Genomic DNA, 137,363 nt, shown 5'->3' with positions numbered 1-137,363 from the left:
AATATTAGTCCATGCTGACCTGTAATTTTACTCCTTCTGAACTAGCCCCCCAAACCCCAAACTCCTTAAAGGATATCAGCAAAGCATTTTTAAAGAACAGGCGAGGGAGGGACGTCCCAGAGTCTACGATCAGCTCATGCACAATTCTCTGATTGGGTGATGGTGGGATGATGTTACTGAGTGATGTCACAGGGGTGAACATTATCAGCCCTTGGGCTTCAGGAGGCTACATGCTCATGGTCATCAAGAAGTTAACATCTTCCATTTGGTGGGAGTTTCCACCTCTGTAAAACAGCTCAGGAAATTGGCATCCGATATTAATACTATTATCTAGCTACTTCAGAAAGGAGCTAAAGCAGAGAATATGGGGGAAGGGTTTGTCTCAAGAAGGCCCCACAGAGTCTTATTTGGTAACAATTCAACTTCCTAGCAGATTTCTGCAACTTTATCTTCCAACACTTATGTTCAGTTTTAAAATTATTCCATTAAAACTTTAATTCCCCAAAGTAATTTATATTCTAATTTTTTAAAAATCGTGTTATTGTTTCATAGATACAATATCTTTTCTTATCTCTTTGAGTATGTTAAGTGCAATTTAAACATTTTCTTCTTTAGCTCTCTGCTTTGTCTCAATTTCCTCCAAAGGAAGGAAAATATCCTACTTACATGTCTGATGATCCTGAATTATTTATCTGTTTAAAAAATGTTTTCAAAGTTAATTAATTTTTAAACTTTTGGCTGCGCTGGATCTTCACTGCTGTGTGCACAGGCTTTCTCTAACTTTGGCGAGTGGGGCTACTGTTGGTTGCACTGCCCAGGCTTCTTCACTGCGGCGGCTTTTCTTGTTGCAGAGCTCTAGGCACACAGGCTGTAGTTGCAACTCAGGCTCAGGAGTTGCGGTGCATGGACTCAGTTCCTCTGTGGCATGTGGAATCCTCCTGGACCAGGGATAACCTGCGTCCCTTGCACTGGCAGGCAGACTCTTATTCACTGTACCACCAGGGAAGTCCCTGAGCTATTTACCTTTAACAGTAAGGTATTAAAAAGTTGTGAATGTGAGATGTGTCTTTTCAACTCAGAGGGCTTCCATGTTGGGTAGGAATCTACCAGCCCTTTGTGTCAGACTCCCAAAGGTCACTGCATGCAGAGCTTATTCAGAGCCCTTCTTCTCTAGAAAAGCATGCTAATTTCCTGCCAATGGTCCTCTGTACCAGTCTGGGTCCAAAAGTGGGTCAGGTTAGGGATGGTTTCACTGTTTTTAGGTGGCTGTCTCTTATGTGGTTCCCTACTTCTCAGAAGAGTTCCTCTTGCCCTCCCTGTACTGGGCCTTGTTTCTCTGAATTTGGAATCTCTCTTGTTTAATGTCTTTGTTAAATATACTTCACGCTGGAAGCTGGAGCTAGAAGCGTCTTTGCTTTGACTGTGCATGATAAGTGAGGGTACCTAAGGATCTAAATACACAGTCTTCATCTAGGCTCTCTATTTTAAGCCCCATGTGACAGTCACTCAGCCGTGTCCAACTCTTTGTGATCCCATGGAATAGACCGTGGCATCTTCCAGACCAGAATAATGGAGTAGGTCAACGTTCCCTTCTCCAGAGGATCTTCCCAACAGAGGGACTGAACCCAGGTCTCCCACATTGCAGGCAGATTCTTTACCACTTGAGCTACCAGGGAAGTCCTTAAACCCCATGCTTTACCCCATCTTTTGCTAATGTCTGATGCCCCTCATTCCTAATTCTGTTAGTTTGCTAGGGCTGGCATAACAAATGACCCTAGACTGGAGGGCTTGAACAACAGACATTTATTTTCTCACATTTCTGGAGGCTGGAAGTCCAGGATCAAGGCGTTGGCAGGGTTGGTGTCTTCTGAGGTCTCTCTCCTTGGCTTGTAGGTGGCTGTCTTCTCCCTGCGCCTTCACGTGATCTTCCCTTTCTGTGTCTGTGTCCTAATCTCTTCTTACAAGGATATCAGCTGTATTGGACCATGGCTTACCCTAAAGACCTCATTCTAACTTAATTACCTCTTTAAAGAGCCTATCTCTAAGTATGGTCACATTCTGAAGTCCTGGAGTTAGGACTTGGGAAGTGAGGGGAGGGGCAATTCAACCCACAACACTGAGCTTGTAGAACTGTAGACTCTCTAAGATTCTACAATTTCGCTTGCTTATTGTTTTCTTCCTCTCTTTAACGCGTGTGTGCTCAGTTGTATCTGACTCTTTGTGACCCCATGGACTGAAATCCGCCAGGCTCTTCTGTTCATGGGATTTTTCAGGCAAGAATACTGGAATGGGTTGCCATTTCCTCCTCCAGGGGATCTTCCTAACCCAGGGATTGAACCCAGGTCTCCTACATCTGCAGGTGGATTCTTTACCACCTGAGCTACCAGGGAAGCCCAGAGGTGTGTGTGCGTGAAGTTGCTTCAGTTGTGCCTGACTCTTTGTGACCCTATAGACTACAGCCCACTAAGTTCCTCTGTTCGTGGGATTCTCCAGGCAAGAACACTGGAGTGGGTTGTCATGTCCTTCTCCAGGGGATCTTCTGGAGCCGGGGATTGAATCTGTATCTCTCCTGTCTCTCCCATCTCCTGCACTGGCAGGCGGGTTCTTTACCAAAATGGCACCCCACTCCAGTATTCTTGCCTGGAAAATCCCATGGATGGAGGAACCTGGTAGGTAGCTTTACCTGATTTACAGCTATTGAAACATCCTCACATCTCTCTGCTGGGTTATCTGTTAGTAAGTTGACAGCATCACCTCTCTTTTATGGTTTCCTCTGCACCGCAGGGAAGAAACCTAGAATTACATTTCCAAGAATCTCTTTTATAATGTTTGCTCACGAGAGGTACCAACAAAGAATTCAGAAGATAAAAGAGAAATTGCCATTCTCTGTCAACATTTATGGGCAGACGGGTGAGCAGACGGTAAACATGAAGTTCTCAGTATCTTCCTGGTAGGGACAATAAATCACTCCTCTTAATATTATGGGTAGCTGAGCAGACCGCAGGTCCTCCCAGAGCTACTGAGCAGGGGTGGGAAGAGGGTGAAGTGGGCAAGGCAGGATTGTGTAAATGCAGGACCAGATGTTTTCTCTTTTTTTTTTTTTCATTTTCAGATGTTTTCTGTTAAAATGTTTTTAATGAAAAAAAATTAAATTAAAAAAATTCTCTTGTAAAATTTTGACATTTTATTCATCATAGTTTTTTTTCTTGCATTGTTTGGCTTTTAAAAAAATGGTAATAAAACATTCTTCATTTTGCTAAATGAGTTGTGACGGTTAATTTTAAGTGTCAAGTTGACTGGGCTAAGAGCTGCCCAGGCAGCTGGTAAAACATGATTTCTGGGTGTGCCTGTGAGGATTAGCATTTGAATCAGTAGACTGAGTAAAGACCCACCTTACCAGGGCAGTTGGGCATCACCCGCTCCATCAAGGACCTGATTGGAACAAAAAGGTGGAGGAAGGGTAACCTGGATATTTTTTGCTTGAGCCAGGCTATTCAACGTCTCCTGCCCTTGGACATCAGCACCCTGGTTCTTGGGCCTTCAGATTTAGACTGGGAGTTGAACCATTGGCCCAAGATTCTCCAGCATTTGGACTCAGATGGAATCATGCGACCAACTTTCCTGGTTCTCTGGCTCAGCAGATTGCAGGACTTTTCAGCCTCCACAACCATGTGAGGCAAATCCTACAATAAATCTTATATACACATATCTATTCTGTTGGTTCTGTTTCTCTGGCTACCCCCTAATACATGAGTGTTTTGGTACCTTCTTAAAGTTGGTGTCCAAGGTGACTGTCTTACTAGTTTCACCCTATGCCCGACCCTGCCCTTGGGATGCACAGAGCTGTCAGATTGTTCCAGAGATTCACTCACTGTTGTGCCAAGGGGTGAGATTGATGACAATGGCTTGCCTGTGCTGTGTCCCCCAGCCTTGCATTAGTGGGGTAACCACTACATTTCCACTTCCCAATCAAAACACTCAGAGTGGCTTCTGTTCTTCTGATGGAACTTTGATTTACACAGTCTATCACTGACTGTATGCTCTTGTTTTTTTCCTAGTTAGAGTATAATTGCATTACAGTGTTGTATAAGTTTCTGCTGTACAACAGAGTGAATAAGCTATATGTTTACATAACTTAACATATCTTAACCCCTCTTTTGTAGGTTTATATCTTCTTTATTTTTTTATTCCCTCTCTCTCCCCTCACCTCCCTCCACACACACATACAGACACACATACACATACCCTACTTATTGGTTATGATTCTCTAGTATCTTGACTAATACAAAGCATTACTTGATAACAACATGACTTATCTCTGAGTGGTGTTAACCTTCATCACTTGGTTTAGGAAGTGTCTTCCGGGTCTCTCCATCACAAATTTACTGTTTCCCCCTTCCCCCATTTTGTTCTTTGGAAGCAAGTCATTAAGTCTCACCCACACTCAAGAAGTAAACGTGCTTAAAAAGAAAACCTTATATCATTGCAGCAAGTAGGAAATTAGTATTGTAACTAGTCACAAGCAGAAAGTGAATGTAAAAACAAATGGAGGAAAACAAAATGATGCAGTTGAAATCTGTCCAGACAGGTGTTCAGTTATCCAATCATAACAAATCACCCCACAACTTAATGGATTAAAACCACACAACAATCTATTTTGCTTGCGAATCTGTAGTTTGGGCAGGGCTTGGCAGGTAAGACTTGTCTTTGATACATGTGCCTCATTGGGTGGAAGGACAGAAGGGTGGGGGACCCTTTTCTGAGTGCTCACTTACGTGGCTGGCAAATTGGTGCTGGTTACCAGCTGGAGTTCAGCAAGGCCCAGGGCTCAGGGTCTCTGGCGTGATCACTTTCCATGTGAGCCTGCCAGCGTGGCTTGGGCTTCCTCACAGCATGGTGGCTGGGTTCCCAGGGTGAGCATTCTGTGAGAGAGAGAGAGAGAGAGAGAGAGAGAGAGAGAGAGAGAGAGAGAGAGACAAGAGGAAGGTATATAGCTTTTATGATATGGCCTCAGAGTCACATTGTTTCACTTCTACTGAACTCTCTCAGTCAAGGCTGTCACAAAAGTCACCAAGTTTCAAAAGGGAGGGCATGTAGATTCTACCCTTGATGGGGAATAGCAAGGTTCTCAAAGAGCATGTGGAATAAGAACCACAAACTACCCGAACTGTGCTGCCTGCTGAAGGCTCTGAACTTGTTTTAAAAAGCAGAGAAAGAAAGAGATTAGCAATGGTGGAGGGGTTTACAAAATGTACTGGTACCACAGAGAGACTTTTCCTTTCAAAAGGAAATGAATGACAGGAACATACTTTGCTTATCATGTATTTCTGAGTTGGTAAAGCTACCTTGAACTTGCATTTCCTTGACACATGAAGAGTGTTCAATCTTTCATGAAGATTTTTCATGACCATGACGTTTTTTAATTAATAAAGATGTGCTTGAGCCTAGTTACAATGATTTAAAATTCCCTGTCGAAAACCGTAATTATGTTTGTTGTTGTTCACTATCTCCTGGAGTTTGCTCAAACTCATGTCCGTTGAGTCGATGATACCATGCAATCATCTCATCCTCTGTCACCCCCTTCTCCTCCTGCCCTCAATCTTTCCCAGCATCATGGTCTTTTCTAATGAGTTGACTCTTCACCTAGGTGACCAAAGCTGGAGCTTCAGCTTCAGCATCAGTGCTTGCAATGAATATACAGGGTTGATTTCCTTTAGGATTGACTGGTTTGATCTCCTTGGAGTCCAAGGGACTCTCTAGCATCTTCTGCAGCACCACAATTCAAAAGCATTAATTCTTTGGTGCTAGCCTTCTTCATGGTCCAGTTCTCACATCTATATGTGACTACTGGAAAAATCATCACTTTGACTCTGTAGACCTTTGTTGACAAAATGATGTCTCTGCTCTTTCATACACTGTCTAGGTTTGTCACAGTTTTCCTTTCAAGGAGCAAGCATCTTTTGATTTCATGGCTGTAGTCACCATCTGCAGTGATTTTGGAGCCCAAGAAAATAAAATCTGCTGCTGTTTCCATTTTTTCCCCCCATTTATTTGCCATGAAGTGATGGGACTGGATGCCATGATATTAATTTTTTGAATGTTGACTTTTAAGCTAGCTTTTTAACACTCCTCTTTCACTTTCATCAAGAGGCTCTTTTGTTCTTCCTTACTTTCTGCCATTAGGGTGATATCATCTGTATATCTGAGGTTATTGATATTTCTCCTGTCAATCTTGATTCCAGCTTGTGTTTCATTCAGCCTGGCATTTCACATGGTGTACTCTGCATATAAGTTGAATAAACAGAGTGATGACATACAGTCTTGACGCACTCCTTTCCTAAGTCCTAATGGACTTTCCTGAAGCAGTCCATTGTTCCATGTCCGGTTCTAACTGTTGCTTCTTGATCTGCATGCACGTTTATCAGGATGCAGGTAAAGTGGTCTGATATTCCCATCTCTTCAAGATTTTCCCACAGTTTGTTGTGATCCACACAGTCAAAGACTTTAGCATAGTCAATGAAGCAGAAGTAGATGTTTTCCTGGAATTCCCTTGCTTTTTCTATGATCCAGCTGCTGCTGCCGCTAAGTCACTTCAGTCGTGTCTGACTCTGTGTGACCCCATAGGTCACCAGGCTCTGTTGTCCCTGGGATTCTCCAGGCAAGAACACTGGAGTGGGTTGCCATTTCCTTCTCCAATGCATGAAAGTGAAAAGTGAAAGTGAAGTCGCTCAGTCGTGTCCGACTCTTAGCGACCCCATGGACTGTAGCCTACCAGGCTCCTCTGTCCATGGGATTTTTCCAGGCAAGAGTACTGGAGTGGGTTGCCATTGCCTTCTCTGATGATCCAGCAGATGTTGGCAATTTGATCTCTGGTTCCTCTGCCTTTTCTAAATCCAACTTGTATGTTTGGAAGTTCTCAGTTCATGCACTGTTGAAGTCTAGCTTGAAGGATTTTTGAGCATTACCTAGCTAGCATGTCAAATGAACACAATTGTATGGTAATTTGAATATTCTTTGGCATTGCCCTTCTTGAGATTGAAATGAGAACTGAACTTTTCCAGTCTTGTGGCCATTGCTGAATTTTCCAGATTTGCTAACATACTGAGTGCAGCACTTTAAGAGCATCATCTTTTAGGATTTTAAATAGCTCAGCTGGAATTCCATCATTTCCACTAGCATTGTTAATAGCAATGCATCAATCTAATACTTCACTCTGTATGACAATCTTTACATCTATCTGTGCCTCTGCAAATGGCATTATTTCATTCCTTTGTATGGCTGAGTAATATCCCATTATATATATACACCACATATCACATATATACCACAGCTTCTTTATCCATTTCTCTGCCAGTAGACTTTTAGGTTACTTCTATGTCCTGGCTATTGTAAATACTGCTGCAATGAACAATCAGGATGAGTGCATCCTTCAAATTATGGTTTTCTCCAGATCTATGTCTAGGAATGGAATTGCCGGGTCATATGGTAGCTCTATTTTTAGTTTTTTAACTAAAAAAAGCACAGCTGGAGGGACTGGCACACAGAAAGAGCCAAAGGATCCCATGCATCTGGGTGGGGCACTAATAGTGCCTGCCACAACCCTGGAGCTTAGTGAATGTCTGGGCAAAGAAGGACCGGGGCAGTAGATAAGAGAGTCACCACCAGTGATAAGAGAGTCACCAAAAAAAAAAAAAAAAAAGAGACTCTTAAGATAATCCTTGTAAGACTATGCTAGGAAATTGGAAAACACGTGTGATTTTCTAGCAAAATGAAATGACTAAAATTAATTATTCAAGAGAAGAAAATTTAGACAGACCAATATTTTTGTTGAAGTATAGTTGATTTACAATGCTGTGTTAATTACTGCTATACAGCAAAGTCATTCAGTTATATGGATATATACATTCTTTTCAAAATATTCTTTTTCAAATGGTTTATTACAGATATTGAATACAGTTCTGTGTGCTTTACAGTAAGATCTTATTGTCTATCCATTCTATATATAAAAGCTTACATCTGCTACTTCCAATATCTCACTCTATCCTTCCCCAACCCCCTCACCCTTAGCAACCATCAGTCTGTAACTCAATGTCTGTGATTCTGTTTCTGTTTAATAGATAGGTTTATTTGTATCGTATTTTAGATTCCACTTATAACTGATACTTTGCCGACTAAGGTCCGTCTATGTCAAGGCCATGGTTTTTCCTGTGGTCATGTATGGATGTGAGAGTTGGACTGTGAAGAAGGCTGAGTGCCAAAGAATTGATGCTTTAGAACTGTGGTGTTGGAGAAGACTCTTGAGAGTCCCTTGGACTGCAAGGAGATCCAACCAGTCCATTCTGAAGGAGGTCAACCCTGGGATTTCTTTGGAGGGAATTATGCTGAAGCTGAAACTCCAGTACTTTGGCCACCTCATGCGAAGAGTTGACTCATTGGAAAAAACTTTGATGCTGGGAGGGATTGGGGGCAGGAGGAGAAGGGGACGACAGAGGATGAGATGGCTGGATGGCATCACTGACTCGATGGACGTGAGTCTGAGTGAACTCCGGGACTTGGTGATGGACAGGGAGGCCTGGTGTGCTGCGATTCATGGGGTCGCAAAGAGTCAGATACGACTGAGTGACTGAACTATGAACTGACTATAACTGATATCATATCGTATTTGTCTTTCTCTTTCTGACTTACTTCCCTTAGTATGAGATCTGGCTGCCTCCATGTTGCTGCAAATGGCATTATTTTGTTCTTTTTTATGGGTGAGCATATATGCACCACATCTTCTTTATCCATTCATCCATACAGACCAATATTAATGGATGGAAACTAAAAACTATTTCAAAGAACTCTCCACCCTACTAGTTCCAGAGAATAAATGAGAGAATTCTTAAAATCTTTGAAAACAAACACATCATTTAAATTGTTTCAGAGCCTAAGGAAAGTAAAGATGTTTCATGGTTGTATTTTTTTTTTTTTAAAGCTGGTAAAGGTGTAACCTGACTAGGATAGTCGGCACACACACATACACAGACTGCAGGCTGGCTTTCTTACAAAAATAGATTTAAAATTCTATGTAAAATAGTAGCAAGTAGATAAAGCAAGATATTTAATGCTGTCGGCAAGACATACCATGAGTAGGTTACAATGGTCATCTGTCACTTTTGCTGCCTAGCTTTGAGTAGTCCTCCTTTTGGAGGAAATCTCAAGATGAACAGAAGGCAGCTGTTTATCCCACTATGGAAGCTGTAGGAAGATATGGTCCTCTTCCTAATTTCCACGAGCTAGTAATCAGACCTAGAATTTAACCCAACCAAATGGATGCTTTCACTTCAGGCTTAGAATTTTCAAGTTATGATAGCAAAAGTTCAAGACAATCAGAAATTATTCAGGATTATTTTTATCTGGTATAGCAGAACCAGGGCTTCCCAGGTGGCTCAGAGGGTAAAGAATCCACCTGCCAATTCAGGAGATGCAAGAGACGCAGTTTCGATCCCTGGGTTGGGAAGATCCCCTGGAGGAGGGCATGGCAACCCACTCCAGTATTCTTGCCTGGGAAATCCCATGGACAGAGGAGTCTGGCAGGCTACAGTCCATGGAGTCACGGTGTCTGACACAATTGAGAACACACACACAGAGCAGAACCCAGGGTCCGGAAGTGGAGCTGCCACTGTCCAATGGTGGTGCAAGCTTTGGTGGCAGCAGTGTGTTCAGCTTCTCCAGTGGTGCCAACAATGATATGCAAGATGTTTAAGGCAACATTTTCTGGTGCAGGGTCCTACGCACTGTTTTCTTGGTTTCCCAGGTTGGATTCTGAAACTCTTCCAATAGCTATGTGTGCAGCTTGATATCCATCCTTCCAACAAACTCCCTTTCTTTTTGAGTGAGTGAAAGTCGTTCAGTTGTGTCCAACTCTTTGTGACCCCATGGACCACAGAGTCCAAGGAATTCTCCAGGCCAGAATACTCGAGTAGTTAGCCTTTCCCTTCTCCAGGGGATCTTCCCAACCCAGAGATCGAACCCAGGTCTCCCACATTGCAGACAGATTCTTTACCAGCTGAGCCACCAGGAAAGCCCAAGAATACTGGAGTGGATAGCCTATCCCTTCTCCAGCAGATCTTCCTGACCCAGGAATTGAACTGGGGTCTCCTGCATTGCAGGCAGATTCTTTACCAACTGAGCTACCAGGTAAGCCCCTCTTTTTCAAGTTAGCTGAAAGTAGTTTGTATTGTTTGCTACCAAGAACTTTTGATGGGTACACAGGTCAAAGGAAAAAACAGCATATGCTCATTTCTGTTGATGCCCAGAGGCATTTGATAAGCTTCAAGACCCATTTCTGATAATAACTTTTTCTGAAGTAGAAATAAATGGATACCACTTTAATGCAATAAATAATATATATCTCAAACCAAAAGCAAGCATCATGCTTAATGGTAAAGCATAATGTCAGGAACAATGCAGGCTTTCCCACTCTCATTGCTATTACTTAACAGAGTTCTAGAAGGGCAATTAGACAAGAGAAAGGAAAAGATGAGGTACAAATATTTTAAAGGAAGAGGCCAGGTTATTATTTCATGCACTGATATGAATTCCTGAAAAGCCCAGGAGAATCAGTTAAAAATTATCAGAAACAACTAAAGTACATCAAGGTGGATGGTTACAAAAATAATTTTTCCCTAGAGATAAAAAGCAGAAAATATAATGGCACAAAAATATCCTATTCATAATAGCAACAAACGGGAACAAACTTCTTAATGTTATGCAAACCTGCGGAAGGAAACTAGTACTCTGAGAGCCCTTGTCTAACTTCTAAAAGATATATTTTATTCTCAGGAAAGATGATAAATATTATGATGATGTCAATTTCCCTCTAAATTAATCTATATAAATTAACCCCCCAAATAATTAAATTCATTTGAGAGAATAAGTGAACAAACAATAAAATACTAGGAGATATTACCCTACCAAATATTTCAATATATTCTGTATCTATATTACCATGGGATATAAAGACACCTCAATAAGAAGAGAATTTAAAAAATTTAAATGCACTGGCTCTCCGCTGCGGTATGAGATTTTTTTTTTTAAAGTTGCAGCATGCAAATGCTTAGTGTGGCATGTGAGATCTAGTTCCCTGACTGGGAATTGAACCTGCATTGGGAGCATGGAGGCTTAGCCACTGGACCACTAAGGATGTCCTGAGAAAAGAATTTTTTTAAAACCCTACATGTATGTGGAGTCTGACATGTGATAAAAGTGATATTTTAAAGCAGTGGAAAAAGGTTAGATCATAAAAAAAAATGGTGCTGGGAAAACTGGCTAGCCATGTGGGTGGGAGAAAAGGCAAGATCCTTACCTCATTTCTTATACAAAAATAAATTCCAGATGGAGCCAACATTAAAACTAAGAAAAAGGAAAAAATAGAAACCATAACAGTACTAAATGAAAACACAGATGAGTAATCTTTTGATCTCAGTGTTCCTAAGCATGTAAAAAAATTAGAAATCTTTAGCGAAAAAACTGATCAATCTGACTTAGATAAAGTAATTTAAACTCACTATTTGATATAAAAACACTGTAAAGATGGTGAAAGATAAATAACCAAATGAAACTGCATAGACTAAGGAATAACTCATATATAAAGGGCTTTCATTAATGACTATTTATAAAAGGAAAACACCAAAGGAAAAAATAGGCAAAAAATGCATCCAGGTAAATCACAGCAGCAAAAATACAAATTGCTGATATTCATTTTTTGGTTGCAAACAACAGAAGCGGACAATGGTTAGTTTCAGCAAGGAAGAAATTTATAGGAAGCCTATCAGCTTAGCTTACAGAATCAACAGAACTGGAGAAACAGGCTTGGGCAGAAATGCAGGGAGGCAGATACCAGTAAGAACTTGCCTCCAGAGCAGTCAGTTGGACACTCACCACCATTCCATGCACTTCACCACCAGATCTTTTGTAGACTGTAGAGCCACTGCTGCTGCTGCTGCTAAGCTGCTTCAGTCGTGTCTGACTCTGTGCAACCCCATAAATGGCAGCCCACCAGGCTCTGCCGACCCTGGGATTCTCCGGCAAGAACGCTGGAGTGGGTTGCCATTTCCTTCTCCAATGCATGAAAGTGAAAAGTGAAAGTGAAGTCGCTCAGTTGTGTCCGACTCCCAGCGACCCCATGGACTGCAGCCTACCAGGCTCCTCCATCCATGAGATTCTCCAGGCAAGAATACTGGAATGCGTTGCCACTGCCTTCTCCGAAGGAGGTGCTATGGTTCCCTAATTTCTTCAAAGCACATGACAGCCATGGGATTCGAAGTGGCTGGCTTGGACAAGCAAGGAGAACCAAAAGGAGGGCCCAGGCAATGGTGTTACAGTTCGCCCAAGAATGCAGTATAAACAAGAGGGGCAGGGTAGTAAACTTCCTCTGATCTTTGACTACTCTCAGTTTTATACATTGAAATAAAGAACTCGTTAATACTTATTGTCTGCTAGGCATGCTTGGCGGTAAAGGAAGGAATGATGTTCTGGAAAGCAACTGGACAGTCACGTGGACAAAGTTCATCGGTGGAGAAGGTCAGCGGTTGTTTGCAGCTATCCAGTCTGGGCCAATTCCAGAGCTGTCTTGGGTATGAATTCTCCAGCTCTATTTAAAGTAGCTCAGTGTCTCAGTTCTGGTTCCCCTTAGATCAGAGCCTGAGACAAAGACCTGGGTGCAAATTGTCTGTTTGGGAGCTGATCCCGGAAGCAGGACTGTGGGATTAGGAAGAATGAGACGGGAAAGTAAACAAATACAGAAAAGGGTGCCTCACTAAACCAGTTAATATGGAAGACAATTGGGCTCAATCTTGCTGGAGACTCTGAAGAACTCTGATGGATGCACTCCACAGCTGCTCATTCAAAGGATGGGAGGCTGGGGTGTTTTCCCACCAGCAGGTAGTTCCCACTGGTTGAAGGTTGCCCCTGCTCAGGGGAAGAAGACGTATTAATTCAACTCCACCTTGCGAGTTCCCTGGCTTTAGGGAGAACTCTAAAGCAGACAAACAAAGGAACACCAGGTGTCTGAAGTGTGGTGGTGGGTGTGTGTGTGCTGTCACATGGCAAGGACTTACACAGTTTATAGCAGTGGCTGAAATTAGAGCTGGGCTTAGGGCATAAGATGTGAGGGATGAGAAGCTGTTGCTATGCTCAGTTTCATTCTAAAGCAGTTTATTCATTCAACTGAACATTTATTAGAACCATGGTCAGTGCTGGGTATCTGTGGTCAGTAAAACAGAGCTAGTTTCTGCCTTAAAAGCTGAGAGTCTTTTGCAAATTTTGAGCAAGTGTGATTAGCGCTATGGACGTGAGTTCAAAATGGAGATGTGCTTTAAAAAAAATAACAAAGCAGCAGCATAGGGAAGTAACCTAACTTCCAAGTTAGACTGACATCTACAGAGACCACAGCACCAAGACCACTCCGGTATACTAGAAACAGGCAAGCAAGCAAACAAACCTTCAACATACTGGCCCAATATTGTGATACAATGTTGCCAAAGTGCTTGAAATTCCACCAAAAGCTACTCCCCTCCCTCACCTCATTTTTGGTCCCTCCCTGCTCCTCAATTTCATATTTGAAAAAATTCAAACATGTCTGCAAGGTTTGAGGGCTATTGGGTTCACACTTTAGTATGAACAATCAGACTGCTTTCTTCCTGATGTCCAGAGGAGCTCAAGATGCAGTGGGAATGGAGGGATTTGGGGACTAGGGGGACTAGTGCAAAGAACCCACTGAGGGTCACCATAGGAGTCCTGCTTAATACTAGTGGGAGGTTGGAGCCAAAAGCCATTCACTCCAAAACATGGTGTAAGGTGGGATTAGGTTTTACAAAGGGGACAGGCTCTCCTTTTCCTGATTTCTCCCTTCTGCAGTAACCAGGACTCGGGTGAAGAGTTAGCAAAGAGGAGAATCTACAGAGGTCACAAACCAGTGTACTGGGCAGCACAAAGATGTACTTTTTTTTTTTTTGCATTTTTTCCCCTTTATATATATATATATATATATATATATATACATATTATATATATATATATATATTAAGTCAAAAAACAATCTATGTAGAAAATGGACAAGACACATGGAAACGTTTCACCCAGGATGGTAAATAAGCACCCCAAAAGATATTCAGCAGTACCAGGCAGTAGGAAAATGAGATAACACTTTACACACCTATCACAACAGTTAAAATGAAAAAGTGACAGTACCAAAAGCGGGCAAGAACGTGGAGAAACTTGTTCTCATATATTGCTGGTGGGCAGGTAAAATAGTACACTCACTCTGGAAAAAAAGCTAAACATACACTTATTATGTGATCCAGCAAATGCATTCCTGGATATTATCCCAGAGAAATGAAAAGAAGTGTTCACACAAAAACCTGTGTATGATTATTCATAGCACTATTATTCAGTTTAGTTCAGTCACTTAGTCGTATCTGACTCTTTGCGACCCCAAGAACTGCAGCACGCCAGGCTTCCCTGTCCATCACCAACTCCTGGAGCTTGCTCAAACCCATGCCCATCAAGTCAGTGATGCCATACAACCATCTTATCCTCTGTCGTCCCTGTCTCCTCCTGCCTTCAATCTTTCCCAGCATCAGGGTCTTTTCCAGTGAGTCAGTTCTTTGCATCAGGTGGCCAAAGGATTGGAATTCAGCATCAGTCCTTGCAATGAATGCTTAGGACTGATTTCCTTTAGGATTGACCGGTTTGATTTCCTTGCTGTCCAAGGGACTCTCAAGAGTCTTCTCCAACACCTCAATTCTAAATCATCAATTCTTTGGTGCTCAGCTTTCTTTATAGTTCAACTCTCACATCCATACATGACTACTAGAAAAATCATAGCTTTGACTAGATGGTCCTTTGTTGGCAAAGTAATGGCTCTGCTTTTTTTTTTTTAATTTTAAAAATAGACTTTTCACCTTCCTTTAAAGAATCATATGATCTGAGCCCTCATTTCTGCATGGAAACAATTGGCTGGAGGTGAGTGGCAGTACCCCTTTAGAAGGATGTTGATTTGCAATTTGCCAGTGTTCCCACCATTTCTTATATTCTCTCCAACACTGAGTTAAGTCACTTAAAGTAGTAATGGTCAATATGATGATTGAAACGCCAAAATGCTTTACTCACTGATGTGCCCTTCTGATATTTGTGTGTCTGTGACCTTTCGTTTAGAGGTCAAGTCTAGGGTCTTTGGAACATACTTCGGTTTGAAATGGTTTAAGACTCTACCAAACTCAAAGGGGACAACAGAGGATGAGATGGTTGGATGGCAACACCATCCAACCAATGGACATGAATTTGAGCAACTGTGGGAGATGATGAAGGACAGGGAAGTCTGGCCCCTGTTGCAGTCCATGGGGTCATATAGAGTCAGACACGACTTACTGACTGAACAACAACAACAATCTCAAAGCAACTGAATGGAAGATTGAAGGAGATACTGCACTGCTTAGCACAATGCTTGTAACAGCAGCTACTCTCAGCATCCACTAATAAGAGAGCATGCAGAAACCCTGTTAGCTTCACACGCCGTACTCCCAGTGTCTAGCACGGTGCCTGGCATATAGAGCTCAAAGGGGTCTGGGAAGAAAGGTAAGTGGCGCCGTAAGACATGCCTGCCGAAAGGTGTTAGGCTCTGCGATGGCGTTCGAGGGACACGCAGAAGGTCGGGGTCCCTCGGGAGCCAGGCGGGGCTGGCTTGCCCAGGATCCGTTAGGACCATGTCCATCAGCTCTTCCAGGATCTAGTTAAGAAGCGGCATTCTCATTCATGCACTTTTCCAAGGCCTACACCATCAGAACAGCCAAGACCGAGACCCTCCCCGGGGGTCCACCACCCTGCGCTAAGCCGAGCGTTCCCCGGCTGCGCCTGGACCTTGCCCACACTAGACATGGCCTCTCTCGGGCTTCACGCAGCAGGACCGCGCCCGGAGCCGCCAGTCATCGCGTTTGACTGACGAGGCAGCTCCGTTCCCTCAGTCAACATGGCGACCGCGGCGGCTTCAGCGCTGGGCGGGCAGCGCTGGAGGCGGGTCACGTGAGCGACCCAGCTGGGCGGATCTCGCGCGCACCCGCCCGCCCAGCCGGCCGCGGCTGGCTAGCTGGCTTGCTGGCTTGCTCGGCTGCGCTCTGAGGTGTGTGGGGCATCGAGCCCCCCGGCCCGGTGAGGCGCGGCGGGATGCGGCGGCGGCCGTGGCGGGGCCGCGGGCCGGGCGGGCGGGCGCGGTGATGAGCGTCGGCGGCCACCGCCATGTCCAAGGTAACGGCGCCCGGGCCCGGGCCGCCGGAGGCGGCGGGCGGGAAGGAGAAGCGCTCCTTCAGCAAGCGGCTGTTCCGGAGCGGCCGCGCGGGCGGCACCGGCGGCGCCGGGGGTCCCGGGCCGGCCGCGCCCTCCTCGCCCTCGTCGGCGCGCTCGGTGGGCAGCTTCATGAGCCGCGTCCTCAAGACGCTGTCCACGCTCTCGCACCTTAGCTCCGAGGGCGCCGCCCCGGACCGCGGCGGCCTCCGCAGTTGCTTCCCGCCCGGGCCGGCCGCCGCGCCCACGCCGCCGCCGCCGTGCCCGCCGCCGCCCGCCTCGCCCGCTCCGCCCGCCTGCGCCGCGGAGCCGGTGCCCGGGGTGGCGGGGCTCCGGAACCACGGCAACACGTGCTTCATGAACGCCACGCTGCAGTGTCTCAGCAACACGGAGCTCTTCGCCGAGTACCTGGCGCTCGGCCAGTACCGGGCGGGGCGGCCCGAGCCCTCGCCTGACCCCGAGCAGCCCGCGGGCCGCGGCGCGCAGGGCCAGGGCGAGGTCACCGAGCAGCTGGCGCACCTGGTGCGGGCCCTCTGGACCTTGGAGTACACCCCGCAGCACAGCCGCGACTTCAAGGTGAGCCCTGGGGCAGCCGCCCGCCCAGGGCTTCCTTCCCTGCTTCCGTCGCGGCCGAAGGACTGATGCTCTGGGTGCCTCAAGAAAGAGGAGTGGGCGCGAGTCCGGGCATATGGTGCGGAATGCAAGGAGAGCCGTTCATTCATTGATTCATCGCGCGTTTAAGGGCTTGCTGCGTGCGGTGGGCGCAGGGGAAGGATGGAACAATGGGCAAGACCGTCCGCTTTCTTGGGAACTTACATTCTTGGGGATGGGAGTGTTGAGCTTGGGTTCAGATCCTTGTTTTGCCACTTACAAGCGGTGTGACCTCGGGCAGGTTTCTCAGCCTCTGGGCCACAGTTTTCTGCTCTATCCTTGGTGGCTCAGAGGATAAAGCGTACCTGGGTTCGATCCCTGGGTTGGGAAGATCCCCTGGAGAAGGAAATGGCAACCCACTCCAGTACTCTTGCCTGGAGAATCCCATGGACAGAGGAGCCTGGCGGGCTACAGTCCACGGGGTCGCAGAGTCGGACACGAGTGAGCAACTTGACTTCACTTCACCTACTTCATAGGTGGTCGTGAGCGGCTTACAAGTTGATATGTTGGGTTGTGAAATGCTTACAATTTGGTATGTTGGGTTGAACCCTATGAAGTTACCCATTGTTGACCGTTCTGCCTTACAGATTGGCAGGTTTATAAGGTTCAACCTAGTACGTAAAGTGTTTCCGTTGTGTGTAGTACTATGAGTGTTTGCTGCCTTTATTATTTTTATGATTAATAGGTTAACGAGGTAATGTCAGGTAGTGGTTTGGAGGAGGTACAGGCTGGCGATGTGACTTCTGTACTGGCGGGGTACGTTACATGGGAAGGGGAAAGGATTAGGGCGACTTCTCGGAGGAAGTGACTTTTTGAGACTTGAGTAACCACAGGAAGAGCCCTCCTTGAGGAGCTCCAGGGAGAGCCGTTCCCAGGAGTAAGGAAAGTGTGGACGCCCTGAGATGGGAAAGAACTTGGTGCCCTTGATCGACAGGGTAATTCTGGGATGGGTGCACTCTTTCTGTAAAGGGTTGCATAGCAAATATTTTAGGCTCTGCTGGTCAAAATGCAAAATCGGGGATAGGAGGTAGTTCCTTATATAACAACAGAAAACACATTTCTACTCCTTTTTTTTACTGCCTAAAATAAAAATATAATTGGATATAGTATTTTGTGATACAGCTCTACCAAGGAGAAGAATGGGACTTTTTTTTTGTTTTCCGGAGTGGATAATGATTAGCTTAATTGGAGTTCAAAATTAATGTTCCCTGTCATCAAATTGATTGCAAGTATTCATCTCTACAAACTATTCTTCGCTCGTGGGCTGTACAGAAACAGGCAGTGGGCTCGATGTGGCCCTTGGATCCTTGTGGGTGTGTGTGAGCCAAGAGCCCAGTGAGTGGAGGGCTGGGGCCAGATGGTGTAGGATCATTTAGGCTGTAATAGGAAATGGGCTCTTATTCTAAGCAAAAGGGAAAGATGATATGGGATTGTTGGGATGATTTGGGATTCAGGTGAGAAACTATATAAATAGAAGGAAAGCACAGAGTAAGAAAGTTAATTCCTTTTCTATTCTCTTTCTTTTTCGATCATATCAAAGGGAAGGTCTCAGCTTGGTGATAGCACGTCTGTAACAGTTCTTGCTCACTCCCCCATCATTTTTTTTTTTTTAAATAACAGAGAACAAGCTTCCGGTTTAGAGACTTGAGTAGGCAACAGTAGCTAGAATTGAATATGTTTTCATTGGATTTGTTTTTACATTTGTCTTCTATTTATGGCAGATGGTACTGGCTTTCCGTTGGTGCTATGAAGTTTCTTTCTAAAATACTTCTATTTAAGCAAATGATTTGATTAAAATATAAAAGGGTCAGCTATCTAAGGAATCAGCTCTTGGTCGAGGACCTACTTTCTTGCTTTGGAAAAACACTCTCTTCCTCTTTTAATGCATTTTACTTACATTTTATTTATGTTGCTCTACCCTGTTTTTCTTTAAAAAAGTGGTCGCTATTTGGTCTTGGAAATTTGAATGGAAATACTTGACAGGGATAGGAACTGGAAAAAAAAGAGATTCATGTCAGAGATCTCAAAATAAGAAAATAGGAGAGAAGGCCAGCCCACCAGCTTCTATCAGTCTTTTTTTTTCTGCTTGTGCCTGAAAGTAGCCACAGCAGTTGCCAACTTTGCAAGGTCATGGCCCAGTGTCTTAAATTTGGTTTTCTGTTCCAAAATGTGAAAATCAATTTCTACAGCGTTTTTGTATGTGAACATTTTCATTGCTTTTTAAGAGGTTGAGTTCACTTTTTTGTCCATTAAAAAGCGATCACAGAAATGGGTCAATAATTCTAGAAAAGTATGCTTTGGCGAAGTTGAACAGATTCTTAGAGACCCTGTTTTTAAAAAATGTAATCTTCTGAACCCTTAGTAGATTTCACTTTGCATTCATTCATTCTCCTCCGTCTTTTGAAGGTTTATTCAGTGAGTTAGGAATGCATTTAGTCTAGAAAGAGCAAACCCCAGTGAGGGTTCCTTAAGCAGTGTGTGCTGTGCTTAGCTGCTCAGTCGTATTTGACTCTTTGCTACCCCATGGAGTATAGCCCGCCAGGCTTCCCTGTCCATCAGCAACTCCCGGAGCTTGCACAAACTCATGTGTCCTTGGGGATTCTCCAGACAAGAATACTGGAGTGGGTTGCCATGCCCACGTCTAGGGGATCTTCCCAACCCAGGGATTGAACCCAGGTCTCCTGCATTACAGGCGAATTCTTGACCATCTGAGTCACCAGGCAAGCCCAAGAATACTGGAGTGATTAGCCTGTCCCTTCTCCAGGGGATCTTCCCGACCTAGAAATCCAACCAGGGTCTCCTGCATTGAAGGTGGATTCTTTACCAATTGAGCTACCAGGGAAGCCCTTGCCTTACGCAATAAAGATGTTGAATTAGCTCACCTGTGAGAAGTCTAGAGCTAGGTGGTTCTCAGGTGGTGCAGTGGCTTAATGGGCCCCCTTAGAACCCAGACCATTTCTGTGTTTCCATTCTGCTGTTCTTAGGTATTACTGGCTGTTTTCCCTTAATGTTTTTCACCTCAGGGCATTCTACCCAGGCAAGGCAGGAAGTCATTAGGGAAATAGAAGTTCCTCCAGAAGCCCCCTCCACAGGCTTCTGCTGGCATCTCATTAACTATAATCATGTTACTTGACTGCCCCTGGCTGCCACGGAGGCAGGAAGGTGGAATGTGATTTTCCTGGCTTAAAAGAAGAGACAGTAAAGGAGGGGATTTTCTCATAGGCGGCCCACCAAAGTGCCTCACCTGCCTTGTGCCAGGCACTCTCACTTGGGGAAGACTCTGCACCTGTGAAAAACAAAGAACGCTGAACAGGAAGCCAGTGGATGCTGACACACCGGTCACCACGCCCCCCTCACCTGTTGGTGGCAGGCATTGATATTTGAGGCAGATTCGTTTCTCTCGAGCTCACATTCAGCACCCTGCTGAATTCTGGGCTCCAGACAGCCACTACCAATTGACAGAGGAGATAAAAAACAATTTACCATCTTGAGATAATTGGCCTTGTGAGCTCAAAAAAAAAAAAAAATGCTTAATATGTCTTTGAATGTATTTTTGTTGACTTACGACTTCAAGTTACTAACAATTTTGTTTGTAACATTTTCAATTAGGAGTCTGACTACATTGATTTCAGCCTTAGGAGCTTGCCAGGAAAACAGATTTTTGGTTTTGGGTAAGCTGGATGGTTGTTAAGGTTGGATTTTCATTTTCCAGAATGAAAGAAGTTGAGTGGTCCAATCTTGGTAAACTTTAAGAAACTTCTGTAGCAGCCACTTATATCTTTTTCTCTTTTTGTGCAGGCATCTTTCTCCTGCTCTTAAAGTAGTGGTTCTCAGCCAGGGCACTTCTGCCTCCCCTATCCCCCCAGTCCTGGGGACATTTGGTGATGTCTGGAGACCCATACTTGGGTATCACAGCTGGGGTGGGGCTGCTGCTGGCAACTAATGGGGTGATTCCAGGTTGGGGCTGTCACACAACATGGGTTTCCCGGGTGGCTCAGTGGTAAAGAATCCACCTGCCAGTGCAGGAGACACGAGACACAGGTTCAATCCGAGGGTCAGAAAGAGCCCCTGGAGTAGGAAGCAGCGACCAGTCCAGTATTCTTGCTTGAAAAATTCTGTGGATAGGGGAGTCTGGTGGGCTACAGTCCACGGAATGGCAAAAAGTTAGACATGACTGCGCACAAGTCATGTAAAAGAGATTTTACTGGCAGGATCCTTGGATCACTGTCTTATTAGTAAAACTGTGAGGGTACAGAAATCTTTTTGAAACTTGAGTGCTCAGTGTTCTAAGAGAAAATAAGTGTATTGTCCTCACTTTCATAGGAACACTTGGGTGTTCCAGGTTTGTACAGATGCTCTCTGATTTCTAGTACTCACTGCCCTTTTGCAGTAAGTGAAAGGCGGATGGTCATCTTTCAAGTAACAAAGATAGGTTTCACAGCAGCAGTTTTCAAACTGTGCTTCCAAAGAACAACTGGAACAGAGTGATCTCCTGATAAAAGAGCTATGGGGACTCCTTCCAAATCTGTAAAACAAAAGGTAATTGATGAATCGCATTTTCTCTCCTACATTTTTTCCCTTGAACTTTGGTGCCTGGTAGCGCTTATTTATTAGTGAGAGTTCTTGGGTTACAAAGGGAGTGTATGTGTGTAATGGTTACAAAGGGAGTATATGTGTATAAATGAGCAGTGGCAGACAGTTTAGCAATCAGGCCTCCACTGGCTCGGATTCACAACTTACTTTGTCACGGACTGATACTGGGGAGCTCTGATTTTATGTACAGACCTATGGTGAAAGTTTTCCTGGTTGTGTGAAGCAGTTTAGTGCCTTGACATCTCACAGTGGTTCCTAAAAAGTAATCTGACTTCAGGGTGTCCCTCAGATTGATTTGAAAAGTAGGAAACAAAATGAAATTGTGTTGCTCACCTTCTGATTTATGACGGTGTTAAATAAAAAGACTGTCCCTTCCTGGTCTGTTTCCTTGTCTGTCAAACGCGGTCACCTCTGTTTGTGAGTTGCAGAGCTCTGAAGGAGAAAGGCAGTGAGATTGCCATCAAATTGTAGACTTGGAAGAAGACTCGGGTGAGGTGTGAGTGATCCTCAGCCTTTCTGGGTGAGGAAACTGAGGTTCACCTGCTGGCCAGAGGTTGAGGGAGAGTTCTGACTGCGAGTTTGTCACCACCCCCCCACCCCACCCCACCCCTACCATGCCAGTGCACACACGGAGCTCTGGTTCTGTGGTTTCCTTATCAGCACAGCCACTGAAACAACAAGTCTCAACGTAAAATGTACAAACAGGCCGGGTGGACGTGCTGAAACATGTGGCATTTTTTCCCCTCTAAGTTTGCAATGCCAAATCGTAGTGAAAATAAGGTCAGCTGCAGCTAGCTTTATGCATGTGCTGTTGCTCCTGAGGCTTAGGTACTTTTGGAAGTCTTTAAAAAATTCTCCTTTCAGACCATTTAAATACATATAACAGACACATCTCCTGCATTGACGGGCTTGCACTCCCCATAGAGTCCTGCAACTTTCTTTCCTTTATGTCCCTATCCTGGACTTGAAATTACATCACAGACAGCATAGCTTTCATTGTTAATAACAATTACAGGTCCTTGTCATTCTTTTTAACAGTTGTATAGATGCCCTGGTGGCTCAGGTGGTAAAAAATCTGTCTGCAGTGCGGAGACCTGAGTTCAGTCCCTGGGTCAGAAAGATCCCCTGGAGGAGGGTATGGCAATCCACTCCAGTATTCTTGCCTGGAGAATTCCACGGACAGAGGAGCCTGGCTCGCTGTAGTGGGTCCATGGGGTTGAAAAGAGCCAGACATGACTTCATGGCTGGCACACACAATAGAAGCCCACTCATGGTGTTTTGGTTGTATAGTTTTTAACCAGTCTAGCCAATCCTTCACCATGGATCTAGTCTCCCTTTCTAAGGAGTAAGTCTTGGCTGTGGTGGTGCTGAGTCAGAGGAAACGTGCGTTTACACTGAAGATGGGCCTCTCCAGACTGCCTAACCAAAGCCTGTGCAGGACAAGACTCTGACCCATCCACATTGCATGCTAGGGCCTCGCCCCTGACGTATGTTTCCTCTTACAAGTGGCTGCCCTCTTCATCAGTTTTCAAACTTACTTTCATGTGGGTCAGGTTTGTTCCTCTAGGTATGCCTATTCTCCACGCTTCTTCAGCATGTGGCTCTCTCTCCAGTACATGCCCAGCTGATGTGTGCAGCTTCACGAGAAAGTGCAAGAAAAGTGTAAAGAAGACTAGTTGGGGAACAGAGATACACAGGGCAGTTGTGGAATCACATGTTTGCTGACTTACACCACGTTTACTGAGCAGTTATTGTGTACAAAGGGACTGGTTTAGGGGAGGGGTTGGGGATAGAGGATTAAGTGTGAGGATTCTGGGACGGAGTTCTAGCCATCAAAGAACTTACCAGTTTTATAGGGAAATTTTTAAAAAATTGTATTGACTGGTAAAGTTCAGAGGGGGTTCAGAGAATGGTGAAATCATGGTGAGCGGAAGTGTAAATAGAAGATTGATTCATTCATTCATTTTCTCCTGTTAAGCTTCTACGAATGTATGAATTTATGGAGCTCCTAACTCCATATCACATGCTGCGCTAGTCACTGGGTACTACGTGTGCATGTTCAGTTGTGTCTGACTACGACTCCATGGACTGTAGCCAGGCTCCTCTGTCCATGGGATTATCCAGGCAAGAATACTGGTGTGGGTTGCCGTTTCATTCTTCAGGGGATCTTCCTGACCAGGGATGGAACCCTCATATCCTGCATTAGCAGGCAGATTCTTTGAGCTACCTGGGAGGCCCCAGTCATTGGGTATATAGGGGTAAACCAAGCAGCATGGTAATGTGAAAAAATAGTGCCAGATCCCATGGTCCATTCCTTCCTGAAACTTTTATTGTTACAGAGGAGGCGGATGTATTCATCAGCACACACTGGTAAATGTGAAATGTAAAATTTTAAATTTATTAGAGGACTTCCTTGGTGGTTCAGTGGTTAAGAGTCTGCCTGCCAGTACAGAGGATACAGGTTTGATCCCTGTTCCAGGAAGATCCCACGTGCAACGGAACAACTATGCCGGTACGCCACGACTGTTGAGTCTGGTCTGCAGCCTGGGAACCGCAGGTCCAGAAGCCCGTGTGCTCTAGAGCCTGTGCTCTGCAGCAGGAGAGGCACCCCAGCGACCCCTGCTCACTGCAGCTGGAGAGAGCTCTCACACAGCAGCATAGGCCAAGCACAACAAAAAATAAATACAAAAGCAAAATCATTAGCGCTAAGAAGAAAAAGCTAAGGTGTATGAGAGAGAGTAATGACCAGGTAGGGAGATTAAAATGTATTCAAAAGGCTTTGCAGGAGCGGGGCTGGGGGTATATTTGAAAGTCTTGACAGGCCTTTTTCATGGCTTAGAGAGCTAGGTGGGACATCTGATAGATGAAGCTGGAAAAGGAGGCTGGGTGTGCAGAGGTGGGGCCTATAGGACCCCCTTGTAGGGCAAGATGAGATTAGATTTGATTCTAAGAGCAGTGGGGAGCTGTTGCAGATTTTAAGCAGAGTTCTGGCATGATCTTGAAATGTAAAGTGGTAGCGTTATGAGTCTGAATAGTGAACACAGGCTGGAAGCAGGGAGGCCAGTTAGGAGGCTTTGCGAAGGTAAAGCTACCTACCGGTGGGGCATGGGATGGAGAAGCAGATGGAGTTGAGATATATCTGGAGGTAAACTCGACAGGGCTTGCTAAAGGATTGATTCCAGGGAAGGCGCTGAGGCAGAGGGGAGCAGTCAGGGTAAGTCCCCGGCGTTTGTTTTGAGCAGCAGGGTGGTTACTGGTGCTGTGCACTTACTTGAGGAGCAGCAGCTTTGGAGTTCAGTTTCAGATGGGTTAAATAGGGCACTCGAGAGGTGTCTAGTTGGCAGGTGGATAAGGGAGTCTGGTGTTCAGAAGATCGGGACTGGCTAGAGATAAAGATTTGGGACTCTTTGGTCTATAGGTGATATTTAAAACTGTGGGAAGTAGCTTAGAAGTGGGGTTTGAAGATAAGTAAAGCTTGGCCCGTTAAAGGAGAGAGAGATGCCATTTCAGACTGTTGGGGAATAATCTGAGTAAAGGCACAGCGTCTGGGGCCAGGAGGCCCTGGGCTCTCTGCTGCGGGGGCCTGGGATTTGGAGCGGTTTTCCCAGCTGTGGCCCTGTTGACATACCTGCATTATTGGCTGGGTGAGTCTTTGCTGTGGGGGCTGTCCTGGTGTTGCAGGATGCTCAGCAGCGTGCGTGTCCTCTCCTCACTAGGCGCGGGTAGTTCTCTCCTGCCCCCACCCCAGTCATGACAATCTAAACTGTCTCCAGACTTTGCCAGATGTCCCCTGGGGGGCAAAACTGCCCCTGGTTGAGAACCACTGATTTGGTGAGAAGAGGAATTAAATGTAGATGGCTGAGGAGGTGGAAGGGGACAGATTAGGTGTGGCCGTGAAAGTGAAGTCGCTCGGTCGTGTCCGACTCTTTGCGACCCCATGGACTGTTGCCTACCACGCTCCTCCATCCATGGGATTTTCCAGGCAAGAGTACTGGAGTGAGTTGCCATTTCCTTCTCCAGGGGATCTTCCAGACCCAGGAATCAAACCCAGGTCTTCTGCATCGTAGGCAGACGCTTTACCGTCTGAGCCACAGCCTACCACAACTGTTTAGCCTTGAGGCAGTAGTCAGCAGTGATTCAGTGGAGGCTTCTTGAGCTGGGCAGACTCTGGTTTGATGAAAAAAGATGGTTCAGCAAAAGCGAATACGATGGAGGAGAAAGTAAGGGTTTGGAAAGGGCAGCCACAGGAGCGACGTGAGGAGGAGGAGGAAAGGGTGCATCCAGAGACATTTTGGAGGCTGTCGTGATATCATTAAGGAGACCCCATTAGGGCTGCCCTGGTGGCTCAAACGATAAAGAGGCCACCCGAAATGCAGGAGACCCGGGTTTGATCCCTGGGTCCAGACGATCCCCTGGAGAAGGGACTGGCTGTCCTCTCCAGTATTCTTGCCTGGAGAATTCCATGGACAGAGGAGCCTGGCAGGCTACAGTTCTTCGGAATGCAGTCTGACACGACTGAGCAATTAACACCAGCTAAGAGATGGAGAGGTAAAGGAAACACCAGGGTCAGACCTGGGTGATGGAGACAATAAGGGGAGCGCCAACAGAGATGGAGCAGTCCAAAAAGGGGCACTGAGGGCAGAGAAGATCATGACTGTAATTTGAGCATGTGGGGTCGGGGGTCATGGAATATCTAAGAAGGAATCTTAATAGCTTGAATTCAGCTGCATAGAGGTGAACTAAAGCCAGGAGTATTGAGTGTGTAGTCAGAAGCCCACGGCCAGCCCCTTGTGGGAAACTAAAAATAAGGGGATAGGAGGAGGGAAGGACTTGTTGGACTTGTTAAGGGGGCAGAGAGAGAGGCGGAAAACCAAGAAAGCTGAGTCATGAAGCTTGTCTTATTTTGGTTGACTTCCTGCTCTTAGCCCTGAATACAGTGTAGAGCTGCAGAAACATCAGTTTGTATCCATTAAGAGTCAAATTCAGGTTGAAGTATTGTAGACATAATTCATTAAATCTACAGATTTATTGAGCACGTTGCTTGTGCTGGTCCTGTGTTGGGAGGCACCGGGATGAGTGAGATGGTCTATGCCTGTAAGGTTCTGGGTCTAGAAGGGAAGGCAGGGGTAAAGAATCAATTGCAGTAGGGTCGGATGAGTGCTGTGATAGAGGTATGTATGGAAGTGCCGTGCAAACCTAAAGGGGGAATCTGAGAGTGGTGGGGGACTGGAGACATGCCCCCTGGGCTGAGTCTGGAAGGATTTGGTAGGAATCCTCTTGGTGGATAAAGGGTGAGGTGGGAAAGGCCTGTTGGAAACAGGGTGGAAAACCCATCATGTTCAAAGGCTTAGAACCTCAGACAACTTGGTTTATTCAAAAAATTTCAAGGTCTAGTGTGGTTGGAGCAGAAGGGTAGGGTGGTGGATGGGGTGGGGAGTAATGCTTTGGGCGAGGTTAGATCTCTGACCTTGATCTAGTTTGGTTCTCTACACATTCCCAGGGACAGAGCTTGAACTTCAACTCAGGGCAGTGTGATGATAACATTCATGTTCTCACTCTACTGAACACGTTGCCTTGAAGCGCCATCAGTTTACATTTTTGTACTTGTCTACATATATGGTACTTGTCTACATTTTGTACTTATCTACATATATGGTACGCGTTTTACGTAGCTTCTGGCCAAGCTGCGTTGGATTATGATTTTTTTTTTCATGCAACCTATGAAACTTTTTCCCATGTTTCTAAATTGTAGTCATTATATTGTTTAATGATGCATATGGTGTCATACTGCTAAGTGATAATTTAATCATCCAGTCCTCTTCAGTTGGGCAGTTTCCCCCATGAAAGTGAAAATCGCTTAGCTGTGTCTGATTCTTTTCAACCCCCTTTTTGAGAAACTGTAAAACTGTTTCCCTCAGTGACCACACCTTTGTACATTCCCACCAGCAAAGCATGAGGGTTCCAGTTTCTCCACATCCTTGCCAACACTTGCTGTTTTCCATTTTTTTCAAATAATAACCATGTTAGCATGTATGAAGTGTTACCTCATTGTGGTTTTGATTTGCATTTCCTTATGACCTAAATCAAAACCTATGACTATACAGTAAGAAGTGAGAAATAGATTTAAGGGACTAGATCTGATAGATAGAGTGCCTGATGAACTATGGATGGAGGTTCATGACATTGTACAGGAGACAGGGATCAAGACCATCCCCATGGAAAAGAAATGCAGAAAAGCAAAATGGCTGTCTGAGGAGGCCTTACAAATAGCTGTCAAAAGAAGAGAAGCAAAAAGCAAAGGAGAAAAGGAAAGATATAAGCATGTGAATGCAGAGTTCCAAAGAATAGCAAGGAGAGAGAAGAAAGCCTTCCTCAGCGATCAATGCAAAGACATAGAGGAAAACAACAGAATGGGAAAGACTAGAGATCTCTTCAAGAAACTTAGAGATACCAAGGGAACATTTCATGCAAAGATGGGCTTGATAAATGACAGAAATGGTATGGACCTAACAGAAGCAGAAGATATTAAGAAGAGGTGGCAAGAATACACAGAAGAACTGTACAAAAAAGAACTCCATGACCCGGATAATCACGATGGTGTGATCACTCATCTAGAGCCAGACATCCTGGAATGTGAAGCCAAGAGGGCCTTAGAAAGCATCACTACGAACAAAGCTAGTGGAGGTGATAGAATTCTGGTAGAGCTATTTCAAATCCTGAAAGATGATGCTGTGAAAGTGCTGCACTCAATATGCCAGCAAATTTGGAAAACTCAGCAGTGGCCACAGGACTGGAAAAGGTCAGTTTTCATTCCAATCCCAAAGAAAGGCAATGCCAAAGAATGCTCAAACTACTGCACAATTGCACTCATCTCACACACTAGTAAAGTAATGCTCAAAATTCTCCAAGCCAGGCTTCAGCAATACATGGACTGTGATCTTCCTGATGTTCAAGTTGGTTTTAGAAAAGGCAGAGGAACCAGAGATCAAATTGCCAACATCCGCTGGATCGTGGAAAAAGCAGGAGTTCCAGAAAAACATCTATTTCTGCTTTATTGACTATGCCAAAGCCTTTGACCATGTGGATCGCAATAAACTGTAGAAAATTCTGAAAGAGATGGGAATACCAGACCACCTGACCTGCCTCTTGAGAAACCTGTATGCAGGTCAGGAAGCAACAGTTCGAACTGGACATGGAACAACAGACTGGTTCCAAACAGGAAAAGGAGTACGTCAAGGCTGTATATTGTCACCCTGCTTATTTAACTTCTATGCAGAGTACATCATGAGAAACACTGGGCTGGAAGAAGCACAAGCTGGAGTCAAGATTGCCTAGAGAAATATCAATAACCTCAGATATGCCAGTGACACCACCCTTATGGCAGAAAATGAAGAGGAACTAAAGAGCCTCTTGATGAAAGTGAAAGAGGAGAGTGAAAAAGTTGGCTTAAAGCTCAACATTCAGAAAACTAAGATCATGGCATCTGGTCCCATCACTTCATGGGAAATAGATGGGGAAACAGTGGTAACAGTGTCAGACTTTATTTTTCTGGGCTCCCAAATCACTGCAGATGGTGATTGTAGCCATGAAATTAAAAGATGCTTACTCCTTGGAAGGAAAGTTATGACCAACCTAGACAGCATATTGAAAAGCAGAGACATTACTTTGCCAGCAAAGGTCTGTCTAGTCAAGGCTATGGTTTTTCCAGTGGTCATATATGGATGTGAGAGTTGGACTGTGAAGAAAGCTGAGTGCTGAAGAATTGATGCTTTTGAAGTGTGGTGTTGGAGAAGACTCTTGAGAGTCCCTTGGACTGCAAGGAGATCCAACCAGTCCATTCTAAAGGAGATCAGTCCTGGGTGTTCATTGGAAGGACTGATGCTGAAGCTGAAACTCCAATACTTTGGCCACCTCATGCGAAGAGTTGACTCATTCATTGGAAAAGACTCTGATGCTGGGAGGGACCGGGGGCAGGAGGAGAAGGGGAGGACAGAGAATGAGATGGCTTGATGGCATCACCACTCGATGGACATTAGTTTGAGTAAACTCTGGGAATTGATGATGGACAGGGAGGCCTGGCATGCTGCGATTCATGGGGTCTCAAAGAGCTGGACATGACTGAGGGACTGAACTGAACTGAATGACTAAGGATCGTTAGTTAATGACTTAACTCTTGACTTGGATTATCCTATCAAGTGCTTATTGGCATTTGTATATCTTCTTTGGAGAAATGTCTATCCAAGGACTGTCCTCAGTTTTGAACTGGATTTTGTTGTTATTGTTGAGTTGTAGGAGTTTTTTATATATTATGGATGTTAATCCCTCATGATGTATGATTAGCAAGTCTTTTCTCCCGTTCTGTGGGTTGTTTCACTCTCTTAACTGTCCCTTGGTGTACAAAGCTTTTAATTGGGATGAAGTCCAGTTCATCTTTGTTTGCTCTTCTGTTGCCTTTGCTTTTGGCATCATATCCGAGTAATCATTGCCAAATTTAATGTCATGAAGTTTTCCCTGTTTTCTACTAAAAATTTATATTTTGGCTCTTACATTTAGATCTTTGGTGCATTTTGAATGAATCTTCGTTATGGTGTACAGTTCTTTTGTATGTGGGTATTTAGTTTTCCCAGCACCACTGTTGGAAAGACTACTGCTTTTTCTTTGTTGAATGGTCTTGGTGCCCTTGTCAAGAACCAGGTGTTTATTTCTGGGCTCTCTATTCTATTCCATCGATCTGTATCTCTGTCTTTGTTTCCTGTCAGTTTTTCAGCACACTGTTTTGTTTACTGTAGCTGTGTAGTAGGTTTTGAAATCAGAAGTTTGAGTCCTTCAAATTTGTTCTTCTTTTTCAAGATTGTTTTGGCTGTGGAGTCCCTGAAGATTCCATATGAACTTCAGAATAGGTTTTTATTTTTGCAGAAAATGGCAGTGGGATTGTTATAGGGATTGCACTGAAGTCTGTAGGTTGCTTTGTGTAGAATCAGTATTGCAAGACTATTCTTTCAATCCATGAACTGGAGTGTCTTTTATAAATGTATTGTCTTTAATTTTTGTCACTTAGGTTTTGCAGTTTTCCATGTATAAGTTTTTCACACCCTTGGTTAAATTTATTCCTAATTATTTTGTCCTTTTTGATGTTGTTATATACTTGAAACTTTTCATCGTTTCCTTTTTGGATTGTTCATCGCTTGTGTATAGAAATGGAACTGATTTTTTTTGGTATGTTGATGTTATATCCTGCACTTTGCTGAATTCATCTATTAGCTGTCTCAGTTTTCTGTGAATCCTCAGGGTTTTCTACATATAAGACCATTTTTTTGCAAACAGAATTTTATATCTTTCTCTCTAGTTACCTTTTTTTTTTTTTAATAAAGCTGAGTTGATTTACAATGTTGTGTTAGTCTCTGGTGTGCAGCAAAGTGGTGGTTACATATATGTATTCTTTTTCATATTCTTTTCCATCATAGTTTACTACAAGATATTGAATATAGTTCTCTGTGCTATACAGTAGGGTCTTGTTATTTATCTGTTTGTAACTGCCAATCCCAAGCTCTTAATTTATTCGCCCTCCCCCTTCCACTTTCTTGCCTGGGTTGTTCTGGCTGGAAATTCCAGTATTCTGTTTAATAGAGGTGGTGAAAATGGGCATCCGTGCCTTGTCTCTTCATCTTAGGGGAAAAGCTTTCAGTGTTTCACAATTGAGTGTGAGGTTAGCGGTGCGCTTTTTAGATGCTGCTTTTATCACATTAAGTTTTCTTCTTAGTTTGAGTGTCTTTGTCATGGGAGAGTGTTGAATTTTGTCATGTGCTTTCTCTGAATCAATTGAGATGATTATGTGGTAGTTTTCTTTCATTCTATTGATGTGGCATTTTGAAGTGAAGGTGCTCAGTAGTGTCCGACTCTTTGTGACACCATGGACTATAGTGTCCATGGAATTCTCCAAGCCAGAACACTGGAGTGGGTAGCCTTTCCCTTCTCCAGGGGATCTTCCCAACCCAGGGATCGAACCCAGGTCCTCCCACATTGCAGGCGGATTCTTTATCAGCTGAGCCATAAGGAAAGCCCAGGAATACTGGAGTGGGTAGCCTATGCCTTCTCCAGAGGATCTTCCTGACCCAGGAATTGAACCAGGGTCTCCTGCATTGCAGGTGGGTTCTTTACCAACTGAGCTCTTGATGTGGCATGTGACATTGATTGGTTTTTGTATGTTGAACCCCCTCGTTCCAGAAATAAATCCTGCTTTATGGTCATGGCATCCCTTGGGATTTTGAAGGTTCTTTTCTTTTGGGACACTTTATAATAGCTCTTTATAGAATAGTGTAGATGTGTGTGAGGCAACACCTTCATAAACTTAGAGCCATTTGATATAGATACTTCTCTCAGTCTATTGCTCTTTTAGCTTTGTTACTTTTGTGTATTACAGAAGGTTTTAATGTTTTGGAACCTGTCCTTTTTCCTTATTGTTTTTGTTACTATACAGCTGAAAAGTTACGCTTTCATACAGGATAATTTTTCTATTTTATTTTTTGTTAGTTTTTTCCATTATGTTCTGAAATATTTCTCTTTCCAGTAGTTGGGGTTTGGTTTAGTTTAGTGCATGTGGAAAGTGGGGATTTATTTTCAGGTTTGAGATCTCCCATCTTATATAGTATAGTGAGTGGTTGAGAACCTGGACTGTGGAGCCAGAGAGCCTGTGTTTCAGTCATGGCTGCACCACTCACTAGCTATGGGATGTTGAGCACTTAACTCTGGGCTTAGTTTCCTCATTTGTAAAATGTGGATAAGAATATATCTACCTCATTTAAAAAAAAAAAAAAAAGAGAAAAACTTGGCTGAGGGCCTGACATATCATCAGTGCTAGTGAGTGTTAACTGGTATTGTTACCCCAACCTTATTATCACCCTGTTATTTATAGGAGTCTTCTCCGTATTTAGAGTTTTATGGCCTGCTTTTGAATTTTGTATTGTTTCATCAGTACTTTTATTGGTACCACATGGCATTGTTGTTGCTTGTTCTTTTCATGCTAATCTTTTTTTTCCTCCCACTGTGGAACATTTATTTTTGTTCTGCAATAATAGACATGAGTACAACCAGTGCAGAGAAGTACTGAGTTTATTGGGTAAGAAGTGTTATCTTGCTCTTCTTTATAAGTTCTCCAGAAAGAGTTTTGAATCATTTTTGTCAGGTTTCAGAAACTAATCCTGTGTGAATTTTAAGTATCTACATTAATTTGGGAAAAATAACTGTCTTTGCTGAATGGCTGCCTGTCGCTGATAAAATCCACAACTTTAAACAAAATAAACAAATAATAATGTTACAGTAAGAAAACCTGGCTGACTGATAACTGAGGGAGAAATTGAAATAGTTATTAAAAGAACTGCCTGTTCCCCCAGAAGATAACAGAATTGGATGAATTTAGTCATACATTCTTCCAAGGATCAGATAATCCTCGTATTGCATAACTGTCAAAAGGGTAGAAAAACTTCCTCTCAGAGGCAAGAGGATTCTGTTTCCTAAACCTGTTCATGTCTGTCTCCTCCACGCCACTGCGAGGCCCTCTAGGGCAGCGAGTCTGTCTTGCCCAGCGCTTTTCTGTTGGAGGTGCTCGGTTAATCCGAACTGAAGGTGCCTCAGCAAGGAAGGAGAGCTTGCAGACCCGCCTCAGCTGTAAGCATCGATGTGCCGGTGATGGGCCATTTCTCTTGTACACAGATGGGCCAGACCTCCCTGAGAACTGTGAATTAACGCTGAGGCTTTAGGCCTTGAGAGAGGACGGGAGAAATTGGAGAAGAGGGTGGTATGCCTCAGTATACAGAATTTTTTGAGCAGGTTGTCTGAAAACGGCATGCACTGCCTCACCTCTGTATCTTTATCACTGGACAGGTCTCGCCAGAGCCCTGGGTGGTCTTGTAAGGGAGAGTCACACAGCCCCTAATAGACTGGGTCGCATTCAGTTTATGTCTCATTCCTCGTCTCCCGCTCCTTTCCTCGAACTTTTGAACGTATTAAAAAAATGCACACTAAAGCAGAGTTGACAGTGTTTGGCAGCTTAACATGAAGGGTAGAGGGACGAAGAGATGAAGATAATTCGGATGCTTTGAAACTGTGCGCCTTAGGATGGTGCTTTTTCAGACTGAAAGCACAGTGGAAAACCATTCTGCAGGTGGATGGGTGAGCTCAGTTTTAGACAGTTCACATGGTATGTGAGCATAAGAGCCCTAGGAAAACTTGTGTGGTGGTGTTTTTACATTTGTTGAATGTCTGTCAGCTGTCGGGCAGGGACTATAAAGTGCATCGCCTGAAGTTTCCAGTGGCTCATGCAGAACGGTGCTGATGTGGTCTGAAGTGGAAATCTCCCTGAAACTGAGAGAGCTGTAATAATGCAGATGCTGGTCCCGAGCTGGTGGTTTTCTGTCTTCCTCGGTGGGGCTGCCTCTGCCACTTTTGTTTACGGTGTGTGGTGTGGTGGATTCTTCCGGCCGCCATCTGTGCGCTGGTCACAGTGAGGGGCTGCTGAATGGGGCAGTGTGCGCTGTGCCCTTCTCCGCAGCTGTTTCCTATAGTGAGGACTGGAAAACAATGACCTCATGATTTCCACAAAAAAACCTTTTATATATAGTCATGGAAAAGAAATCATTCAAAACCGAGTAATTTAAGGTTTTGTCCCCTGTAGCTTTTTCCTTCAAAATGATTCTTGTTTGTTCTGCTAATTAGTCGTTCATTGGCTGTTCCTCAAATGACCTTTTATGTTTCACAAACAGAGTGTTTGCAGTGGAGCACGTGGGGATATCTTGTTTTTTTGTTCGATTGTGATCTTTCTCTGTTTAGAAACCATTGTTTTATGCCACGAACTGCGGCAGTTCCTAGAGGAACTGGCCAGTCACCCAGCATCTGTTGCTTCTTCCCTCCAGTTGTTGAGCTTGGATGGTAGCGTTGTGTCCACAAACAAACAGTTCACGCTTCGGAAGACTGCGTAGGACTGGACAGGAAATGCCTTCGTTGCTTCTACTGTGGGGAACCTTTGTAAGCTCCTTACCAGCTTAGTAAATTCTTTTTTTTTTTTTTTTTTCCCTAACTTCTCTCTCTCTCTTTTTTTGGTTTTGTGAATTCTTTGACTTTAAGAGCAAGGCAAAGCTGTCTGGTTCTCAGGAATGTAAGAAACGATAATAATCATAATCATGGAAATACCGTTTGTTTGTATGGAGCCATATTCAGGTACATTCACATACAACTTTTTCTTTTGGCCACGCCGCGTGGCACGTGGAATCTTAGTTTCCCCTGCATTGAAAATGGGAGGTGCTAACCACGGGGCTGCCAGGGAAGTCCCTGCTCCTCTCCTTTTGAAAAATCTGTGAACCCATGAATTCTGAACTCAGTCAGAAGCCTGGTATGGCTGAGGCCTTGGGGTGGTCACTGAGCCTCAGTTTCCTGATTCTCCTTTTCATTGCCATGTGAGAAATATCAGCATCACAGATTGTGTGTTTAACCACTGAACTGCCAGAGAAGTCCCTACAATTTTTTCATTTAATCTTCATGACAGCCCTGGGAAAGGAGCATTGCTATTCCACTAAAAAAATTAGGATACAGTGTTTCAGTGCTAATAAGTAGCAGGGCCAGGACTCAAGCCTTGGGTGGTTTTTATGAAGTTAAAGGAGAAGATGTAAACTAAGTATTCCAGAAATAGAAGGTGCTCATCCCAAGTCTATGGACACCCAAATTACCCTTTCCCATTTCTAAAGTCTATCCTGTTGACAGTTTTTCTTGCTGCCAGGTTAATCTTAAAGGTTATCTTTAATTACATTATTTCTGTTTTCAAAAGTTGCCTTTAGTTTTTCTTTTGTATACAAAATGTATAAGTTTCTTAGCTTTTCCTTTAAACTTTTCCAGGAAGAAGGCATACCAGGCCCATTAAAAACAAGTTACTCAGTAGACATACAGTTATGTTAATTTGTCCTAAATGTTTCTAATGCTTACTTTGAATTCTGTATTTCTCTCATCTTGGGCTGGTGAAAAAAATTCACAGACAGGCAGCTGTCTGTGGACCACACTTTGAAGAGCACTGCTGTGCAGCTTCTCAGGGTCTGATTTTGTTTGTTTATTCCTTTAGTTTCAGTGAAAATATAGTCTGTAAAACGGTAGTTAGATCTAGAGGCTTAATGAGATTGAGGGTTGAATTTTTTTTTTTTTTTTTTTAGCCCTCTTATTTTTTTCTGGTAAAGCTAGTTTCTGAAAAGTGTTAAGAGCTCCATCAGGAAGCCTGTCCTGTCTGGCTGCGTCACTCTCAATGTTAGTAGTCCTTGATCCATTAGCTCATTAAGGCTTGAAAAAGGGCGGTTTTAATTTTAACATGTCTCTTCCCTAATTAGCTGGAGTATTTCTGTAGAGATTCTTGCCCTTGTCGGTGGTTTGGTTACCTCAAAGTAAATTTTGAGAAGAAAGACAAGATAAATATTTGGTGGGGTTTCCCCCCTTATTTTCTAGTTTTCAAAATAATTACTTGATTTCCAAATATAATCAGTGAGTTTTTTGTTGTAACTATATGAACTTATGGATTTAGATGCATGTTTGAAAGCTGTGTATAGTCAAAGCTATGGTTTTTCCAGTAGTCGTGTACGGATGTGAGAGCTGGACCATAAAGAAAGCTGAGTGCCAGAAGAATTGATGCTTTTGAACTGTGGTGTTGGAGACTCTTGAGAGTCTCTTGGACTGCAAGGAGATCCAACCAGTCAATCCTAAAGGAAATCAGTCCTGACTATTCATTGGAAGGACTGATGCTGAAGCTGAAGCTCCAGTACTTTGGCCATCTGATGTGAAGGGCTGACTCATTGGAAAAGCCTCTGAGGCTGGGAAAGACTGAAGGCAGGAGGAGAAGGAGACGACAGAGGATGAGATGGTTGGATGGCATCACCGACTTGATGGACATGAGTTTGAGCAAACTCCAGGAGTTGTGGATGAATAGGGAAGCTGGCGTGCTGCAGTCCATGGGGTCACAAGGAGTTGGGCACAACTGAGCAACTGAACTGGACTGAGTCAGTTATCAACCTTATTATGCCCAACTTGTCCTATTTTTGGCCATTGAGATAAGTTGGCTACCAAGTCCTTTTGTAATAGTCTGTGATGGCAATGCAAAATACAGGAAGTTAAGATTTTCCAGGCTTATCTTATATGTTTCCTGCTCCACATGTGGAATCAGTCATTTCTTTAGGGAGACTTAGTTCCTTTTGGTAGCAGATGGTTCTGAGAGGCCACAGTCAAGGCCATAGGGGTGTACCTGGTTTCCTGGGTCTCAGTAGACAGAGTGAGGAAACGTGTGATTTATAAGTCAAGAATTCATATTGATAATTTCATTCTTGATGAAAGTGAAAGAAGAGTGAGGAGAGTGAAAAAGTTGGCTGAAAGCTCAACATTCAGAAAACTAAGATCATGGCATCTGGTCTCATCACTTCATGGGAAATAGATGGGGAAACAGTGGAAACAGTGTCAGAGTTTATTTTTTGGGGCTCCAAAATCACTGCAGATGGTGATTGCAGCCATGAAATTTAAAAATGCTCACTCCTTGGAAGGAAAGTTATGACCAACCTAGATAGCATATTGAAAAGCAGAGATATTACTTTGCCAACAAAGGTCCATCTAGTCAAGGCTGTGGTTTTTCCAGTGGTCGTGTATGGATGTGAGAGTTGGACTGTGAAGAAAGCTGAGTGCTGAAGAATTGATGCTTTTGAACTGTGATGTTGGAGAAGACTCTTGCAAGTCCCTTGGATTGCAAGGAGATCCAACCAGTCCATCCTAAAGGATATCAGTCCTGGTTGTTCATTGGAAGGACTGATGCTGAAGCTGAACCTCCAATACTTTGGCTACCTCATGCGAAGAGTTGACTCATTCATTGGAAAAGACCCTGATGCTGGGAGGGATTGGTGCAGGAGGAGAAGGGGATAACAGAGGATGAGATGGCTGGATGGCATCACCGACTTGATGCACATGAGTTTGAGTGAACTCTGGGAGTTGGTGATGGACAGGGAGGGCTGGCATGCTGCGATTCATGGGGTTGCAGAGTCGGACAGGACTGAGTGACTGAACTGTACTGAACTGAATTTCATTCAGGAATTCAGGGTTTTTATTTAACCTCATTGATCTTACATCTATATTTCTCCTAAGCTGAAAATCCTATTCTTAACCCTAGTGTAAATTCTTGTTTACATTATCTCACAATGCATTTATAGTCTCATCACAATAATCTCAATATTAGCACCAACAGGATGAATATTAAAAGTTTAAGATTAATTTTTGTCTCTAGGATATGTCCTACTAGGACTGTGCAGTCATATTTTTGTTTTAAAGTCTCTTGGAATAGTTCTTAAGTGTGACTTAGTCACCATTGTGATATATACATTCATTTGTTCTTTCTGCTTTTGGTTTTTCGGAATTGCTTTTTGGAATTTAGTTTTGTTGTGTAATTATATAAAAAATAAAATTCATTTGCCTGAAGTCAGATATACAAAACAAGGTCTGTTCAAAGAAGCCCAGTTTCTGATGACTGTATTCTATTCCCTTTCTCTGTAAATTTTATGATTTATTCTTTCATTGTTTTAGTAGAAGCAAATATGTGTGTTCATAATCTCTCTCTGACTTAAATAAATGTTAACACACATACATACATGATTTTCTTTATCTTGTTTTCTTGTAGGTAACATGGGTGCTTAGCAGTTGCCCTGCATAGCGGGTTATTTTGTGTATTCCTTGTAACAGTGTAAGGTGGATATACCTGTTTTTTTCTGTTTTGTGGACGAAGAAACAGGCATTTCTCCAGACCTTTCATCCTCTAATTCTTGTTATTCCCATAGTGTTGGGTGCTTTATGTTTGTATTCATAAATGAATGAGCAGGGAACTCATTTTTGTATCTTCTCTGCTTTGAGCAATGATGGGAGCAGAGAAGGACTGTGTTTAAACTGTAGGAAGGGAAATTCAGCCTTTTCTTTGAGGTCAGTAGCTCTCTATAGCTGGATAAGAACACATTGTAAAAAGAACCTTTTTCCTGATCAGAGGTGGTCCCAGCAATTATAATGATACATTTACTTGAAACATTCTTTAATGTTACCCTAAAATAAGAGTTCCTTTTTGACAGTGCAGTGACGGCTTGGTAAATCTCCCTCAGATTAGAGTCTTTTATGAAAGTTATAATAAAGTAGGATAGCTAAAGAAAACGCCTTTAAAAGCAACAGCTCATAGGAAATAGCTACAGGTTAATGATTTCAGGGTTTTAATAGTGACAGGAAGGAAGGAGGGTAGCCTCATTTCCCTGCAGGCAGGAGAGATCGGGGAGCTTGGGCAGCTTTTTATCTCATATCCAGCAGGAGGAAGGGTTAGCTGAGTTAGAGACCTGTTGGTCGCTGCCCTTTGAGCCTTTATTGTGACATCAGGCAGCTGGTTAGGCTATAGTTACTGCCCCACCCAGTTTCTGATGATGCTGACGTCTCTCTCAGGCTTCGGTGCCCGAGGCCAGTGCTGGGAGGAGGGTAAGGGCAGCCAGGGTACAGGTCTGCTCCTTTCTTTTCTTTCAGTTTTCCAACCAGGGATCAAACCTGGGCTTCCTGCATTGGAAGCACGAAGTCTTAACCAGCGGATTGCCAGGGAAGTCCCTATTCCTTTCCTTTTGAAAAATCCGTGAACCCATGGATTTGGAGTTTAGTCAGAATCCTGGTATGGTTGAGATGTTGGGGGTAATCACTGAGCCTCAGCTTCCTTATTTTCCTTTTTGTTGCTGTGTGATTGTATCAGTCTCACAGACTGTGGTGTTTAACAGCCTTTGGTTCTTTTACACCTGAGTGATGGAAACACTTTAGCAGGAAAACCCCACCAGCCCAGCTTGTGAAAGCAAGCCTAGAACATGGAAAAGGGAGCTTGGTAGGAAGAAGATGTTGATGCTTTCCAGCTGTGGTCTGGAGAAGACTCTTGAGAGTCCCTTGGATAGCTAGGAGATCAAATCAGTCAATCCTAAAGGAAGTCAACCCTGACCATTCAGCTTCCATACTTTGGCCACCTGATGTGAGGAGCCAACTCAGTAGAAAAAACCCAGATGATGGGAAAGATTGATGGCATGAGGAGAAGGGGATGACAGGGATGAGATGGTTGGATGGCATCACTGGTTCAAAGGACATGAGTTTGAGCAAACTCCAGGAGATAGTGAAGGACAGGGAAGCCTGGTGTGCTATAGTCCATGGGGTCACAAAGAGTTGGACACAAATGAGTGTCTGAAAAACAACAAGGAAGAAGATGTGGAGACTTCTTCAAAAGGCCACTATAGTTAAGTGCTGAGGAAAAATAAACGTGTTCCACATAAAATTTTCTCTGGGTCTGGCCTTGTGATTCTGATTGTTTTGAGCTCTCCTTTGATGAATGTGTGCTGACCTCTTGAATTGTGGGTTGTTTTTGAAGGCATGGTATTTAAATCTCCAGTGTAACAATGCTAGATGATTCGCTGAAGTGTCTGTTCCCCAGAGGGACTCTCTCTGCGTGATACATTCTGCATCATTTTGTTGTCACCCTATGATTTTTTTGAGTGACAGTAATAATCCATTCATCTGACTTTTTGAGGGAATAAGTGTTTTATGTAAGTTATTTCCTAGATAATTATTTAGATATCAAGTCTTTAAAAGGTTAAGTTTTCCCTTTTTGATAGATGGCTTGATAGCATATTTTACATACTCACTTTTCCAGGGAGGGAATCCTGGACATAGTTTACTCTCTCTGGTGATTTGGAGTATTACGAGCTTCATCTGTTGCACTCTTCTGTAATATGGAGGTATCTTTGGGGACAGTGGGACTGTGCACGAGTTGATAAATGGTCTAGAATTGCTTAGATTGTTTGAATTCTTTCTTCTGCTTTTGGTAATACTCCTCCTTGCTCTCTCCCATCCTCTATCATGGCCCTTCCTTAGTTTTCTCTTGCTTTATCCGGTTTTACTTTATCCTGGGCATCTTCCTCATTCCTGTGTCTTGCAGTTTTTAATCTGCTTCTAGTTAACTAACCAGATAAATAGAATGGACTCAAGAAACACTAAATATTCTGCATTAGGGCCTGGGATCTGGCTAGATTAAGAAACTTTAGTATTTCCTTTTTGAAGTCATTAAAAAAAACCTTTTTAGTGAAGTATGGGACACATACAGAAAAATGCATAACATCATTAGTGTACAACTCAATGAATATTAAATCCTAAAGTGATACTGAAGGACAGAAATGGTATGGACCTAACAGAAGCAGAAGATATTAAGAGGTGGTAAGAATACACAGAAGAACTATACAAAAAAGATCTTAATGACTCACTCGCCTAGAGCCAGACATCCTGGAGTATGATGTCAAGTGGGCCTTAGGAAGCATCACTATGAAAAAAACTAGTGGAGGTGATGAAATTCCAGCTGAACTATTTCAAATCCTAAAAGATGATGCTGTGATGGTGCTTCACTCAATATGGGAGCAAATTTGGAAAACTCATCAGTGGCCGCAGGACTGGAAAAGGTCAGTTTTCATTCCAATCCCAAAGGCAATGCCAAACAATGTTCAAACTACCACACAATTGCCCTTGTTTCACACACTAGCAAAGTAATGAAAATTCACCAAGCTAGGATTCAACAGTATGTGAACCGAGAACTTCCAGATGTTCAAGCTGGATTTAGAAAAGGCAGAGGAACCAGAGATCAAATTGCCAGCATCCATTGGATCATCAAAAAAGCAAGAGTTTCAGAAGAACATCTGCTTCATTGACTACGCCAAAGTTTTTGACCGTGTGGATCACAACAAACTGGAAAATTCTTCAAGAGATGGGAATACCTTACCTGCCTCCTGAGAAATATGTATGCAGGCCAAGAAGCAACAGTTAGAACCGGACGTGGAGTAGCAGACTGGTTCCAAATTGGGAAAGGAAGATGTCAAGGTTGTATATTGTCACCCTGATTATTTGACTTATATGCAGAGTACATCTTTCGAAATGCCAGGCTGGATGAAGCACAAGCTGGAATCAAGATTGCCAGGAGAAATATCAATAACCTCAGATATGCAGATGACACCACCCTTATGCCAGAAAGCGAAGAGGAACTAAAGAGCATCTTGATGAAAGTGAAAAAGGAGAATAAAAAAACTGGCTTAAAACTCAGCATACAAAAAATGAAGATCATGGCATCCAGTTCCATCACTTCATGGCCAAAAGATGGGGAAACAGTGAGAGACTTTATTTTCTTGGGCTTCAAAATCACTGCAGATGGTGACTGCAGCCATGAAATTAAAAGATGCTTGCTCCTTGGAAGAGAAGTTATGACCACCCTAGACAACATATTAAAAAGCAGACACATTACCTTACCGACCAAGGTCCATCTAGTCAAAGCTATGGTTTCTCCAGTAGTTATGTATGGATGTAAGAGTTGGACCATAAAGAAAGCTGAGCGCCGAAGAATTGATGCTTTTCAACTGTGGTGTTGGAGAAGACTCTTGAGAGTCCCTTGGACCGTAAGGAGATCCAACCAGTCAATCCTAAAGGAAATCCGTCCTGAATATTCATTGGAAGGACTAATGTTGAAGCTGAAGCTCTGATACTTTGGCCTCCTGATGCAAAGAACTGACTCATTGGAAAAGACTGAAGGCAGAAGGAGAAGCGGATGACAGAGGATGAGATGGTTGGATGGCATCACCGACTGGATGGACATGAGTTTGAGCAAGTTCCGGAAGTTGGTGATGGACAGGGAAGCCTAGCGTGCTGCAGTCAACGGGGTCACAAAGAGTTGGACGCGACTGAACTGACTGAACTGAAAGTGATATTATCAACCAGATCAAGAAATGGGTTGTCACTAGCTGTCCAGAAGCTCCCTTTTTTTGGCTCCTCCCAAAACCTATATCCTCCCTCTTCCCCAAATGTAACCACTTTCCTGGCATCTAACATCACTGATTAGTTTTGCCTGATTTTGAATTTTACTATAAGTGAACTAAAAATATGTTTTTATTAAAGACAGCTTTCCTGAGATGTGATTTATATACTGTGTACTTGCCCATAAAGTGTATATAGAATTCAGTGATTTTGAATATATTCACTGAGTTATGCATGCAACATCTCAATTTTAGGATGTTTTTATTATCCCCAAAGAAACCCCATATCAATTAGCAGTCATTGTTCATTGCCCCCAACCTCCCAGTGCTGAATGTTCACTAATCTGCTGCTGGTTTCTATAGATTTTCCTATTCCGAACATTTCATAGAAATGGAATCATTCAACACATGGCCCTTGCATTTGACTTCTTTCACCTAACCTGATGTTTTTCAAGGTTATGTTGTACCATGAATCACAACTTCATTCCCTATGATGGCTGAAAAGTACTCCGTTATATGAATGCACCATGTTCTGTTTATGACACTTGTTGATTGACATTTCGATTGTCTCTTCTCTTTGACTATTAATGAATAATGAGGCTGTGAACATTCGTCCCAGGTGGTGCAATGGTAAAGAATCCACCTGCCAGTGCAGGAGATACAAGAGACTGGAGTTCGACCCCTGGGTCAGGAAGATCCCCTGAAGTAGGAAATGGCAATGTACTGCAGTATTCTTGCCTGGAGAAACCCATGGACAGAGGAGCCTGGTGGGCTATAATCTGTGGGGTTACAGAGAGTTGGACAAAACTGAGCGACTGAGCACACACCCACACACAAATACTTAACTACAAATTTTGTGTGGAAATATGTTTTCATTTCTCTTGGATGTATACCTGGGAATGAAATTTCAGGGTCATATGGCAACTCCAAGTTAAACTTTTTGAGCACCTACCCGACTGTTTGCACAGCGCGTGCAGCATTTTACATTCCCACCATCGCTTGCGTGAGGGTTCCAACTTCTCTACATCCTCATCAGTATTTGTTATTGCCTGTCTTCTAGTATAGCTATCTTAGTGGGTGTGAAGTGGTATCTCAGTGGCTTTTCTTTGCAGTAGGGAGTCTTTTGTGTCTGGTTTCTTTTGCCAGAATTCGTTATGAGTAACATCTCTTCTGGTAAGTGTAATATCTAAAATATGATAGAAAACTTGGAAAATATGTGACAGTTGAAAAAGGAAAATTGAAAATGTATAAAAGCTGTTTAGCATATTACTTTTCCCCCCTTTTTTTGTGTGTTTTAACATAATTGAGATCAAACCATATAATTTTGCATTGTGTGATTGTCTTCATATTGCATTATGTAAGTCATTTTTTTTAAACAACTCTTTAGATGAAGATTCTAGTACCTATTTTTGGATTGTTTCTGGTTGCAGTGAACATATTTTTAACATACATTTTCATTTTGACTTTTTCTTCAGGATATTTAGAAGTGAAATTCCTGTCAGAGATTATTTATTTTGAAGGTTCTTAAATCATGTTGTTTCTTCATTTTGGGAAGGGTTGTGCCATTAGTAGTTTAAGAATGTCTGTCATGCCCCATTGTTGCAGGAAAGAAATCCTGACGTTGATAAGTGGGGAAGAGCATTTTATTGTTTTGATTTGCGTTTCTTCATTGATAGTGAAGGTCACACAGCTTCATCTGTTCTTTAAAGTGGGAGGACGCTTATATGAGACTGACATTGGGATAATTTAGGGCATTACCCAGTGTGAATTTCACAGACTTCTTTTTGTTTGCTCCCTGTGTCTTCACATACTCTTTGAGTTAGCTTTCATGTTCTACAGGCAGATGAACAAGCCCTGTACCGACTGTGTGTGCGTACTGTGTGCTAAGTCACTTCAGTCATGTCCGACTCTCTGCGACCCCATAGACTATAGCCTGCTAGGCTCCTCTGTTTGTGGGATTCTCCAGGAAAGCATTCTGGAGTGGGTTGCCGTGCCCTCCTCCAGGGGAATCTTCTCGACCCAGGGATCAACCCTTGTCTCTGGCATCTCCTGTATTAGCAGGCAGGGAGTCCTCCCTGTACTGACTAGCATTGGGTGAAATTGGGGCATGTCAGACCAGGTCTAGACTAGAAAGGTTCTAGCACTTTCCCCGGGAAAGCACAGAGCCTGAACAAGCTGGAGGCTACCCCTGTGGTGGTTGTGTGCTGCCTGCTTCTCGAAGTGAGGGTTGAAGGAACCCGCGGAGGCTGGCCAGATTTGGAGACTACAGCCGTGTGTGGCTTCCTAGTCAGCCTGGCTTGGCTGTCAGGCGTGCACAGTGCTGGGCGTGGAGGAGAGTGATATGGCAGGTCCATGACCTGAAAGCCTCTTTAGCCAGTTAAAATTTATTGGGAGTGCTCAGGGTTTATGGCAATATGAATGTGTAATTCATAGTAAAATTGACTGGGTCTCTGCTTATGAATAACATCTCTTGATTACTAGTAATTAATGTTTTAGTTATCAAAATGCAATCACAGAATATTGATTCAAAACAAGGCTATTTCCAGAATAATTTGAATCCCTTTAGAAAATTGTCTGTTTGGTCAAAAACATTTTAGATCTGATTATCATCAAATACCAACATATTCAAAATCACGAGGACGTATACTTTGCCAGTGAACACACACACTGACTATAGAAGAAGTTTATTTGGCCTTGGAGTAGTTCAGGGCCTCATGCCTCCCCCACTCTTGTCTTTCCCACACTGTTCCACCTCCAGTTATGGGTAGGTCTCTTTGTTGCTGTTGTTCGGTTACTAAGTCATATCCAATGCTCGCGACCCCATGAACCATATAGCATACCAGGCAAGAATGCTGGAATGTTCAAGAATACTTCTCTGTTCATGGGGATTTCCAGGCAAGAATACTAGAGTGGGCTGCCAGTTCCTTCTCCAAGGGATCTTCCTGGACCAGGGATCGAACCCATGTCTTCTGCATTGACAGGCGGATTCCTTACCACTGAGCCACTAGGGAAACCCATAGTTCTCTTTACTTCCACCCCACAGGGGAGTGACACTCAGTTGAGAACATCACTGGCCTCTGTGAAGGTGAGCAGGACCATGTGCTGAGTTCATAAGCCAAGCCCTTGTTTCCCCTTTGTCTCCCCACCACTTCATCAGGAAGCTGAGGCTGCTGCTCTTTTTTTCCTCTTCCTGAAGCTGAGCTTTCACCTCCTACCCCGCAAGCCAGGAGGCCTAAAAAGACCCCTGGTGGGTGGCTGGAGGCATAAACTCTTTCTTTCCTCTCTCTTTCCCTCATTTTTCTTTGGTCCTGGTTGCTTTTCCCCCTACTGGTAAGATCCAAAGGTTGATTTAAGTTTTTGATTTATGGTTAATAAGGCAGGAAACTTTGATTTAAAACTCGCAAGATCTGTCTAGCAGAGAAAAAAATTCTTAGCATAGTGCAGCCTGACTCTCAGGGATTTGGGGCCAAAACCTCAGCTAGAAGTAAGGTCTGTGTTTGTTTTGTTGGTGGTTTTTTTTTTTTTTTTTTTTTTTTGCCAGCCCTTTCTGTGAATGAGATTTGGTTCCTTGGCCAAAATACTAGGGTGTACTAAGATCACCCTGTATACCACTTGGTTATCGTTACCAACAAATTCATTTAGAAAATGTGGAAAACAGTGAAATACGTAAAGGAAAAATCATTCCAAACTTGCCCCTTTAAGGTAACGGTCATTAATGTTTTGGTGTATATTTACAAGGATAAAAAACTAAAAGGTCTTTAAAAAATATTTTTTCAAAGTTTGAAACCAAACTCATATGTAGTTTTGTATCTTCTTTCCACTGAATTTTATTATATATGTATTTTTAGTATTCTCTAAAACTTTCAAACGTTTGTAATGTTCTGTGGGAGGACTATACAGTAACTGCTTGGGTTTTTAGATGGCTTTTCCAGTTTTTGTTTTGAGTGTGTTTATTTATTTTGGCTGTGCTGGGTCTCTGTTGCTGCGGAGGGCTTTCTCTAGTTCTGAGTGGGAGCCCCTCTCTAGCTACAGTGTGCAGGCTGCTCACTGCAGTGCCTTCTCTCACTGTGGTGCATGGCCTCCAGGGCCCATGAGCTTCCGTAGCTGTCGGCACAGGAGCTCAGTAGCTGTGGCTTGCCCGGCTTAGTTGCCCATAGCATGCAGAATCTTCCCAGACGAGAGATCAAACCTGTGTCCTCTTCATTGGCAGATGGACTTGCCTCCACTCTGCCTCTAGGAAAGTCCCTGTTTTGAATTTTAACTGTTGAAGATTATTGCATTTCCCATATGATGACCTTTTAGTCACATCAGGGCTTGGGTGTTTCCTTTTTTGATTGTGTTGATAGCTAAAATTCTCCCTCTTGCTTCTTCTTCTTCTTCCTTTTTTTTTTTTTTTTTTTGTTAAGTTTTTAAAAAGCTCTATTTTACTATAGTTGGGAAGAATCTTAGATTGTGTAGGAAAATGTCGAGGAGACTAAAAAGAAGACACTTGAGTTTCTTGAGTTAGTTGATTGGATGCATAAACACATTTTGGTGACCCAGTTAACTTTGGAATTGGCTCGACTTGGCCAGTTAGAGGGTCCTAGGACGGATGGAATGACGAGATCAGAATCATCACCACCAGCAGGCCAGCCTGAGCGTTATAAGGTGAACGCTCCCCTTTATATTTGCTATTGGCAGACAGATGCAGCTCTCTCAGGGCAGATGGTTGACTCTCTGGTTTGCTTTCTGTAGCAACCGGGACGCTCAGGCAGGGCATATTTCTTCACATGCTGCAAGCTGATCTGCTGACATAGTCCGAATTCCTCCTTACTCCTTGAATAATAACATTTCAATTAGATAGACTGCATTTTTCTTTCTGGGCCATATTTCAGTCATAGGAAAAAAATGCTAATTAGAACAAAACAGACACTGATTAACACAGATTTATTTAAAAGCAAAGCAGCTCCCAGAAGCCTCAGGCTTGGTGCAACTGTAGGTCAGTCTCCAGCACATGTTTTGTGTCTGGGTTGAGACTGGCGCTCAGGATGAAGAACCCAAGCCCTACATGATCCTGAGTTGTATAAGGGAAAAACCATTCACTGAAAAAAGTTATTATGGGTAAAAATGTTTCAAGGTCATTTTAATCAGATGTGGGCTTCCCTGGTGGCTCAGCTAGTAAAAAATCCTCCTGCAATGTGGGAGACCTGGGTTTAGTCCCTGGGTTGGGACGATCCCCTGGAGAAAGGAAAGGTTACCCACTCCAGTATTCTGGCCTGGAAAATTCCATGGACTTTATAGTCCATGGGGTTGCAAAGAGTCAGACAGGACTGAGCGACTTTCACTTTAATCATATGAGGCTGGAGAATAGTGATAACACTGGACAAGTTACTTTACTGAGCCCAAGGTCTGTAAATAATGATGTTAATATTGTACTTAACAGCCTAGGGAATTTCTGGGGATTAATTTTTATAGGAAATAACACCTATAAAAGAATTAGTACAAAGCCTGATACATTAAAGGCACCCTAATATTAACTTGTTATTATTATTCTTTGTGTCACGTACTGTATTTGCTAATTTTCTAGGAAATAATATTGAATAAGACATCCCCGAGCAGTCTAGTGGTAAAATGCAGTAATTGATATAATGCAGTTATGACAAAAGAGCCTCCCGTAAGTTTTCAATGCTTTTGGAACTGAAAATTTAGGGTTTTTTTAGCATGGCATGCTCTTTCTCAGTCTTGGCTTCACACTAGAAATAGAATTGTTAAATCACATTTGAAAAGCAAAACTGTTGATGAACAGGCCCCACCATAGACCTAAGTCAGTATCCCATGGCTGCTGCCACTTATGGTTTTTATTTGTTAAATAAATTTTCCCAGGTGATTCTGTTGTACCACCATGAGTCAAGAGCCAGTGCCTTAGATATTTCCTTCTCTTTTTCTTTGTCACTTTCCAGGATTATACTATACCATAGGCTAATTCCTTGCTTTTTTCTTGACTTTTGAAACTTACATGATGACAGGTATTTAGAGTTTAAAATGCTTTTGTGATTTCATGAAAGCCTCACAATGGTCAATTTAAAAAAGTATTATCATCCCCGTTTTGCAGAAAAGATAGCCAAGGCTCAGAAAAACTACACATTAAGTAAAAGTTGGACTTAAACCCAGGTATTCAGAATCCAGTCTTTCTGATTCTACTGCATTTCTACCAGAAATATTCAACCAGTGTTGAAATACTTGAAGGTCTTCTCTTGCTGCTGTGTTTTCTATTGATACAGCTTTATGATCTGTTGAAAAATCTTGTTCATTGTTCATCTAGCTGAACCACTTGTGGTCTGTTTCTTTTATTCTGGCTCTAATGCTCTTGACCATACTTCCAGCCTTAGCTATAATTTCTTGAAATGCACTAGCCATTTCTCAGTCCTTGTATTACAACTTTTTCTTTTATGAAAGAATAGTAAACCCTTTCCTAATTTTTATTTCATCAGTAAGTCCCTGCCACCGAGTTGTTCTGGTATATATTAATTTAATATTGAAAACTAGTAACTATAAGTATCCCTTGCTGTCCAAATCTGTTCTCTTTTCTAAATTTGGAACTTGAGAACTTGGACACGGGGACACCTGTGCTTGAGCTACCCTTTGTTTGGCTGTCAGTCTGGAAGGATCAAGGAACTCTGTACCAGAATAACTCACTTCCTTATGGCCAAACGTGTACACGTGAACAAGTGGTGTGTGGCGATCTCTGCAGTTCTCCTTGAGTTGTCTTTCCATCCTAGAAGGAAACTCCTTTCCCATTGCCTCCGTCCTCCTCTGTCTTTCTCCTCTCCTCCCCAGGGTCCCAGCTCCATCTTTCTGAGGAAGGAGAGGGAGCAGAGGGAGACCTTGGGGGGTGGGAGTGGAGGGCATTCCAATCGTAGGGAGCATGGAGGCCGTCCAGTCTCTTTCAAGGGCGTTAGTTGCCCCAGCTGGCTTAGTCCTGAGGGCCTCTCTGCCTCGATTGCGCTGTTATGTGAATAGACCTCCCCACCACAGGTGAAGACACAAGGAGGAAGGGCTGGATGAAGGTCACAGAGAGCCCTGTTGAGTGTGGCTGTGTCCTATACCCTGGCATGGAATTCTGTTTTACAGACACTTTGTCTGTCACTGTTTTTTATGGGTCGTATCTGCTTTTACGGTTTTCATCGATTAGTACCAATTGCATCCCCTATGTTTTTAGTTAGTTATTCATCAGCTTAAGTGTCTAGAAGGTCAGATACAAGAGATGAAACTTTTCTCAGGACAAGTGCTTATCGTTCTGTCCTTTCCAGCACAGCCCAGAAACCAAGTTTCAGTTTTATATCTTTCTCTTAAAATGTAAATATATTGTCCTCCCAAGTTCTTCTGTTCTTTTCCAGAATCACTGAAAGTAAATTCGGTGTTCCTTCTGGCATAGAACCAAGGAAAGTGAGTGGTGATTTGGTTTGATGAGATTTGGCAAGCTACCTTTTCTCCTGAAGAGTAAGCCAACTCCTGATCGTTCATGTCGGATATTGCCACATCCATTCCCCATGGAAGGAAATCACCAATAGCCATTGCTTTGTCATCTTTTTGGAGTTAGGTAAAGGATGTCTTGTACCAGTTACTGTATTTTCCCTGGAGCCCAGGATTCTGCTTCTTCAGTCCTAGGGCTGTATGGAATGAAAGGACCTCATGTCAAATTTTTTTTTTAAACTCCAGTTGGATAGACTTCATTCTTTTTCTTTTCTGCTTCCAACTCATTTCTGCCCCCACCCCCCACCTTTAAGGGAGAAAAAACATTCTCTGTAGTTCTAGACCTTAAGGTTTTATTTGAAGTGTGAAGAGAAATTTTAAGAGGTTTGAAGGCCCTAAAAATGTGTTTTGACTTTTACTCATTGTTTAGTAACTAGATGTTAGGGATCATCTTGAATGAAAAATTGGAGAGATGGTTAGGTTTATTTATAGTAGTACGTAAAGTATTTAAAGCAGCAGTTTCCAGTTTAATGTTTTTACAAATCAGTGTCACACCCAGATTCTGCGGAGTAGACAGACGTGTAAGGTTACACAGATGTGTGAGTTTACAGATGTGTAATTTTAAGAAGGTTCATACTCTGTCATAGAAGTGACAAATTTATATGATTTCTCAGATGGCAGAAATATTTACAGATGACATATTCTATTGATAATCAACTTTTTAAAAACCTGCAAAACTAGAGGAGGATTAACTGTATGACATCAAATAAACTAAGATTTAATTAGAAAAAAAAAATGATAAAAGACAAATGACAGCAGTGTCAGATGAGGCCCCAAAGAAAAACCAAATCACTTGCTGGTATTCTAGGGGCAGAGTTCGGGTAAAGATGTGAGATGCCAGGGTCTCTACGATGGTCCAGCTCAAGTGCTTTCTCGCGTGAGCAGCAGTCAGGTTCAGTGAGTCCCCGAGATAGCCAGCGGTGTGGGGCGGGGCCGTGCTGGAGCCCAGTCTCCTCGACTCCTATTACGTTTCCTCTTCTGTAACACACATTAAAGGATGGTTCCTAGATTATTCTGTGTTTTGGTTTGTTTGGGGAAGAAGTGAAACGATCCCAGTAGTCCCTTGGGTCTCTGCAGTGGGAAGAAGTCACCACTGAGAAGAGGGAAAGGAGCCTTTGTGTTGTGTTTGTTCAGTGAGGTTTCCTGTAAAATCTCCTTTAATTTGAGATGCTGTGATTTAGGATGGGCTTGGCCCTAGAGCAGATTTGGCTGTAGTTAGAGAGGGCTGTGGAAGTCCTGTTGCTTGTCGAGTCGTGCCCAACAAGAATCTTGCTGAGCAGCTTCAGCACAGCACCTTTTACACAGCGATTGGAGAAGTGCTGGATGAGTTGAAGTGATAACGGCAGGAAGCGTAAATCAAGTTTCATGCAATCTTGATAAAGAATTGAATGTTGTCCCCACCCTGAATTTGATGGACACTGTGCATAAAGTATCTGTTTTGACACATAGAGAAGCATTTTATTTCCGCTAATTAGTTTCTTAGGACGCGTATGCTGGGAACTACCCCTCCTCTACTTTGGAAGTAAATAAAGGAGAGGGTCTTGAGCAGAAGCTGGTTATGCTGCCAGCATTTTGCGTGCCTCATCTATATGCCAGGAGGCTTGTCTTTATCCCTGCTGAACCTAAAAGTTCCTCTTGGCAGTTGGCCTCTGCTTCCTCCAGAAAACAAAAACAGCGTTCCTGCCGTCCTGTCTATCACTTCTCTGAATCCGTGGCTATCCTTCCCTCCTCTACTGTCTCTCCCTGCTCCTGTTCAAGGCAGTTCCTCTGCCTCTTTTCTGAGTCCTTCCTTCTCCCTTTACTGGAGAATCCTTTCGTCAAGGATGCCCTTTCTGCTAGCTTCTCCCCTCAGCACTTAAGTCCCTCTGTCCTGTAAGTGTGCCCTCTGGAGAAGTAGAGCATTGGTCTTCCTTCCTTTTATAACGCAGCTTCTTGGATATGCAGAGTGGTATTCTTGGTACCGTTCAGCTGCCTTGCCTTTTCTCCTGTACCCTCTCTGATCTGTGTCACTGAAACGGAGCAGGAGTCACTCTCTTGATTCACTGTTCTGAAGTACCCCCCTCTGTGCTTGTCGAACCTGGCTTTCCTACGGTGGTTTGAGTCGGTTCCATCCCCTTTAGGGTTCTTCTCCTGGGCCTGTGTGGTGCCACCCTCCTCTGGCTGTTCCCTAGGGTCCTCTTCTCGGGCTTCTTTTCTGGGACTTGTCCCTTCTATAAGATTCCGTCCCAGATGCCCACCTTTTCTCATTAAATGTTCCCTGGATTATCTCTCTATGCTCATAGGATAGAGTGTCTTCCCTGTGGCTCAGATGGTAAAGAACATGCCTGCAACATGGGAGACCCAGGTTCGATCCCTGGGTCGGGAAGATCCCCCTGGAGAAGGGAATAGCAACCCACTCCAGTATTCTTGCCTGGAGAATCCCACGGACAGAGGAGCCTGGAGGGCTACAGTTCATGGGGTTGCAAAGAGTCGGACACGACTGAGTGACTGACTCTTTCACTTTCACAGGATAAGTGTACATGCTCTGATTGAACTTACCAGCTCAGATCTTCTCCCTGAGTACCAGACCTGTCCTCACTGGGGATCCTGTGAGTCCCTCAGACTTAACTTGTTCAAAGTTCCGCAGGCCCCCGCCTCTTCCTCTGTTCCCAGTTTCTTTATCCACCGAAGTCAGAAGCTAAGAACCTCGGTGTCATCCAGATGTCTTCTGTGTATCACTCAGTATAGCGTCATCGCTCATGGGTTTCTCTTCCCGCCTGAATCAGCTGCAGGCTCACCTGCCAGTGCTGCTGACTTCTTTTCTTTCTTTCTTTTTACAGATTCATTTTTCTTTGCTAGGAGGTCTCTTTCTTCTGTGGATCACATTTTTCCACTGTCCATCACAATGGCTCTAGTTTTGATTCTGCTAAATGAGAAAATAATTATGGCCACAAGCCAAACCATTTCAAAATGGAGCAAGATGTCAAGTATGTGAGATGCTACAGAGGGATTGAGGAAAATGAAGGCTGAGAAAGAAGGAATTAGATTCGGGGACTGGGTGGTGTCAGACCTCTGGTGAGTTCTGTAGTGCAGTGATCTCGTTACCCACAATCCCCCTTTTTTATTCCTGCTTCTGAGGTGGTGTGCGCATGGTATCCTTCAGGTCACACAAATTCTTGTTTGTTTCCAGGGTCCTTCTTCTTCCTTGTTCACTTTATTCAGTTAGTGAGCTTTGCCCATGACACCTCCATATTCTCTCTCATTTGTGTCCCTTTAAAATTTTTCCTCCTTAAATTCGAATTTTGTAAATCATCTTTTTGTTACTCACATTGAATTTGATCATCAGTTTGGGATGGTTCTTCCTAAGTAAAGATTTATCCGTTTTCATCTCTGTTATCATCATCTTAATTAGAAAATACAGTGGACAGTTGTTAGTTCTTTGGCTTACTTTGTCATTCTTCAACTTTTGACCCTGTTGATCACTCTTTCCTTAGCTGTCTGCTCTTGACTCTTGGGACTTCATTATCTTGATTTTCTTGCCACATGTTTGATGGCCTTTTCTTGGTCATCTTTAAGGGCCTCCTAAATAGAGCAGTCCTCTGGATTCTGTTCTCTGGCGGATCTCTCATGCTCTTGTCTGGACAGTGTCAGTCATACTCATGATTTCAAGGACCACTCATCCCTTCACCCCGAAATCCTTGTCCTGAGCACACTCTTTCACTGAGTGCAAGACCTGTTTTTTTCCGTTGCTTACCAGGTATGTCCATTTGGAGGTTCCACAGAACTTCAGATATAGTGGATTCTAATAGGAACGCATCACTCTCTTTTCCAGACTTCTTTTTTTTTTTTTTTTTAAGTCTTGTCATGATGAAGAGACCCAGCAGTGGCCCATCATTCAGATAAAGACACATGAATGACGCTAATGCCTCCTTCCTCATTTTGCACATTCGTTAGGTCACGTGCTTGGGTGTGCTAAGTCGCTTCAGTCGTGTCCAACTCTTTGTGACCCTATGCACTGTAGCTGTCCAGGCTCCTCTCTCCATGGGATTCTCCAGGCAAGAATACTGGAGTGGGTTGCTGTGCTCTCCTCCAGGGGATCTTCCTGACCCAGGGATCAAAGCCCATGACTCCTATGTCTCCTGCACTGGCAGGTGGGTTCCTTACCACTTGCACCACCTGGGAAACCCTCATTAGGTCACAAATCTTATCAATTCTGCTGCCCCAATTTTGGAAGCGCTTTCAAATTCGCCCTCACAGACTTAGCTGAGACCCTTAATCTCGTCCCATAGTTTCATTTGTCTCCTAACTGTGCTTCCTTTGTGCAGTTGTCTCCCCTTCTTTCTCCCTGCTTTCAAATCCATTACTGATAGCTCACATTTGAGTGCTTATTATATGTCACTTATTTGTGAAATGTTTTGCATGTATTCACACTTAACCATCACACCAAACATTTATTATCCTTTTTACTTTGGAGCAGAGTAGGCCAGGCCTCACCAGTGGTAAGCGGCAGGACAGAGATCTGAATTCAGGCTATATGCTTCAGAGCCCGTGATCTTAATTTTAGTTCACTGCTTTACCTGCAGCCTTTCATTGGCTACTCCTCTTTGCAAAGACTAGAATCTTTGGAAGCAAGTCACTGTCATAGTCCATATTCAAGGTGGTAGGGTTGGGGTTGTGGGGGTTAAGGTCCAGCTTCTGGAGGAGAGATTCTTGACACATTATTTAGAATTATTCTTTAAGGGAGATTTGCCTCTTCCTACTTATTTACTCAGTCATTTACCTTATGTGGACTTATTTTATACTTTGGCTTATCATCCAACACTGTAATACTTACTTTTACCGATTCTCGTTTTTTCTTTTACTTTTAAAAAAATTGAAGTTATAATTGGCATAGAACATATTGGTTGCAAGTTAACATAATGATTTGGTATTTGTAACAGTTTCTATATTTAAGATGTTCAAGTTTTAACCGGTTGTTTTTTTTTTTTTTTCTGTTAGTGAATTAGAAGTGAATTTTTTTTCTATTAGAGGTCTTAGCATGCTGTTTTGATGGTTTCCTTTACACCATGTTCCTAAAAGCAGGATTGTTGGGTTGGTGCATTTAAAGGTTTTTGGTGCACAGGTGGGGCTTTTCTGGTTTCATACCTGCTGTCTTTACAGGAAGTACTCACTAACACCCTTGAGATCTTGCATTCCTCTTTGGGATTATGGATGGTTTATCTTTAAAGCCAGAAACTTACTATTCATGCTGATTTATCTACCCGTTTAGAGTATTGTGTCAAAAAATGCGCTGCAGTATCGGGGAAATTCCCAGCACGATGCCCAGGAGTTTCTGCTGTGGCTTTTGGACCGAGTTCACGAAGACCTCAATCACGCTGTGAAGCAGAGTGGCCAGCCTCCTCTGAAGGTAAGGGCACGCCCCTGGGGCACTCAGGGAGTGCTGAGCTGAATGGAGGAAGGAGGGAGTGTAAATTCTTCCGAAGCTCCTCTGAGTAGTTGTTGCAGTTTGTAGTTAGTTAATACTGTGAAATTGACTAAGTGAGTTTCGTGGATACTTAGAGGCTGTCTCCCACTGCGCTGCCACCACCACCGCTGTGCTGGCAGTTGTCAGGAGCAAGAGTCGCTGTCTCCAAGGAGCTTACACTCACGAGAGGGGACACATGTGCCTGTATACCTGTAGACTGACATTAGACTCAGTAAACTGTCTTTAAAGCAAAAATTTGCCTTCTATTCCAATGAGACATAGTCTGTAGATCACTGGAATGTGATCTGCACACAATCAGAGAGGAAATGTATGGACGTCTCTGCTGTTAGGATTAGACTTGAGTGTAGGAACTGAACCCTTAGAATATTCTTACTGAAAATCAGTGATTCATTATCAGTTTTTTTTTTAATGTAGTCTTAATATGACAGACAAAATGATTTATGTAATGGAAATAAAGTGTTATTGTCCTCTCATAGCTTTAAAAAATTTTGATAATTCTATTCTGTACCTCACCTTTTAAATTTCTAGTTTTGGTAAGCTGTTAAATTATTCTGATTCAAGGTTGTTTGACCCTGAACATTCTGTACTGTCATATGACTGTGCGCTTGTAGCTGACTCTCCCTCCAGACTGAGACATACTCAGGATCAGGCGCTGTGTCTTACCTCTCTTTGCATCCTTATGCCTTTTGCAGCTCTCTCTGCACGAGGTACCTGATGCTCAGTAACTAACTGTGGTGATGGGGAGGGGCATGAAAAGCTTAGGTAAAGTGTGAGTAGAATGATTAGGCCTAAGTAGGCAGCAGAGCTAATAGGTGCTAGAGAATAAATTCCCTTTAGGCAGGAATTGCTACTTTTGAATGGTTGAGATTATTCCCTGGAAGAGGTTGGAGGGAGCCTGTTGAGAGCCGGAGGAGGATTGCAGCGCTCAGGGGAAGGACTGCCCAAGGGCCTGGACGGTGTGGAGAGACGGACGAGCGCTGTGTCTGGGAGAGCCTGTGAGGCCATGAGTCCATGCGTCCATGCGACCCACGTCCTGGCAGCTGTGTTCTGGTTCCTTGAGCAGGTGCCTGGCAGCTGTATTCTGGCCCCTTGAGCAGGTACCTTTCCCTGAAACATCTGGATCTGATGCAGATCTGGCAAAGGCAGTCTGGGACATTTGTGACATCTTTAGGCTCATCATCAGTCGAGACCTGGCACTTCTAGTCTGTGAAGTTGTACTTTATTTTTCTTTTAGCCACCATCAGAGACTGATATGATGCCCGAGGGACCATCTTTTCCTGTCTGTAGCACTTTTGTACAAGAACTTTTTCAAGCCCAATACAGGTATGAGCAAATTAAATTTCCCTGATGTTGTCTGCTTATATAGTTCGAAGTGATCTTAATGGGAGTGTCTTACATTCTTATTTTTGAAGATCTTCTTTGACGTGTCCTCATTGTCAGAAGCAGAGCAACACCTTTGATCCTTTCCTCTGCATTTCTTTGCCAATTCCTCTACCCCACACAAGGTAAGAACAGAGTTAATCAAATTAAAACTGTGTTCCTATATGTTCCTTTTCTTCCATAGGCTCCTCTACTGGGGCTTCTTACATATTTAGACAAGTAATAGCATTAGTGATAAATTGAATACAGGCATTACTAAGGCCTTAGAGAAATTTATAAATGCCAGTCTGAGCCTGTGGGGTCGGCAGGTACATGGGGCAGGCAAGTCTATTTGGTTGGTCTGGTTGTATTTTGTTCAGCTGGTTGTCCACCTGTAGTATGGGAGCTGGAAAAGGTTGCCGAATGCCTCCTAGAGCCTCTCGAGACCTTGCATTACACTTTTGAATTAGCTGTTTTATTTGAACTGTTCCTCAAAAAAAAAGTTACGCTGTTTTAAAGAAACCGCAAGGCACAGGACCAAGTATTGGTACGCTGTATGGTGGTTTTAGAAACGCTGCCCTTTCCAAGGTGTTCTTCAGCGCTCTCACAGGGGCCCGTGGGCACACGTCCATCTCCTCCGCCATCTTGAGCCGGTTCTCTCGAGTCGTTGATTATCGATGGATAGTTCTGCATGGGTCCAGCTGAAGGTGTGGGTTCGCTTTAGTGCTGTTGATTTCATGTCAGAGTTGTTTTGCTTGTTCATTTTAGTTGAAGTAAGTGACTAATGAGAAGATCTGACTTTGATCTGCACAGGCCTCTCTATGTCACCGTAGTGTATCAGGGGAAGTGCTCTCACTGCATGCGGGTTGGTGTGGCCGTGCCTCTGTCTGGGACTGTCGCCAGGCTTCGGGAAGCAGTGTCCATGGAAACAAAGATCCCCACTGATCAGGTAATAAGCTTGCTAAGACCGAAGACACACGAGCCACAAAAATACTGCTTTCTCTTCTTCTGGAATTATTTTTTTAACAGTTCTCAGCCAAACATGGTTGGATAGAAATTTAAAACTAGTTGCTTGTACTGTTAAAGGAAAGATAAAAACATCGAGATCCAAAAGAGAAAAATATACACAAAAAACTTTTCGTGCTTCATTTAATTGTGTGTATATATATATTTAAAAGGAAAAGCTGTGACTTTACACCAAGACCTTCTTTCAGCTTTGTTTATAGAGTATAATTAATTAAACCACCACCACCTTAAATCATTCTATGGATGCTCATTTGGGCCACAGGGAGAGCATCCTGTGGTATTTGAAGGTCAGAGGCTTAGAAAACCCAACCAGTTGTTCTTGAAAATCCCTTCCCGTTATGGTGAAAAGAATGAGAATATTGTTAGTACTGTACATACAGGGGTCAGTGTGGTTTATTTTCTGATTAGAGTGTTTTACCTTGTTTAGATAAAAAAAAGGAAAGTTGTAACCCCCTCCAACCCCCAACCTTTCTTTTTTGGGTAAATATTTGATACACAGTTGTATTGACCCAGAATAATTTTGGCCTGTTTGTGACTTGACATACTTTTACATACCTCTTTTACTCAATTCACTGTTAGAGTTTTATTTGGGAAAAAATTCCCTATTTAAAATTTACCACGGAAAGATGATTCAGTGGCTGAACGGCTTTTCCCTAGATAACTTCTGAATGCTGCTGTGTAATCAGGTAAATAATGAAGGTGTTTTGTATTTTGGCCTCCTGTGACCTCATCTGGGAAGTATTGCAGTAAAACATACCACCAGCAGTGCTGCCCTGATGCAGCAATATTTCATATTTTCGTAGGCCAAGTGCTCACAGATTGATAAAATGTTCGTGATTTTCCTTACTTTGAAATGCCCGTTCATTCTTTTTTTTGTAAATTCAAGGTGAGGCGAAAGATAGAGGGAGGCTTCGGTGTGTGTCTGAGGCTAATCTGGTTGTATCTTTAAAGCCTGCAGTGCTGTCTGGCTCTTTTTGCATTGTTTAAGTGAGTGGTATAATTACAGGTTTGTTTTTGACCTCAGCTTGCTGGAGAAAGTGACGTATACTTGGACGTTCACCTGCAGGAAAACAGTGTGTTCATTAAAATCATTAGAAGAGAAATGTGAGAGGATTGTTTTTCTTGGATTGTTTGTGGACTGTGCCACCAAGCCCCTTTCACCTCATTGACTCCTAGTATGTCTGTGATAGTAGAGGGGGCCTTAGGGGCCCAGTCCAACCTCCTCATCTGAAGGAGGCCTAGAGAAACCACGTGACTTGTTCAGGGTCACGGGGCTGGTTGGTGGCAGGCCAGAACTGGAACCTCTTCAGGCCTGGTCCAGTCCTTTTTCACTGGACGGTGCTGCTGAGCGTGTAGTGAGGTCTCTACGTGTCTCCATTGTCTTTTCCCCCATCTTTTAATTTTCTTTCTTTATAAAGTAGTCAGCCATTTCAGAAGCTTAATAAAAGTTAGTGAAAATGAAAGTACCTTGTATTAAGGATCTTAGAACTAAGGCTTATTAACTTTACTACCGTGTTGTATATTCGTTTATATTTTGTCTTGTGCATATATTTATTTACTATTTTACGAAAATGGAACCGTGTACTCATACTTTTCTTTTGCGACTTTCACTATTTACTTAGGAGATCTTTCCATGTTAGTGCAAATATCTGTAGCTTATTCTTTGCAAAAACTTTATAATTCCAGTAGAACTATAGTATAGTTAACTAGTTCCTTTTGTTGGGCATTTGAGTCAATTTACTTTTTTTTTCCAGTACAAATCTCTAGGTTATTTGACATTTTTTAATCCGAAAAGAAGAAAATTTAATGGTAGAAAATCTCAGAATCAGATGTAGACTCTTACCATTGCTGTGAGGCTGGATAGTTGTATAACCTTAGGCAAGTCACTCCATCTCTCTTTAGTTTCTTCTCCCTGTGAAACAAGGGCTTTAGACTTTGTAAGTGCTGACTCTCTTCACCAAAGCTGGATATAGTGCCCCAGCACTCTGAAATCAGAGTTTGTTGTTATAAAACCGCAGAGGATATTGTGCTTCCAAGACTCTCTTATTAAGGGCAGATCCCCCAGGCGTGATGAGGTGTTTCCATGCCCTCAACTCCCCTGCAGACCTGCTGATCTGGAGAAGTTCACAGCTGGATTAGGAGATCAATTCTTACTGACTTTCCAGTTACCCAACTATTTGCATTTTTCCCGTTTTTAGATTGTGTTAACAGAAATGTACTATGATGGGTTCCATCGTTCCTTTTGTGACACAGACGACCTGGAAACAGTCCATGAAAGTGACTGCATTTTTGCCTTTGAGACTCCAGAAATATTTAGGCCTGAAGGAATTCTCAGTCAAAGAGGTAAATGAGCATCTGTTTCCCTAATACCACCTGGGTTTGTAGGTTTAACAACTGTCTACTCTTTTAGCTTATTGTATGATGGTATAATTTTTTGAAATTGTGGTGAAATACACTTAACATACCTTTTTATGATGGTATCCATTTTAGGTAACATATTTCCCTCGAAGAAGGTAATTCTTGAAAAGAACTTTGTTCCTGGCCTTAGGTTCTTCAGTTCCTAGGGCTTCTGTTCTTTTTACTCTGCTCCAGGGGTTGTCAAGGCATCAGTGTCACCTGGGAACTGATGAGAAATGTAAATTTTTAGGTGCCCCTCTAGACCTACTGAGTGAGAAACGTTGGGGGCAGAGCCCAGGAGTCAATTAACAGGTGATTCCGATGCAGGTGAAAGTTTGAGAACTGCTGCCAGTCTTACCAGTTTTTTGCACTGGTGATTTTTAGAACTAAACTCTCCTCTAGCCCCTACTTTTCTTCTGGTTGCATGCCCTGACTCTCAGCGGTCCACTGGAATCTCTGCTTAGAGCCCCGCAGCATCTCACACTGAGCATTTCTTTCTAGCTCCTCTTGTGTTTCTTCTGTGGAGTATCACTGTCCTTCTTTTCACCCAAGCTTGGCCCAAGTACTTTTCTCTTGGATTTTGACTTAAATTCACAACTGATCAAATACTCTGTAGTTTTCCTCTTCATTCTACTGCTGCCGACACGGTGCAGACCAGTCTCAACTGGGCTTTTCTAGTAATTTCTTTACCCTTGGGCTTTCTCTTGTTCAATTATTTCTTCACAGTGCTACCAGGCTTATTCTTACATAGAGTTCTGATCATGTTACATGCTTATTGATGTCCCAGTGGTTCCCTTTTGTCTGCAGTTAAATCTAAATACCTTGGAAGAATGCCTGGCCCCTTTTGTCTGCATTTAAATCTAAATACCTTGGATGAATGCCTTGCTTTTTCTCTAGCCTCTCTACTATTAGGTTGGTGCAACAGTAATCACAGTTTTTGCATTGTTGAAATTGGCCATTTGATAAATTGGAATACATTCTAAATAAATGTGGTGATTATTTTATACATCATTTTAATGTGTGTTTCTTGCTTTGTGTTTTTTTTGTTTGCTGTTTATTTTATATTTATTTTAGACTATGGAAAGGATGTTAGACAAAAAGCAGATTCGAGCGATTTTCTTATTTGAGTTCAAAATGGGTTGTAAAGCAGTGGAGACAATTTGCAACACCAACAACACGTTTGGCCCAGGAACTGTTAACAAATGTACGGTGCAGTGGTGATTCAAGGTGTTTTGCAAAGAAGATGAGAGCCGAGAAGATGAGCCTAGTGATCAGCCATTGGAAGTTGACGGTGATGATTGAGAGCCGTCATCAAAGCTGATCTTACGACTACATGAGAAGTTGCTGAGGAACTCAGTGTTGACCATTCTATGGGCATTCAGCATATGAGGCAACTTGGAAAGGTGAAAAAGTGCAGTAAGTGGGTACCTCATGAGCTGACTGGAAATCAAAAACATCGTTATGAAGTATTGTCTTCTCTTATTCTACACAGCAACAATGAGCCATTTCTTGATCAGATTGTGACATACAATGGAAAGTGGATTGTAAACGACAGCTGGTGACGACCAGCCAGCTCAGTTGTTGGGCTGAGAAGAAGCTCCAAAGCACTTCCCAAGGCCAACCTTGCTCCAAAAAGAGGTCACGGTCACTGTTTGGTGGTCTGCTGCCCATCTGAGCCACTTGAGCTTTTTGAATCCTGGCGAAACCATTACATCTGAGAAGTATGCCCAGCAATTGATGAAAACTACAGTGCCTGCAACCAGTATTGGTCAACAGAAAGGGCCCAGTTCTTCTCCACAACAACAACTGACCACACTTTGCACAACCAACGCTTCAAAAGTTGAACGAATTGGTCTACAAACTTTTGCCTCATCCACCATATTCACTTGACCTCTCGCCAACCACCTACCACTCGATAAGCATCTCAACAGCTGTTTGCAGGGAAAATGCTTCCACAATGAATAGGATGCAGAAAATGCTTTCCAAGAGTTTTTATGCTACAGGAATAAACAAACTGATTTCTTATTGGCAAAAATGTGTTGATTATAATGGCTCCTATTTTGACGAATAAAGATATGTTTGAGCCTAGTTATAATGATTTAAAATTCGTGCTACAAACCCTTAATTATGTTTGCACCAACCTAATATATTCCATCTTCTTTCCCATGTACCCTATCCAGATTTACTCTTTATTCCTTGAACATGCCACATGGCTTTTGTACTTTCCCTCCTGTTTGCTCTGCTGAAAATTCATTTCTGCAGCTTTCATTAACACCTACTCTGTCTCCCCTAAGCACACATTCCAGTCTCCTCATCCCACTCGTCCTAAGCAGCCACTGTTCTGCTTTCTGCCTCCGTAGATTTTTCTAGTCTAGATGTTCATATGAGTGGAATCATATAATATGTGGCCTTTTGTGACTTGTTTCTTTCACTTCGCATAATGTTTCCAGGTTCATCCATTATAGCATATATCAGTCCTTCAGTTCTTTTTATGGCTGAATATTATTCTGTTATATGTATATACCACATTTTCTTTATCCATTTTTCTGTCAATGGGCATTTGAATTTCCACCTTTCGTCTGTTATGAAATAGTGTTGCTGTGACCATTCATGTACAAGTATTTGTTTGAATACCTATTTTCATTTTTTTTGGAGTATATACCTAGAAGTGTGAATGCTGGGTCATATGATAATTCTATGTTTAACTTTCTGAGAAATTGCCAGACTGTTTTTAATAGAAACGGCATCATTTTTTCCTTCCCACCAGCAATATATGAAGGTTACAGTTTCTCCACATTCTTGCCAATAATTGTTATTTTAGCCATCCTAGTGAGTGTGAAGTGATATGTCACTGTGATTTTTATTTGCATTTTCCTAATGATAAATGACGTTGGTCATCCTTTCATGCATTTTTAGGCCATTTCTTCTTTAGAGAAATGTCTATTCAAGACCTTTCCCTCCTTTAAACTTGGGTTGCTTATCTTTTTGTTTTTGAGTTATGTGTTCTTTATGTTTGCTGGGTACTAGACCCTTGACAGATATATGATGCAGATATTTCCTCCCATTCTGTGGGTTATCTTTTCACTTCCTTGATACTGTCTTTTGATGCATGAAAGTCCTTAATTTTGATGAAGTTTAGTTTATCTTTTTCTTCTTTTGTTGCTTTTGCTTTTGATGTCGTTTCCAAGAATCCATCACTAAAGCCAAGACCACGAAGATTTATCTGTTTTCTTCTAAGAAAACTGTAAGTTTTAGCTCTTAGATTTAGGTCTTAGATTCTTTTGAAGTTAATCTTTGTGTGTGGTGTGAAGTACCATTCTTTTGCATGTGAATGTTTGGCAGCCCCAGTACCATTTGTTGAAGAGATTTTTCTTTCCTCCTTGAATGGCCTTGGTGCCTCCGTTAGCGGTTCTCTCCTTCCTCTTTTCCTTCACCTCTGCTTCCACAGGTCTCTGGTGCCTTTAGTCTCTGAACCTGTGGTAATTCTGTGTTGTGGGTTGGTCAGCTTTCCCCACTGCCAGCTTAGGATTCAGTTTTCTCTCGGTATTTTCAGGCATATGCTTTTGTTTTTTTTTTTTTAAGTTGCTTTCTAATTTTAATTGCGTCATAGTGAAAGGCCAGAAAGCCTGTCCTCACTTCCCCAGCCCCATACTGGCAGACTGACTCCTGCTCTTCCGCGTTCCAGCGTGGCTGCTGCTGGTCTCTGACACTAGCGTGTTGTGTGGAAATGCTGGTTTCTTCTCTGTCCTTCCTACCATACTGTGAAATTCTTTGTAGCTGGGACTGCATTTTGCTTCATCTTTCTGTACCCAGAAAGATGAGTATAATTCCTAATACATGGTCAGAGCCTTTCCCCAAATCCCCTTTCATATCCCAGTTGCTTAGGGTTAACACTGTTTCTATCTATAAATGAATTTGGTGAGGTCCATGGTTATATAAGTGCCTTTGTTGGAAGAATATAGCACTTAGCGAATATGTATAAGCCTCTGCTCTTTACAAAGGCCTCATCAGTATTTCGTTGATGACTGCGAGGCTCTTCTTTTCCCCATTTTACAGGAGAGGGAGCTGAGACTTAAAGAGGTTAGGTCAGGGGCCCAGGTCACACAGCTGGTAATGGTGGGGCTAGACTTTGAATGTGGAGCTTGATTTTTCAGCAGCTGAGTGTATCCTCTCATCTCGTTAGGAATCCTGATCACTTTTAGCAGAACAGGTCTTCCCAACCTTACCTCTGCTAAGAACCTAGGAAATGAGCCCATTAATTGTCTCAAATTCAGTATTTTCTCATACCAAAGTTTAAAATGGTTATGAAGTGAAACCTGCTGCTCTTTCGTGATTTCTTTATGGTATTTAAGCTTAAGAGGTTTTCTTTACTAGCTTGGTGAAGATTCAATTCTTCCTGATTTCTAGTTTCTGTGTTCTCATTTTTAGACTCTAACTAATTTGGAATGTATTTGGTATTAACTAGATTCAACAAATGCATAGTTAATACCAAAATAAATTTGTTCAATACCTGTTGCTGGGTATTTAGCTTACTGCTGGAGTATTGCTATGAATACTTTTGTGTAAACCAGCTTTTATTTTATTATCCTTCTGGTAATACTGTTATTATTTCTTTGGTGTGGTGGTGGTGGAGGGCTTCTTTTCTCCAGTTGGCATATCATTTCCTTAGGCTATCCTTCCAAAGGATTACGGAAATGAGCGGTTATTTAGTCAAGCACTTACTGAGCTAAGTGTAAGACCTTGTACTAGATGCTAACTTCCTCAGTATCTCTGATTGGCAGATAGCTCTGCTCTGGGGCATGTTCAAAGACCTGGATTTTGAAGACCTGCACAGGCCAGCACTGTTTTGTTCACTTTCAGTTCAGTTCAGTCGCTCAGTCGTGTCCGACTCTTTGCGACCCCATGAATCGCAGCACGCCAGGCCTCCCTGTCCATCACCAACTCCCAGAGTTCACTCAGACTCACGTCCATCGAGTCGTTGATGCCATCCAGCCATCTCATCCTCTGTCATCCCCTTCTCTTCCTGCCCCCAACCCCTCCCAGCATCAGAGTCTTTTCCAATGAGTCAACTCTTCGCATGAGGTGGCCAAAGTACTGGAGTTTCAGCTTCAGCACCATTCCTTCCAAAGAAATCCCAGGGCTGATCTCCTTCAGAATGGACTGGTTGGATCTCCTTGCAGTCCAAGGGACTCTCAAGAGTCTTCTCCAATACCATGGTTCAAAAGCATCAATTCTTCGGCACTCAGCTTTCTTCACAGTCCAACTCTCACATTCATACATGACCACTGGAAAAACCATAGCCTTGACTAGACAGACCTTTGTTGGCAAAGTAATGTCTCTGCTTTTCAATATGCTATCTAGGTTGGTCATAACTTTTTATTGTAGATCAATCCAGTCTAGTTGATTAAAGTTCTGTAATGGCTGTGCACGTCTTAGATGCCTGGGTCTAAATCAAAGAAAAGGAGCTGCCTTTGGAATGTTGAAGATTGTTCCACATATAGTGGTCTTTATTGTTTATTAAAAAAATTTTGGTTGCTGGTTGTATGGACTCACTTTAAGTCTGTCCTGGAGAGTCATCCTGCAGACTTGCCATTCTAAAACCAATATTCGTTGAAGTGAATCGTTTTAATGTTCAGTTTTTAAGGTAGGTAAGGCTAGTTTAAATGATATAATGGATGCCAAGAATTTTTTTAAGGGCTGGATGAGTAATCTCAAAGTCAGCCATTTGTTCCTCACTCAGTTGCCGTGTATATAACATAATGACGACTTAACGTCTCTGATGGGTATGTTTTTTATAATGAAAGAAGAAAGACATTTGAAGAGATAAAGTAAGTTTTCATTTTATTTTAGGAATTCACTTAAACAACAACCTAAACCACTTGAAGTTTGGCTTGGATCATTATAGACTGTCTTCTACACAAGCAGCAGCAAAGCAGGGGAAAGCGGACTTGCCCCTCTCAAGAGCAGGAAGCGACAAGATCGTTCTGTTAGTGTGCAACCGAGCCTGCACGGGGCAGCAAGGGAAAAGGTGACAAGCAACTTACTTTCCAATACGTACAGAGACTTTAAAAGCCTAACATTTTCAAATATTTTAAAAAGGAGGGATTAAAAAATCCTTACTCTTGAGTACTTAATTTTTGATTCTGATATTTAGAAAGAGCATGTGTGTAAGTTGACCTGATTTGAGGGGTCGACACGGGGAGAATATAAAATTAGGATGATAGGATCTGAGTTAGGATGGCTTTCAAGCTCACGTAGTTTTCAGAGGCACATTTCTTATCTGTATTTTCAGCTCAGGATCCTCCTGGAGCTCAAGACTTCTAGACCTGTATCCAGCTACTTTCTGTACAGCTTAAAAAAAAAAAAAATCTTAACAAAGCTGCTTGGAGGGCATGTGCACCTCAATCTTGTGTTCCAAGCTGAACTCATTGTCTTTCCCTATAAACCTGACCCTCCCATCATTTCCTGTTCCGGCAAATGGCACCACTATTCATTCAGCTGTATTTAGTCAGACGTTTGGGAGTTAGATATCTCTCTTAAATCTGTTTCCCTCTCTAAGGATTTATGGGAGTTTTAGACTGTCTTTTAAAGTAACATTATCACACTAGTAATGTAACTTGAGTAATAACAACATATGGATGTGTTTCAGGGAGGAAGGATACAGTGTTTCTAATATTAGAGTAGCATTTATATTAACCTTTTAAAATGTTTTGAAATAAGTTTCTTATTTAAGAATGGAAAATAACATAAATGCAAAATGTGTTGATTTGTATATTTATGATGTTCATTAGCGAGTGTTTATAGTGTGTTGGGCACTATTCTAAACACTAGGGGTATAGCAGGATTTGTATTCTCTTGGTGCTTGCAACCTAGTTAGGACAGAGCCACTAAAGACAAGTAAACATTTAATTTCAGACAGTCATTGTTACTTTGAAGATATTAAAACATGCTGGTATGATAGAACGCGCTGGTGTGGGTCTGGCTGCTGCTGCTAAGTCATGTCAGTCGTGTCCAACTCTGTGCGACCCCATAGACGGCAGCCCACCAGGCTCCCTCGTCCCTAGGATTCTCCAGGCAAGAACACTGGAGTGGGTTGCCATTTCCTTCTCCAGTGCATGAAAGTGAAAAGTGAAAGTGAAGTTGCTCAGTCATGTCTGACTCTTAGCAACCCCATGGACTGCAGCCTACCAGGCTCCTCCATCCATGGGATTTTCCAGGCAAGAGTACTGGAGTGGGGTGCCATCTGGCAAAACTACATTAATGAGGAACGTGAGGGAGGGCCTTCCTGAGGAGGCCTTCCTGGGCTAAGCCAAGTGAGAAGTTGTGAACTATGTGAGCCTCTGGGGAAAAAGATCTCCTGAAGAGGGGACATTGAGTACAAAGTTGCTGAGATTATGGCTGAGTAATATTCCATTGTTGGAGAAGGCAATGGCACCCCACTCCAGTACTCTTGGCTGGAAAATCCCACGGATGGAGGAGCCTGGTAGGCTGCAGTCCATGGGGTCGCTAAGAGTCAGACATGACTGAGCAACTTCACTTTCACTTTTCACTTTCATGCACTGGAGAAGGAAATGGCAACCCACTCCAGTGTTCTTGCCTGGAGAATCCCAGGGACGGCAGAGCCTGGTGGGCTGCCATCTATGGGGTCGCACAGAGTCGGACACGACTGAAGTGACTTAGCAGCAATATTCCATTGTATGCATATACTACATCTTTTTTTTTTTTTTCATATACTACATCTTTATCCAGTCCTATGTCCATGGACATTTAAATTGCTTCCATTCTTGGCTGTTGCAAATGTGCTGCAATGAATATTGGGGTGCATGCATCTTTTTGGATTAGGGTTTTCTCCAGGTATTACTGGCTGAGAGGGAAGGGGAGGAATAAATTGGGAGATTGGGATTGACATACACATACAACTATCAATATATTTATAAAATAGACAGTTAATAAGGACCTACTGTGTAATAGAGTTCTACTCAATACTCTAGCCTATGTGGGAAAAGGATTAACAAACAAGTGGATATATGTATATGTAAAACTGATTCATTTTGCTGTACACCTGAAACACAACATTGTTAGTTAACTGTATTGGAATAAAAATTTTTTTGAAAAGATGCTGAAATTAGAAGGAGCTTGGCGTGTTTAAGGACAGAAGGAAAGGCAACTCATCAGACTTAATATAAAAATAAAGAACTTATGGAATCCCTTTCATGATGCTGATCTCTTAAAAGTAAAGACATTGTCATATGAAAAATATGGCTGCTGATTTACACATCATGCTTATAACATTTCACATCACAGTTGTTTTTAGGCAGGTAGGCTTACTGTTGAATTCTGCTGTGAGTAAACTGGTACTTGTTAGGAGCAGGTTTCTTGGTGACATTAGCACCTCTGCTTTGGCCTAAGTCAGGCTCAGTCTGTGTATTCATTTGTTCATTCATTCATTCAGCGTCTACTGTTTTCTAGGCATCGGCTCTTTGGGCTAGTAAGATAAATCAGTCATAGTGCCTGCTATCAGATAACGCAGTCTATTGGTGGAGGCAGAATAAGCAGGTGGTATTTGCAGTGCAGCAGTGCTTGGTTCCCAGAGCTCGGGGTACCACTGGGTCCTAATATGGTTGAGTAGGAAATAGCTTAAGAGTGACAAGGCTTTTCCAGGCTGAGGGAATTGACTGCCTGTTGAGGGTGTGAATTGGATGCATTCAAGGCAACAGCAGGTAGGTCTGAATGGCTGGGGCTTGGGTGAGAGTTGAGGCTAGACCAGTGCTCCCCAGCCTGGCTGCATCTTAGAACCACCTGGGGTGGGGGTGCCTAAAACAGTCTCAGTACTCAAACCACAGACCAGAGCGATTACAGCAGAATCTCATGGGCGTCACTGTATTTTAAAGTTCCCTTGCTTATACCAGCCTGTATGCGTGGCTAGGAACCACAGCCCTGCCTCTCATTCTCCCTGTGAGCTCAGCATGGGATAGGAAACCTGGCAGCGGCCACATGGCTTCTCCCCTTGACTAGAGCTGACTTTTAATGTCACTTGCTTGCCAGTGTCTTCCTCGTCAGACCACCAGGATATGGCTGCCTCCCTGCGAGGCCTCCCTCTCTCTCTATTCCTCTGGCACCTAACCCCTTACGTGTTTGATCCATGTTATTTGCTAGACTCACGTCCACGCCCACCTGCCTTCCCCACTGTCTCCACTAATTCTGTCATCTTAGTACCTAATATCATGGTAGCATACTTTATTGGAAGCCATTTTGGTGTATACGTTGTTAAATTTCATTTATAAATCTGTTTCTCTTCTGATTCTTTTCATCCACTTAAGAGTGTTAAATTTCCTATTTGCTTTCTTTTGAAAACTGCCCTAAAACTAATTGTATTGTGATGCTATTTAAAAAGATCACGAGAAAAGAGTTACAGTATTGAAAGACTTGTCATACTTTTTAAGGTGATGACAGTTATTTGTGTATGTTAGATTTGGACTACCTTTTGTGCTGCACCTAGAGAAGACAATAGCATGGGACCTTCTGCAGAAGGAAATCTTGGAGAAGATGAAGTACTTCCTGAGGCCTACAGTTTGCATTCAGGTATGTAAGCCTTTTGATACTCCAGAATAGCATGTGTGTGCCCCATGCAGGAACAGCCACCGCAGTGAGATGGGAAGTTCAGACCTTTGACCTTGGGAAGACTAGCCACTGTGCTGGAGTGTTGGGGAGCCCCAGAGAAAAGCTCCTTAGCAGAATCTGCATTCAGGTTTTCCAGACTGAGAACTTATCCCTTGTTTTATGAAGGGAGCTGGCTCTTGCAAAGTTTTCTGTGAACTGCCGGGTATTCCTTTATGTTTGTCTAACAAAGTTTAGCACGTGATCAGCTTTTGTAGAGAGAGAGATTTTGTAGACAAACTATATGTTTTCAAAATTCTGACTACTTTGTTAAGGCGTCTGTGGGAAACTTAATGTTAAGCTAAAGCAGCATGTTACTTGTCTTGCATAACATTTGATATGTAAATTGCTTTTGGGTCAGTCCTATTTAACATGTCTTAGAGTGGCTCAGCAACCTCACGGAATATTGCAGAGAAGCGTTTTATAGAACAGTGTGCTTTCCCGCTAACCTGGCTGGGAAATGCCCCTGTGAACCACATGCCCTGGAAGAGAAACCGAACCTGATTTGCCTTTGCCGTTTGATGCAGGTGTGTCCATTCAGTTTGCGTGTGGTCAGTGTTGTGGGAATAACGTACTTGCTGCCCCAGGAGGAGCAGCCTCTGTGCCACCCGACGGTAGAAAGGTAAAAAAAAAAGATCACCTTCTAGGATTTCATGTATGCTTGTGTGTAATTTCTAGTGATTTCTGATGTAATTTCCGTAGAAGAGTGGTAGGTTCTTCAAGCTCATTTAGAAAGTAAACCCTTACTTTACTTTGATTCATATTTGAGTGGGATATGTTTTATGATCATTTTTGGAATCAGGAAAACCTAGAGTACTTACGTTAGGAAACTAAATTGGTCTAAGTCTCAGGATGATAGATGAATTACACTTGCATATTCACCAAGATTGAAGTTTTCCAAAGTAGAATTCTAATCATAACAATTTCCTCCTTGAAATCCTTAAATGATAAGCCCAGTTTCTCTACAGTTTCAACCCTGACTGCTTCTTTTCTGTCAGGCCTCATTCTTTTCCCACTGTCTCAGACCTGCAGCAGCATCAAAGCGCTGAGGATTGTTTGAACGTAACAGCACGGGTCTACATGGGCCTTCCCATGTGCAGCCTCTCTGTTAATAATTCCTTTCCTTTGAGACTCTCTTCACATTGTCCCCTCCCCCTGTTTGCCCCCAGAATTAGTCTCTCCCCTATGCTACTTCCGTGCTTTTTATACACTTCTGTCCTCTTACAACACTCTACTGTATTAATAAAATAATAGACATGTGTACACAGACACACTACACATATATGGATATACATAAAACACAGTATTGCCTCTATTATAATGCCTTTTCCAGTAAATATTGAAGTGCCTGCATTTCAGGATTCCAAAAAAGTATGCAACATAGTTCTGTTCGAAAGGAATTCACTGTTTGGCTTTAGAAATTAGAGTTAATAGATTAGATAATGATCTAAAACATTGCAAAAAATAAAAAGTATTTGAGAAGTAATATTGACTGTTAATGCTGAGTGTTTCAGAAGATGGCTGAGGAGCCAAGGAGCTCAGGGGCAATAAATGAGGTAAAACTTGAGGGGTCCCTTGCAGGAAGGCATAGTTTACATTGGTGTGGGCACAGTCCCGGGACCAGGCATGATGTATGGAGGGAGGAGGAGAGAGGCAGACTTCGTTCTGATTGTTGTCTAGTCTCTGGTTTGGTGAGAAATTAGACAAAAATTGGAAAGATCATACCCTCTAAGAGTTACATGGATAGCCTTATAGTGTGGTACTAAATTTCTTCCCGTATCTTTATTTCCATGTTGAATATTTTAATTTAAGGATTTCTCAGTCCAGTTGTAATCAAATCATTAAATATGAGGTTATAATGGTCAGAAACTTTTTCTGATGGGGACCAATGATGAAGATTTTCAGCAATCACACTATGATTTCAGATGGTTCACATATTTAATTAAAATCATTTATTTAGAAAGCAATATGTGACTCTCTTCTCTATCCTGTAGGGCACTAAAATCTTGTGGACCAGGCGGTACTGCTCATGTGAAATTAGTAGTGGAATGGGACAAAGAGACAAAAGATTTGTAAGTATTTTCTTGCTTAGTGTTTATATAGTCAATTGTCTTGATGCTTATTTTAATAGCATACGTTTGAGCTTTCAAATTAGCTGAAACACAAACCTCTCTTTTCTTCAGCTAACTATCCAAGTGTATTGCTAATCCTTTATTTAAGCAATGTATTATTTCTCTCCTATACATTCTGTTGTCTGGATCCCCAAATCTTAGAACATGTGTTTGCTGGTAATGAGACAGAAGCTATATATTCAAATTACTTTGGTCATTATTACAGGCCCATTAACTCTAGCTGCTGCTGCTGCTACTAAGTCACTTCAGTCATGTCTGACTCTGTTCAAGTTACGCCAAAGGCATGCCCTTTAATACAAAAGGATAAGAATATATGAATTAATCAGCATAGTGTGTGGCTAGTCCCGGAAAAACCAACTGCAAATTATCTCTTGAAAATGACTTTGTAGATTGAGAACTTTTCAAGAACATTTTGGATCCTGGAAAAGCTGGATTGCCCCTTTGCTGTCTTACATGGTGATCTTCTCAGTTACGAATTTACAGGCAGGTTGTGAAGCGGTTAATCCTACTCTCGTGTCAGTTTGCATGACCGTCTCTGATGCGTGCTTTTCTGCCCCTCCCTGCAGTTTGTTTGTAAATACTGAAGATGAGTATATCCCTGATGCAGAAAGTGTCCGGCTACAGAAGGAGCATCACCATCAGCCTCAAACTTGCACTTTATCCCAGTGTTTCCAACTCTACACCAAAGAGGAGCGGGTAAGGGTGGGCGGCGTTCGCTGGGTGATGAGGGTAGTAGGGAGGCGCCAGCGTGGGATGACCCTGGGGAAGAACAGATTATGCCCGAGATGACCTCAAGAATTGGTTGCATTTATGTAGCTTCTGCACATGTGTTAGTGTTAACACGCATCTTAGTGTTAATCCTTTTAGGACTTTAACAAAAAGGAGTTTAAATTTCTGGAATTTCTGGAAAAAAATGTTCTAGACACATATCTTTGTATAGTTCTTTTTTTTCCTCCTTTTTAATAGTTAATGATTGTGGTTTTTTTTTTGGTTTTAACTTTGAGATTAAATTATTTTCCTTTGTAACTAGGTCAGTGGTTCTCAACTTTTTGGTAGTGAGAACATCGATGCCAGGACTTATTAAAATTAATTAAAATTGAAAATTCAGTTCCTTAGTTGCATTAGCCACATTTCAAGGGCTCAGGAGACACTGTGGCTGGTTGCTTTTGTTTTGGACAGTGTAGATATAGACGTACATCTGTACAGTGTAGGACAGTGTGGTTTAGACCACTTAGCACAGTGCTTTGCAGGTCATAGGGATCTGGTAACTGAGGTAGTGGATGGGACCCTTGACTGTGTGTTTTTTCAACAGGAATATTTAATAGCAAGGTAGATAACATATGCTTATCTAACATATTTTTATATAATGAAGCTAAAGCAAAACATCCTGTTCATTGGATAAATATAGCCTGCTGTATGTGTGTATAATTCAGAGCAGTTTAAAATACACTATAATTTCAAAACTTCAGAATTTGAGTAGGTGCCAGTGTTGTCTCATTTTTTCCTATGAGAAAAGAAAGTGCTTCTGAAAATCATTTGAGGCTTGGATCAAAATTCTATACCTGTATTCTTAGGATCCCTCTGTAGAGTCTTCATGATTCAGGTGATACAAGGGAAGCTTCAATTCAACTTTCCTTTTAGAGGAGACATCCCAGCTCTGATAAACTCATCAACCAGGAGAATGTTGGTGGCAGTTACAGTGCTGGAGTGATGAAGCTGATTCTTTACATAGTGGTCATCTCGTATGCCTTCCATTGGCTCATCTGCGTTCCAGTCCACACCCACAAGCTGACCTGATTCTGAATATTCTGCTTGAACTTAACCTGGTGTTTCCTGAAGGTCAAAACCCAAGTTCTGAGCAGGAACCTTGTGAATAGTGAGCAATTCACTAGCAATACTTGGACTCCCAAGTTGGGCCCTGCCCCTTACACACTGGACTTGTATACAGTCCAGGCTGTCATCTGCCACTGCCACGCCCACTGCACCAGCACTGGGGTGGCACAGCCATCATCGTAGCTGTGTAAGCCCTCAAGCCATCTATTATTGCCTCTTTGATTTGCATGAGGGTGTACTTATTTTGTCCTTTGACCAGTAATGTCACAGATGTTGCATTTCTCAATAAAGGTGAACTTGTCTTCTCCCAGTGTGTAGTCATGACAAGTTCAGCATGTCCCAAACAGCCAGGATTCAGGTTATCAAAAGAATTTAGAGCTACTCCACCACAGGCCAGAGTCAGCTTCTCCACCTTGCTCTTAGCTCTGTGCACAGCTTCTAGGCCTTCTTTAGCAAGAGCATTTAAGGCGAAGGAGTCAGTTCCCTTTTGATTAACAATAGCACACCTTTTAAGTCACAGCCACACTTTATTTTGTAAAGTTTTATTACTTTAAAAACTCCATCTTTAGTGAATTTTCTTTACTAATTTCTCTCTCTCTCGCCCCTGCACTCTTATTTTTAAAAAGCCAGAATTCACTTCTGTTTTTTTGTATTCTAATGGCACATTGCATATAAGGATATATGCATCTTTTACTTTCTTTTTTCCACATCAGGATGGCATGTCCCATCATCCAAAACAAGATCTCTGATTAAGCTTACGTAGTTTCAGGTTTGTGTTCCATCTCCATGATCATCTCAACCATGAAGGGGTCACTATGTTTATCTTTTTTGTTAATGACCAAGATGGAATCTACTGCTGCTTCTGTTAAAACATCAGCAAGTTTAGCATGAATTTTAGTATATAGAGATGTTTTGGCCGTGTCAGTAAATGTTTCCTGTCCATCTCTTAGTGTATTTTGATTCATTGACAAAGCTAAAGTGCCTTTTCCTTTGCAGTTTTGTAAAAATCCTTCTGTTATTATTCTGAGATGAAAACACACAGAATTAAACACACAGTTAGAAAGCTACCACTAACTTGGAGATCTTTAGTTAGATGCAACTGTAGTTCATGATAAAGCAAATTTATGGAGGGATATTCTGGATCATTCATACCCTTTCATGCAGCTAATATAATGTGCTGACTTTCTCAATACTTCTAAAAGGATAAATAAATAGCCCTTTCAGTGTAGAGAAAAAGAACAGATATTACAATAGCAGAGTCAGAACCAAGGAACTAAAGCACTCTTGGTGCTCACTGTGCAATAGGCCTGTGTGGTTTTTAAGCCTTTTCAGGTTTAGACACCTTGAGAAACCTTGATGAGAGCACTTAGAGTTCATCTGATTTTGAGTTGATATTTAGGATCATAATTCCAACTACTGATTGTTACTACTCATTCTTGCATGTAGGGAATCATGGAATTTCAGAGTTGGAGGGGGCTTCAAAGCTTTTTTCTAATGATTGAGTTCTTCTGCCTAATTTCAAATAGATAATTGTCCAGCTGCTGTTTGTCAGAGACACTATTTCTTCTTTGGATATCTCTGATGGTGACTGACTGATGTTATGCTGAAATACGTTCTCAGTTGCTACAACCCACAGGCAAACTCTCAGGTCATTAAGAACAATTGAGAACAGGTCTTTATTTTCTTGTTTATCCTTCAGGTGTTTGAAAGTAGTTTTCATCTTCTTACTAAGCCTTTTCTCTTCCACTCAGTTAATGGCTAGTTCCTTTACTAGTTTTTCATTAGACATATTTTTCTAATCTTGGGCTTACATAAAACAATTGACATTGACCCTGACTGATTACATGCTCTGTGTAGACCTTTATCCTATTTAGCCTTTTTTTTTTTTTTTGATTTGGGAGATGTTCAAAGATTAAAGTTGGGCAGATCTACTAGGTGATGATGAATTGAACCAGTTCTCCTGCATCGTAGGCAGATTCTTTACCAGCTGAGCTATCAGGGAAGCCCAAATGACAACATTGGTGTTCTACAAAACATCTCAATGATCTTGTAATCAGGATTTGTTCATTCAGTACCTGTTTGTTGAGTACATACATGTGCCAGGTCCTGTGCTTGGCCTGGGGTTATAGCAGGGGCCAAGACAGACAGCATTTTTGCCCTCAGGCTGCTATAGTGTAGTGGGGATAAACAAGTAAATAAAGAAGCAAAGCCCCTCAGGTACAAGAAAGGTTGAGAAACAGAAATGAGGCCGATGTGGTGGGGCACGGCAGGTAAGAGACTTTTTCCTGGTCATAAAATAACCCTATCAAGTACTGCAAGGTCCAGCCCTTCCAGAGAAGGCTTTCAATAAATATATCCTGCAATGAATGAGTGAGTGTTCCTTGGGAAGCTCAGTCACTGGGTCCAGAAATAACAGTTCAGATAGGAAAGAGAAGGCCAGACTGAGGCTGTGTGGTGATAATTCTGGGGTCAGGCTGTCTCTGCAAGCTCAGTGATGGGGAGCAGCATCTGTGAGTGTCAGTGCAGTTGGCCGCCTAAGGATGCTTTGGAAACAGTGTCCAGGTCTCAGGTGGTGACAGCCCTACTCTCACCACCCTGCTCTATCACCTTGGCTGTTCACTGTTAAGAGACTGACATCCCGGGGCATGGGCAGAGAGTGTGGGTCGTGGATGGCGTGTCTGGAAATGCTGGCACGGCTGAATGTGTTTTGACAAAGGAGACCTAAAGTGAAGATCTGATAGGTATTTTCATCCATTTCATCTTGTGGATGAGGATTTGGACTTCTTTTAACTAAAAAACAGAATTAGAGACTGGAAATTGCAGGGAGAGTAATTTCATCTTAATCTGAGGACGAGCTCTGTAACAGATTGAAAATGGAGCAGCGGCCTCCTGAGCCAGCGCCTTCCCTGCCAGGAGTTGGCGAGGCCAGCCGTGCTCCAGCTGTGCTCCGTAGGCCCGGCAGCTTTGTGGCAGTTTATGACGAGCTCAGTACAGGAATAGGGCATTGCTGTAGAAACTGTCAAAACTATCGCACATTGTCATGACGTTCTTACCGTATCTTATAAAGGTGTATCTGCTTACAATGTGTTGAAAATGAAAAAACAAGCAAACAGCCTGCTTCTTTACCAGAAGCACTGGGCCGGGTGGCCACGTACTTAGGTAGACAGTTTGCATGTTGCCAAGATGTGGACTTGCCAGACGGCAGTGTAGGTCCCTCCTGTCCAGCGTTCTCACTCAGCTCCAGCCACTCAGACGCCTGTCCCTCCCCATCTTTCCTGCATACGCAACTGGGTCTCCCTGTCATGAAAGAAATCCCCCGAGCTCTGCTTCCCCTTCAAGCCTTCTTGCCAGTCTCTCTTTTCTGCCTAACTTGATCATTAGTGGTTTCAGTGTGTTCTCCTCCCTCCCTCCCAGACCTCTCGTCATCTCTCTGACTTGGCTTTCTGACAGTTGTCCGGGGTTCTCAGCGCGTCCTCCCTCCCAGGCCTCTCGTCATCTCTCTGACTCGGCTTTCTGACAGCTGTCCGGGGTCCTTGGGGCCCTCCTGGGCCCAGTTCAGTGGCTTCGCTCAGTCTGCATTGAGCCTCTCCATGGGATGTGGTTCTGATAACCAGCCTGTTCTTGCCACTCTTAACGTGGTCTGCATGAAAGGATTGTTTTTGACTTGCTTGTGTTTCTGACTATGCATCCTCAGCTTTCTGTGACTTCTTGATCTTTGTTTCCCTTAAAAGTCCACATCCCCCCAGGTTCTGTCCTCGGCCTCTCTGACATCTCAGAGGGCATGGCTATCCATTCTGATCCCACGGCTGCCCTCACTTCATCGTGTTAATGGTTCCAGATCTGAGGCATCTTGTGAAATCCAGAATGAAATTTAAAAACCTCTCCCACCAGACATGTCCTGTTAGTACCTCTATGTCCCCTTCCTGAAACCCTTGCCCGCAGAGGGGACACCCAGGGATTTGAGGCTTCAGACTGGTGTTGAGAAAGACCTTGGCGGTAGCAGGAGGGGGAGGATTGTCTGGGGCAGTTGGGTGTTTGGGGAGGAAGAGCAATTAAGAGACTAGAGGAAGAAGAGGTGAGAGTGAGTGAGGACTTTGAATTAAGCTGGGTTGAGGGGACGGAGAAGGAAGGAGACAGGTGTGAGGAACGTTAGAGGGGCGTTATCTTGGATGGATATGGAGTGGAGGAAGAGGGAAGGATTTGAGGCTTTAGGATGACCCCTGTGTTCTCTGGTAGTGATATTTTCTGGGGTAGGACATACAGGAGGAGGAGGAGAAAGGTGAACTGTATTGACAGAAAGGCGATGAGTTGAGTTTGGGAGTATGATGAGCTTCTGTGACATTTAACATCTTTATATAGGATTTACTTCATTGGTCATTCCTTTTTGAGAGTCTATTCAGCAATCATTGGAAAAGACCCTGATGCTGGGAAAGATTGAAGGCAAAAGAGGAAGAGGGCAACAGAGGATGAGATGGTTACATAGCATCACCGACTCAATGGACATGAGTTTGAGCAAACTCCGGGAGCTAGTGAAGGACAGGGAACCCTGGCGTGCTGCAGTCCATGGGGTCACAGAGTCGGACACAGCTTAGCGAGTGAACAATAGCAGCAGTAGCTGTTCCGCCAGTGTTTGGATGCCAACCCTAGCCCTTTGATTGTGTTTTTCCATTGACTCCCGTTAAACGTAGTTTGTGGAGGGATTCAGAGTTGTGCCATGCCTTGGCCCAGAAGTGAGGAGACAAGGCTGTCTCCTGTATGGGTCCTGCTTAAGCAGCGCTAACAGCGTCGTGCTCCTTGTTTCCAGCTTGCCCCCGACGACGCCTGGCGGTGCCCGCACTGTAAGCAGCTGCAGCAGGGCAGCATTACGTTGAGCCTCTGGACTCTGCCCGACGTGCTGATTATACATCTGAAGAGATTTCGACAGGTAAGGAGAGCCTCTGGCCTAGGGAAGAGCGCTGTGACCAGGTGTCTTAGGCCCCCTACTGGCGGGCTGTTGGGGATGGCTCTTTTGTGTCCCCTTGTGAACCCACGATCTTGTGTTGTTACAGACCCACAGTTTCCCCTGCGTTTGGGGCCCTGTGTTGTTCTTTCCCAAAGCAAAGTTCAAGCGTCCTGTGACCTTTGGATCCTAACCGTTTTAGTTCATACGGCAGATGTTTTACTTTGTTCCTGAGGATTTGCTTTAGATTTGTAAATGTTGTGCTCAAGTAAGTGTGCTTTGGGATTTAAAAAAAAATTTGAGCTCCTTTCTGGGGGCGGGAAGAATTCTGTTTCTACCTAAATTAATAACGGGTGTTGTCCTGCTTCCAAGGAGCTGTTGTACAGTTGGGGAGATGAGTCATACATGTATACGAGGAAAATCTGCTTTGCATTGTATGGCTTTGTGAGTCAGTTTTCCCCAAAAGGCTTGTCTGTTCCTGAGGTTAGAGCTGTCCCGGGCCGCCCCCTTGTAAGGGAGGTAAATGAAAGGTAGATGCTGGAAGGAGTCTCTGAGCCTGGCTGCGAGAAGGTACGGATCTGAAAGATTAGGAGGAGGCCTGCAGCCGGTGACGGAGGAGCACGTGTATAGTGCCTGGATGCAGTGGGCGCAGAGCCGGGCAGGAGGCTGAGAGCTGCGGCCAGTGTGGCTGGAGGTCCGGGGGGTCGGGGAGAAAGGCGTGAGTCGAAGTAGAAGAGGCCGGCAGTGGCTGGTAATCCAACCCTTGTAGGCACAGTGGGATTCTGAACCAGTGAAGCAACATGACCAAAGGCGTGATTTGAAGAGACCGTTCAGGCTGCTGTGTGGAGAATTAGAGCCTACAAGGATGCAGATGGGGAGGTCTGAAGGAGGCCATTCATCCAGGGCAGGCCCGGCTGATGGCTGGCATTGGAGTTGCGGCAGTGGAGGTGGAGAGACCTGGATAGATTTGGGAGATGTCTAGGACTTGCTGATGAAGTGAAGATGTTGGGGGCGCACGTGGTCGCTGGGGGCGGGGCTTGCACACGGAGGTTTGGAGTCCAGCCCCTGTGCTAGTGAGGAGTGAGCTTTTGCCTTGAGTGTCCCAGCTGCACACCTCCATTGAGGTCTGCGGGTGGACGGCCCGCTGGGGGTTTGCCCAGCCCTCTGTCTCTTTCCACCCACACAGACTGATGTCCTTTGCTTTCTGTTTCTTTTGAAGGCATATAGTCACGCCTCCAGTGCCCCAGCTCAAAACTCTAGTGTCATCTTTGACTGTTCTTTCTTGTCCCTGACACCTAGGCTTGCTTGTCCTCCCCACTTCCTTCCGTATGTGGCCTCTTCTCCCCATTCTTGCTGTCATCCTGCCAGTTCAGCTTTCCGCTCCTTCCCAGCGGGTTGCAGTTGCGCTGTCTTTTTATTGGTTTTGTGACCTACCCTGCTCTTCCCTCTCGAGCACATTTTGGCCACTACTTCATGACAGCTCTGATGACATCACCTCCTGCCTCAGAGCCTCCCCTTGACTTCCCCCAAGCTTCCTCCCCAAGCTTCCCCCTTGACTACAGAGCAGGGTCCAGGTTCTTAAGCCTGATAATGCAGGACCTGCCTCCCTGTCTCTTAGGAACTTTTCTCTCCCCTTAGAATGGGCATTATCTGTACCTGATTCATTTTTTTAAAGCCCCATAGACACAGGAGGGCTTCCCTTGTGGCTCAATTGGTAAAGAATCTGCTTGCAGTGTGGAAGACCTGGGTTTGATTCCTGGGTTGGGAAGATCCCCTGGAGAAGGGAAAGGCTACCCACTCCAGTATTCTGGCCTGGAGAATTCCATGGACTGTATATAGTCCATGAGGTTGCAAAGAATCAGACACGACTGAGTGACTTTCACTATAGACACAGGAAACATTCAGTAGATATGTTTCAACTCATGGCAAGATTTCCAGATTGCCTAAGGTTGTCAGCTCAGTGAAGGTAGCAAGCTAAGTCACTGTTAACTTTGCATGTACTTGCTGGAGGAGGTGGGCCAGGAAGAGGCCCTGTTCCATGAGTTTGGTGCCAACACCGTGCTGTCCCTTGACGTATGTTGTTACTCCATTCCTTTTCACGCCTCTGGATGAACCACCGGAAATTGTCATTTTGCACGTTAAAAGCCTTTATTAGGTAAGGGCCAGAAGGCTCATTATCCTCTTACATGTAGTTAATCGCGGGTTCCATTTTTGGTGATATTAAAACCCTCTAGGTATTGGTGGGCCAGAAAGTTCGTTCAGGTTAGTCTATAGCATCTTACGGGAAAACGTGAATGAACTTTTTGGCCAACCCCGGTAGTTAACAGTGTTAACCTGTTCCCTGTGTCGTATGTCTTTGGAAACATCAGATAGGAAACTCAAACCTGCTTCAGCCGATAGAGTCTGCCTTTCACGCTGAACTGGCCTACCCTCTGCTCACATGAACATGCCATCAGGACTTGTTTTTCTTCTTGCAACAGGAAGGAGACAAGCGTATGAAACTTCAGAACATGGTCAAGTTCCCTTTGACCGGCCTGGACATGACACCTCACGTGGTCAAGCGAAGCCAGAGCAGCTGGAGTCTGCCGTCCCACTGGTCTCCGTGGAGACGGCCCTACGGACTCGGGAGGGACCCTGAGGACTACATCTATGACCTGTATGCCGTGTGCAATCACCATGGCACCATGCAAGGGGGGCACTACACAGGTCTGCAGCGCGAGAGGCCGGGCGCCTGTGCTGACGGTCCCCCGACGTGTTGTGCTTGCGACAGGGTGGCTGTGCTTTAGAACCTTGCTTTCTCTTCCAGCGGGAAGTGTGCCGACCACGAGGGCAGCTTTCACCTTCCAGTTCTCTGTTTCCTGGCCTCATCTGGTCAGGCTCTGACCCGAGCAGGGAGAGTGGTGGCCTGTGCAGAGGGGTGGCCTCGTCTGGCTCACCCAGGACTTGCCTTCCTGACCTCACCTGCACAGCCCCGTTTAAGGTTCTGCTCTGCTTCCTTGAGGGCCTAGCATCTCCCTGATTTGGAGTGTTTGTGGACCACTTTTTTTTAACAGTGTCTTTAAAGTGACTTGTAAGGGTTTTTCTTTTTGCTTTGTGTTCAAATTTATTTTTTTTTATTTGTCAAAGCAATAGTGCTCATCATGAAATTTAGAAACTAGAAAGAGGCAAAAAGAATAGTGCCATCAACCCATGAGGATACCACTCCAAAATAATTTGTGAGATTATTACTCAGAAAATGGTGGTGGGCATTCCCTGGAGTCCAGTGATCAAGACTTTGCACTTCCACTGTAGGGGGTGGGGGTTGAGTCCCTGGTCGGGGAGCTCAGAGCCCACATGCTGTGTGGCATGGCCAAAAACTTCAAAAGAAAAAAAAAGGTAATATTTTTAGAAACTGTGATAAATAGCACACAACAGAATTTTCCTTTTTCAATATTGTTAAGCATACAGTTCCGGAGAAGGCAATGGCACCCCACTCCAGTACTCTTGCCTGGAAAATCCTATGGACGGCGGAACCTGGTGGGCTGCAGTCCATGGGGTTGCTAAGAGTCGGACACGACTGAGCAACTTCCTTTCACTTTTCACTTTCACGCATTAGAGAAGGAAATGGCGACCCACTCCAGGGTTCTTGCCTGGAGAATCCCAGGGACGAGGGAGCCTGGTGGGCTGCCGTCTGTGGGGTCGCACAGAGTCGGACACGACTGGAGCGACTCGGCAGCAGCAGCGGCAGCGGCAGCAGCGGCAGCTCGGTGTCATTAAGTCCATTCACATCTTCGTGCAATCATGGCCACTCTCCGTCTCAAATTTCTTGCATCTTCCCAAACTGAAACTCTGTATCCATGAAGCAGTAACTCCCTGTTGACCCCTCCCCAGTCCCTGGCAGCCACCGTCCTTTCTGTGAAGCTGATCACTCTGGGTACCTCGTGTGAGTGAATCATACGGTATTTGTCCTTTTGTGTCTGGCTTACTTCCCTTAGTGTGATGTATTCAAGAGTCACCCATGTTGTACCGTGTGTCGAATTTTCCTTCTTTTTTAAGGCTGAATGATATCCGTTGTAAGTAGGTAACATTCTGATGAGTGGTGTTTACTTCCAATGTTTTCTGTAAGTTGTGGCCATTACTTTATACTGTTGTGATTTGTACTGATGGGCTCTGTTAGGTGAACCTCTATGGAGCACCTGCTCTGTTTCTTGCTTGCCATGGGCCATAACATATCAGAGGCATGTTGGAAACTAACAAAACCTCAGCCTCTGTCTTCCAAGAGTGTAAGCAAGTGGTTGGGACGGCGTAGGCACACATAATATGAAAGAGAGGAAGTGTGTATTAGGTTCTGTGATTGACGTGTGGACTGTGGGTTCCGGGAGGAGAGACTGGCTGGAGCACCCCCTTCTTGGAGGGTCAGGGGAAGCTGCGGTTAGTAACCTGCCACCTACACTCACGGGGCAGACACTTAGTTTTTGTAAACGTTATTTTTAATGCCTGCAGGATATTCTGATGATGAAACTCTAGTGTGATATATAACCATTTCCTGTTGTTGAACACATACATTATTTCTGGTGTTTAACTTTGAGGATGACAGTGGTGAACCCCTTTGTACATAGTCCCCTTCTGTATCTCTTTGAGATTGAGTCTCAGAAATGGAGTGATGGGGTTCAGGGCATGCATGCATGCTGGGGAGGCACGTATACTGGGGGCTTCTTGCCTGGACATCTGTGTGTGGGGGGAACTTGATGTGTGGGTGGCCAGGACTAGGGTTTCTGCGTCCTTCCCACTCAGCCCGTTTGGCAGAAACACTTCTCTGGGACTTTCTTGTGTCCTCAATTCAATGGTTTCCACCACGGGGCCCCAGGGTGCTGTTGGTTCGTAAATGCAGGGGGAGGTGGAGGAGGGTTGGCCCTGCCGGTTGGTCTTTCAGGCTTTCTGAGACTCCTCCCTGGCAGTCAGCCCCATAACATGGTGAATGAGCCTGGCGGGTCCTAGACCCCCTCCTTGGCCTTGCACACTTCCTCTCTTAACTTGCTCTTCCTCCAGGAGGCAAGAGCTTGAGTGTGACTGGACACAATCTTTGGTTCTTGAAACCCAGTAAGTTCAAATTCTTTCAATATTTAGATGCTGCAAGCTGCAGTCACTTGTGAAAGGAGTGATCCAGCTTGGAGTGTGTCTCATAGTGGAGCGCTTTGGATGGCCTCCACTTGCCCTGCGAAGCACTTTCTAGGACAAAAAGGAGATAGAGGATCTACTGAAAAAAATCTATTAAAGCCAGATTTTAATACTAGATTTTGTATCTTACATATTTTATATTTATATTCTGTGGGAACCCCTTTGTGTATCTAGTTGGATTTTTCCTCTTGGGGCATTCCTGGTCATATCTCCATTCCTTGATACTAAGTCACAGAGTTATGTACTCAGGGACTCTAAAAATTGAAAGGGACTTAGAGGGAATTTAATTTCACTCATTAGCTAGTGAAGTAACACCTTCTCCAGCATCCCTGGTTGGTGTTTGTGTAGCCTCAGCTTTGGTAAAGAATCTTGCATGCGGAACACTGTTTCTCAGGAAAATATGGACCAGCGTGTTGCGTGGTTTATAGCTAGAAACTGTTAAGGAAAATAGGACATGCTAGCCTCATGTTACTCTTTTTATGGGATAGACTGGAAAGTGCCTGGAAACCCATAGCTACCTTGGAGGCAGTACAATTAGAGGAGTGTGGGCTAGAAGCTAGACACGTCTTCCTAGCTCTGTGACGTTAGGCGAAGAACCGTATTCTAACCTAGTGGCCGTGCAGGGGAGCTGAAATGCTCATGTCTGCTTCTTGGGGCCTGTAACCTAGGAGTGACTCAGATATTTTCTGCATTTATTTCCCCTCTCCCATGCTTAGACGGTAAAGCGTCTGCCTACAACGCGGGAGGCCCGGGTTCAATCCCTGGGTTGGGAAGATCTCCTAGAGAAGGAAATGGCAACCCACTCCAGTATTCTTGCCTGGAAAATCCCATGGACGGAGAAGCCTGGTGGGCTATAGTCCATGGAGTCGCAAAGAGTCGGACATGACTGAGCGACTTGACTTACTTTACTTCCCATGCTTGGACCATACCACTGCTTCTTGCATAAGAACATTTAAGTACTTGAGCATTGTTAAGTTAAAGATACCTTACTTCTAAGCTTTCACTTGGAATGTTTATTTTAATGTGTTCTTTATTTTGCACTGGTTCTACCTATAGTTACATGGTATACGTATGGTTGACTTGTAATGATTCTAGAACGGTGCTTCTTAAACGATCTGCGATGAAGAACCTTTTAAAAGATTTCTTAAATCTCTTAAGAAATTTCCAGTCCTTCGTGAGCCAGAACTTACTCAAAAACACAATAAAAACATCAGACTACTCTGAATGTTTTTAAATGCTTACCCCGTTTTGGTGCTTCTCCTGTGGTCTGGCACCAGTCTGTGAGACACAATTTGCATAGCACTGGTCTAGAAAACAATTTAGGAAACAGCGCTGGGAAGAAAAGCACACAGGATTATTTTATGAATACATCATTAGCCCGTTGATGAGCCCCTGAGAGTTTCCATGCTGTGTCTGAGGACAGAGCACCCCGAGGAGAAGCAGACTGGAGCTGGAGCACGGTTGCCCTGCCACCTTCTCTCGGGCACGCTCCTCCGTACAGTTGCCCTCCCGCCCCTCCTCCCACTCCTGAACAGCACCCCCTCTCCAGCTGGGCCACAGTGTATCAAGCCTGACCACGCCACTGACCAGACAGTTGCTGTTTGAACAGCTCCATTTGCGCTTTCCCCTCTGGTTCCAATGAGTCCACAGCTGCAGACGACTTCCTGCCCTGCAGTCATAGGTTCTTCGCCTGCTCTTCTTTGTTGGCACCTGTCTGGTGTAGCCCTGCCTCGCCTGGTCCCTTTCATCTCCTTGGAGTCCGTACTCACGCAGTGGTTGTGGCCTATCAAGGCTGTCACTCCTGGTGCCACGCGGGGACCTTATGTGTCCTGCGCCCCGGGCCCCTGCTGCGTCTGTTCCGGCATTCAGCCGAATGTGGCAGCACTCATTCATGTTCACCCCAGTAAGTTAGAAGGTACTGGTACGCATATAGCTTTCCGGGTCAAGATTCTTGCTGGTGCTTCAACACTCCTGATTCTTATCTCAGGCTTAGAATTTGATCTGGAGAGAAGGCCGCATGCATTCATCAGCCCCCATTCTCAGTTTGCTGGGGGACTTCCATGAGGCACTGTTTTGCTGCCTCTGAGGGAGGCAGGGTAGGGTGGGGGTTTAAGAACAAGCTCGAGGACTAGATAATTCTGAAACAGACTGGACCCCGTGCTTTACCAGCTGTGTGGCCTTGGGCAAGCTGGTTAATCATTTTGAGCCTCTGTAAAATGGGAGTAGTGATAGAACAAATTACATGGGATCAAATGAGATATACACAACAAGTGTTAAACAAGTATTAGCTGCTGCAGTGGCCACAGGCCTGGAAAAGGTCCGTTTTCATTCCAATCCCAAAGAAAGGCAATGCCAAAGAATGCTCAAACTACCACACAATTGCACTCATCTCACATGCTAGTAAAGTAATGCTCAAAATTCTCCAAGCCGGGCTTCAGCAATATATGAACCGTGAATGTCCTGATGTTCAAGCTGGTTTTAGAAAAGGCAGAGGAACCAGAGATCAAATTGCCAACATCCGCTGGATCATGGAAAAGCAAGAGAGTTCCAGAAAAACACCTATTTCTGCTTTATTGACTATGCCAAAGCCTTTGACTGTGTGGATCACAATAAACTGTGGAAAATTCTGAGAGATGGGAATACCAGACCACCTGACCTGCCTCTTGAGAAACCTATATGCAGGTCAGGAAGCAGCAGTTAGAACTGGACATGGAACAGCAGACTGGTTCCAAATAGGAAAAGGAGTATGTCAAGGCTATATATTGTCACCCTGCTTATTTAACTTCTATGCAGAGTACATCATGAGAAACGCTGGGCTGGAAGAATCACAAGCTGGAATCAAGATTGCCGGGAGAAATATCAATAACCTCAGATATGCAGATGACACCACCCTTATGGCAGAAAGTGAAGAGGAGCTAAAAGCCTCTTGATGAAAGTGAAAGAGGAGAGTGAAAAAGTTGGCTTAAAGCTCAACATTCAGAAAACGAAGATCATGGCATCTGGTCCCATCACTTCATGGGAAATAGATGGGGAAACAGTGGAAACAGTGTCAGAGTTTATTGTTTTGGGCTCCAAAATCACTGCAGATGGTGACTGCAGCCGTGAAATTAAAAGACGCTTGCTCCTTGGAAGAAAAGTTATGAACAACCTAGATGGCATATTGAAAAGCAGAGACATTACTTTGCCAACAAAGGTCCGTCTAGTCAAGGGTATGGTTTTTCTAGTGGTCATGTATGGATATGAGAGTTGGACTGTGAAGAAAGCTAAGCACCGAAGAATTGATGCTTTTGAAGTGTGGTGTTGGAGAAGACTCTTGAGAGTCCCTTGGACTGCAGGGAGATCCAACCAGTCCATTCTGAAGGAGATCAAGCCTGGGATTTCTCTGGAGGGAATGATGCTGAAGCTGAAGCTCCAGTACTTTGGCCACTTCATGCGAAGAGTTGACTCACTGGAAAAGACTCTGATGCTGGGAGGGATTGGGGGCAGAAGGAGAAGGGGACGACAGTGGATGAGATGGCTGGATCGCATCACTGACTTGATGGACGTGAGTCTGAGTGAACTCCGGGAGTGGGTGATGGACAGGGAGGCCTGGCGTGCTGTGATTCAGGGGGTTGCAAAGAGTCGGACACGACTGAGCGACTGTGCTGAACTGAACTGATTGTTAATATCATGATTTCTAGTTCTCGAAACACTAAAATGTTACAGCACCCTTAAAGCAGAGCTTCTCAGTCTGGGCACATTAGCATGTTCGCTGGTAGCTCTTCGTTGTGGGGCCTGTTCTGCACACGGTAGCCTGTTTGGCAGCAGCCCTGGTCTCGACCCCCGACTCATCATTAGTGTCCTACCTGCCCTGCCAACCCCCAAGTTGTGACCGTCAAAAATGTCTCCATTCATTTCCAGGTGTCCCCTGGGGCAAAATCATCTCTGGTTGAAAGCCGTTGGTTTAACAAATACTCATTTTCTAAGATTAAGTAGAATTTCATCCATTTGGAATAGGTTGGAATTTCGTGAAACATCTTGCTTGTGTATGATTTGGAATTTGGCTTTTTTTTTTTAATCCTTTCTCTGCATTACTGCCTGCAACCTTAAAAAGTTAATAAATTATGTGAGGCAAGGAAGTGGTGTCTGTGGGTGGAGCGGAGCAGCCAGAGTGGCCACCCCGGTGCTGATGGCTGGTGGGCTCTCTTTGGCAGCGTTCTGCAAGAACTCCGTGGACGGCCTCTGGTACTGCTTCGACGACAGTGATGTGCAGCAGCTGTCGGAAGATGAAGTCTGCACGCAGATGGCATACATCCTTTTCTACCAGAGGCGGACGGCTATACCATCGTGGTCGGCCAACAGCTCGGTGGCAGGTAAGACCATTCCACTCCAGGGGCGGTTTTTCTGAGAACGGAAGGTGGTACTTGATGATCCAGAGGACTTCTCCAGAAGGTCCTCTGATTCTGCCGGTTGGATCAGGTTAATTGTCATATTTGCATTTAATCTGAAGGCAGAATGGTTGCAGTCAAGGAGACGGGGCTGGAATGTGCGAGCAACTGTGACCAGGAGTTGCCTTGGAGGTGGAGTGGAGTCCGGCTCAGTGCACGCTCGTGTGCTTACTTGTGGAGTCAGTGAGCGAGGGAGCTGAGGAGCACCACCGGGCGCTCACAGAGCAGAGGGACCGAGCGATTTGGAAACAGAACCAGACTCGGCTTTGCCACCCCTTGGTCGGGTTATCTTGGAGCATGTCCCATCTAAGCCACATATTTGTCATCCGTAACAGGGGTGTAATAATACTACCTACCTCATGAGGTCGTTGTGTCCAGCAGATCAGGTAAACTTGGCGTTAAAGCCTTTTGTAAAGGGTAAAGCACCGTTACAAATTATTCTTTTTTTCCAGTAAGACTGGCCTATTCTGTTAGGAGAAGGATTGAAGGCTGTAATAATCGCAGAGGGCTTGGGTTTAGTTTGATGAGATCTAGTCTGTTGTGTTAAACAAACACAAGAACCAGTATCCACACTTAATGTTGATGCAGCCACACACAATCCAAACGGGGAGAAGGCGTCTTAATGCCACGTTGGGGTTGAGAGAATAGGACAGAGTTCTGGAACGTGGCAGTGTGTGATCAGTTATTCATCCCTGCGCCCCTCAAAGCTTGTGAGGGATAAGCCGGAAGCCACTCAGAGAAAGCGTTGCTGAGGCAGAGAGACCCCTGGTGCATCACGCCCCACGCGGTACAGCACTCAGTCTGAAGCTGCTGTCTTCGTTCACAGAAGGCGCGAACTCACGGCTCTAGTGCCGTCCCGCAGTGCTTTCCAGAGTCAGATGTGCTCGGACCTGACACCCCCTTGAGGTCTCGAGACGGTCATGCTGCTGCACGCTCTCCATCTCAGGAGTGTTTTCTGTTGTCCTAACTCATATTTAAGGGCCTTCCTGGAACAGACAAGACAGAACGGCACGTGGCCCTGTGTGTTTGTGTGTGCTTGCTTGTTGTATATTAATACTGTGGTTTAAATGATTTAAAAATTTCACCGAACAGGCCAGGAAAGTAACAGTACACCGCTGCTTGCTTTCGTCTCTCTGTCTGGAGTATTACTGCAAGTGCTTAGAACAGTGCTGTAGTGCTCAGTAAACGTTTCTAGGGTAGATGGAAGGTATGAACAGTTGTGTCTGTTCCATTCTGTTGCTGGCTCTTAAGACTTTGCTTTATGAAGTGTCCGTCCCTGTACTTGGATTTTACAGCTACAGACGTGAGTGGGAGTCTGCCCTCTTTTTCATCCTCACAGCGGTCATTCGAGCGGGCATAGTGTGGGGTCTGGGAGTTAGCGCTGGCCCGACAGTGAGGTCCCCGGGCTTCTGGCCTGACCTCGGTGCCCGCTTCCTTTCCTGCAGGCTCCACGAGTTCCTCCTTGTGTGAACACTGGGTGAGCCGACTCCCGGGGAGCAAGCAAGCCAGCGTGACCTCTGCGGCTTCCTCCAGACGCACCTCCCTGGCCTCGCTGTCTGAGTCCGTGGAGATGACCGGGGAGAGGAGTGAAGACGACGGTGGGTCTGGGTTTCGGTGACAGATTTCCAAAACGGCGACTTGTGGACACGCACACAGGCTCCCTCGTATTGAGGAGCCAAGTGCCAAGAAGGGGTTGGGGGAACATCAAAGAGGGTGACAGTGAGGGGACTGCGTGGCTGTGGTCACCATCGTATGTAACCTTTTATATCACCGGGCCTCTCGCTTTTCCTCTGGGATCCAGGACTTTCTCCTTCCACTTTGTCGTTTTTCACTTTTAAAGTCTAAACGTGGAGGTTAGAACTTTAACTCTGTACGGTAACGGGTACAGTTTAATCAAAGTGCTTCTTAAACTCTTCAGAGTAGCTGTGAGGGGACTCAGCGAGCTTGCAGTTTGTCGAGGGCTTTGCGGGAGGCTGCCTGGGGATGAGCTGCTATGCGGGGCCTGGTGTGGGAGCGCCTGACTTGGCTCGGCTTCTCCTTCCCACCACGCTGTCTCCCTGGAGGGACTTGTGGTGTGTGCTTGGGGAGTGCAGAAGCAGCTAGAACAGAAGCCATTACCTTTTTATAAAGCTGTTTGGGGGAATTTTGAAAACAGTCACAGTATGCAAGCTTGGAAAAGCTGATAAAAATTGAGCTCTGGTGTTTTCGCCTTCAGATCCCGCTGGACTAGTGGCAACACAGCCCTCCGTTCCACCCAGGGCCCCAAGCTGGGGGGAGGCGATCAGGCAGCTGGAGTCCTGAGCGTTGGGAGGGGGAGAGAGTGAGCTCAGCCTCTATGGGATACCATGAGCTCGGTGACTCACCCCCAGCAGGCCTCAGTCAGTCTGTGGCCTGCATTTCCATCGCTTCTAGTAAACTGCTGCTTGCTGGTGGTGATGGGTAAATCTGAACACAAACTGTAGGAAGAAAACGGGAGTCTGGAGGAAGGCCTGACGTGGAGAACTCCCTCCCACCTCCAGCCCTGCCCCTTCTTCCGACTGTTGCGTCTTCATTTGTAGCGTAAGAGTCTTGGGATGTAACCACCAAGCTCCTGGCTGGCACTCCTGACGTTTTATGAAAAACTGACAGTGCCCCTCGGCTTGTTTATCATTTAGAGGTGGTTTTCAGCAAAGCCTTTAAACTTCGAGCTCACTGTTTCAACAGTGAGCCTAGATATGGTTTGCCCCCAGTCTGTTTTAAATGGCGGAGTTGGGGGAATCGGTATCCTCTTTGGGGTCATCATCATACAGTCGTGCTGGGTGATGCCCATGGACCAGGGCCTGTCTCTCAGGGTCTCATCCAGACGGAGCTGTATTAATACCACAGCTCCAGTAGCAAGTGTGGAGAACTTCATTTAGAATATTTTCTTTGGAAGTTCAAAGTCACTTACTGCTCTAATTATGAATATTTTTCTTGAAAGTTTTAAGGCACTCAGGGTAGAAGCGTATTGTCTCTAGTCCTTTCTACTGATGGCATTCACAGCCAGCGATCACAGGCCCGCCTGCCTGTGATGTTGAGTTGGGGGAAGGGGTTGTGGTTCTGTTGCTGGCTCTGCCTCTAATTACCTTTGTGGTCATGGGCACGGACCTTGCTGCTGTGGGCCCCAGTGTCCTTAATAAGATGAACTGCTCACGTTTATTGAGCAGTGTGCAATGTCAGGTACCTTGCCGGGCACAGGACTTTGAAGAATTTATTTAATTCTTCTAGTAGCTCTGTGAGTTACAAGGGTCAGGAAATTATGGCCCACAGGCCAAATATGGCCCCTGTCTTTATTTGTTAACAAAAAAAAGTTTTGCTGGAACACAGCCACGCCTATTTGTTTATTTGTTGCCTGTGGCTGCTTTTGCACTAGGGGGGCAGAGTTGAACAGCTGCCCCACAAAGCCTAAAATATTTACTGTCTTGGCCATTAGAGTAAAAGTCTGCTGAGCCCTGATGTTGAGCAAGAAGGTGCTTTGCTGGTCCTGAAGTTAGAATGCCCCTATTTTATAGGTAAAGGCTCAGAAAAGTTAAAATCACGTGATGACTCACTGACCCCAGACGCACTGGCTCTGAAGGTCACGCTCCCGTTGTCCCCTGAGGCTGGCCTTCCTTTGTTTTGTAGATGTTACTAGCGCATCTTGTTGGCTTGACTTAATGGTAATCTCTTTGCTGCATTCAGGAGGCTTCTCAACTCGTCCATTCGTGAGAAGTGTCCAGCGCCAGAGCTTGTCATCCAGACCGTCTGTCACCAGCCCCTTGGCCGTCAATGAAAATTGCATCCGGCCTTCCTGGTCCCTGTCTGCCAAGCTGCAAATGCGCTCCAGTTCCCCTTCCCGCTTCTCAGGGGACTCTCCGGTTCACACCTCTGCGTCCACCCTGGAGAAGATCGGGGAGGCAGTGGATGACAAGGTCTCCATCTCCTGCTTCGGCAGCTTGAGGAACCTGTCCAGCAGCCACCAGGACTCGAGTGACAGTCACAGTCGGCGGGAGCACAAGGCTGTGGGTCGGGCCCCTCTGGCTGTCATGGAAGGTGTGTTCAGAGACGAGTCAGATGCCCGCAAGTTGAACTCCAGCGTGGTGGACACACAGAGCAGAAGCTCAGCACATGGGGATCGCTTGCCCCCTGTCTCTGATCCATTTGATAACAATAACCAGATTGCGTACGTGGATCAGAGCGATTCTGTAGACAGCTCTCCAGTCAAAGAGGTGAAATCCCCAAGCCACCCAGGCTCCCTCGCAAAGAAACCAGAGAGCACAACCAAGAGATCCCCCAGCGCCAAAGGCACTTCTGAGCCAGATCGAAGCTTGCGGAAGGGGAGACCAGCCTTGGCCAGCCAGGAGTCCTCTCTTTCCAGTACGTCCCCTTCTTCTCCCGTTCCCGTGAAAGTGTCCGTAAAGCCCTCCCGCTCCCGAAGCAAAGCCGATTCTTCCTCCAGGGCCAGTGGACGGCATTCCTCCCCGGCCCCTGCCCCAAAGAAGGAGTCCTCCCCCAAGTCCCACGAGTCTGTGTCGTCCCCTTCGCTCCAGAAGCAGAAGTCGGCTTCTTCCCTCGCTTACACTGCTTCCTCCACATCTGCAAAGAAAGCCTCAGGCCCTGCCCCGAGGGGCCCCTTCCCTCCTGGGAAGAGCAGGACTTCAGACAGGAGCTTAAGCCGAGAGGGCTCCAGACACAGCCTGGTTTCCGACAGGGCCAGCGTCACCTCCAGCTCCAAACCCAACTCCCCGCGCGTGAGCCAGGCCAGGGCCGGGGACGGCAGGGCGGATAGCAAGCACGTGCGGAGCTCCTCCATGGCCAGCCTGCGCTCCCCCAGCATGAGCGTGAAGGCTGGTCTGAAGAGGGACAGCAAGTCCGAGGACAAGGGGCTGTCCTTCTTCAAGTCGGCCTTGAGACAGAAAGAGACCCGGCGGTCAACAGATCTAGGCAAGACCGCCTTGCTGTCCAAGAAGGCGGGCGGGGGCTCCGTCAGGTCCGTCTGTAAGAGCGCAGTGGATGACAAGGCAGAGAAAGGCTCCCAGTCGCCAGGCTCCCAGCAGCCAAATGCCAGTGCGGTTGGGAAAGAGCCGCTCGCCTCCAAGGACCCCGCTGCTGCTAAACTTTCCCTGCTGTCCGCTCGCAAGCCCAAGACTTCTCAGCTCGATTCTGCAGCGCCCTCGTCTCCTGGGTGCAGGCAGCCTGCTGAGAAATCCTCCAGAAAGTTACCTTCTAGCATGCAAACCTCTGCACGGCCTTCTCAGAAACCTCAGTGATACTTCTGCAGTCCAGGTGTTTTATCTGTAAAGATGTTAATTTATTTAGAACCCCTTCCCTCCCACCAAAGCCCTTTATGCTTCTGTTTTGTATTTTTTGGGGGTCATGTGCCTGCCGTGTGTGTGTGTGTGTGTGTGTATGTGTGTGTGTGTGTGTGTGTGTGTGTGTTTGTGCGCGCGTGTGTGTATATGGAGAATTCAATTGCAAATTGTTAAAAGCGTCGCCTTATTCTGCCATTGAACCAAATAACAGCCATAGGCAAAGCATTGACACCAAGCTAACTGAAATAATTATAGACGATACCCTGGACGGTCCCTTTAGTAACTGTACATATTTCTTTCTAGAGAACTCTTAACGACTTTCATTGGACACTAGGGATTTGAAACCTGTGAAACCAGTTAAGCTATCACTAGTGTGCTCTGTAGAAGGATGAATTACTTGACTCTCGTTTCATCTGAGCGGAATTTGTCGTCAGCTGTGGATTGTCACGTGGCACCAGGAACTCTTGTGAACTGTGACACTAACAGTGAAATAAACCGAGGGGAAAACTGTCGCTTTCTGCACTTTGGCCCCATCTTACCAGTTTTTGTCAAGGGCAATATTTTCACACTAACGTTTCTCAGGTATATACTCAGCTAGTGTAGGACGGTTGCGCATCCGTGAAAGCATCAGACAAGGTGGCCTGTGGGTTGCTGTTATTTCTCCTGCTGCCACAGAGAGAAGTTTTTAGAGGTAGAAATGAAGTCTTTCACCACCTTCCTATCTGCAAAGACGTGCATTGCCATAAGCTGTCTTGACCTGTGGGATGTGTTTTAAGAGATGGCAAGTCGGATAGCCAGAAAGCCAGTCACTAGTAGTTAACATTTTTTTTTTTCCCTTGTAAATTTGCTCACTAAGGTCATTGGGGTTTTGAAATGGACTAGAGAAAATTCCTGGAAAAAAAGAAATGAAGTCTAGACTGGATGCCTAAATCTGTGCCATTTCCTTCTCTGGTGTTGCTTTTTTTCCTATGTTAGAAATGGAAAGCCCCATGCTGCCCCGAGTGTGCACACCCGTGTTTCCTCGTCTTGTAACCTGGAGAGGAAAGAAGTCGCCTGATGCCAGCAGCCAGTGGTGGTGTTTTCGAGCGATGTGTGACAGTGTTATGTGCACACTGGTCCTGCCTGTCAGGCTTCGTTGCGATTGTTTTTCAGGAATGCATTTATTTCTTCTTTGTGCTGAAGATGTAATGAAACTCACAAGCAGGCTGGAGCCTGTTTCATCTGGCATTGTCAGTGAAAATTGCGTTTCTTGTTTAGAGAAAAAGGGAACCTCAAGAAATTCACAGATAGGCAAGATATGTATATAGATTATTTCAAGCTTTTAGGAGGTGTTCTGGGATTTTTAGCTTTTTTATTTTCCATTTTTTAAAAATGTCGAAGAGAGTCATGGTTCTGATTCTCTTTGAATAGCATTTGTCACTTTGCTGTGAAATATGGCATGCTAAGTTTATACGCGTTTACATATTAACTTTTTTTTTAAGTCATGGACTCTTCAGGTTCTTCCTGAACACCTTGTACACGGATCCATTCATATAATCTCCCTTTTCAGTATTGCCGTGTGCCAAGTAACTAGAACATACATTACCTGCATAGCTATGGGTTCTGCACTGCCCTGTTTTTCTTTTTTCCCCCTTTCTTTTCTGTGAATGCCTCTAGGGAGATGCTTCTAGTAGGTTGCTTTATTTTGCTGCTAATTTGAGCACAAGCAGGTTAACCTGCAAGTCTGGAGGCCACGTGCGTTGGGGGTAAGCTGAAATTGTAGACCCCTGCGACGTTTAAGACAACACATCTGGCCTTGTGAGAGTTATGCTAGTGCTCCGTGAAATCCACTTACTCTGAGCCTGTTGTGCTTGATCCTGACTTCACCACTCTACCAGGAGTCCTCATCTCACCGTGCAGGCGTCTGGCTCCCCAGAGCAGCCTCACTCTCCCCTGCCGGGCTGTGACTGCCTTCCATCTTGATCTTGTTGCTTCGAGCAGCACATTGACAGCTCCATCAGTGTTTAGCCACCGTGAGTTTTCCTGTATCACTTTGATTTCCTAAAAAGATTGCACCAGATGTGGGGTTGTCAATATCTAGAATTGAGTGTTTGTCTATTTGAACCTCTCATCTTTCTTTAATAGGTAAATCTCATTTTAAATCTTTTATCTGAAGCTCTGAAACAGTCTTAGAATCACAGTTGGACTACTCAGTGTTTTAATAACACTTTTTTTGGAGGGGAGGTGGGGAATATAAACAGTTAAGCATTAATAGAATGTAATTTAATTTTCCCAGGGGTAAATATTTCGGAGTTCTCCAAGAATGGATTTTCTGTTGTGTTTAGTGTCTTTATAATAATAATAAAAAAAAACAAACCCAAATCTATGAAATATATTAAAGTTCCATGGGATCTAGAAATAAACTTTGCATATCTATAAACTGTATGTCTATGGAATTTAGTTCCTGTTTCAGATTTTAATGGTAAAGAAATCAGGAAGTATGGCACTGTCTAGGCATCTTGGTAAGCAGTGAAAATTTCATCCTTAGTTATTAGGTTGCAACCTTTAAGCCACAGAAAAAGGATATTTTGCTCAAAAGTTTGGAGATGCTCTTTGTGATGTGAGGTATCTTCTAGAAAAATTACACTTGGTTCAGTTCTGTTCTTTGGTGGAGTTAGGGACTCGGTGTTCTGTTTTTTCTCTTCTCAGAGATGTTTGGCACAATGAGCTTATATGTGTGTTGGGGTTAAAAATCATCTGCTGAAGATGGTAGACCCCTTCCTAGTTGACAACCAGGTGGGCCTGATTAGAGCAGTCATATTTCCTGATAGGCACAAACTAATCACCAACAGTAGTGTTGCATCTGTAATGTTTGTTTGCTTTTTAAAACCTTTATCCTTGATTTCTTTTCCCGTGAACATCGGGTGCACTGAGTCTTCATCATTCCTTCCAACAGCCCTGCACCTTGCCTTTGTAACCCCTAATGTAATGGGGAAGCACAAAGAAACTTAAGCGTGTGGCACCTCAGGACCGTCTCCCACCTTTTCTGTGTATTTTCTCATCCTAAAAGCAGCCTAGCTGAAAGTAAGTAATGCTCCATTGGGCCGATAGAAATGGGTGTGGGAGTGTTTGTGGTATCGCAGAGTACTGTTACTGTCTGTGAGGCTGCCCTCACCTCTTCTGCAATCCTCCTTTCATCATGCATTTGGCAAACATTCGTTGAGGGCCTGCTTTGCTTGTAAAGGCAAGCTGCAAGCTTCGGGAGTTCGTGTAGCTGATGGGCCCTGGGAGCTCCACTGAACCAGGGGTGCCAGTGACGTCCTAGACGGGGCGACAGTCCTCCCAAGCAGGAAGCTCAAGTGGATCCTGGTGATCGGCCGAGGCTTGGGGGCCTCCTGAACAAGTCTGCTCTGTTCTGGAAACCAAAAGTGCCCTTCTTCATCTTTGGAGACATTTTACTGTCACATCCTGTTTCAGACTGTGCTGTCTCGACTAAGAGGTTGGAAATCCGATCTGCAGTCCCTCTTCATTAGAATTTGGTCACCTGCATTTGTGTGAGGTGGATGTGGGGATTTCTGTGGGTGGTGGGGGGGAAATGGTCATCCCTCTAAAATAACCTATCATGAAGAAAACAGGACAGAATGTACAGGAAACAGAAGGGACAGCCTTTACGAAAAAAGGAACAGAAGAGCTGTGAACAAAGCTCATTTATTTCAAATAAACGTGTTTTAAAAAGTAGATTGACATCCAATGTTAAATTTCATTCTGACCAATTACTGAGCAGCTGGAGATACTGTTTTCCTGTGTAGGTTATAATAATTATTGGATGCAAAGATTATTAGTGTTCCCGGGTTGGATTTTTGAGCTAGTATGCAAATCACAAGCACAGTTTCAATAAAACATATTCTATGAGGCACACTGAACTTTGTATTACTTGGAATTGAGAAGAGCAAAGTTGCTGACAGACCAGTGCCTATATCATAAACATAAACACAAAAAATAGCTGTTACTGTGCAGGCTGTCTGTCTTCAATTTCTTAAAGGGTAATGTTATTGCTAACTTCATATTTTGGGGGGGAAATCCCATGCGTTTATTTAAATGGACAGTCCATACTGCCGTTTGATCAACTCTCAAAGTGTTTTTGCATCTGCATTTTGAGCATGACCAATCATTTTTTTCCCCCAAGTAATGGAAATAATTTTGCATGGCCTCCGTCTAACCCAGAAAGCATGCTCTTAACTACCTATGCAAACAGCTAAGAAAAAATACAGACTACTTACACTCAATGTGAGTTTGAAAAAAAAAAAGACATCTGTTAGATTCTGGAGCTCTATTTTTGAATCTGTAATTCTATAATCAGTATTGAAAAGCATGAATGTGATTTTTTGTTTTGCTTTGCATGTGTTTCTCTTGGCCATTTTTTTTTTTTAATCATTGGCAAGATTGTGTGTAAAATAAGTATTTTGCAAGCAGGAGTGGAAATGGGTGTGTTAAATACACAGTGGTTTATATACTGTATTTAGCCAGAAGACTTTCCTAAAGTATTTTGTTCTAAAAATAACCTGCCATTTTCTATAGATCTTAATGTTTTATATCTTCTAGGGTTCTATCGTGGTCACAAGGAAAGAATGTGACTTCTAACAGTGCTAACAATTTTCAGACACTTTTGTAGAGACTTAGAGCTGTTCTGGAAAGCTTTGGCACTTTCCCCACCACTGGTCACAGTGCGACTGAGCTGTGAGTTTACGGTAGCGTCCACAGAGGATTAGGTTCTAGAGCTGCTCACAGTCGTCTAAGACTGGTGTTTCCCAGTTGAGGGAGAAGGGAGATCCAGACTTGGGAGGCTTTTTTCAGATCTCATGTACTCTCCCGTATTCCATCAAGCCTCTTGCGAAGAACTTGTCTGAGGTTGGGATACCCAGCGCTCACTAGAATTGTCTGGGGAACTTTTAAAAATGCCTCGGTCCCACTCCTCAGCTTTTGATCTAGTTAGTGTAGTGGCAGGTCCCAGGAGCTACCACAAGATATTTAAAGCTCGGAAGTGTTTCTAATTTGCAGAATTGAGAAGCACTGTGATACACCTTCCCTTTGCTGAGAAATATGGCGAGAATCACTGCCTTGTGAAGTACTCACAAATGACTCAGAGTCCTCTGTTGCTTTGGAGAGAGAGACAAGGGAAAAAAAAAAAAAGTTAACTGACCAAACTCCTGTTTGAAATAAGGGGGGCTGCCTTTCTGATGTGAGGAGCTCGGAGCATTGAGTGCCTCAGCCCTTGCCCGTCTGGTGGGAGCCAGGGGTCTGTGGTTCACTGGAGCCGTCAGTGTCCTGTGGGGCTTGCCTCCTTCCCACAGCCTCTCTACCAGAGGCCACAGCAGGGCCAGACCTTGGCAGGGAGCAGGGTGGTCACTCTGAGTTAGAAAATGCTAAAGTAAAACCTCCAGTGGCTTTGAAAAAGCTGTCCCTGATTCTGATAGACCATGGTCACCTGGTAATAGTTATAGTAGCAAACCCTAGGCTGCTGCCCAATTTCCTATTTAGGAATATTTAGCTCACTCTTACTATCCAGAATGTAGTTTCAGGATTTTTTTTTTTAATGACTGTGAAGCATTTTATTTGTTTTTTTTTTTTTTGGGGGGGGTGGAGGGCGGTGGTCAGTAACCCTCAGTATTTTTTTCATGTAACTAAAAAAATGACTATGCATCCAAAAATTTGGCAGTACATGTTACCTATGGAGGCGAATGAAATTTAGTTTTAATCTGTGGTGAGCTGAATGCACTAAGAATATATTCAAAATAAGCTGCTGTGCTTCTCAGGTGATTTCTTCCTGTTAAGCATGATGCTGCCTACAGAAAAAGAAAACACAGTTTACTGGAGGTTTTCAACACTTCAAGGAATAAGTTAGAAGTAAAAACCCAAGTTGGAAATGCTCCTTTAGAAAGGCTGCCCTGAGCAGTGATACCAGTTGTAACGGTGAAAATGCAATATGAAATCCCCTAGGTGCTATTCTAAATGGTGAGGTGTCATTATACCAAATGGGGAGGCAGTTACTGTGTTTCTGGAGCTGAAGTTCTCCTTGTAGGCCTTTCACATATGCATTTATGTTCCCTTTGGTTTTGCTCACCAACTGTGCCTCTCACCACTGGTTAAAATTGAATTCAAGCCCCATTACAAAAGTAGTTTCTTGATTGAACTCTTAAGTTTTTACCGTGGAATTTCTATAGTTGTCTTAAAAGCTGCATGTCATATCACTGTATAACAAAATGCTTTGGTGGTGGTCATGCACCATTCATAGTGATTTGTGTATGATTTTCTTTTTTAGTTGTACAGTAATATGGAAGGCAGGATGTCTTTCCTTGAGGCTGGGAACAAAGTGTATCATACATTTTAAATTATTTTAGAACAAGTGCATGAGATGTGTCACTGACTTCTGTTATTTATTTGTATGTTTTATTATTCAAAGTGTATGCACTTTTAAGAAGCAAAATTTATATTTTTATGTTTAAAATGTTTTATTTCTGGAACAGCAGTTGATTATATAGTATACAGTTGGAATTTAAGAGAAAAGTGGAAAAATGTAATGAAATATAATAAATTTATTACATGATGCCCTCTTCAAGCCATATTCCTCTTTCTCCCCTTGCCAACCTCCATATTTTTGGTGTTTAAACTAACTTTGGAAATTAAACAGGTACTTGTACTATACTGATGGATACAAAATGCTTTAAAGTTATAGTATTAAGTGAAAACAGGTTGCAGAAGGATACATACATTTTGTAAGTAACATTTTAAAACAAAAAATCTCATCCATGCTTATTTAATTTTCATAACCAAGAGTAAATGCAGCCGTTTTCTTCAAGAGGCATGGGCCCTGGAAGTAGATAAAACCTCACATTTTAACTCAGTTCCAGTGGGCTTTCAAACTTTTGTATTATTTCTCTCTTCTACCAAGATTTTATGATGGGAGGCAACAGCGGTTTAAAAGGAACCATCTTTTCTGGACCCTCTTGCCCCTGATAGCTTCTTTTTCCGCCATCCTGTTGTGATGAAGATGTCACCTCTCAGGATGACTCCCTATTGAGGATGTCACATCACCTACAACCACTTGGGGGCACTAGAGGTCAGCATTATCAACGGTGTCCGTCCTTCAAGTTCTTAGCCTATGTGGGAATGCTTCTTATGAGTTGAGGAGCATTATAAGTGGATAGGGGTTTCAGTTTAGATAAGTACCACCAGCCATCATTTTTCCTAAGAATTGTTGGATACAGATCACAGGACAGATCTTATTTTCCTATGGCACAGCATTATGGTTTAGGGTTAGGGCGGGGAGGCTGTTCCTAACCAAGGATGAGTGAACCATAAAACCTAAAGTACAGCACCATAAACCTAATTTTAACTGGTAAGATTGTGCTTTAGGTTGTATGAGAGAATGTAACCATGTAGTACACTCATCATTTGAGAGGCATCTTTAATGTCCGAAAATGTTCACGTTGTAAAATACATAGATATTGTAGTCATTTTAATAATAAGGCAAGTATTGAAAGATCACTGTCTCCTTAGAATTTGGAAGATGATTTTCAAATATTTGAATGATCAATATCTCCCCACACATGTTTCCCTTCTGTGTCAGTCTTCCTGGAAAAAGCAAAAGCCTGATAAATCCCCTCTTCCTGGCACACATTCCTGTGGGGCCCGTGACTGATTCCAGGTCACTGTCACTCCACAGGGTGTGGCTTGAAGCCACCCTCAGCCCCCAGGATGCCCTTTCTCCTTCCCTGGCACCTCCTGAATTCTCCCAGGTGGACGTCTTGGGTTTTCTTTTTGTGGCTCTGTTCTCTGTCTTGAGATGGGTCGTATGGTAGGTGTGCCCTCTTTGGGTGGGTTGGGTTTTCCTCATTTAGAACCCTGTGCAGCTCAGTCCTGACCTGGTCTGGCCTCAGCCGTGTTTCTCACCCCCTCCCCACATTTCCACACAGAGGACCAGAGCTCTCCTCTCCCAGACAGGTTTTTGCCTGATGCAGCGTAACCCATCAGCTTGGTACCCTGTTTCTTGGCATATGCAGGAGGCTGACATTAATTTGACTTGCTCTTTGGATTTAAAACAGCTCAGTTTTTCTTTAAGAAAGTGGGAAGACAACGTGAGTGAAACCAGTGTTGTGGTCAGAATTGGGCTTCCCTGCTGCCAGCAGGCTCTCCTGTAGCTTTCCTTGGATTAGGAAGATTTCATAGAGGCCCTCGGTGTACAGATCCAGTTCCTAGGACACAGGGGCGTTGTGTCAGAGTCCTCATCTCCAGAGAGCAGGAAAGGGAAGGCACGGGGTGGGCAATGATGCTGTGTGGTCAGCGCCAGCCTCAGGATTCCAAATCCATAAAAGGGTGTGTTGGGGAAAGCACCCCTTTAATTGTCTGATTCAGAATTAAAGTCCAAGCTTCCCTGGTGGCTCAGATGATAAAGAGTCTGTCTGCAGTGTGGGAGACCCAGGTTCGATTCCTGGGTTGGGAAGATTCCTTGGAGAAGGAAACAGCAAACCACTCCAGTATTCTTGCCTGGAAAATCCCATGGACGGAGGAGCATGGATGGAGGAGCCTGGCAGTCTACAGCCCGTGGGGTCCCAAAGGGTTGGACACGACTGAGTGACTTCACTTTCACTTTTCTTTGTTTAGCAACGCCTCCTGTCTGTCTGGACACAGGACCGTTCTCCAAGGAACTCGCTGTCTAGTCGGGGTTAGGTTGGTGGATAGATAATGAAGGTTTCAACGTGTGCTTTCTGCTTTTCCTCCCTCAAGGCACCTCCACATTCCCACCCCATCTCCAGCCACTTCCTGCTGTTGTGCTCAGAAGCCTTGTCTCTTGAGGTGCCCGGGCTCACTCCCTTATCTCCTAATGTCTTTTATCAGATGTCAGCCTCTTAGCTAGGTGTGCCCTGGCCACCTTGTAAAACACTGCACCCAGCCTCACATTTTCTCCCTCCTCCCTACTTTGCTTCATGTCACTTAGTACCAACAGCCACTATCTGTACAGTATATATGCAACATACAGTCATGTGTGTGCCAGGTCGCTCCAGTCATGTCCAACTCCATGGCCCTACAGACTAGCCCACCAGGCTCTTCTGTCCACGTGGATTCTCCAGGCAAGAATACTGGAGAGGGTTGCCATGCCCTCCTCCAGGGGGTCTTCCCCACCCAAACATCAAACCTGCATCTCCTGCGTTGGCAGGCAGGCTCTTTACCATTAGAGCTGTGTGTGGGGTACAGTGTGTATACCTAAAATGGTTTGTGTGCTCACAGGAGGGCAGGGCTGTTTGTTCTGTTCTTTTCCCACCACCTAGGAGAGTGCCAGGCACAAGTAAGTCACTACTAAGTAGTTACTAAGTAAATATTTACCAACTGGAGGAGTGGATTTGCTTGGGTAATCCACTTAGCCTTTCTGCATTTGGCTTTCTGTCTAGAAGATGAAGAGTGATGGTACTTCATGGAGTTAAACCGGAAAGATGCCCTAAGCATTCAGCACAGGGCGTGGCACAGAGAAAGGCCTCGGGATGGGAAGGAGGGGCTGACTCTGACCTTCAGGGGACCTCTACAGAGGAGCAGGCATCTGAGCATAACTTGCTCATCCCAGGCTGGGGAAACTGCTTGCGCTTTCTGGAAATCTCAGGAGTCCAGTCTTCTGGAATGTAGGACAGGAAGGCAGGAAGCAGTGACTGTGAAGGGGGAGGGAGGTTGCCAGAGGCTTCATCTGGAAGGATCTTTTATGACCATACACATTTGTCCTGAAGTAAATGAGAATCCAGGAAGCGATTTTAATTTGGAAGAGAGATAAGATCCAGTTAGCATGGTCACCATGGCAACGACATGGCACCAGCAAGCCCTGGTTAGGAACTTGTTACAGGAATCTGGTAGAGTCCTGTGCTGACCTGAAACAGTGTTGGGTGAACAGAGGGGAAGTGGCGTGCTCAGGCCTCGGGGGCAGGCTCCTAGGTTTGAACCCTGGTACCATGACTTCCTAGCTGGACAATCTTGGACAGCTCACCTCTCTGTGCCTCAAATTCTTTACCTGTTAATTGTGGCTAACAGTATCTATATGATGGTGGGGAGGCTAAATTGGTATGCTTGGTTTATTTACTTTTAATATGGTCACTAATGTATTTAGTTTTACCCTATCTGTTTTGTTTTTCTTTTTCTCTTCTTTCTTTTAGATTCAGTTCAGTTCAGCTCAGTCGCTCAGTCATGTCCTACTTTTTGCGACCCCATGTATCGCAGCACGCCAGGCTTCCCTGTCCATCACCAACTCCCGGAGTTCACTCAGACTCACGTCCATCGAGTCCGTGATACCATCCAGCCATCTCATCCTCGGTCGTCCCCTTCTCCTCCTGCCCCCAGTCCCTCCCAGCATCAGAGTCTTTTCCAATAAGTCAACTCTTCGCATGAGGTGGCCAAAGTCCTGGAGTTTCAGCTTTAGCATCATTCCTTCCAAAGAAATCCCAGGGCTGATCTCCTTCAGAATGGACTGGTTGGATCTCCTTGCAGTTTAATCAGCCATTTTTTTAATTCCAGTTTTCACTTCTGTATTTCATTCTTTTGCTTTTCTTTCAGTGGTTATCCTTGTGATTTCAACAGGCATTCTTGATTTTTAAAAGAGTGTAAGAAAAACTGGTAATTTTTACCCCTTCAGCGTTTTAGAACACTTTAACCCCATTTTACCCTTTCTGCCGTTTGCTATTTGTTGTGTATTCAGATTCAATGTGTGTTTAGCATATATATACGCAGTCAGCCCTCCCTTCTGTGGCTTCTACACCGTGATTGGTTGAATCCACAGATGGGGGACCTGTGAACATGGACAACTGACAGTACTATGCCATCCTTGGACTTGAGCATCCTCAGATTTTGATACTCACGAGGTGGGGGTGGGGGTCCCGGAACCAATCTCCCATGATACTGAGGGATGGCTGTGTATATAACTTATATAACAAACATTACTATTATTTTTTCTATCCTGTTTTTGCATTCATTTATTTTTGGCCATGCTGGGCCTTTGTTGCTTTTGAGTGGACTTTTCTCTAGTAGCAGGGGGCAGGGGCTCCTCGCTAGTTGCAGTGGGCAGGCTCAGTAGTTGTGGCGCCCGGGCTCTAGAGCACAGGCTTAGTAGTTGTAGCTCAGTTGCTCCTTGGCATGTGGGATCTTCCCAGACCAGGGATCGAACCTGTGCCCCTTGCATTGGCAGGCGGATTCTCATCCACTGTGCCACCAAGGAAGTCCTCACTGACATTATCATAATTGATGTTAGAAGCCAGTATTCACTTAGACTTACCAAGATATTTACTGTCCATCGCTCTTCTTTCCTTCCTGCATTTCAGTGTTTCTTCTGTGGTCAATTTCCTTCTTCCTGAAGAATTCCTTTCGTGTTTCTTTTTTAAGCCCATGCTAATGAAAGTGAAGAGGAACTAAAAGCCTCTTGATTAAAGTGAAAGAGGAGAGTGAAAAGATTGGCTTAAAGCTCAACATTCAGAAAACGAAGATCATGGCATCCAGTCCCATCGCTTCATGGGAAATGGATGAGGAAACAGTAGAAACAGTGTCAGACTTTATTTTTTGGGGCTCCAAAATCACTTCAGATGGTGACTGCAGCCATGAAATTAAAAGACGCTTACTCCTTGGAAGAAAAGTTATGACCAACCTAGATAGCATATTCAAAAGCAGAGATATTACTTTGCCAACAAAGGTCCGTCTAGTCAAGGCTATGGTTTTTCCTGTGGTCATGTATGGATGTGAGAGTTGGACTGTGAAGAAGGCAGAGCGCTGAAGAATTGATGTTTTTGAACTGTGGTGTTGGAGAAGACTCTTGAGAGTCCCTTGGACTGCAAGGAGATCCAACCAGTCCATTCTGAAGGAGATCAGCCCTGGAATTTCATTGGAAGGAATGATGCTGAGGCTGAAACTCCAGTACTTTGGCCACCTCATGCGAAGAGTTGACTTATTGGAAAAGACTGATGCTGGGAGGGACTGGGGGCAGGAGGAGAAGGGGACGACAGAGGATGAGATGGCTGGATGGCATCATGGACTCGATGGATGTGAGTCTGAGTGAACTCTGGGAGTTGGTGATGAACAGGGAGGCCTGGAGTGCTGCAATTCATGGGGTCGCAAAGAGTCGGACATGACTGAGTGACTGAATTGAACTGAACTAATGATGCATTCTCTTAGGTTTTATGTGATTATAAATGTCTTTATTTTGCCTTTGCTTTTAAAGGTTATTTTCAGTGAGGATAGAATTCTATGTTGGAAGTTATTTTCTTTCATTTTCATTCCATGGTCTTTCACTTTTTATTATTTCTATAGATAAGTCAGTTCCTTTGAAGGTGTGTATTTATTTTCTAAATGCTTTGAAGATGCCTCTCTTTGTTTTTCTTCAGTTTCATTATGATGGGTCTGGTGTGGGGTTATTTTCTGGTTTGTTTCTATCCTGCACTTCATGAATCAGACTTGGGAAAGTTTTCAAGCATTATCTCTTTACATATTGCTTCTGACCCATTTTCCCATCTGCTTCTAGGGCTCAGTAAATGGCATCACCATCCGCTCCAGGTGATCAGTCCAGAAACCAGAGATCCATTCTTGACTCTGCTTTTCCCCTCAGACCTATCTTTACATCTAATCCATCTGCAAACCCTGTCTAAGCCTGGTTGTTTTCAGTTGCTAAGTTGTGTCTGACTCTTTGCAGCCCCATGGACTGCAGCATGCCCGGTTTCCCTGTCCTCACCATCTCCCAAAGTTTGTTCAAACTCATGTCCATTGAGTCAGTGATGCCATCCAACCATCTCATCCTCTGTCACCCCTTCTCCTGTCCTCAATCTTTCCTAGCATCAGGGTGTTCTCCAGTGAATTGGCTCTTTGCATCATGTAGCCAAAGTATTGAAACTTCAGCTTCAACATCAGTCCTTCCAATGAATATTCAGGGTTGATTTCCTTTAGGATTGACTGGTTGGATCTCCTTGCTGTCCGAAGGACTCTCAAGGGTCTTCTCCAACACCACAGTTCAAACGCATCAATTCTTTGGTGCTCAGCCTTCTTTATGGTCCAACTCTCACATCTGTACATGACTATTGGAAAAACCTTAGCTTTGACTATGCGAATCTTTGTTGGCAAAGTGATGTCTCTGCTTTTTAATATGCTGTCTAGGTTTAATATAGCTTTTCTTCCAAGGAGCAAGTGTCTTTTGATTTCATGGCTGCAGTCACCATCTACAGTGATCCCACAATTATGTACTGAATCTGCCCACCTTTCTTTCCACTGATGACATCTGACTTCAGGTCACTATAGTCTCCTGACTGAGCTTCTGCATCAGCCTCTTAAATAAATCTCTCCACTTCTCCAGTCCTGTCTTATGTCACTCTCCTTCACTGCAGGCATAGAAGCCACCTGAGTGTCTTGACCACAAGGCCTTGGCGCTGGCTGTTTCCTCTGCCAGGAATGTTCTTCCCTGGCATGTCCATATGGCAGGTCCTGTCTTATCCCACACGGAGTCCCACATCCAGCGTCCTTGTCACCTGACTCTGCAGTCATTTTTTAAAATGAATACCTCTATATTCAATTCTTTAGTTCTTTTCATTCTTCATTTCATCACCCTACTGTATTTTTATAGCACATCCCAGTCTCTGATATTCTTACTTCTTCACTGGTACTAATTTGTCATGAGTCTTCCCCACCAGAATGCAGTCACCATGAAAGCTGAGTCTCTGTCTTTGCTGTGTTACTTATGTCATTTTGTATGTTTTCAGCTCTAAGGAACAAAGTGTACAACCAAATTTGACTATGCTGCTGCTGCTGCTGCTGCTGCTAAGTCCCTTCAGTCATGTCTGACTCTGTGTGACCCCATAGACGGCAGCCCACCAGGCTCCCCCGTCCCTGGGATTCTCTAGGCATGAACACTGGAGTGGGTTGCCATTTCCTTCTCCAGTGCATGAAAGTGAAAAGTGAAAGTGAAGTCGCTCAGTCGTGTCTGACTCTTCGCAACCCCATGGACCGCAGCCTACCAGGCTCCTCCGTCCACGGGATTTTCTAGGCAAGAGTCCTGGAGTGGGGTGCCATCTATGCATGTATGCTGAGGTGCAGAGAGAGTAAACAACTTACCTAACAATCACACCAGTCTAAGTGGTACATCTTGGATACAAACATAGGCCCACTACTTCAAAACTTGTGTGTTTTTTTCATTATTACTCCAATACTCTATACTATTATTAAGGAAATTTAATAATCAACCTATACAACTGCATTTAGTAATGCAGTTACTAGAAGAGGAATCCTTCTACATTGTATGAAGTCCTCTTTTGTGTGGAATCTCTGAGTAAATTTTTACTACAGTGAATTCCAGAAGTGGGGAAATTGCTACTTTTTGGAAACACAGTTTAGAAGAGTGTCATTGGCTTAATTTTTTGAAACTTAAAAATTAATTTTGGACTCATAGAAAAGTTGCAAAAAATAGCTCAGAGGATTCCCATATATTCCTCCCTCGGTTCAGTTTCAGTTCAGAGCTCAGTCGTGTCCAACTCTTCGGGACCCTGTGAATCGCAGCATGCCAGGCCTCCCTGTCCATCACCAACTCCTGGAGTTTACCCATACCAACCTGGGGAGTTCCTCTTTCAGTATCCTATTGTTTTGCCTTTTCATACTGTTCATATGGTTCTCAAGGCAAGAATACTGGCTTTCCATTCCCTTCTCCAGTAGACCACATTCTGTCAGACCTCTCCACTGTGACCCATCCGTCTTGGGTGGCCCCACACGGCATGGCTTAGTTTCATTGCATTAGACAAGGCTGTGGTCCATGTGATCAGATTGGCTAGTTTTCTGTGATTATGGTTTCAGTGTGTCTGCCCTCCGATGCCCTCTCGCAACACCTACCGTCTTACTTGGGTTTCTCTTACCTTGGATGTGGGGTATCTCTTCATGGCTGCTCCAGCAAAGTGCTAGCTTCCCCTAATGTCAGCATTCTGCAGAACCAAAATACTTATTGAAACTCAAGATTAATACTGGTTTACTATTATCAACTAAACTAGACTTTATCTGAATCTTGCCAGTTTTTCCACTAATGTCTTTTTTTTTCCTATTCCAGAAACCAGTCCGAGACCCCATGTTATGTTGAAGTGACATGTCTCCTTAGTTCCTCCAAACTGACAGACCTCACTCTTTCACAAGGGGCTTCCCTGATAGCGCAGTTGGTAAAGAATCTGCCTGCAATGCAGGAGACCCCAGTTTGATTCCTGGGTTGGGAAGATCCACTGGAGAAAGGATAGGCTTACCCACTCCAGTATTCTTGGGCTTCCCTTATGGCTCAGCTGGTAAAGAATCCACCTGCAATGTGGGAGACCTGGGTTCAATCCCTGGGTTGGGAAGATCCCCTGGAGAAGGGAAAGGCTACCCACTCCAGTATTCTGGCCTAGAGAATTCCATGGACTGTATAGTCTATGGGGTTGCAAAGAGTCGGACACGACTGAGCAACTTTGACTTTCACTCTTTCAAAACCTTAACAATTTTGAAGAGTATTAACCAGTTATTCTATAGCATGTGTCTCAGTTTGGATTTATTTCATGCTTTGTCATGGTCAGACTGAGATTTTTCATTGTTTGGCAAGAATATTCCAAAAACAACGTATCAGAGGGAGAAGGTGACTGATAATGTCCTTTTACTGGTGGTGGTAAAACATTGGCCATTTGGTTAAGGTGATGTCTTCTGGGTTTCTACACTGTAAAGGTGCTGTTTTTCCCTATGGACTTAATAAATGTCTTGGGGAGGTAACGTTAGGTCATGCAACTGTCCCATCTCTCCTCCTGTGGCCCACTAATTTTAGCATCCACCAGTGGATCTTGCCTGCAACAACTTTTTTATTGCAGAGGTATTCTTTTTCTTTTGGGGAAGGGAGGTTTTTATTTTTACTTTTTGGCTGTACTGGGTCTTGGCTGCTGTGCGGGCTTTCTTCTAGTTGCAGCAAGCAGGGGCTGCTCTCTGGTTGTGGTGCACAGGCTCCTTACTGCGGTGGCTTCTCTTGTTGTGGAGCAAGGCTGTAGGGCAGGCAGGCTTCAGTCGTTGTGGCTCCTGGTCTCTAGAGCACAGGCTCAGCAGTTGTGGCACACAGGTTTAGTTGCTCCATATCATGTGGGATCTTCCCAGACCAGGGGCGGCACCCGCATCTCTCGCATTGGCAGGTGGATTGTTCACCACTGAGCCCCCCGGGAGGCCCATGGGGGTATTCTGGTGGTGAAAGAAAGACATGGTAAAAACCTCGCTTAATGAGAAGGTCAGAAGCAGGGAAGTGCAGGGCTGGCTCAGTGCCTCAGCCTGGACCAAGGCTCTTCTCTCTGCCGTTCTCAGCAGGTCCTCAGATTTGGCCTTCAGTGATGACATCCAGCAGAGAAAGATGGGGCCTTTCTCTACCAGAGTGTCTTGACCAGGGAGGGGAATGTTTCTCAGATCCGCCCCCTCACCCCAACCCCTCAGCATTTTCTGAAACCCTCCCCTCGGATCCATTGACCAGGATCTTGGTTACCTGCCCATGGCCAAGCTACAAGGAAAGCAAAGGAAGTGACTAACCACCATTTCCAGCCAGTGTTGTGGGAGGTGTGGGAGGGCAGGTTCCAGCAGAGAAGCAACTTAGGGGAGCTGGTGAGCGCTGGGGAGAGAGCCCGGTGTCTGCCACACTGCACTGTCCCTGGCACCTAAGGCAGCGCCCCACACCTGCAGGCACTCAGTTAATCCTTGTGGAGCCTGTGAGTTCTTTGTCCTTGGCTGGAGATGTAATCTGCCATGACCTGGAAGCATTAGAGCTTGGGATGGTGGTCCCAGACAGACGAGAGTGACGTGGGGAGTGGATCAGGGGATTGGTGAGTTCAGCATGGCAAGGATGGCGGAATGGCAAGGGGGGCCCGGTGGGAGCCCCTGCTCATAGCGCCTTAGCTTCCTCATGCATCGGTCTCCAGCAGGGTCACGCACCTCCAGCCCCCCACCCCATCCCCTCCAGGCAAGCCTGGGGAGAACCTACAAAGGCATTCATGCAAGAAGGGAGAGAGACCTGTCTGCCAGACCCACTGAGAAGGTTCTCCAGAGGAAAAAGGGGTGCTGGGGTGGGGGGAAGCCCTGCTCTGTACACGCAGGAGCCAGGCTCTGGGGACCTCGGACACAGCCTGGTAGCTTGTTTGGTAAATAATGACATTGTTATAAATATTTGATAAGTCAAGGGACTGCAGCACATGAAAAATGGATGAGGTCCCTGTGTGGGACAGCGCAGGCTTTCTCCCCACGTCTGCTCTGGGGGAGGCAGTTAGAGGCTGACGTCTGTTTGGGCTGACACCTGTATTTGTGGTGGGGCTGATGAATGGCTGGAGAAATAGTCGCCATGTTTAGGAAGCATCAATCCATCAAGCTGGAGTTTAGGCTGAGGGAGGAATTCACAGCCATCAATATTCCCGTGTTTATTAAGCAGCGCGGGTTTCGGGAGGCAGCGAGCCTCGAGTTGGTCCTGGGAGCAGCGCCTCCAGAAAGGGCACAGTGGCTCCTTGATGAATGACTTTAATAAGAAGCAGCTTAGAAGTACCTTCAAGTAAGAAACTAATAACAATAATTAGATGTTTCTTAATCATTTATTTATTTTATAATTTATGCCCTGCCTGCTTCTGGAAAAAGAATGGAAGTGGCTTGCAATTAAAACACATCTACCCAGGATGGTTCAAATGAAGATAAACATGCGATCAGAAGCCGTATTGAGGGAGTGAATTTTTCTTAATCAACTTGCCTGCTACCCGCTGAGAGTGTTGTGTGCTCTCTCCTTGCCAGTCACCTTTGGCTCCTCGGTGCCACTGGGATGTGGCAGGTGCAAAGTGGCGGCTGCGGGCGTCATGGGACAGGTGGGTGAGGCCGGAGCAGGGAATGACCCGTGGTCTCCGCATCTCAGCCCTGTGCCCCCAGCCACATTTGCATTTCGTTTGTCATCGCTCCAAACAAATCTGTCTGTGGCAGAGTGGCATGAAAAATTAATCCCCTGTGTCAGAGCTTGTCAGAGTGACAGTGCAGAAAGGGAATAACGGGGGCAACACGCATGGTGCTTTCTACTTAACAACCACTCTCGTGTTCCCTGACCGCCTTCTCCCGAGCCTGCGTGTCTGGGCTAATAGGGTTTCAGCAGCCAGACCCTCCCCATGGGCTGAGGCCAGAGAGCCTGCCTTCACACAGTAGCTCAGACTGTGTCTGGTCTGTGCTCACCCTCCTCCCTGCCCAGTGGAACAGAAGTGGCTGTGGTCAGAGCTGGGTGGCCAGTTGACCAGTCTTGGCTGAAGCATCCTGGGCTTAGAGAAGGAGGAGGAAGGTGGGCAGAGGGTGGGCAGAGGGCAGGGTGAGGCAGAGATGTTCTGGCGAGGCTCTGGTGTGGGAGAACCTGGCGAATAGGTGGGCAGGGGGCAGAGAGGGGATTGGGGAAGGCTTAAGTGTCTGCTGCTTCAGAACCTCCACGAGTGGCAGAGTCAAGTTTCCCTGCACATTGAGACGTTCAGCAAATGTCTGTTCGCTCTGAATCTGAGGTTGGCTTCTTTCTGACTTGAGGTCATGGGGACGGGAGAGGCCACCTCCTCTCTGCAGCAGGTGCGGTCTCGTGTAACAGATTAAAATCATGGATTCTGGAGCTAGACCACCTGGGCTCAGATCTCAGTTTTACCATGCCCTAAATTTGTGAGTGAACATCGCTCAGTTGCCTCCAATTCTTTGCGACCCCATGGACTATACTGTCCATGGAATTCTCCAGGACAGAATATTGGAACCAGGTAGACTTTCCCTTCTCCAGGGGATCTTCCCAAACCAGGGGTCGAACCCAGGTCTCCCACATTTCAGGTAGATTCTTTACCAGCTGAGCCACAAGGGAAGCCCTAGGGCCCAAATTTGTGGCCCTAGGCAAATTGTTTAAGTTTTTTTTTTTTAGTGCCTCAATGTCATGTGTGTAAAGTAGGTAGAAGAATGCCCAGTGCTTGGTGTTAAATGGATTAGCAACTGGATTTCCCTGATCTTCATCCAAGGTGAGTGGATGAGGACAGGCCCTGGAACTCAGTGACCTGGCCTTGAGCTATGCGGGGAAGGTCGTGTGGCTGGAGCTCTGGGGAGGGAGTTAGGAGCTTGTTGGCCTGCTGAATGGCCTTGGGAAGATACACATCCTCTTCTGTCCGCTTGGCCAATTGATCAAAAGAAATCCCCTTTGCCTCCCTATCTATTTAGATAAGTGTGAACACAATGTTAGGGTTAATTGAGATGAACTACCCTCATCCAAGCCAGGGCCCAGCCAGGTTCCCTGCTCTGGCCCGTAAAACTTCTGTCAACACCCAAGCAAGTGCTAATAGGCATTGAAGAAGTGAATTGATTTCTCTGGGTTAATGATCTTGTTTTCTGCAGTAGATACTGGCAACTGTTCTGCATTATCCCTTCCCTGTGCTACCAGAGGCTGCATCTCCCAGCCTCCCTACAAGTAGGTATGGTCACATGACTAACTTCTGGCTGAAAGAGTGTAAGAAGAAGTGGTATATACAATGTCCAGATCACATCTTTTTTTTGGAGGGGGGCACTAGGTCTTTGTTGGGGCTTCCCTGATGGCTCAGACAGTAAACTCATAGCTCAGTTGGTAAAGAATCTGCCTGCAATGCAGGAGTGAGTGAGTGAAGTCACTCAGTCGTGTCCAACTCTTTGCGACCCCGTGGACTGTAGCCCACCAGGCTCCTCCGTCCATGGGATTCTCCAGGCAAGAACAGTGGAGTGGGTTGCCATTTCCCCCTGTTCAATTCCTGGGTTGGGAAGATCCACTGGAGAAGGGATAGGCTACCCACTCCAGTATTCTTGGGCTTCCCTTGTGGCTCAGGTGGTAAAGAATCTGCCTGCAATGCAGAAGACCTGGGTTCGATCCCTGGGGTGGGAAGATCCTCTGGAGGAGGGCATGGCATCCCACTACAGTATTCTTGCCTGGAGAATCCGCGTAGACAGAGGAGCCTGGCGGGCTACAGTCCATGGGGTTGCAAAGAGTCGACATGACTGAGCAACTAAGCACAGCACCAGGACTTTGTTGTGTCATGAGGGCTTTGCTGTGGGATCTTAATTCCCCAACCAGAGATCAGACCCACATCTCCTGCTCTGGAAGGCAGATTCTTAACCACTGGCCTACCAGGGGAGTAACATCTTTTAAAAGGGAGTAGGTTGCCCTCCACTTCCTCCCTTCCCCCCTTCCTGCTGGCTGGCCCCTGGAGCAGACATGGAAGCCACATGTGGGGGTGGGCAGTGCAATCCTGCAGTTCCGGACTGTTGTGTGAAAATAAAAGCCTGTTAATTTATTTAAGGTAGCACATCGTTAGGTCTTTTGTTTCAACAGAAGAGCCTCTTCCCTAACTGACATAGGCTTCCTTTGGCATAACTTTGGCACACTCAGAATTCTAAGACAAGGACTGGAAGAGTAGAAAGAGGAGGCAGAAGAAAAAGAAATGAAGAATGAAAGAATAGGATGTCCCCCTCTCTTTGTCACCTGGTTGATCCATATTAATTTATTCTCAAGTACCAGAAAAGTCTTCCCTGACTTCTACCCTCCTCCAACATCACTATCAAATGCCTCTCTAGCTCCAAGTAACCCTAACACAGCATTTATCACAATTGCAACACACACTTCTTTGGCTCCTGTTTCATCTTCATCTTTGCTCTCAACTGACTCAGATTCTAGGTCTGTTGTCCGAAGCCTGCCAGGGCAGGACCACATTAATCCTTGACCCCTGGTCCCACTAGCATTAGGTAGCAATGATCTACAGCCAGGCTCTGTGTCCTCTCTTGGGGTCAAAAGATGGAACTGCAGGATCAACTGAAGCCCTCCATTTTCATCATAGATTCCACGTGGTTGCCCAGTGTTTGCTGAAGATTTGATCATTCTTTCAACAAAGGTTTATGAAATGCCTTCTACATGTCAGCCAGAGTTCGCTAGACTCTGCTGTTGTTGCTGTCCAGTTGCTAAGTTGTGTCTGACTCTGCCACCTTGTGGACTGTAGGATGACAGGCTTCTTTGTCTTCCACTATCTTTCAGAGTTTGCTTAAATTCATGACCATTGAGTTGGTGGTGCTAACTAACCACCTCATCTTCTGTTGCCCCCTTCTACTTTAACCTTCAATCTTTCCCAGCATCAGGGTCTTTTCTAACAAGCTGGCTCTTTGCATCAGGTGGCCAAAGTATTAGAGTTTCAGCTTCAGCATCAGTCCTTTCAATGGATAGTCAGTGTTGGTTTCCTCTAGGATTAACTGGTTTGATTTCCTTGCAGTCCGAGGGACTTCTCCAGCACTGCAATTCAAAATCATCAGTTCTTCAGTGCTCAGCCTTCTTTATTGACCAACTCTCACATCCATACATGACTACTGGAAAAACCATATCTTTGACTATATTGACTTTTGTTGACCAAGTGATGTCTTTCATTTTTTATATGGTGTCTATGTTTGTCATAGCTCTTCTTCCAAAAAACAAGCATCTTTTATTTTCATGGCTGCAGTCATTGTCCATAGTGATTGTGGAGCCCAAGGAAATAAAATCTGTCACTGCTTCCACTTTTTCCCTTTCTATTTGCCATGAAGTGATCGGACCAGATGCCATGATCTTAGTTTTCTGAACATTGAGTTTTAAGCCAGCTTTTCATTCTCCTTTTTCACCTTCATTAAGAGGCTCCTTAGTTCCTTTTCACTTTCTGCCATAAGATGGTGTCATCTGCATGTCTGAGGTTATTGGTATTTGGCAATCTCGATTCCAGCTTGTGATTCATCCAGCCCAATGTTTCACATGATGTACTCTGCATGTAAGTTAAAGAAGCAGGGTGACAATATACAGCCTTGATGTACTCCTTTCCCAGTTTTGATCCAGTCTATTGTTCCCTGTAAGTTTCTAACTGTTGCTTCTTGACCCATATACAGGTTTCTCAGGAGACACATAAGGTGGTCTAGTATTCCCATCTCTTTAAGAATTTTCTACAGTTTGTTGTGATCCATAGAGTCAAAGGCATTTGTGTAGTCAATGAAGCAGCAGTAGATGTTTTTCTGGAATTCCTTGCTTTCATTATGATCCAATGAGTGTTGGCAATTTGATCTCTGGTTCCTGTGCCTTTTCTAAACTCAGCTTGTACATCTGGAAGTTCTTGGTTCAGATACTGCTAAAGCCTACTTTGAAGGATTTTGAGGATAACCTCACTAGCATGTGAAATGAGAACAATTGTCTGGTAGTTTGAACATTCTTTGGCACTACCCTTCTTTAGATTGGGATGAAAACTGACATTTTTCAGTCCTGTGGCCACTGCTGAGTTTTCTAAATCTGCTGACATATTGAGCATAGCACTTTACAGGCATCATCTTTTAGGATTTGAAATAGCTCAGCTGGAATTCTATCACCTCCACTGCCTTTGTTTGTAGTAATGCTTCCTAAGGCCCACTTGACTTCACACTCCAGGTTGTCTGGCCCTTGGTGAGTGACCACACCCTCATGGGTATCTGGGTCATTAAGACCTTTTTTGTATAGTTCTTCTGTGTAATCTTGCCATCTCTTCTTAATGTCTTCTACTTCTGTTAGGTCTTTACTGTCCTTTATTGCGCCCATCCTGCATGAAATGTTCCTTTGACACCTCCAATTTTCTTGAGAGATCTCTAGTCTTTCCCATTCTATTGTTTTCCTCTACTTTGTATTGTTCATTGAAGAAGGCTTTCTTATTTCTCCTTGCTCTTCTCTGGAACTCTGCATTTGGTTGGATATATCTTTCTCTCACTTTTTGCTTGTCTTCTTTCCTCAGCTATTTGTTAGACAACCTCTTTGCCTTCTTGCATTTCTTTTCTTGGGGATGGTTTTGGTCATTGCTTCCTGTATAATGTTACGAACCGCTGTCCATAGTTCTTCAGGCACTCTATTTACCTATATATATGCATAAATAAAGTAAGAGAAGTAGGATTTTCACAGCCTGAAGGTGGTCATATGCCATAAATGAGAAGTATATTTATCTCAAGTTTCTGTAACTGAGGTCAATTAGATAAACAGTCTAATGTAGAATTTCCTTTTCCTTTGGTCTCACAATTCATCAATGTGAGGAATTATTAATGCAACTGCTTCAGCTACTGGCCTTAAACTATCTTCACCTTATTTCTGAGAAAGCTCTCTAGACACGTGAAAACATTCATCAGAGTGAGTCTCTGAGGATTCAAAACAAGCACCATCTTATGAAGCCATACTGCAGCAGTGAGACTGGGGAGGATACGGCAGTGACGTAAGTAGAAGCAGGCTACTAGGAAATGGCATTATCAGAGAAGCAAAGGGAGTTTTTGGAGCTACAAAACATGATTGAAAAAATAGATTAGCACAATTAAATTAATTCGTTAAAAAGCTCTATTTAAGAAGCTCCTCTAGCACTTGGTTAAAAAGGAAAAAGAAACAACAATCCTGAAAGACAAAATAAGATATCAAACTAGATAGAATGATTCAGTATTTATGGAAAAGGAATTTGAAAAATATATTGAAAGATAGAGGAGAAAAAATAACCAAAGAAAAAGTGGAAAATTACTTGACCTGAAAATTTATTTATTTTTTTTGACCTTAAATTTAAATCTTTATGCCAAGAGGGTTTCCTGATTTATCCTCAGAATTGATTGGAAAAAAGTCTGTATGTGGATGTATTTTGTGGATTTTTATAAATCTTCCGTGTTAACATAGTAAGAGCAGTTCAGTAGGTTAAAATGTGATTAAAGAGGAAAGAAAGATGCATTAGATTGTTCCCCTTCAACAGTGAGTATTAGAAGGCAATGGCTAAAAGTTTACAGAGTTTTGAGGAAAAATGATGGCAATTCTAGAATTCTATACCCTTCCAAACTATTGTTTGTGCATAAGAATAAAAGACAAAATTTTCAGTTTTTCAAAAACTCAGAAAAGGTATTATCCACATATAGCCATAAGAAATTTACTGGAAGCAGGTCTCCAGCAAAATGAAAAAAATTCAAAGTGAGGAACTAAACAAAAGGAAGACTTGGTATTCAGAAAACAGTAGTTCCAACTTATATACATAATAACATGAAGTGTGAACGAGTTAAACAATCTCATCAAAAGGCAGAAGTTGTCAGACTGGATTTAAAAACAAGATATCATTATCTGCTATTCATAGAAGATACACTTTAGACACAAAGATAGAAGTGGGTTGGAAATAAAATGATGTAAGAGAAATAACATGCAAATAGCAACCATAAAAAAGCTGAATGGTTATATTAATACCAGAAAAAAATAGACTTTTAAACAAACAAAAGATACTAAAGTAGGGCACTTGATAATGAAAGGATTGATACATTAGGAAGATATGGCAAGTATATATATTCACCTAACAACAGTGCCCTCAAATACATAAAACAGAAATGGACAAAATTGGGAGAAAAATATATAATTCAACAGTAATAGTTGGAGACTTCATTAGCCCATTTTCAGGGATGGGGATGGATGGAACTAAACAGAAGATCAACAAGGAAATAGAAGACTTCAACACAAATGAATTAGACTTAACAAATATCTATAAAACACTCCATCCAACACTGGCAGAATATATATTTGTCTCAAGATCACAAGTGGGACATTCTCCAAGGTGGGTCATACAATACACCATGAAACAAGTCACAATAAACTTAATAGAATCAAAATTATACAAAGACTGTTCTCTTTAAATAATGGGGTAAAAGCAACAGAAAAAATTTCTGTTTTTCACAAATTCACAAATATGTGGAAATTAGAAACACACTCCTCAATAGCCAATGTGTAAAAGAGAAAAATCACAGGGAATTAGAAAATACTTTGAAATGAAAGGAAAAGAAGATACAACATGCCAAAACTTATGGGAAGCAGCTAAAACAGTTAAAAATGTATAGCTGCAAATACCTACATTTAAAAAAGAGAGAAATATCTCAAATCAACAACTTTTTGCATTAAGAAGTGGGGGAAAGGGACTTCCCTGGTGGTCCAGTGGTTAAGAATCTGCCTGCCAGTGCAGGGTAGGCAAGTTCAATCCCTGGTCTGGGAAAAATCCCACAAGTGCCTGGGCAACTAAACCCTTGCATCCTAACTATTGAGTCTGTACCCTAGAGCTGGGCTGAAACTGCTGAAGCCCACAAGCCCTAGAGTTCATACTCGACATCAAGAGAAACCTGAGCATCACAACTACAGAAAAAGCCCATGGGCAGCAAGGAAGACCCAGTGCAACCAAAAATAAGTAAATAGAAATTTTAAAAAAAGAAATGGGGAAAAAGAACACACTAAACCCAAAGAAAGCAGAAGGAAACAATAATGTGAGGAGTAGAAATTAATAAAGCTTAGAAAAACAATAGAGAAAAAACAAAAAGCTGGTACTTTGAATAGGTCAACAAAAGTGGCAAATCTTTAGTTTGATCAAGAAAAAACAGGACTCATTAAAATCAAGAATGAAAAAGAGGACATTGTGATTTATAATAAGAAATATGTACTTGGTCTCCATCAGGTTACTGACAACGGAACTTTTAAAACCTTCGGAATCTCCTAAGTGATGAGAGATAACGATGAAAGGAGTGCCATGTCTTTTTAGTCCTAACACTCCCCTTTCAATCACACCTGAGTTTATGACGATGTGATAACTTTGGGAAACCTCCTAAGGGTTGGGGCAGGGAAGAACTGGTTGCCAGGGGAACCAGCTACTTGTTTAGAGGGTTGAAAATTTCAATCCCACCCCCACAACTTTCTGAGAGGAGTTGGGGCAGGCTGGAAGTTGTGTTAATCATCAACAGCCAACGATGTAATCAATCATGCCTACAGAAAAGTCTTCAAAGTACAGAGTTTGGAGAGCTTCCCTGTTGGTGAACACAGAGGTTGCTGGGAGTGTGGCTTGCTGGAGAGGGCATGGAAGCCCCTTGTCCCTTCCCACCTATCTTTCCCTGTGCATCCCTTCCATGTGGCCATCCTGAGTTGTATTCTTTTATAATAAACTGGTAATCTAGTAAATTGTTTGCTGAGTTCTGTGAGCCATTCTAGCAAATTATCAGAAGGAGAGGGTGTAATAGGAATCTGTGATTTATAGTCAGTTGGCCAGAAGCACAGGTAACAACCTGGAACTGCAATTGGCATCTACAGTGGGGGCATGTGTGCAGTCCTGTGGTGCTGAGTCCTTTGTCTGTGGGAGATTTGCTAACCCCAACAGACAGTGTCAGGGCTATTGCACTGTAGGGCATCCGGTTGGTTTCTACAGAAAATTGGAGAATTTCTTGGTGTTGGAAAAGCCCTCCCACATTTGGGTGTCAAACGTTAAGTATTGAGAAAAGGCATAGAGTAGAGATTTGAGAGAAGAAGCTCTTTTTCTTCTTCTTCTTCTTTTTTTTTTTTTCACAGCATAACTATTGACCTTACAGAAATAAAAAAGATTATAAGAGAATACTCTGAACACTGTAGCCAACAAATTAGATAACTTAGACAAAATGGACAAATTCTTAGGAAGATATAAACTACCAAAACTGACTCAGGAAATAGTAGAACGTCTCAATAGACTTTTAACAAGAGATTGAGTTAGTAAAACAAAACAAAATTACCCACAAAGAAGAGCTTCGAGCCAGAGGGTTTCATTGGTGAATTCTACCAAACATTTAAAGGACTGATACTAAACTCTTCCAAAAAACTGAAGAGAAGGGAACACTTTGCAACTCATTCTTTGAGACTAGTATTATGCTGATACCCCAATAAGGTAAGGCTTTCACAAGAAAAGAAAACTGTGACTATGAATGCAAAAATCTGCAACAAAACCTAGCAGGCTGAGTCTAGCAACATATAAAAATGATTACACCCCATGACTAAATGGGATCTGTCCCTGCAACGGGAGGTCCCAAACTCAATTATTTTAAAAGACCACATGAATAGAATAAAGGACAAAGTCACATGATTATCTCAGTAGCTGAGGAAAGGGATTTGACACTATTCAACACTCCTTCATTATAAAAATACTTAACAAACTAGAAATGGAAGCAAACGTCCTAACCTGACAAAGAACATCTATTGAAAACCCACAGCTAACATCATATAAGTGGAAAAAGACTGAATGTTTCTTCCTAAGATTGGGAACAAGAAGGATATCTGTTCTCATTTTTTTTTTAATTTCATTTTGACTTTTAATGGTAATATTCCCCTTAATAGCCAAAGCAGATGTCACCGTTATTGATGTTAGTTTTTCTTTAGGTAGAAGAAGATGCAAGAACTGAGACTCATAAAAATTTCTCCTGAAAATATCTAATGTTTTGAAGACCTGTTCTGCCAGTTTTTCCCAGAGCACAGAGTGCCTCACTCCTATCTCCACCCTGAACTTCTTTCAGGGGATGTTGAAGGTCAGCAGCTTCAGTGGTCAGGATTTAATCCTTGTAGAGGTAGATGACAAGGTCCAGTTTCCAGTCAGCAGGAAATCTGACCATGGTTTGTGGGGCACTTCATGACCATTTTATCCCATATTGCTAGGAATGCTTATTCCCAGGTCTGGCAAAGCTTTCACTGATAGACCACTCAGCGTGCTGTTATTGGGGTAGGCCTCATTCACAGTGCCAAAAGGCTACAGACCACCTCCAGATGACTTGCCTCTTATGGTCCAGGAAAGTATTCCCTCTTGTTGCTTCTTCCCATATCTGGAGTTACACTATTACAATCATTGATTTCATATGTTCTCACCACTTTTACTAAACATTGTACTGGAGGTTCTAGTCAGGGAAATTAGGCTAGAAAATGAAATAAAAGACACAGATTAGAAAGAACCAAGTCAGATTACCTCTAGTTGCAGATAACATGGTCTTATATATAGAAAATTCTGAAGGAACCCACTAAAAAAGCAATTAGAACTAATAAATAAATTAAGTTCGCAAGATACAAGATCAATATACAAAAACTAATTGTATTTCTATGCACCAGTGATGAACAACCTGGAAATGAAGTTAAGAAAACAATTCCATTTACAACGCCATCAAAAAATAAAATAGGAATAAACTTAAGAAATGCAAGGTTTGTATGTCAAAATTACAAAACATTATTGAAAGAAATTAAAGAAGATTTAAATAAATCAAAAGACCTCCCATACTCATGGGTTGGAAGACAATATTGTTTAGATGGCAATATTTCTCAAATTGATTTACAGAGTCAATGAAATCCCTATCGAAACCACAACTGTCTTCTTTGCAAAAATTGACAAGCTGATACAAAAATTCATATTGAAATTTAAGGGATCCAGAATAACCCAAAAGAAATCTTGAAAAAGAAGTTGGAGTACTCCTATGTCCTAATTTCAAAACTTACTGGAAAGTTACGGTAGTCAGGGCAGTATAGTACTGGAATAAGGACAGACATCCAGGTCAATAGAACAGAACTGAAAATCCAGAAATAGACCCTCATATTAATAAAAGTCAACTGACTTTCAACAAGAGTGTGAAGACAACCCAGCGGGACAAAAAACAAATACTGTCAAGGCAACTGGATATCACATGCAAAAGAATGAAGTTAAACCTCTATCTTATACCATGTGTGTTGGTATGAGAAGCAATCAGCTCATATTCAGTTGCTTCAGTTGCGTCTGACTCTGTGCAACCCTATGGACTGTGGCCAGCTAGGCTCCTCTGTCCATGGGATTCTCCAAAGCAAGAATACTGGCGTGGGTCGCCATGCCTTCCTCCAGAGGATCTTTCCAACCCAGGGATCGAAACCGCGGTGTCTCCCGTGTCTTCTGAATTGTGGGAGGATTCTTTCCTGCTGAGTCACCTGGGAAGCCCATCTCACACCATAAACAAAAATTAATTCAAAATGAGTCAAAGACTAAAATTAAGTGATAGGGACTTCCCATGGTGGCCCAGGGGGTAAGAGTCCACAATCCCAATGCAGGGAGCCTGGGTTCAATCCTTGGTCTGGGAACTAGATCCCACATGCACACTGCACCTACGAAGTCCACACACTGCAACCATGAGACCCTGCATGTTGCAGTGAAGACTGAGGATCCAGTCTGCCACAGCTAAGACCCAGCCAGCACAGCCAAATAGTTAAGTGATAAAACTATTATATTCTTGAAGAAAATATTGATGTAAATCTTTGTAAAGTTGACACCAAAAGCACAAGCAGAAGGGGAAAAATAGATACTTGGCATCATCAGGTTTAAAAACTGTTGTGCTCTGAAAGTCACTATCAGAAGGTGAAAAGACAACCGATAGAATGGGAAATAATTTTTGCAAATCATATTCCCAATAAGAAATTTGTGCTAATATATTTAAAGGACTCTTAACATTCAACAATGCAAAGACAGCCTAACTTAAAAGTAGGTGAAGAATTTAAATAGACAGTTCCCCAAAGAAGATGCAAATATGACCAATAAACATATGAGATGTCAGTATCATTAGCTGCCAAAAAAAAATGCAAATCAAACCCACACTGAGGTATTACACTCCCTCCAAGAGCTAAAATAAAAAAGATAATAACAAGGGTTGGAGAAGATATGGAGAAATTGAAATCCTCATAACTGTTGGTAGGAATGCAAAACGGTGCAGCCATTTTAGGGAGCAGCTTGGAAGTTTCTCAAAGAGTTAACATTGAGTTAACAACTCAGCAATTTCGCTCCCAGATATATATCCAGAATAACTGAAAGCAGGTCTTTAAATGAACACTTGTATAATAATATTCATTTCAACATTAGTCATAATAGCAAAAAAACAGAAATCAAATGTCTTTCTACCAACAAATAAGTAAAAATGTGGTATATTCACACAGTGTAATAATATTCAAGAATAAAAAGAAATGAAGTACTGATACATGCTAAAACATGAATGAACTGTAAGTGGAAGAAGCTAGTTTAAAAGACCACGTAATGTATCACTCCATTTATATGAGATGTCCAGAACAAGCAAATCCATAGAGACAGAAAACAGATTAGTATTCATCGAGGGCTGTGGGTGGGACTGGAGTGAAGGAGGAGTGAGTGGGGTGGAGGCAGGCTGGGGTGAAATAGGCATTTCTGGTGGGTACAGAGTTTCTTGTTGGGGTGATGAAAATATCCTAAAATAGATTGTGGTGATGGCTGCACAACTCTGTGATCATACTAAAATCCATTGACTTACACTTTAAACAGGTGAATTTTGTGTTTATGTATTGTATCTCAACAAAGCTGTTACTGCAAATAAGAACAGTGAAATCTAAAGTTGTCTAAGTAATTGTTAGTATGGTTGTTAAGCCTATTATGTGTGTGTCAGGTGTGTTGACTCTTTTCAACCCTATGGACTGTAGCCCATCAGGCTCCTCTGTCCATGGAACTCTCCAGGCAAGAACACTGGAGTGGGTTGCCATTCTCTTCTTCAGGGGCTCTTCCTGACTCAGGGATCGAACCTGGGTCACCTGCACTTTGAGCAGATTCTTTACCATCTGAGCCACGTGGGAAGCCCAAGCCTATTATAACTGATAAAAAAAGAGAGGGAGGGAAAATAGTTTCTTTGTGCTATAATCAGCAACATTTTGCAAATCTTATTTCACAGCGTATTTTTAAAATTTATTATCTATTTTTATTATTTTTGTTTTTCCCTGCCCTGGCTTCATTGCTGCTCATGGGCTTTCTCCAGTAGCAGGGAGCAGGGCCTGCTCTTTGTTGTGGTCTGTGAGCTTCTCATAGCAGTGGCTTCTCTTGTTGCAGAGCATAGGCTCTAGGGTGCCCAGGCTCTAGGGTGCCCAGGCTCTAGGGTGCCCAGGCTCTAGGGTGCAAAAGCTCTGGGGTGCCCAAGCTCTGGGGTGCCCAGGCTCTAGGATGCCCAGGCTCTAGGGTGTCCGGGCTCTAGGGTGCACAGGCTCTAGGGTGCCCAGGCTCTAGTGAGCCCAGGCTCTAGGGTGCCCAGGCTCTAGGGTGCCCAGGCTCTAGGGTGCCCAGGCTTCAGTAGCTGGGGTGCACAGGCTTAGTTGCGCCATGGCATGTGGAATCTTTCCAGAGCAGGGATTGAACCCATGTCCCCTGCATTGGCAGGTGGATTTTTAACCACTGGACCACCAGGCAAGTCCTCACAGCATATTTTTAAGGATAAAGATTTTGTGACATTTGAAATCCCATGAACCCTTTTGCATATTTAGAAAGCACTCAGCATTGTGTTTGGCTGTCTATAGATAAACAGGTAAAGGTCACCCCTCTTGTGTCTTTCATCCTTAACTCTCATACTTACTACTGCTACTGTGCTTACAACACTCTGGCATAAAAACTTCTGTCCCAGTGGAGTTGGGGTGAGTCACCTTCCTAATACATGGATGTGTTCAACCTGGATGTTTTCTAAACCCTATACTATTGGATTTTTTAAATGGAGGCTTCCTCACATAGGCATGATCAATTATTAACTTCATTGGCAGCCCCTCTCCCCTCTCTGAAGAATTGGGAGTAGGGCTGAAAATTCCAAGCTTCTAATTATGTCTTGGTCTTTCTGGTGGCTTGCCCCTCCCTCATCCAGGAGTACACAAAGAGTCCCTTTTGAGAACAAAAGAAACTATCACTGAGGGAATTCGTGGGATTTAGGAACTCTGGTCAGGAACTGAGATCAAATACCAAATACTAGAACAAAAGATGCTCCAAATGCTCTTACCAGTCCGAAAATTACAAGAGTTTTAGGAGCTCTGTTCAGGAACCAGGGTCAGAACATATGTGTGTGTGTGTGTTAGTTGCTTAGTTGTGTCCAACTCTTTACAATCCCATGGACCTTAGCCTGCCAGGCTCCTCTGTCCATGGGATTTCCCAGGCAAGAATGAAACAGATGACCAGTCCAAGTTCAATGCATGAATTAAGGGATTCAACCTGGTGCATTGGGACAACTTGGAGGGATGGGATGCGGAGGGAGGTGGGAAGGGGGTTCAGGGCGGGGGACATGTACACTTGTGGCTGATTCATGTCAATGTATGGTAAAACCCACCACAATATTGTAAAGTAATTAGCCTCCAATTAAAATAAATAAATTAAAAAAAAAAGAATACTGGATTGGGCTGCTATTTCCTTCTCCAGAGGATCATCCTGACCCAGGGATAGAACCTGGGCCTCCTGCACTGCAGGCAGATTCTTTACCATCTGAGCTACCAAGGAAGTCATATATACATACATACATACATATATATATATTCCAATATGTATATATTCTATATTCTATTATCTCACAACAGAATACTTCCAAAGGATTATTATTCACTGAAGATAGAAATTGTCTATCTTGTTTATATGCTGAATTACTAAGTGGATCAGAAATGCTTTCAGCAGGAAGCCAGCGTGGTGCTTTGTGATGACCCAGAGGGGTGGGATGGGGTTGGGGCAGGAGGGAGGTCCAAGAGGCGGGACATATGAATGCATATGATGGATTCACTTCATTGTACATCAGAAAGTTGTGTAAAATTGCAAAGAGCTATACTTCAATAAAATAAGTAAATCACTTCACTTCACTTCAGTTGCTCAGTTGTGTCTGACTCTTTGTGACCCCATGAATTGCAGCACGCCAGGCCTCCCTGTCCATCACCATCTCCCGGAGTTCACTCAGACTCACATCCATCTAGTCGGTGATGCCATCCAGCCATCTCATCCTCTGGCGTCCCCTTCTCCTCCTGCCCCCAATCCCTCCCAGCATCAGAGTCTTTTCCAGTGAGTCAACTCTTCACATGAGGTGGCCAAAGTACTGGAGTTTCAGCTTTAGCATCATTCCTTCCAATGAACACCCAGAACTGATCTCCTTTAGGATGGACTGGTTGGATCTCCTTGCAGTCCAAGGGACTCTCAAGAGTCTTCTCCAACACCACACTTCAAAAGTGTCAAATCTTCGGCGCTCAGCTTTCTTCACAGTCCAACCCTCACATCCATACATGACCACTGGAAAAACCATCGCCTTGACTAGACGGACCTTTGTTGGCAAAGTAAGGTCTCTGCTTTTGAATATGCTATCTATGTTGGTCATAACTTTCCTTCCAAGGAGTAAGCGTCTTTTAATTTCAAGGCTGCAGTCACCATCTGCAGTGATTTTGGAGCCCAGAAAAATTAAGTCAGCCACTGTTTCCCCATCTATTTCCCATGATGTGATGGGACCAGATGCCATAATCTTCGTTTTCTGAATGTTGAGCTTGAAGCCAACCTTTTAACTCTCTTCTTTCACTTTCATCAAGAGGCTTTTGAGTTCCTCTTCACTTTCTGCCATATGGGTGGTGTTATCTGCATATCTGAGGCTACTGATATTTCTCTTGGCAATCTTGATTCCAGCTTGTGCTTCTTCCAGCCCAGCGTTTCTCATGATGTACTCTGCATAGAAGTTAAATAAGCAGGGTGACAACATACAGCCTTGACATACTCCTTTTCCTATTTGGAACCAGTCTGTTGTTCCATGTCCAATTCTAACTGTTGCTTCCTGACCTGCATATAGGTTTCTCAAGAGGCAGGTTAGGTGGTCTCGTATTCCCATCTCTTTCAGAATTTTCCACAGTTTATTGTAATCCACACAGTCAAAGACTTTGGCATAGTCAATAAAGCAGAAATAGATGTTTTTCTGGAACTCTCTTGCTTTTTCCATGATCCAGTGGATGTTGGCAATTTGATCTCTGGTTCCTCTGCCTTTTATAAAACCAGCTTGAACATCTGGAATTTCACAGTTCACGTATTGCTGAAGCCTGGCTTGGAGAATTTTGAGCATTGCTTTACTAGCGTGTGAGATGAGTGCAATTGTGCAGTAGTTTGAGCATTCTTTGGCATTGCCTTTCTTTGGGATTGGAATGAAAACTGACCTTTTCCAGTCCTGTGGCCTCTGCTGAGTTTTCCAAATTTGCTGGCATATTGAGTGCAGCACTTTCACAGCATCATCTTTCAGGATTTGAAACAGCTCAACTGGAATTCCATCACCTCCACTAGCTTTGTTCGAAGTGATGCTTTCTAAGGCCCACTTGACTTCACATTCCAGGATGTCTGGCTCTAGGTGAGTGATCACACCATTGTGATTATCTTGGTCATGAAGATCTTTTTTCTACAGTTCTGTGTATTCTTGCCACCTCTTCTTAATATCTTCTGCTTCTGTTACGTCCACACCATTTCTTTCCTTATTGAGCCCGTCTTTGCCTGAAATGTTCCCTTGGTATCTCTAATTTTCTTGAAGAGATCTCTAGTCTTTCCCATTCTGTTGTTTTCCTCTATTTCTTTGCATTGATCACTGAAGAAGGCTTTCTTATCTCTTCTTGCTATTCTTTGGAACTCTGCATTTAGATGCTTATCTTTCCTTTTCTCCTTTGCTTTTTGCTTCTCTTCTTTTCACAGCTATTTGTAAGGCCTCCCCAGACAGCCATTTTGCTTTTTTGCATTTCTTTTCCATGGGGATGGTCTTGATCCCTGTGTCCTGTACAATGTCATGAACCTCCATCCATAGTTCATCAGGCACTCTATCTATCAGATCTAGTCTCTTAAATCTATTTCTCACTTCCACTGTATAATCATAAGGGATTTGATTTAGGTCATACCTGAATGGTCTAGCGGTTTTCCCTACTTTCTTCAATTTAAGTCTGAATTTGGCAATAAGGAATTCATGATCTGAGCCACAGTCAGCTCCTGGTCTTGTTTTTGCTGACTGTATAGAGCTACTCCATCTTTGGCTGCAAAGAATATAATCAATCTGATTTTGGTGTTGACCATCTGGTGATGTCCATGTGTATAGTCTTCTCTTGTGTTGTTGGAAGGGTGTTTGCTATGACCAGTGCATTCTCTTGGCAAAACTCTATTAGTCTTTGCCCTGCTTCATTCCATATTCCAAGGCCAAATTTCCCTGTTACTCCAGGTGTTTCTTGACTTCCTACCCTTGCATTCCAGTCCCCTATAATGAAAAGAACATCTTTTTTGGGTGTTAGTTCTAAAAGGTCTTCTAGGTCTTCATAGAACTGTTCAACTTCAGCTTCTTCAGTATTACTGGTTGGGGCATAGACTTGGATTACTGAGATATTGAATGGTTTGCCTTGGAAATGAACAGAGATCATTCTGTCGTTTTTTGGGATTGCATCCAAGTACTGCATTTCAGACTCTTTTGTTGACCATGATGGCTACTCCATTTCTTCTAAGGGATTCCTACCTGCAGTAGTAAATATAATGGTCATCTGAGTTAAATTCACCCATTCCAGTCCATTTTAGTTTGCTGATTCCTAAAATGTCTATGTTCACTCTTGCCATCGCCTGTTTGACCACTTCCAATTTGCCTTGATTCATGGAGCTAACATTCCAGGTTCCTATGCAATATTGCTCTTTACAGCATCGGATCTTGCTTCTATCACCAGTCACATCCACAACTGGGTATTGTTTTTGCTTTGGCTCCATCCCTTCATTCTTTCTGGAGTTATTTCTCCACTGATCTCCAATAGCATATTGGGCACCTACTGACCTGGGGAGTTCTTCTTTCAGTATCCTATCATTTTGCCTTTTCATACTGTTCATGGGTTCTCAAGGCAAGAATACTGAAGTGGTTTGCCATTCCCTTCTCCAGTGGACCACATTCTGTCAGGCCTCTCCACCATGCCCGCCCGTCTTGGGTGGCCCCACAGGGCATGGCCTAGTTTCACTGAGTTAGACAAGGCTGTGGTCCTAGTGTGATTAGATTGACTAGTTTTCTGTGAGTATGGTTTCAGTGTGTCTGCCCTCTGATGCCCTCTTGCAACACCTACCTTCTTGCTTGGGTTTCTCTTACCTTAGACGTGGGGTATGTCTTCACTGGCCGCCCCTCCTGACCTTGAACGTGGAGTAGCTCCTCTTGACCCTCCTGCACCCATGCAGCCACCACTCCTTGTACATGGGGTAGCTCCTCTTGGCCACTCCTGTGCCGTCACAGCCTGTCACTCAATAAAGTAAATCAATAAAGATTAAAAAAAAGAAAAAAATGTCCTCAGATGCAGGTAACAAGAGACAACCACAGTGGCTTGTCCAAACCTGAATCTAGTTTTTCTTCATATGAGAAATCTGAAGATAGGCTGCTGCTGGTTTTGGTTCAGATGCTCAATAATGTCAAGCATCTGGGATTCTTTTGGCCTTTCCCACATTAGCAGTCAAGACAGAGAGAAGGAGGAAGAAGACAGGGCAGCACCAATATCAGAAAAGCAAACTCTTTCCCAGGAACCCCACCAACTTCCACTTACATCTGGGTCACATGGCCACCTCTGGCTGGAGAATGGATGGGAAAAGGAAGCAGGACTGGAGCTAAAAGCTGTCTGTCCGGATCCCAATGTCTATAACAATCTAGGATGTATGGTAGGTGTTATCCCCATAGTCCTTTATAAGTATCTGTTGAATGCACATGGTAGAATGCTTATTTGTAAATACTCACTACTCCTCTCTTTAGAGGATAAGACATCCATGCTCCATATGTAAAATAGATAGCCAATGGGAATTTGCTGTATGGCTCCGGAAACTCAAGCAGGGGCTATGTATCAATCTAGAGGGGTGGGCTGGGGCAAGAGATGGGAGGGAGTTTCAAGAGGGAGGGGATATATGTATACCTATGGCTGATTCATGTTGAGGCTTGACAGAAAACAACAAAATTCTGTAAAGCAATTATCCTTCAATAAAAAAAGTAAAAAGAAAAGACATCCATGCTCTGTTGAACTGAGGAATCTGAGTTTTCTTTAGCTGATGAAATGGGCACAGAAGTGGTTTAAAGAGCCAGGCTTTATTATACGAGCAAACTAAGTCAGAAAGAGAAAGAAAAATATTGTATATTAACACATATATATGGAATATAGAAAGATGGTAATGATGATCCTACATGCAGGGCAGCAAAGCAGACACAGATATAAAGGACAGACTTTTGGACTCAGGGGGAGAAGGCAAGAGTGGGATGATTTGAGAGAACAGCATTGAATGTTTAAAATAGATGATCAGTGCAAGTTCGATGCATGAAGCAGGGCACCCAAAGCTGGTGGTCTGGAGCAACTCAGAGGGATAGTGTGGGGAGGGAGGTGCGAGTGGGGTTCGGGATGGGGGGAACACCTGTCTACCTGTGGCCAGTTCATGTTGATGTATGGCGAAAACCATCACAATATTGTAATTATCCTCAAATTCTAATTAATTAATTAATTAAAGAAAAGAGCCAGGCTCTTTTCTCTGCCTCTGTGATCATGGAAGTATGTGTCAAAATGGCGATTCCATCATATTGGGCCCCTGAATGACTGCGCTGAGAAGAATTCTCAGTTTACCCAAGATATTTAAACCACTGATGTCTTAGGTGGGGTGTTTGGACTGCAGCTTAATCTAACTTATCCTGACTAATATACAATACAAATATCTGGTGAAGAAATCCACAAATCTCCAAATTAAAACTTTACAAACTATATTTCCTGGTCACATTAATAGCAAGAGTACGCCTAGATTAAGATAAATGATATTCAGAAATTAAACAAAATAAAAAATAACTCTTCTGTCAAAATGGAAATCAATACTGAAAAGACAGACTACTTAGACATTTAAGGTGGTGAAAGCACTGTATAAAAGTACATATGGGAATTTGACTAAAGTTACTCTCAGTAAAATCCATAATCTAAAGCTGTTATTACTAACATAAATATGCTTAAATGTTGAAAGATTGAGAATAATTGGCTTAAGATTTCAAAATCAGAAGCTGGAAAGCAAATAGCAAAATACCAGTGAGAGGAAGAAATTAATAAAGATAAGAACCTACATTAATCACAAAGCAAAAAGTCAAGGAATTGATTAGTCAAATCAAGAACCAGAACTTTGAAAAGATAAATCAAATAGACAAATCTCTGGGAAGTTTGACTCCTTTCAAAGCAGATGAAAACATGATAGATACTCAGTGTAAGGTAGGAGAAAAGGACAGTATAAATTGGTACATTTCCAGTGGGACGTTTAACGTAACTGTTGAAAATGTAAAGTTTGCCAACCTTGAAAATTTGATGAATACATAAACATTGGACTGAACTGAATGAGGTTCTCAAATGTGAAGTCTCATGAAAAAATACTCTTTTATAAGAAGTTTGTAACTGTATACCTGGTGAATAGGAGATAAAGTGGAATGCCATCTCCAGCAGACTTTGGAGAAGAACATGTCTCAAAGATTCTGGTCCTGGAGACGGCCCACCTGGAGGCTGACCCCATGATCCTATGTGTCTGTACAAACAGAGTGGTCCTGGCTATACCACCTACGTTCCCTTTTTCCCTCAAGAAAATTTTGCCTGATTGACCTGGTTCTCAAACAGATAAGGTCATCCCCAGGCTCCCAGAGCACCCACAGACTTTATGGGTATTCACAGCAATGCCTCATTTTTCTCTGAGCTGTCCTCACCTCTGATGCCTCTGGGAAAATCCTTGAGTCAACTTGTCCCTTCTCATGCTGTGAACCAGAGCATCTTTTAAACTCAAGTTCAAGCTCCCTCTCCTTTCACCATTTTGCCCCCCAGTTAAATAGACACAACTGGAAGGTTAGGGCTTATTCTAAGCTCTGGAGCTTACTCGGAAGATGCTCACTGGATGATGCCCCTACAGCCTCCATCTCCCATGGGAAGATTTTTTTGATACCCAGCATGCTAGGATGCAAAGTGCAAATGCATCCAGGCTCAGTCACCAAGTCATGTCCAACTCTTTGTGACTCATAGACTGCATCACACCAGGCTTCACTATCTCCCAGAATTTGCTCAAACTCATGTCCATTGAGTCAGTGATGCCATCCAACCATCTCATCCTCTGTCATCTCCTTCTCCTCCTGCCTTCAATCTTTCCCAGCATCAGGGTCTTTTCCAATGAGTTGGCTCTTTGCATCAGATGGCCAAAGTATTGGAGTTACCACTTCAGCATCAGTTCTTCCAAAGAATATTCGTGGTTGACTTCCTTTAGGATTGACTAGTTTGATCTCCTTGCAGTCCAGGGCACTCTTGAGTCTTCTCCAACACCACAGTTCAAAAGCATCAGTTCTTCGGTGCTCAGCCTTCTTTCTGCTCTAACTCCCACATCTCTGCATGACTACTAGAAAAACCATTGCTTTGACTGTATGGACTTTCGTCAGCAAAGTCTCTGCTTTTTAATACACTATCTAGATTTGTTATAGCTTTTCTTCCAAGGAGCAAGCATCTTTTAATTTCATGGCTGCAGTCACTGTCTACAGTGATTTTGGAGTCCAAGAAAAGAAAATCTGTCACTGTTTCCATTGTTCCCCCATCTATTTGCCATGAAGTGATGGGACCAATGCCATAATCTTAGTTTTTTGAATGTTGAGTTTTAAGCTAGCCTTTTCACTTTCCTCTTTCACCCTTATCAAGAGGCTCTTTGGTTCCTCTTCACTTTCTGCAATTACAGTGGTATCATCTGCATATCTGAGGTTGTTGATATTTCTCCCTAGAGTAGACCCTTGCCATTGTATTATTCATTCATCCATATACATTTATTCCATTCACTCAAAAACTATTTCACACCTACTTAGGGCTGGGCATTTTTGTAAGCACTGGGGATTCAACAGTAAAAAACAGCAGAGAATAATCCTTGTCCTCCTGGAGTTAACATTGTAGGAGGGCAGCTAGACAATAAACAGAATAAATGAGTGAACTAAAAAGGTATGTCAGCGGTAAAACCTATGGAGAAAGATAAAACTAAGTGGGAGGATAGGGAGTGTGGGGTAGTGGGAATTTTAAATGGGATGGTCAGAGCCTCCCACCCCCACCCAACAAGAGGTGACATTTGGATAAGACATGAAGAAGTAATGGAGCGAGCCTGCAGATTTCAGAGAGAGACAAATTCCAGGAAGAGTGAATGGTAAATGAGAAGCCTGGAGGAGGAGGCACGTGAAGAGTATCCAAGGAGGTAGCTAGGAGGTCAGCGAGGGTGGAGCTGAATGAGCAGAGGGGAATTAGGAGACAGAGTCAATAGGAGCCGCAGGGTGGAGGCCATTGTCAGAACCCTGGCTTACTTCTGTGTGAGCTGGGGGCCACTGCAGGGTCCTGGGATGGGGAGGGGAGAATGGAGGGACTCCAGATGCTGGTGGAAACAGATGGTGGCAGGGCTGGGATAAACAGAGGAGGCCAAGAAAGAGGTTTCTGCAGTAATCTGGGCAAGAGGGGAATGTGGCTTAGATCTGGATGATGGCCTGGAGGTGATGAGATGTGGCTGGATTTTGGTGACGCTAAAAGTAAGGCTGCTGAGAAGGGTTGTGGGAGAAAGGTGTCAGCAATGGCTCTGACACCAGCTTTTAAAACCATGAGCCAGCTCTTTCTATAGGAAACCCTAACAGGGTAGTGTGAGCTGTCATAGCTCATCTTTTAACCACCCAGGTCATCTCCGAGGACTGGCGTGAGATCATCTCCGAAAGCCCTTCCTAAGAACTCAGCGATTCTCCCTCCAGAGGGCTCTGCTTCCTGTTGTTGGATGAAAAATGAATAGGATGTGAGCAGGGAGGGAGCCCCGGCTCATCTGAATTCTGCCTCGGTCCCGTGCTCTCTTCAGTGACGGGGAGAAAAACGCTACAGTGTAAGCTGCTCAGTGAAAAACAATATTTAATTAGGACTGAGAGAGTTAGACAAGCAAACAATTAAATGTTCTATTACGATCAGTCTTGAGCCATTTAAGCTTCAGTTCAATAAGAAATCATTATAAAGGTCTAATAGAAATGAAAATATAAATAGTGTCGTTTTCTGTTGCATTTCAACTCTCTGCTCAGCCTTGAAGATCTAAGCATGGGTTTGCCCATGGTGGGTGAAGTCTCTTAGCCACAAGGGGATTTAGCACAAACAGGAAGGTGGGTGTGTCCACCAGCTGGCTGGGGAGCTGGCAGGAGCCAGTCAGCTAAGCTGGTTAGGATCTGAATGACAGGGGCTTATTTTTTAATGTCTGAGGAGCAGCATGAGGATTCTTCCTAGGAGGGAGGAGAGGCAGCTTAAAGGAAATCCCTGGATGTCTTGTGAGAAGCTGGGTTACAGAATAGATACGTCTAATAAAGTCCCCCTGGCTACACAGCTTGGAGGATTTGGAAATAATTTCAGACTGTTTCATGAAGGAATTGCTTTGTCATAACAGGAAAAATGCCAGCAAAGGGTACTGCCATCACAGCAGAGGGCTTTGGGATAAAGATAATATACATCTGTGAGATCCGAGTCTCTGCATTAGGACTCCTGCCCTTGCCTCTGGAGATGTAGAGGTGCAAACCCAGGTCACCTCTTCTTTGTATCCTTTCAACATCTCCAGCCTCTTTCTAGGAGTCCTAGTCTCCTTTCTGAAATACCCAGTATATCGGGAGGATATGGTCTGGATGTATTTCTACTACAAATCAAGTCAGGTCTTTTTAAAAAGTATTTATTTCTTTATCTTTGGTTGCACTGGGTCTTTGTTGCTTCTCGCGGGCTTTCTGTAGTTGCAGCGAGTGGGGGCTACTCTTTGCTGTGATGCACAGGCTTCTCATTGCGGTTGCTTCTCTTTTTAAAGAGCGCAGGTTCCAGGGTGTGTGGGCTTCTGTAGTTGTGGGGCACAGGCTCAGTTGCTCCGTGGCATGTGGATTCTGCATGGATCATGGATCAAACCTATGTCCCCCACATTGGCAGATGGATTCCTATCCACTCTGTCACCAGGGAAGTCCACAAGTCAGGTCTTTGGGAAGCAAGTGACAGAAAAGCCCACTCAAACTAGCTTAAGCAAAGTGCAGAATCTGTTGGCTTATGTAACCAAGAACTCCAGGGCTGGCTCCAGGCATGACTTCGGCATGACTAAACCCAGGTGCTGAAATGACATCCATAGGAACCCATCCCCCTCACCCTTGACTCTGCTTTCTTAGATGTTGGCATCACTCTCAGACAAACTCTCCCTAAGCAGTGGCAGGATGGCTCCCGAAGTGCCAAGGTTATTATCAGTCTTTCAGAAATGATAACAGGGAAACCTCTTCTCCTAATAGCTCTAGTCAAAGACCAGCATGACCTATGTGCAATGCAATGTAATTACTTAGCCATGTCCAACTCTTTGTGACCCTGCAGACTGTACCTCACCAGGCTCCTCTGTCCATGGAATTCTCTAGGCAAGAATACTGGAGTGGGTTGCCATGCCCTCCTCCAAGAGATCCTCCCAACCCACGCTGTCCCCACTCCGCAATTCAGTTACAGTGTCCAGAGGAATGGAACATTCAGATAGGCCAGGCTAAGGTCTCATGTTCATCCTTGGATCCAGAGGTGACATTCGCATCTCCAGAAACCACATGATTTTGAATGGAAGGGAGGTGGTTTCCCTAAGGAGAATCAGAGTACTGTTCCCCAAAGTGGTAGAGGTGTGATGGGTAACAGTAACAGGTTACACCACATCCTTGCCTCCTGATTTTCATAGTCATGGTCAAAAGCTTGTAGGCCCCTTTAAGCCCAGACACACACACGGCATGGCAGGATGGCTTTGCAGCTTCGTCAGTGGACAGAGCCAGGCTGAACATGGCGAGATGACGCAGATCTTCCTTGACCTTCCAATATCTTTCAGACTCTGAATTCTGTACTTGTAGTTTCGTATCTACTTCAGGGTCTTGTTTGAGACCAGTTATGAGTTAGGGAGAAACACACATAAAATGGGGGCACAGAGAGGGTGTCTCAGGCTCACGGGTCCAGGCTTTGGGAAGAGACCCTCATTTCTCATTGCATTAGTCTGTGGTTGCCATATCTAGAGCAGAGGTTGTTTTTTCATTTCAAAATATGAAATATTTTAGGCTTTGCAGGTCTCTGTTACAACTGCTCAACTCAGCCACTGTAGTGTGAGAGCAGCCAGAGACAATAAGTAGACATGCAGACTTGTCTGTGTACCAATAAAACTTTATTTACAAAACAGGCCACAGGCCAGGGCTGGGCCACGGGCCACAGTGTGCTGACCTCTCATCTGCAGCACGGCTTGCAGGCTGGGATCCTCACGATGTTGGAATGGACTAAAAAGCAAAACCTTTTCCTGGGAGTAACTCCTGTGTAAAGAAAATGGGAGAAGGTAGGATGGGCCAGAGGAGCTGTGAGACCACACTGCAGACCCTGTAAGGCCTCTGCCAGCCCAGGGGATGCTCCAGAGCACAAGTTGCCCATTAGCAGGGTTTTGCATTGGGCAGAAATGGCCAGGCCAGAGTACACTGCCTTGCTCAGTCATTGGCCAGGGGCTAACCCAAGAGGAGTGGTGAAGGCCCCTGAAGGAGTCTGTCAGTTAGGAACACTCCTTTCTGCTGGGCAGTGTGCATCTCTTGAAGGGGGCCTCTGGGTCTTCCACGAGCCCCGAGATCAAGCATTAAACACAGGGGGAGGGGCCTGGGAGGAGACTGGCTTGCACTGGAGGAGGACTTTGTTCTGCTCCTAGAATGGGCCAAAGCTTTAGATTTGGGCCAAAAGCCTTTCTGTGCAAAATGTGCTTTGTCCTGGAGCATACCCTCTCTTGAGACTCCGCGGTGGCATCCAGCCGCCAAATGAGAAGTCAGAGGCCCTGGGTCCTGGCTGAACTCATCACGGCCACCACATCTGAGGTCAGTCAAACCTGTTTTGTTCATTTTTGTTTATTTATTTATTTGGTTTCTTTCTTTCTTTTTTTTTTTTTACAATGTTGTGTTGGTTTCTGCCATACAACAACGTGAATCAGCCATGATTATACATATATCCCTTCGGTCTTGAGCCTCTCTCCTCCTCCCCCTCCAACCCCTCTAGGTCATCACAGAGCACCAAGCTGGTCTCCCCAACTTTTGAATATAATTTGGCTTCCCATGCAGCCTCCTCTACAGTAAAGAACAT

At 43.9% G+C, this 137,363-nt stretch overlaps 1 protein-coding gene, 1 long non-coding RNA gene and 1 pseudogene across 2 annotated transcripts; 1 reads left to right on the top strand and 2 right to left on the bottom strand.

The window, feature by feature from the left end:
* The first annotated feature begins 16,102 nt into the window (after window positions 1-16,102).
* Window positions 16,103-100,220, top strand: USP31 (ubiquitin specific peptidase 31). The gene is made up of 16 exons (XM_015103892.3): window positions 16,103-16,896; window positions 55,174-55,311; window positions 56,624-56,712; window positions 56,802-56,894; window positions 57,562-57,697; window positions 59,973-60,117; window positions 66,022-66,199; window positions 69,642-69,753; window positions 70,356-70,450; window positions 71,823-71,900; window positions 72,527-72,656; window positions 78,598-78,717; window positions 81,213-81,438; window positions 88,083-88,241; window positions 89,762-89,914; window positions 92,016-100,220. Exons 1-16 carry the CDS (start codon window positions 16,276-16,278, stop codon window positions 93,581-93,583), a joined length of 4,041 nt encoding a protein of 1,346 aa, XP_014959378.2. The 5' UTR covers window positions 16,103-16,275; the 3' UTR covers window positions 93,584-100,220.
* On the bottom strand, window positions 56,601-66,208 carry LOC132658607 (uncharacterized). Its single transcript, XR_009598467.1, has 2 exons — window positions 61,040-66,208; window positions 56,601-60,992 (listed from the first exon to the last, which is right to left on the bottom strand). It is a non-coding gene; the product is annotated as an uncharacterized LOC132658607 (long non-coding RNA).
* LOC105604710 (T-complex protein 1 subunit zeta-like) lies at window positions 73,581-74,758 on the bottom strand (annotated as a pseudogene).
* Window positions 100,221-137,363: the final 37,143 nt, after the last annotated feature.

Source organism: Ovis aries, chromosome 24, assembly GCF_016772045.2.
Source record: "Ovis aries strain OAR_USU_Benz2616 breed Rambouillet chromosome 24, ARS-UI_Ramb_v3.0, whole genome shotgun sequence".
Classification (NCBI taxonomy): domain Eukaryota; kingdom Metazoa; phylum Chordata; class Mammalia; order Artiodactyla; family Bovidae; genus Ovis; species Ovis aries.
This window is presented reverse-complemented; position numbering and strand designations above follow the sequence as displayed.

Coding starts and splice junctions, on each gene's coding strand:
- USP31 (XM_015103892.3), top strand. CDS start 16,276: ATGTCCAAGGTAACGGCGCCCGGGCCCGGGCCGCCGGAGGCGGCGGGC. Junction 56,895..57,561: donor ATTCCTCTACCCCACACAAG/GTAAGAACAGAG, acceptor TGATCTGCACAG/GCCTCTCTATGTCACCGTAG. Junction 78,718..81,212: donor ATCTGAAGAGATTTCGACAG/GTAAGGAGAGCC, acceptor TTCTTGCAACAG/GAAGGAGACAAGCGTATGAA.